At 41.5% G+C, this 108,656-nt stretch overlaps 1 protein-coding gene and 3 long non-coding RNA genes across 7 annotated transcripts; 3 read left to right on the top strand and 1 right to left on the bottom strand.

Moving 5' to 3' along the window:
• Window positions 1–9,311: 9,311 nt before the first annotated feature.
• Window positions 9,312–44,908, bottom strand: LOC110209312 (cytochrome P450 4B1-like). Its single transcript, XM_020987673.2, has 12 exons — window positions 44,657–44,908; window positions 28,356–28,497; window positions 27,930–27,974; window positions 27,399–27,526; window positions 25,935–26,059; window positions 25,498–25,649; window positions 23,463–23,566; window positions 19,227–19,417; window positions 16,765–16,898; window positions 14,149–14,213; window positions 11,425–11,507; window positions 9,312–9,958 (listed from the first exon to the last, which is right to left on the bottom strand). The coding sequence occupies exons 1-12, from the start codon at window positions 44,846–44,848 to the stop codon at window positions 9,790–9,792; spliced, it is 1,530 nt and encodes a 509-aa protein (XP_020843332.1). The 5' UTR covers window positions 44,849–44,908; the 3' UTR covers window positions 9,312–9,789.
• LOC144454147 (uncharacterized) lies at window positions 15,609–87,312 on the top strand. 4 transcript variants are annotated; one of them, XR_013487425.1, is made up of 6 exons: window positions 15,609–15,713; window positions 16,728–16,873; window positions 17,261–17,391; window positions 71,585–71,741; window positions 85,393–85,590; window positions 86,508–87,312. It is a non-coding gene; the product is annotated as an uncharacterized LOC144454147 (long non-coding RNA). The 4 variants fall into 4 exon arrangements; XR_013487424.1 differs by having other exon boundaries at window positions 85,403–85,590; XR_013487427.1 differs by having other exon boundaries at window positions 17,261–17,354; window positions 85,403–85,590.
• LOC144457858 (uncharacterized) lies at window positions 19,428–21,220 on the top strand. Its single transcript, XR_013487429.1, has 2 exons — window positions 19,428–19,706; window positions 20,044–21,220. It is a non-coding gene; the product is annotated as an uncharacterized LOC144457858 (long non-coding RNA).
• Window positions 87,313–96,807: 9,495 nt separating the features above from the next.
• LOC144457857 (uncharacterized) lies at window positions 96,808–101,963 on the top strand. The gene is made up of 4 exons (XR_013487428.1): window positions 96,808–97,618; window positions 97,713–97,891; window positions 98,673–98,744; window positions 100,070–101,963. It is a non-coding gene; the product is annotated as an uncharacterized LOC144457857 (long non-coding RNA).
• The last annotated feature ends 6,693 nt before the right edge of the window (window positions 101,964–108,656 follow it).

The following is a 108,656-nucleotide window of genomic DNA, read 5'->3' on the forward strand; positions in this document are numbered from 1 at the left end:
AGGCAGGATTTGAACTCAAGTCCTTTGCCAACAGACCCATGACTCCTTCCAGCAGGGGCCCATTACTTGCTGTAGTAATCAGTTTTTGAAATTCCTTTTTGTGCCTGAAATCTCTTTGCATTCCATTCCTCCCTATAACTCACTTCTTCTAGCCCTAAAAGGGCTTGATGAGGATGAAAACATCCTTGTCATTACTTCCAGTCCTTCCACACTCAGTACTCATCATTGCTTTTGCTCTGGCTTCCTTTTCCTCTCTTCCCAATCTTCATACTCTATCTAGAGTTCAACCCTATATCCTTCTCTCCTCTTTTCATCCTTTGCCCCCTTGTCCTGTAACTAATTGGTGGCTCATGCCTGCATGACATTCACCATCTGCCCTCTCTGCACCTGTTCTTGAATGGAGCAGGACAAAATCATGCAGTCAAGCTGCCTGGGTCTGCAACAAACTTATATTGTCTAATCTCAAGAGGTTTCATGGTATAATGGATAAAAAGCAAGAGAGCTCTGAAATATACTGGCTGTGTGACCCTAAGCAAGTCCCCTTGAGTGCCACAAGCAGCCTTCAGAGACTGTTCATAACAAAGCAGGTGCTGAACTGCATGGGAAGGGGGGCTCTGCTTGCCAGTGGAGTCACAAATCTGGGAGAACAAAACCTCATCTTGGCTCTAACTGCAACAACATTATCCTTTTATACCTCTAGAAATGATTCCCATCTTCCTGAGATAATTCCAAGCCTTCTCTTCTCTCCTCAAGCCTTCCACCATCTCACTCCTTTTCAGCAGAAGACCTGGCATCATAAGTGACTGAGAAAACAAAGACATTTGCTAGTGAGCTCCCTCTTCTTCCCTCCTCTACATCTCAAGACCTCTTCATCATCCCATGATCTCTTCTCCTTTATTCTGGTCTCTGGTGAGGAGATGGCCCTTCTCAAAAGGCCAACTTTACCATCCCTCTCTCATTTCCTTGATTCCATCCCTCTCTTGTAGCCTCTGGGAGATGGTTCTCACATTCCTTCTGTTTGTTTAATCTTTAGTCTCTCCAAATCTTCTGGCTCCCTCCCTACAGCCTGTAAATATATCTGCTTCCCTTGTCTTTTCTTAAAGAAAAGACACTTAATCTTCTCATTCCTTAAAGCTGTGACCCTAAACCTGTCCTTCCTTTCACGACAAATTGTCTGGCTCCATTTCCTCTTCTCTCATTAACTTCTCCATCTTCCACAGTCTGGTTTCTGACCTCATTACTCAATTGAAACTGCCCTCTCCTGGCATGATGATCCCTTAACTGCCAAAGCTAACAGACTTTCTGAATCCTCCTCCTTTGTGGCTTCTCTGTGGAATTTGACATTATGGACTAATCTCTCCTTTGGGTACTCTCTTCTCTCTGCATTTTAGCCATATTGATCTCTCTCTCTCTCTCTCTCTCTCTCTCTCTCTCTCTCTCTGTCTCTTTCTGTCTCTGTCTCTCCCTGTCTCTCTCTCTGTCTCTGTCTGTCTCTGTTTCTCTGTCTGTCTGTCTCTCTTCTTTCTTCTCCTTATCTAGCTGCTCTTTCTCATTCCCTTTTGCTGGATTATCACCCATCTTCTGTCTCTAAACTCTTGTTCTCTCAGTCATAGAAAAAATGAATCTTAGAAATACGGATAAACCTGCCCGTCTCAAAGGTCAGTTTCCTCCCAACTGTCTTTGTTCTTTGTGGGCATGGGCAAAATCAGGTTGCATTCTGTAGCCACTGTCCCCAAAGCTTCATTCTTACCCAATAGAGCTCCTCAGTTGCCAAGATTGTTGTTTATGTCTCCACAACTTCTTTGACCTCTGGCTTCTCCTGTCCACTCATTCAGCTGCCACAGCAATTCAGGCCCCAATCAATCCTCACCAGGAATATGGCAACAGCCTCTCACTTGGTCTCCTCTCATTTTCCTTCCATCTTCAAACCAGTCCTCCATACAACTGCCAAAAGTGATTTTCCTCCAGCACAGATGTGGCCATATCACCCCATTTCTCAAACTCTAGTGGCTCCATATCACATCCAGGATCAAAGTTAAGAAATCTTCTGTTGACGTCTAAGATGCTTCACACACTGGCTTCAGCCTACCTTTCCAGATGGATTGCACATCACTCTCCTCCCCTAAAATAGTTGGCAGAGCAACTCTGGTTTAGACACAGCATCCTGAGGCCCTGTTGGGCTGATTGACACAGTATGCTCAGGAAATGGTTTATCCTAAATATAAAGCACCAAACTTCTATCTCCTTCTTGGCTTGGTCCTGACAGCCCTTGTTAGCAGCACCTCCAACCTAAGAACGCCTAATAGGGGTGGGATTCCTGGGATATCTGTGTTGAAGAAGAAGGCAGCAGCTACTGAGACTGGCCAAAGATGACTCATTCTTCTGCCCTGCCCTGCCCAGTCAGGGCCATGAGTTGAAGAGCATTTCATGGACTTAACTTCCAGGGGCACCTGAGCTGCCCAAGTAAATCCAAGATGGGAGAGGGGGGAATCTGTCTGTCAGTTCATGTCCTGCTTCCCCATCAGCTTTATTCCTGTGCTGGGGGAATTTTTTTAAAAATAGGAACAAGAACTAAGACTTGGAGTGATTTTTGCATGTATGTGTGGGCCAATGTTGAGCTGTTTTATTCAATCTATTATGTTTTAAAACTATCAATGATTTCAAAGCTTAATTTTTATGCATGGACATGTTTCCTGTTAGCTACAAGTAGTGTCTTCATATATCTACTTTGCTCACTAAAGTCTCTCAATAATTAATTAGACTAATTAATTAGTCCTGAGCTTCCACTCCACTTGATTAAATATTACTTGTCTGATAAATGAGAAAATCTCTTTCCCCATAAACTTTGAATTATCTCTCTACATATAACCTGCCTAATCTCCTGGTTTTAAATAAACACTAATATTCCTAACTATACTCTTTATTAAAAATAAGAAATCCCAATAAAACAAAGAAAGTTATTCTTATTTACAATGTGTCAGTTTCAGTACAACTTCAAACTTCTTAATTCTGGAAACACTTTTACGTCACTTTCTTTTCTCAGGACACCAATTAAAGTCTCTTTTTAATAATTTCTTCATTTTTTTTTATAAGATAGAGTTAAATTCAGTTCTCTCAGGAAATGAGTTCTCTCAGTCCTTTGTCTCCATGTTCCCATAATTTCTCTTCGGCTATCACTGACGTCTCCAGGATGTCAGTTAAACTATTAAGTGAAATTTAGCTCCACAATTATAGTCCTTAATGTTTTGGGCAACAGCCCACATACAAAGAAATCCAGTTTCTGTATGGGATAATGAGTTTCACTGTCGCCTAATTCTCCTTTGACAAAGGTAATGATTTTCTGATGACCATTCCCATCTTTTTGTAAGACGGCACCTGCCTTCCCAGCTAGCATCTGTTTATAGGACAAAGGACTTGCTTTGCCCTGCATAGTCAAATCTTTACGAGCTCTATACATACACACATGCATGCATACATACATATACATACATATATGCACACATATATGTGGATATATACACATATGTACATACATATGTGTGTGTATGTATGTATGTATATATCTGGCCCACCCTATCCAAAAGTTTTTGAGTATATTTATCTTTCATACACTTCTGGTTTGGGTTCACTTTAATCATATATCCACAAGTAAGATTATTCAGTACTCAAAAGAGATGTCATTCTTTTCAAATTTGCTATAGTAAAATATAAATCCTAGAAACACTTAAAATTTTTAAATTTTATGTCTTTGATGATGATGATGATGAAAATATTCATCAGAAAAAACAGAGTCTATTCCCATTGGATTCATTTTTCTTCTTTGGCCCACCTCAACCTTCCCTACCCCATAGACAGACCATTCCCAGTGTCTGGCCCAGACTTCCCAGGACATAGAATAAGAGGAGACAGGGTCATGCTACTAAAAAGCCGTAATCAGGTGAGAAGAGATGAGGATGGAAGAAAAGAGCCTGTGGAGCCCTGACTCTAATCCTTATAACAGAAGCTGGTATGAGTCTGAATTATTCTTTTTATCAAAGTGATGGTATATACTGGAAATATCTTTGATGTTGTTTCTGGGCATGAAGTAGAGGAGAAATCTGGCTAGCCAAAGCCTGTGTAAGAACTTGGCCATGGTGCCTTGCTAATAGACACCCTAATATGCCTGGAATGACCTCTTTTTCCCTATTTATTTTTCACATGTCCTTTCTACTCAATAGTCAAGGTACTCACTCTGACCTGCCATTTCACTGATTCAAACATTCCCTCCACCATGTATTGTACTTTCTTAATTACAAATGCTAACATTAAGCTATATGACAATAACATCCCATCATTCTATATTTCCTGATGTTTCACCCTTCCTAAATCTATTCTTAACTTTCTTTGAAGCCTCTAGTCTCTCCACCTCTCAGTCATTAGTTCTGACTTTACTTTCTTCTCTTCCATTCTCCACCCTATAATTTGCCTTTCAACTCTAAACTGTCTTAGGCTCTCAAATCCCTGATTCTGATTTCTTGCCAAATCTTAGCTCCAGTTATGCCTACCTTTCATCTCTTCAATTATACTCATGAGCTCCTGAATGAAGCTGGGTGAAGTCATACAACTTTGCTGATTGCATACATTATAAATCCATGTTGTCCAATTTGCATTGAGCCCTCATTTCAGTAAAGCACTTATTTTATTCCTGCCTAATTGATTCCCTGTCTCATTCTCTATAGAAGTTGCTCCAAACCTCTTCCGTTTTCAATCCTGCTACATCTCCTCCTGTCCTCTCTCCCAGCTCAGGACCTCAGTGCTTTCCCAGTTCTCCTCTTGCCTCTCTGAGCACTCTTTCTCAGCCTTCTTTGCTGGATCCAGGGCACATATGCTAACCATGGGTATATCCTAGGGCTCTGTCCTGGACCCTCTTTTCTTCTCTCTCTAGACTATTTCACTTGGTGACCTCATCAGCTCCCATGGCTTCAATTGTCATCTCTATGCTGATGATTCCCAAATCTACTCATCCAGTCTTAACCTCTCTACTGACTTCCATCTCCAACTGCCTATTCAGCATCTCAAACTGGATGTCCCATAGACATCTTAAACTCACTATGTCTCAAACTGAACTTTACTGTATTATTTTTCTTCCCAAACCCATCCCCCTTCCTAGGAAAGGGTGTTCTAAGAGCTATTAAAGTTTAAACCTGCTATGGGAAGTGTAGAAGAATATATGTAACAGTCATGGAAGGAAATACATTAAGAATTGGTATTGCCAGGGGACATGCAGGGAAAGATGCTCTATGGGGACCCACATGAGCCGGTCACAGACTTGAAGGGGCGAGTCACAAAGCCCATTTGGAGGGACACTGAAGTCTTCTAGTCATGTCATCTTGCTGCCGCCAGAGCACCTGGTCCCCACGGATCGCCTAGTCTCCCAGGCTGGATGCTGCTCAGTCAGCTGCTGCTCCCCTGGATGTAGCCCTTGGCTCTGCTGGGCATTGCTAATGATGCCCTTCAGTCTCCAGCTCCTGGCTCAGCTGATGTCATCTCTTCCTCAAGAGAAGAAAGCAGGTTTTACCATACTTCATCTTCAGCTCAAGCATTTGCATTTTTTCCCAAGGTAGTTATGCTATAGGAATATGCCCAAGCACCATGAGTATTTGCATGTTGAAGTTAAAGCAGCTTTAATTCTGTCAAATGTTGCTATTATGCCCTATTTATTCTATGGAGCACTTTTTGAGGTGCATTTGGGAAGGCTTACTTTTTTTGAAAAATAAATAGCATCTGGCATGTTGGTTCAAGTTTATCACCATCTAAGCTAGATATGTTGAAGCTTTGCCCTGCTGTTTTAGAAAGGGCACAAACCCTTAACTGGGACCAGCAAACATCCTTCCCATTGGTTCTCTGGTCTTGTTCCCTTCAGAAACCTCTTAGCAGGCAATTCTCAGTCCTCCCTCCTTCCCCCCAAGCTCTTTAAAACAAAGAACTGGGTGGGCCCATATGGCTGATGTGCCCAGGCTTGCTTTTACTTTTTAGGTTTTCGTGGTCCTTGGGTTTGGTGTCAATACACTCTAATCCTGCTGTCAGAGGCATCTTGCCCTGGACCATAAAGGTAAGTGTGCCAATAAACTCCTGCTCAGATCATATCAGGGGCATTGTGTTTCATTTGAGGCACCATACATCTCAGAAAGGATATTAATAAGCTGGTGAAGGTCCAGAGGTGGCTGATCAGGAAGATCAGAGACCTTGAATTCATGCCATATTAAAAAAAAACTGGCAGAGAAGACTGATGGGGAGACATGAGAACCTTGTAAGAGTATTTGAAGGGCTGTATCAAATGCAAGAAGGATTAGGTTTGCTCTGCTTGGCCCCAGAGTGCAGAATCCAGAGCACTGGAGGTGGTGCAAGAAAGGTGTAGAGAGAGGAGAGGACTCTATTGCCTTAATGTAAAGAAAGTCTTCCTATCACGCCCAAGCTATCCCAAATGGGGATGCACAACCTTTGCAAGAAGTAGCGGTCTGTCTGTCCCTAGAAGTTTGCCAAGAAAAGGTGGATGGCCTCTCGTCAGGAATTCCCAGGAAATTGAAGAATAACCTTTGAGTCCCCTCACGACTTAGAGATTCTCTGAAAAATGACTGATGGATGGGCTAACCCTCTAGATACAATCTGTTCCACGTCATGAAGAGGCATCAGAGAATGCTATTCAGCACATGATAATCATGTCTTACAGTCAGAGGCTTGGCCAAAAGGTACAAAGATTGTAAGGACCCTCCGCGGTCCTTGTCAATTAAGCGTAACAACCAATTGTACTAAATGAGCAAAATGCGGTCTTAAAGGCTCCTCAAGAGGCTCGCACCCTTGCATGTGTTAACATCACGCGAGCGTCTTTGATGGACAAAAACTTTGGAGGAAATATGGTTTGATGGTCCTCTGACTATCAGTACCAAACAGGGGGATGCGTGCTCACTGAATTGTTTTTCACTGAAATGAAGGGTATCCAAATGGAAGAGGAATTAGCTCTTGTGACCCCCTCCAGATGGTCCTTTTTAAAGGTGCCGATTGCATTGAGCCTTCCACCCCTGAAATTTGGTTCATAGCCACTCAAAAGGGGTCAGTGGAACAATCAATGTGGAAAATATTAAATGGGTGAAGAATACCTGTTATCCAGACTGCTTCTTGTAGTAAGATGGATGCCCCCCTGAATAAGCCCACCAGTTCATTTATAGCAAATGGATCAACATTGAGAGGGACTTGGGCTTAAAGGAGAGAGAGGACAGGCTGGATTACCTTTGAGAAACTGAATAGCTATCCCACAACCCAAAACTGACTCCTGGCAGCAGAGCTCATCTGCTCTTACCAGTATGCTTTGTGGCCATGATCCATGGAATGACATAAATTCACCAAAATCATATCCACAGGGGACCCAAAGGGCAGTGAAGAGATGTATGGCAGGAATGAGAGGGTTACTACATATTGACAGCCATAGAATACAGTGCAAAATAGAGGGCATTCATGTCTGGAAAAGGAGTCAGGCCAGTCCTCTTCCAAGAAAGAGGGATAGCAAATAAACAGACAGCAACAGCGTGGTACATTGATGTCCGTGATGTATTCTGAGGACCAGAGGTGGGCCTCCAGCTTGTTGGGTAGATCCACTTATGATATGAGGTAAGATGACATGGCATGGTTTAGCTGTGATCTACATCAATGGAAGAAATGTTCATAACAATGAGGTCATGGACTGATCAGAGTCACAGAGCAGTTGCACAGTTTACCAAGTCAATGTAATGTATTTGGAAAGACTTTTGATGAAAGTGTATCCATGGGCTGTCACTGTGAGTGTGCTCTTGTGGGTGTGGCAATGACAACATATATAGGGTATCTCTTCTTTGAAGGCCCCTCTCCTCGACACCTTCCTTGATCCCTCCAATTGAAAGTGGTCCTTCTTTCCTCCATTGTTCCAGGAGCACTTTTTCTCATGTCCCTATCACCCTCTTCCTTGTATTTTACTCATCTCTATTAATACCCATTTCACTAACGTCTACTGACAATGCCTCTTCCCACCACGGAAGGGAAGGCCACAAGCTCTGATGGATTCTCCCAAACTAGATAGGCTTCAAATATGGCTCCAAAGCTGGACAGTGTGTCTGCTTTCCAGGGACTAGCCAAGTGCTGTTCACGTGAACAAACCCCAGGGTGGCTTCATTGGGATGGAGTTTTGGACCATATCTACTGAGTGATGGTGAATGGGGAATGGGGGTAGAGGTAGGAAGGGTTAAGATCTCTGTGAGGGGAGGCAGCAGCCTCAGAGATGGAGCTACAGCTTCTGGGAGCATTTAAATGTTGGAAAAATAAAGGCAGGGAAGAATGTGATGGATCCTGACAGTGATGGATAAATCAGGTATTCCAGGCTTTGTACAGCATATATATGAATATCTCTTCCTTTAAGGCTTGGCTTTGGGTACCACCTCCTCTAGAAAGCCTTCTCTGATCTCCCAGCTGAAAGTGGGATATTTTGCTTCTAGATGCCTTGGCCTGATTCGCTCCCCTCTTCTCCCATATGCACTCTCTTCTTTCTACAGGTTGAGTTCATGTCATTTCTCCCCAGTAGAATGCAGAGTCCTTGAGGGCATAATCGTTGGCTTCCTAATGCTGAGCAGAGGGCCCTATACACGTGAAGTGATTAACAAAGGATGGACAGTGAATTGAATGACAAGTAACATGTGGATATTATATATTGATATATATTCACATGTGTGTTAATATGGTCTGTATATATGCCCGAATATAGTATACTCCTACATATTTGTGTGTGTGTAAGTGTATACATATATACACACACACACACACACACACACACACACACACATACATACATTTATATATTTATGCTATAGAACAGTGCATACCCTTTGATTCAAAAATACCACTGCTAGGTCTGTATCCCAAAGACATCCCAAAAAAGGGAAAAGAATCTATTTGTACAAAATATTTATAGCAGCTCTTTTCATAATCAAAGGGATGCCCATCAATTGGGGAATGGCTAAACAAGCTGTAGTATATGGTTATAATGGAATATTATTGTGCTATGAGACATGACAAACAGGATGATTTCAGAAAAGCCTGGAAAGCTTTACTTGAGCTGATGCGTGGTGAAGTGAACAGAACCAGGGGAACTGTCCACAGTTACAGAAATATTGTTTGATGAACTGTGAATGGCTTAGCTATTCTCCCCAATACCATGATCCTAGACAATTCCAAAGGACTCATGATGAAGCATACTATTTGCCTCCAGAGGAAGAACTGGTATTGATTGAATACAGATGGGACCATGCTATTTTTCACTTTCTTTCAGTTTTTCTTTTATTCAAGTCTTCTTGTACAAAATAACTAATATGGAAGTGTTTTATATGATTGTACGTGTATAACCCATATCTGATTACTTACTGTCTCAGTGAGAGGGAAGGAGAGGGAGAGAGAAAATTTAGAACTCAAAATTTTAAATAAAAATGTTAAAAATTGAAAAACATATAGTATATATAGATCTAGCTAGTATACCTCCTTAAAGACCCCAAAGCTCCCCACTATTCCTATACTTCCTTTCCTAAGTGCTCTGAATGACCTCTAACCCTTTCATTAATGCATATATGCCCTCAACATATATTCTCTTAAATTCCTATGTCTGTCTTTCTTTCTGCTCTGGTGAGTTCCTATGGGGTAGAGATGGGTGGGCAGGAACCATGCCTTTGCTTCACCAGCCACCTGCCCCAAATTTCCCTTTGTAGGTGCAGGATGGTGCTCTGGTCTCCATCACTAGGTCAGCCTCTTCAGGTTGAGGTGAATGCCATTCTTGGAACGCAGAGTCAGCTGTAGCTGCTTGATGGGAGGCTGAGTGGGGTCTGGGGAGAATTCAAAGTGTAACAGGCAGAGGGCTGTGACCACCTTCATCTCTGTCATGGCAAACTGCTGCCCAATGCAGTTCCTGAAGTCAGAGTCAAGAGAAAAATAGCCTCAGTCCCAGGTCCAGAGAGGCAGGAACAAGCTCATGCCTGGCTTCATGGGAGTCACAAGAGCTGGCAAAATACTTCACACACACACACACACACACACACACACACACACACACACACAATGTCATTGGAGCTACTCAGCAATGTCATGATTTACATCCTATAGGAATTATTATACCCGTTTTACAGATGAGGAAGCCAAGACTCCATGGTCACCCACCTTAAAGGCATGATTTGAACTGACTCTAGTCCCACCCTTTATCCATTAAACTATAACACTGCTTTAATAAAAACTGAAGAAGGCTGAATGAAAACGGGGTGGAGACCTTCATGAAAAGCAGTTAGTGGGTGTAGCAGTGAAAGGGGCATTACACCTTGCTTTGGGGATGCAGCCAGCCAGCCACTGAGTCAGTACATATGAAGTGCCTACTAAATGCCAAGTGTTGTGCCAAGTCCTGGAGATACAGAGAGAGGTCAAAGATGGTCCCTGCCCTCAAGGTAAATCATACCAATGCAAACAAGAAATACGTGGTGATACTCATAGAAATCAGCATCTGCCCCGACTAGGAACAGGGGGTCTAGGCGGTAGCGATCCTCCTGCTCCCAAACTGGACTCCAAGGAAATGACAGTAATAAGAGCTGGCATAGATAGAACCCTTTAAGGTTTACACAGTCCTTTATAAGTATCATATCATTAGAGCCAACCCTGTGCAGTAGGAGCTATTATAATCCCCACTTTTACAGATGAGGAAACTGAAACAGAGGTCAAATGACTTACCCAAGGTCACACAGCTAGTTTTGAACTCAGGGCTTCCTGATTTTACTGTACCTACCTAGATCAGAATATACTGCCTGAGTAGTCAAGTCAAGTCAAGTAGCATTTCTTAAAAACCAGCTAGATGGGAGGTACTGGTCTGGTACTGAGCCTGAGCACAAGGGCTTAATAAATGCTGGTTGACTTGACTTGACTTGCCTGGTCCAGCACACTAAACCCCATTCCTTCGATTGTTCCTACAATCCAACCTTATTCTCGTCTCTGACATGTCTCTACCTGCATAAGGGTGGGAAGCAGGCTGATTGCAAAGCTGGTTCCTCTCCACCCTGCACTTCTGAGGGAAGGAAAAAAAGAACTTTGCAGGGGTGGGGGGGGGACTTAGATGGCCTAATCTAGCTAGGTGATGTAGTGAATGGAGCATGGAAACTAGAGTGATCCTGGACAATTCACTTAACTTCTCTCTGCCTCAGTTTACTCAACTGGAAAATGGGGTGATAATAGCATCTGCCTTCTAGAGTTGTTTCGAGGATCAAATAAGATATTTGTAAAGTGCTTAGAACAGTACATAGTAGGTGCTTAATAAATGATTGTTCCTTTCTTCCTTCCTAACGCTGGGATTCCCTGCAGTTTCCCATTTCCAGCACACTGAGGATCATTTCTGACCTGGGCCCAGCCGAGAAGGGCATGAAGGCAAAGGGATGGCGTCCTGAGGAATTCTCGGGAGTGAAACGCTGGGGGTCAAATACCTGTGACAGAAGAGAGAAGTTGGCTTAGATAGCTCGTTAGCACCCCAGTCCAGGGAACAGAAGGTGAAAGACTGAAGCCCAGCTCTGACCCTGGAGAATCACCTCCTTGTGGGCTTCAACACCTACTTATTAGGTACCTAATGTGTGTAAAGCATTGTTTTAGAGGGAGAGGGGATAGAGAGATAATCGAAAAGAGGAAGCAGAAGTGTTGGCTGACTTCTTCACTGCCAGTGACATCTGACGTATCTTGGGAAGGAGGAGACATGTTACACCCATCAAAGGAGGGCAAATCACATGTCCACTTTCAAAAAAAGAAAGAGAAAGGATTCACAAACTGTAGTTTATAGTGAGTTGACTTCTGTACCTGGTTAATTCTAGATTCTATTATCAAAAGGATGGTTGTTCAATGTCTTGAAAAGGAAGCAATGATCACAAAGAGCAACTTGATTTCAGCAAGATCTGACCCTTCCTTCCTTTCTTTTTCTCTTTTTTCTTCTTTCCTTCCTTCCTTTCTCCCTTCTTTCTTTCCTCCTCTTCTTCTCTCCTTCATTCCTTTCCTTCTTCCCTCCCTCCTTCCTTTCTCTTTCTTTTTCTTCCTTCCTTCCTTCCTTCCTTCCTTCCTTCCTTCCTTCCTTCCTTCCTTCCTTCCTTCCTTCCTTCCTTCCTTCCCTTCTTTTCCTTTCTTTCTCTTCTTTCCTAGTTTCTTTCTCTCTGCTTCCCTTTCTTCATTTCTTTCTTCTTCTTCCTCCTTGTCATCCTCATCCTTGTTCTCATCTCTCTTCTTCTTCTTCTTCTTCTTCTTCTTCTTCTTCTTCTCTTCTTCTTCTTCTTCTTCTTCTTCTTCTTCTTCTTCTTCTTCTTCTTCCTCTCTTCCTCCTCCTCCCCCCTCTTCTTTTCAAAGTTACTAAACTGGTAGGTTAAAGGAATTCTGTAGACATTTAAATTTTATTGAGATCTTAATAAATCACTTCTAAAGCGTCTCTGTTCTTATAATTAGATGAGGTTGGATGGACCCAGAATGCATTATCATTAGATTGATGTTGACTTGGCAGAAGGTCTCCGATGTAGCATCTTGGGGGTCAATGTTTGACCCTGTGTCATTTAATAGTTTTATTACAGATGAAGGCATAAATGGCAAGATTACCAAATTTGTGGATGATAACACTTTGGGAGGGAAGGGTAAACGCATTGGATGACTGAGAATAAAAAAAATCCTGGTGGGGCAGAAAGTTAAATTGAAGCGAGGGAGTTGAAATTCATAGGGGAAAATGTAAAGTCTTCCATGCAGACCAAACAAAACAACTTCATAAGAACACCAGGGAAGGCTTTCTTGGCAAGAGTCTTCCTGAAAAATGCCATATGTAGGGGCAGCTAGATGGCACAGTGGATAGAGCACTGGCCCTAAAGTCAGGAGGAACTGAGTTCAAATCCAGCGTCAGACCAAACACTTGGCATGTACTAGCTGTGTGACCCTGGGCAAGTCACTTAACCTCAAATGCCTAAAAAGTAAAAAAAAAAATGCCCGTATGTGCTTTAGTGCCTGGACACACTCGAGTAGGCATCTAGGCATCAGCAGTGTGCTGTGGCAGCCACACACACTTGGCCTGCACTGCAATGTGAGACTCCCATGAATAAGGAGTTTGCCTTCCACATTCTGCCCTGAACAAACCATATGTGGACTATTCTGGGCTTCTCATTTTAAGGACGTTTATCAGCAGAAGAAATGTCCAGAGGAGAGTGACCAAGGTGGCGAAGGGCCTAAGATCATGCCATGTGAAGACCATCGGAAGGAAGTGAGCGTATGCATCCCAGAGTAAAGAAGATTCAGGGCAAGATGAGAGCTGCTTTCAAGTATTAGAAGGGATGTCATATGGGAGGGAGGATTAGCTTTGGTCTGCTTGGTCCCAGATGGAAGAACCAAGAGAAGACCCAGGCTCAGGGCTAGGAAGACCTTCCTGACAATGACTGCTGCCCCAAAGCAAAATGAGCATCCTCAGGCTGGCTTCATTGGAGTCTTCTTGGGAAGTCAGCCTTTAAGCAGAGTCTATGTGGAAGCTTGTGAGAGATGGTGCAGAAGGGATTTTCATTCACATAGCAGTTGGGTGGATAGAGCCCTGGATTCAGGAGGACCTGAGTTCAAATCTGGCCTCAGACATATAACGCTTACTAGCTGTGTGACCCTGGGCAAGTCACTTCACCCTGTTGCCTAACCAAAACAAATAAACAAACAAATAAACAAACAAACAAACAAAAAACCCAGACAGCAGTTGGATTTGAAGATCTCTGATCTTCTGCAGCTTGGGGGTTCTGTGGTTCTGCTAGATGAATGGACCCGAGTAGTGAGGTTTGGGAAAGTGTTTGAGGTAACCCAAAGAGGAGATCTGGTGAATGGTTTGGGAAGAGATTGGGAAGTCAACAGGAGGAGCAAAGCAAAGGGATACTTTCTTTTCCCTAGACTCTCTTCCTGTCCCCCTGTATCCCTGGAGTGGCCTTGGGAAATGGCATCCTCCCTCAGTCCTTCTCCTTCCCCCCATCTTCCACCCTCTGCCTCTGCCTTGTCCAGAGACAAACATCTTCTCTGGGAGCAGCCACCCTCGGTCTATGTGGAGTCTCCCCTTAGGGACACAGAAAACAGAGGTACCTCAGGATCAGTCCAAACAGTGTGGTTCCTGTGGAGAGCATAAATGTGCAAGGAAACCAGGCTTCCTGTAGAACAGGGAGAGAAGCAGAAGATCAGTGGCGATAATCTTGGTAACACACTCACATGTGCCTGTCATTTAGCAGGCCATCCCCCCCAACCCTTCCTTGCACACTGTAGCCCCACCATCTAGCTTCCCAAACCATTTGTGCTTCTCCTTTCTATGGAGGGAACCACCATTCATACCCCCATCTCCAGGCTTGAAATATCAGCATCATCCCTTGGAGCTCTCCCCTCTCTATCCCCTATCCAAAGCTTAGAAGTCATCGTCTTGTTTCTACCTCTGCAATAATCATCTTGATTCTACTTCTGCAATAATTCTGGCATCCATCCCCTTCTCTCTCCTCACATAGCCACTCGCCTAGCCTTACCATCTCTCTTCTTGACTGTCGCCTCCTAATTGTCTCCTTGCTTCTCATTTCTCCCCACTCCCATGTATCTTTTCCATTGCTGATAAAACAAGTAAGGTCATGCTACTCCTCTGCTCAAAACCTTTCAATGGCTCCCAGTTGTGAAATCTTTGACCTGGCATTCAAGGCCTTCCACAATCTGTCTCCCACCTCTCCTAGGTTTGTGTCATTCTGTTCCCCTTCATGTGTTCTAGGTTTAGCTGAACTGGAGTACTCACTGTTCTGCCCCCCAGACACTTGGACAAGCCATCCTTGAGGCCGGGGTTGCGTGCCTTCTTTAGGAGAAACCTCTTGGAACTCGTATTCTTTCAAAACTCAGCCCTGGCACTACCAACTCTGTGATCATCCCACCTCCCAGCCTCAAGTATTATGCTTTCTCGTATCTTTATCTTCTGTCTAATATATTTTATTTTTGTGCATGTTGTTTTCCTCTGAAAACAGAAGCTACATGAAGGCAGGGGCTGACTCCCATCTTGTCTTTGTACCTCTAGAACATAGTACAGTGCCTGGCATATACTAGGTGTTTAATAAATGCTCTTTGCATTGTGGGCTAGTTAGAGCCTGTTATCACACAGAGCTGTGAGGGAGGTATGGCAGGAGTTATTGGCCTCTTTTTATGGCAGAGGAAATTGAAGCCCAGAGAAGATGTGAACTGTCCAAGTGTCACAGGATGAGCCGAGGGAATCAGAAACGGGAAATACCAGTTTCAATAGTCTTTGCCACAGACACTGTATTCAGTCAATCAGTCAGTCAGTTCATAAACACTTATTATGAAGCACCTACTATGTGCTAGGCGCTGTGCTAAGCACTGGGGATACAAAGAATGGCAAAAACACAACAGATTTTCCTCCATGACCTCACAGGCTAAATGGGGAGGCAACTTTCAAGCAATTATGTACACACAGGATAAGTGTTGTTTGTCCTTTGTTCCTGAAGAGGACCATGGCGTCAGGAAGGTGGTGCCATGACATGAAAGTGAACTGGATTTAAGTGAGGGCGTGCTGGGCAAAGTCACCAGTCCAGAGCCATCTGGGTCCAGTGGCCAGATATGGATCAAGATGACTGGAGATGGCCCTGGATGCAGTGGGGGACCCAGATGTAAGTAAGATCGGGGGGAGCACTAGCACAGGCGGGAGTAGGATTGGGAAAAACTTCTCAAAAAAGGTAGGCTTCGAGCTGAGATGCGAAGGAAGCCAGGGGAGCAACGAGGTAGAAGTGAGGAACGAGAGCACTCTAGGTAGGGGCACAGCTGGGACAAAGACATGGAGGGGAAAGATGGAGTATCAAGGGCGTGGAGTAGAAAGTAAGCCAGTGTAATAGGAACAAATGTGTAGATGAGAGTCTAGTGTGAGACTGGAAAGATGGGAAGGGTTTGGGTTATGAATAGCTTTACATTCGAAATAGTGGACTTTATATTAAGTCAAGTGAAGTTATCAAGCATTTATTAAGGGCCTACTAGGTGCCAGGCACTATGCTAAGCCCTGAGGAGACATATACAAGAAGAAAACAAAAAGCTTGTTGCTGTATCTTTAAAATGCTATGGAATCTTTGAGTGTGGAGTCATTTTCTAGGTATCTGTGCAAGGACTGAGACTTTGTTATTCAGGAAAGACTGTAAAACGATAGCTGAAAGGTGGACAGAATAGAAGACTAAGAAAACTGAGTTAACATAAAGACAATTTTTGAGAAGAGATTTTTAATAGGCATCCTGAGAAAAGTGAGTAATAGGAATTGGTTTCTGGAACTGAGAAGTCAGGAGCTGTAATAGTGGTTAGAGGTGACTGGCTGTGATCTTTTTTACAAATGATGGAATGTAAGTAAATCATTTATCTTTGTTTTATTGTTACAGTCCTAACATAAAGTAATAATAATAACAATCACTTAGCTTATAGCACTTTAAGGTTTGCAAAGTGCTTTATCCATACTATCTCATTTTATCCTCACAGCAACCTTGAGAGGGATATGCATCCCCATTTTAGAGATGAGGAAAGTGAGGCACAGGAGAAGTCAGGTTCTTTGCTCAGGGTCATACAGCTAATAAGTGCCTGAAGCTGGATTTGAACCTAGGCCTTCTGGTGATAAATCCAGCATTTTTTCTATTATGCCCATACAGGCTATGACCTCTAGGATCTGGGTCACCCTCAGCCTACCTTCAGGCAATGACCTCCCATCGGTGAAGGTAACAGGTTTGCTGAGCTGGCGGTAGATCTGGGGCACGGTGGGATATAGGCGGAAACTCTCTTTGATGCAATAGGTGAGGTAGGTCATTTTCGCCAGGTCTTCCCTGTGGGGTACATGGTTTACCTTTTAAGAGGGTCCAGAAAAGACAGAGGGTCCTGTAGAGAATCTCCCAGCCCACCTCCATAGCACCTTTTTGCTCCTTATAGCCCCATGTTCTAGCTTCCTGGGGGCGTCAAGGCAGGGATGGGGAAGCTCAGGGATGCTCAGTCTGGGACCCTTCCCAGTTATTCAGCCCCAGCCCTGTCTCTGTTGTTCCTCCCACCCTTCTACCTCAGCCCCTAAGGTCTCCCAGCCCTCCTGGGTATACATCAGGCTAAGTCTGACCTCTGTATTTGCTCCTGTCAATAATCCACCCTGAGTGCCTCCATCTTCTCTCTGCCTCCATATGTCCTGCCTGTTCTCCAGGACCCAGCCTGAAACCTCTTGCTGGACACCTTCTCTGACCATCCCAGCTTCCAGTCTATGAGTTTCTGACATCTTCACTTCCTGAGCCATCCAGGTCAGCTCCTGATCACACACTATCTGATCCCCTGTAGGTGAGTCTTGTCATCCCAGCCTGACTAAGGGCTACCTGAGCACAGGGGAGTTCTCTTCTGTACCTGCCTCCCCCACAAGGCTGTAAATTTGGGAGAGACTGGAAGAGCCTGGCTAACTGATACAGAGGGGTGATTGCACTTTCATATTTCAAATTCAGCAAACATTTATGAAGCACCTATTATATACAGGGCTCCACCTGCAAACACAAAATTGACATAATATAGTTCCTGCTTTCCAGCCTGGCTATACTGGATTTAAAATTCAAGGACACAAAATGGGTAAAAATGTTCCTTGACTTTGTCCAAGTCTCCAACTTTCTCTGGGCCTTGTTTTCCCCATTTGTAAAGTGAAGGGGTTAGAGTAGATGATCTCCAGGGTTGGTACAGCTTGAAAACTGGTGACCTTAAGGAAATGACAATCTAATGTAGGTGAGGAGTGGGGAGGGATGTGTAAGATGCCTTAAGAGAAAAAGTCAGTCCATGTTTGGGGTTCCATGAGGGAATAAGGGGAAGCACCCAGGAGGTTCAAAGGCAAAGCTTCAGGACCTTCTTAGTAGCTTAAATCAACAACTGGGGAAGCAAACATTCCAGACTGTCCTTTGAGTTTTTTCAAAGCTCTCCACCAGTGCAGAGAAAGAACAAATGACTTTGGATTTATAGCTACTAGGTTCCGATGCTGCCTATGATTTACTACCTACACCTGTGTGACCTTGGGTAAGTCACTTCTCTCTGGGCCTCAGCTTCCTCATCTGTAAAATGAGGGGGTTAGACTCAGTGGCCTTTAAGCTTCCATGCAATTCTGAATCTAGGATCCTTGTGCCTAAGCCCTTTTCCAGGCTACACTGGGAGGAGGGTGAAGGGAGACGGAACCAGGAGGAAGAGAATGAGACAGGTCCATTTCAGAACGTCAGAGCTGGGTTGGGGGAAGCCTAGATAAGGGTCACCTAGTTAAATACCCTCATTTTACAGATGGGAAAATGGAGGCCCAAAGCAGTTAAGGTCACTTGACAAGTTAGTGGCAGACCTGCTACTATGACTTGATCCCTGACCTCAGGCCAGGACAGTCTTTCCCCAAGGCAACACCCTCATCATTTGCTCTTAATTTCCTTGCACCTGAGTGTCCCAAGCCTAAGGCAGATCGTTGCTGGCTTTCCAGAGGGAGGCACACCTCCTTCCTGTTGAAGTTGAGGACCCTCCTCTGATGGCCCCTCATTCTGGCCCTGGGCAGAGTCAGGCCTGGCATGATGGATATAGATTTAGAGTTAGGGGGTCTAATGGGTTAGTGTCCAGTGGGCCTAATTCAAGAGGGTTTGGGTCTGACCATCATGCTGCATTCTACTGGCCATGCTGTCTGTTTGGAATCCCCATATCTATCTTATCAGCTTTATTTAACCCGTATCAATATGATGTCTGGAACTAGTCCCAGCCATGCTGAACTGCCATTCCTTCCCTGACTGCCAGGGAATTCTCCATGCCCACACACCTCACCCTGTGCCTGGAATGGGGCCATTCTTCATTCTTGTCTGTAACAATCCTTCCCTTCCTTCAATTGAATTCAGTAGAATATTGACAAATTTCCTACCTGGCACAAAACCCTTCTGGGTGCTGAGGGCACAGAAGACAGAAAGGAAAATCACTTGTCCTCAAGGTGCTTACATTTGAAATCTTCCTTCAAGGCACACCTTCCCCAAGAAGCACTTACTGTTTCCCCAGCTGCACCCCGCCAGGGACCCCAGAGAGAATGGAGCAGGAGCAGAAGCAGGCTGGTTCCTGTAGCCCCTGGGACACTCCAAGCCAGAAGTAGGGGGACAGGGAATGGGGGACGTTTCCCTCACCACTGGATAGTGTCACGACCCTGTAGGATTTCCTGGATCTCCTTCCGACAGCGGTGCTGGTGCTCTGGGTAGAGGGCCATGCAGTACAGAAACCAGGAGATGCTGCTGGTGGTGGTGTCATGGCCTTCAAACATGAACGTGTCCACCTCAGCCCGTAGGTCCGTGTCTGACAGGCTGGTCTTGTTCTCATCCTCGTGGGGGGGGAAGGGAGGGGTGGAAAATGAACACAGACAGAGCTCAATTTTCCATTTTATGAACTATCTGTACCTAAAAAATTTCCTTCAAGGTCAGCTTCATTTTGGACCCCTCCTTCAGCTCCGGGATCCTTCCTCATCCCCTTCTCAGCCTCTTCCTCTCACTCTTCCTCAGTATACCTGCACACCATCTCCAGAGACCCTCCCACAGACCTCGCACTCTCAGGCCCTCAGTGAACTCGGCCTCAAGCTTGGCATGCCTGGCACTTCCTCATTGCCTGACCAGGTTCCAAGTCCTGATTTTACCTCCACAACATCCCCCCCCCTTCTCTCCCTTCCCTCAAGCCAGCCACTACCTTGTTTCTGGTCTCCTTACAATCTGCCTCCACTATTCTTGCCAAGGCTTCTGACTGATCTATCCCCTCCCATGCCCTAGTTACAAGCTACCTGGGCCACTTCACAGTGCCCCTCCTGCCTCCCAAGGCCCTTAAGTAGCCCTCCATTGTGTGGGGGATAATGGACAAACTCCTGGCCCTGGGCTTCCACACTTTTCACAATCAGCCCCCAGTCAACATTTTTAGCTTTATTTTGCATTTCCACATTTTTTATTCCTATTTTTACAGATAAGAAAACTGAGGCTCAGAATGGTCTAAGGCCATACAGCCAACAAGTATAGGAGTAAAGATGGAACCCAGATCTCAGGAGACGCTGTCCACTTTGCTTGTTTGCACCACACCATGCTGCCTTTCTCCTGACTTCTCCATTCATTGAAATCCCTCCCTTCCTGCCATGCCCGTCAGGTGCAGCTCCTTGTGAGAAGCTGTTCCTGATCCCCTCCCCTTCCCAGGTAGCAGCAGTCTTTCTCTCCATGAATTTCTTCCTTCAAAATCTGCCTTCTCACCTCCCATCCTCCCTTTTATCATAATTATCTCGGTACAAAGCTCTCCCTTCCCCCAACTACACAGTAAATTCCTTCTGGGCAGGGACTGTTTTGATTAACAGCTTCGTGTGCCCAGGTCTGAGCACAGGATGCCAGAAGTAAATTCTAAGAGTTGAGACTCTGGCAGGGGCCTTCCCTCCACACCTTCAAATTGTCTTCACTGGTCTTCAGTCACAAGTATTCAGCCCCTGAGGACAAACTTTCTAGAAAGGACCCTTTCCATTCATAGTCAGGATGGGCCTCAGACAAGAGACATAGGATTGTCATGAGGACAGAGGGCACCAAAGCTGGGCAGGACCTGCCAAGAGTGTGCCCTACTGGCAGAGACCTCAAAAGCTAAAGGCACCTCCTTCAGAGGAGGGATCAAATGGGGGAATTACATACCATATACACTTTAATGACTGCTTATGAAATTGATCTAACATCCAGTGGTGTCAAAGGGAATTGGGAAGTTATCTCTGACTTCAACACTTAATGAAGCTGACATTTTATTGTGGTGGCCACTGCCTCAACCACAGCCTATCGCAATTAGCCCCCAGGGCTCCTCCTCTTCAATCTTCTCTATGAGCACCAGTGATCTTCCATTGAGAATCTACCCAAAGACAGGAGGCTATCTTTCCTTTTGGGCCCTTTTTTTCTTAAATTTATGGGATAAAATAAGAATTTCTATAACAAAATATTATAAAAAAATGATTGTACTGAAGATCTATTATGTACAACTTGCTATTCCATTTACATGTGATAAACTTATATATAATTTCTTTTTAATTTTTTTCCTGTCTACCATGGCTACCATTAGACACAAATATGTGTGTGTGTATGTATGCTTATAAATAAATATACACATTCATATACATACACACATTCTGTACATCTATCTATAATTCTATAATCCATTTATCAATGATTTCTCTGGGACCTTTTAACACATCAAGAATACTTTGGTGGCAGCATTTGGGATGGACAGTGAGAATCTGACTTCTGACCTCATCACTCAAATGAAACTGCCCTCTCCAGGTTACCAAAACTCTCCTAATTGTTAAATCTCAATGGCTTCTTCTCAGGCCTCAACCTTCTTGACCTCCCTGCAGCCTTTGACACTACTGATCACTGTTTCACTCTCTCCTCCTGGGCTCCTGGCTTTTTGTGACACAGTGGTCTCTTTCTCTCTCTGTGTCTCTGTGTCTCTGTCTCCTCTGTCTGTCTCTCTCTCTCTTTCCCATCTCCTCTCTCTTTCACCTACAGTGGCTCTTCATTGCCTGTAGCATCCAAATCAACCTTCTCTATTTGTTATTCAAAGCTTGTATAATCTGGTTGCTTCCGATCTTTCTAGTTTTCTTACGTATCACCCCCTTCCAAGTACTCTATGGAGAAGCAAGTCAAATTTTCGTTATTCCTCTCACATGACACTCCATTTCTCATGCCTTTCTACAGATGTTCCCCATGCCTGGAATACTCTCAATCTGCACCTCCACTTCTCAGCATCTCTAGCTTCCTTCAAAGTTCTGCTAAAGTTTCCCCTTCATCAGATTTTCTATTCTACCAATGTGCTGGTGATACTCCCTCCGTGACCTCTCCCAATTATGTTGTACATATTCTGTATACACTTATATATGTACTCATTGTCTGACCCTTAAGGGTCAGGGCTGTCCCATGCCTGCTTTTGTATCCTCAGTGACCCTCACAGTGCCTGGCACTTTGGACCTTAATTTATGCTCTTTGACTGATTGATTGGATGACCAATCCCGCCTATTTCCAATCATCATCTCCTGGTTGACATCTTTTAGACCTCTTACAATGAACAAAGCGTCCTCAGTCACGCACTTCAGCCTACATACACTGACCATGTGCCCCTCTCTTGCTTTTTGGGTGCTTTGCCATTTGAATTCTTTGGAGATAGTGGTCTTCCAAGATTCATAGCTTGGCATCCTTTGGAAGCCCTGGGCACTTTCCAAGTGTACTCCACTCCTTTACTTCTGGCTCCTGTTCTCTTCTTGACCCAGCTCTTTATTCATCCAGAGGGTCTGGCCCCAGATATATGTGTTAGTGGGTTAACTTAGCTGCCAATCCAAATCCTTACCCTAGCCCACACAAGAGCCATTGTTCATCTGACCACTATGTCTCAGAATCCTTCAACGCTCAGCCCACGTACCACCGCTTTTTAGTAGTGTGTGCTGATCCTCCCAGGTGATAGTTCTCCTTCCCTACTCTAATTACCTTGTATTTACTTAAGATCATCAATATGCGGCTGGAAAATCTTGGAGTCTTACGTGCATGTAGGTTCCCATCAGTGGAATGTAAATTCCTTGACCACATGGTCTGTTCCATTTTCATCATTGCATCTCTAGCCCCTAGTCAAGGGCCCTGCTTATATGAAGAGTTTGCTGAGTTTGAATTGTTTTTTTCCCTATGTACATTAGGCAGACAGTCTCTTCTCCACTGCCCTATAAACACAACAAGGAGGCTCTTTATGGTTCCAGTCATGATGCTCTTAGTACAATCCATAACCTGCCATCTGCAGTCAATCATGTGCAACCTGGACTGACTGGAGAACTTTACTGTTTATAGAGAATCTCTGCCCACTTTGGAATCTGGGAAGGATCTTCTTCATGCCAGTGGAAGACCTTAGTGAGCCACCAGCTCTTTATTTTATGCCCTACTTAATGTTGGTCACCAGAGAATCATTGAATAAAGTTAACAAAGTTAACAATCTATTATTGTGCAGGAAGTGGGGTGGAGGGTGGGCTAGATGAGCTGACTCCTAAAGTCTCTTCTGGGTTTGAAGCTCTCCATTTCCAAAACTTCTTTCTAGCTTTCCAGGAGCTGAAAGTCAATGAGGGCATCATTTAGGCCTATTTTGATTAAAGGTTTTGAAGACAGAGAAAGGTCCAGAGATGAGAATTCTGCCCATGGAGAATAGGCTGAGAGGGATAGTGGGAAGCTGGGGTATAATGAAGGCCTGAATGTCAAGGGAAGGAGAGAGGACAGAAACAGGAACATTGGAGAGGAAAAGGCTCAGAGCTGGAATGGAGAAGAGCCCTGAGGGCAAATATTGGCTCCTTCCTCCAGACAGTCCTTCCCGCAGAGGCCTCCCTGACTCACCTTGACTCCAAGGAGAATGTCCAGGAAGTCCAAATGTCTCTTCTTCTGTATCTTCTCCAGCTCCTCCCCCTTCAGGGCAGCTTTTCTTTCCCTAATCACTTTGTCTGTGCCAGAGAATTATAAAATCAAAGCATGTTAATCCTAGAAGGAACCTTATAGACAGTACCATCAAACTCCCCATTCCTAATTTCATAGAGGAGAAACTGAAGCCTAGAGAGGGAAAGTGACTGGCAGACAGTCACATAGCACATCAATAGCAAAGCAAAATTAGAATGTGGGCCTCCTGAAAATGCTCACCCTGGACACTTCCCACTATAGCAACTTGTCACCTCAGACTTAGCATTATTGATACCCAGCCCTAATCAATTTCCCACTTGTTGCCATATGTCCAACCTTGGTCCAATATCCCCATTAACTTCCTAGAATTCCAATCTCTAGAATTACTGATTAGGAGAAAAAAAGTTTGTAGAATGAAAGGACCATGAGGTTTGGAGAAGCCAGGGGGAGCGGTGAGGGGATTTTTTTCTGAGAGACTAGTTCCTTAGAGGAGTTCTTTCAAAGTGACCAACTGAGTAAGAATGATTATGCCCAGGTCTTATTTAACATCTCAAAACAGTATACGCTTATTGGGAGAGGAAAGGGTTGGGGAAAATAAAGGGTAGGGGAAAGAATGAAACCTGCATTGGAAAAATCTTACAGAAAATCTGAGATTGAATAACTGAGTAGGTCATAAAAGAGGCCTCAGTGTAAGGAATAAATGCTGTGGAGAAAAGAAATCCAGAAGTCTCTGGAAGGAAATCAGCCTTATAACAAGCAGCCCCCTTGGGCAGAGAGAGGAGATTCCCTCAGAAAGTTGTTTGGAAAGTTAGTCAAAGACACATGGGAAGGTATGACTGATAAAAATGAGAATAAGATCTTAGAAAGGAGAATGCAGGAAAGTGAACAGCAGAACCAACAGTGTAGAAATTAGTGGTAAATTGTGTCAAAGCAGTGAGCTCTCATTGAGAAGTGGAGAGAGAGTTCATGGAACACAGTGAATGCTCCTACTACCAGGTCCAGGAAAACTCCATCCTTGAAGGATGTCATTGCCGAGTCCTGGTGAGGGATCACCAAAAGACACTGGAGAACTTAAGAGTTGCTACAGACCTAGAAATGGGCAAAAACCATGATTTTTTTTAATGAGGAGAAGGTGGAGTCTGTAAAATGTAAGCTGATGAGGATTTGACTTTGATTCCATACAGAGTTACAGAGTGGATATATTATTAAAGAGTTGGCTTGTGAACATTTAGAAAAGAAAGCTGTGATCACCCAGAATCAGCCTGGCCTCAGCAGAAACAAGTTAATTTCCTTTTCTTTCCTGGTCCCTTGACTGGCCAATCAGGAGAACACTGCAGATTTTTTTTTAACTTAGATTTTAGCAAAGTATTTTACAAAATCTTCTCTACTCTCCTTGTTGACGAGGTGGAGAGCTCTAGAGGATGTGGCATTTGCTGCTTTAGAAACTGATTAAATGATTGGAACAAATACCTAATCAGGAATTTAGACCACCTGGAAGGAGGTCTCCAGTGGAGAGCTCCATCGATCTGAACCTGGCCCTCTGCTGTGCAACATTTTTATCAGTGATTTGGACAAAGACATAGATGGACAGGTGGCATAAATTTTTGAATTGCAGCTAATACTATGGCTTATATTATCTAAGAAGGTCTTGACAGGTTAGAAAAATAGGCCAGATCTAAGATTGTAAATATTAGTAGGTACAAATGCAGAGTCCCACATCTGAGTTCCAAATATCAATTATAAAAGTAGAAACTAGGCACACACAGAATCTGGAGGAGAAACGAAGGGTGTCTGAGGGGAGAACTAATGAGAAATATGGTCAGAATTTGTTTTATGATTCCTATACGGTACACAGTAGAGGGAGAAACTCTGAACCACTGGCTAGTGACCTGCTTCTCTGGCAACGATTCTATGAAAAAGAGGTGGAGGAGGAAGGGGCAGAGGAAGAAAGGAGGGACAGCCCTAGGCTGCAGCCTACCTGTGTGGTTGTGGGCAATCTTGCAGGCCCTCAGAAAGTTACGCCCATGGGGTGTCAGCCAGTAGAGGAAGTCATTATGGTACTGGAAGGTCTGGATTCGTTCTTGCATCAGCAGGGTGAGGTTGGTAATAGCCAGGTAATAGTCAGTGTCACTGAAAGTGCCAGGGAGAGAAAACGTGAAGTGGGGACAGAGAATTGGTGGGAATCTGATAATGGCCATTCTGTCCCCTCCTCCTGGGACCAGCTACCCATAAGGACCCAGGACAGTACTGGAGACCCAGCTCAGAGTCCCACCTCTCCCGGAACCTCTGCCTTGACCACTCCAGTCCTCACTGATGTCTGTTTGTGGTAGATCTGTGTCTACCTGGGTTTTTGTGTGTATCCCACAGGTTCCTGAGGGCCAGGGTAGGGACAACTTCCCCCGAATATGCTCTGACCTCTGTGTTTGGCCTTTGTGTGTCTTCCCAAAGATGCATTTCATCAGGGTGTCCAGAGCCATGAAGCCCACATCATTGAAGATCTCCACACACATATTCACACAAACCTTCTCCTTCCACTTGTCCTGTGGAGATGGGAGATCAGGGCCCTTTCTTCAGCCTCAGACCCACAGGCCCACAATTAGGGGGCATCTTTGGCAGCTTCCCTCTTCCTTGGCCCTCCCCAAGTCACCAATGTCTTTTCCCCTGTTTTCTCCAGGAGTGTGATCCACTCACTCACCCCCTCTACATTGACCTGGCTTGAGCCCATCCTCAGAAGCTCTGGGCTAGATGTAAAGGGCTTTGGGGGAGGCTAATCCAGTGAGGATTAATGGCTAAGAACATTGGAGGCCCTCCTGGATGCCCTAGGACAAGAGGTGTAAGAGAGAGGGACTGGCTTTGTGGTTTAGGGAATGCATCTGTGTTTCCTTCAGTATAGTGAACTGCCAGGTGTGGAAACTCCCTCTCCCAATGCAGGTTGGCACCTTCTCTGCAGCTTACAATGGTAGAGAGCAGGCTAGAGTGCTAAGTTAATGAAGTTAACCTTACAGCCATGATGTTTCATAGACATGACCTGAACTCGGGTTTCACTGGCTTTGATGCCAGCTCTGTCAAAGCTACCTACCCCATACTGACCATGGTTCAACAGTGGAATTTTAGACACTGAGATAGCAGGTGGGAAAGACACAGGAATCACAAACCATAAAGCTGGAAGGGGCTTGAGAGACCATGTGGCCCAAATCCTTTCTTCCCCAGATAAAAAAACTGAGGATCAGAGAGAAAGCTGATAGTGTAGGTACTGAACAGCAGGTTCAGCCTATGCACCCATATTGTCTTATGTCAGACTCAATCACTGTTTTTCCATAATAGCAAGCTGTTTGGGAGATGTCAGTGAAACTCTGTGGCCCAGTGGGCAGGGAACTAGTCTCTAGAGCCAGGCTTCTGACACCTACTGGCTGTGTGACCCTGGGCAAGTCATTTAACCTCTCAGTGCTCTGGGCAAAAGACTCTAACTTTCAGAGGAGGTGCTGATCTGGATTGGCAGAGAAGTCTTCCTATACCAATCAAACCCCAGGTCCAATCCTTTTTCTTATCCCTGCTGCCAGTCAACTTCCCCTTAGCTATGGGAATGAGAGGGCAGCCATGGCTTGGGGCACCAGGGACAGAGTCCATCCCTTTCCCCTCACCTAGGGGATGCTAACCCAGGAGCATGACTACAGTTCAAGGTTGCATCTCTACAATGAGAGTTTTGGATCTCTCAAGAGGAAGAGGAGAGATATAAGGAGAAGGTATGGGCAGGGATGAGGAAGGAGTTTGCTTCTTCCTAATGATCTAGGCAAAAGGGCCCCACTAGGGTTTTGCCAAAGCCCACTTTGGGGAGATGATGCTGCATCCAGGACAGGGACCGTGGGGAGGATCTCTTACCAGCATGGCATGGGTGGACTCTGCAAACAGGCTCACATAAGGCTTCAGCACCTCATTGTGGAAGGCAGGCGTGAGCAATTTCCGGTGTTGGAACCACTTGGGCCCATCCAGGACCAGCAGCCCATTACCTGTAGTGGGGATGGAGGTGGGTAGACATATAATTAGGTAGAGTGGAAGCTCTTCTTAGCCCCCTTTCCCTTCTGCCTTCTCCCCCTTGCCAGGCCTGGGCAAAGACCCCTAGGACCTGGCTCCCTGGCACTCTCTGGGAGCACATGGTGACCCCTCAGCAACTCCCAAGGAATGTAACCAAAGTGGGGTGCTGAAGAATGGCCATGGAACTAGGCTTCATGGAGGTAACACTGAGGATGGGATTTAGAGGGGACTGAGAGCCTGGCTATGTGATGGACAGGGAGGGGCTATGGTCAGAATCCCCTTGCTCTCAACCTTGCATCCTCCCGACCCTCTTTCAGCCCACAGAGGATGTGTAGGTGTGAGTGTATGTATGTTTGTCTGTGGGGGGGACCCACTTACCAATCCAAGGTATGAAGAAACCGTATACATCCCAGGCCTTAGGGTCTTCAAGGAAAAGAAAGATGTAAGATTAGGCAGGTTTTCCTGTCCCTGGAGTTGCTAGAGCAGGCAATGGGGAGCATCTTCCCACCCCCTCTCAAAATCCAGGAGTTTAGGGGCTCAAGGATTCTAAGTTCAAAAGAAAGACTTATAGGACAAGGCCCCTTCTTGCCCTCTCAAGTTCTTCCTCACAGACCTCCTTCCCCTTTCCTCCACTCCCTGCCACACTCTCGGATCGCCAATTTTCATTCTCTAGTATATAAGCTTCTCTATTGCTTAAGAGACAATACCCTTCCCCATCCCATCCCCATTCCCATTCCCACCCAATCCTCATTTCCCCCACACAAACAGTAACCAATAGAAGGCTGAGATCAGTAGCTCCCTCACCTCCTCGGCTGTACACAGCCTTGGCATAGTCAGGGTCATAGATGTTCAGAAAACCAACAAATCTCCCAAACCACAGAGGGTGGGCAGAGGGGTAAGTGTTGGCCCATGATATCATCTTGTCCAGGCCTCCTCCCTCTTTGATCTAATTGGTGGGGAGAAGAATGGGAGAAAAGTTAATAGTGATAGTCATGGTGAGGCTGCAGAGAAGGAAGGATGGGGATTCCATTGACCTTGGGAGCTTCCCCATCCATTTAATGTCAGAATGTCAGTCCTTTCAGCTTCTACTTGAGATTAGGTAATCATGATGGTAAATAAAGGAGGACAGATGGAAGAAGAGATGAAGGGGAGAGAAGTAGGTAAGAAATGGTAGAAGAAATAGAGGAGAGGTTGGAGGAAGAGTGAGGGGAGAAAAGTTGTAAGGAAAAAGAGGTGAGAGAAAAATAAAAGGAGAGGAGATGGGGAAGGAGAAAGAGGAGAGATGAGGGAAGAGTGAGGGGAAGGAATATTGGGCAGAGGAATAGTCAAGATAAGAATCAAAGGGGAAGATGTGGGAAGATCTGAGGAAGAAAGGAAAGGGGAGATGAGGAAAGAGACAGGGAAGAGAGAAACAAAATTAGGTAGGAGAGTATCTTCTTGTCCTTATCTTATTCCAGAGGAATAAAACTTTCATAGACATTGTTCTGGGACCTGATATTCCTTGAATTCTAGGGTTGAGTGGAGAGGGAAGCTGGGATGGGTTGCTTTTGAGAGAGAGCAATATCCCAAGCAAAGAGGGCTGAGGTAAGAAGTAGGGTGGGATAGGGTGGGTTCAGGACCAACAGAATCTTAGGGCAGGCTATACTCAAGGTCTAGTTCAAAGACAGGCTTGTGACAGGACCAGTTTGTGGGAGGGGGGATTGAGAAGTCAGGGGTACAAGAAGTTGACAATAGGTCTGGAAGCTGAAGTCAGGGAAGAAGGGCTGATGTAGGATCTAGAAACAATGTCTCAGCCTTCGTTGTGTATGGAGATGATGGTAGTTGATGGCTGCTAGGGTAAGTGTCAGAATTTGAATCCAGTTCCTCCTGATGCTAGCTCTGGTGCCTTATCCACTAGGCTATACAGGAGGAGATGGGTCTCTAGCTGGTCCCTGAGACTGATGATATTAGAAGAGATGAGGAGGACAAAAAAGGCTCTCCAGGCAAGAGAACTGAGTAAAGCTATGGCAGCAGGAATGAACTGGATATGGAGATAGGCAGCAAGACATCTGGTATCGTGGGAGCAGAGAATGAGTGGAAACAGCAGTGATGCACATGCTGGGAACGGAAAGATGTGAAGGGCCTTAAATGCCAAACTAAGACTCTTCTACTTCCCATAGTCCTGGAGTGGGAAGGAATGGTGGGAAAGCAGATATGACAATCGATGGTTAAGCAGAGCCTTGACTGAGAGTCCAAGGAAGCCACTTATGGCTAAGATACTAGGATTAGGAGCTGCTAGAGAGGGGTCCTAAGAAGGGTGGCAGTCAGAAGCTAGTAAACTGAGCTATTAGAGCAGATGCTGAGGCCAGAATTCTTCATGCCACCCTCTCCAGGCTAGTGAGCTTTGCTCTATTTCACAGGCCATAGATTGAGCCCCAATCCTGGCCTTAACCCCAGGCTATGCACATGACCACTGGAACCTCCATTCCTCCATTTGTGAAATACAGATACTGGTAGTTGGTAATGCTAGGCTTTTGTGAGGACAAAACGAGATTACTCAAGTCAAGTGCCCAGTAATTGGAAAGTACTATATTGAAGCAAGGTTTCATTCCTGCTGCTGTTGCTGTTGTCATTTTTAGAGCTGTCCAGCAATGGCATCTCTTGTTCCAGGAGGTCCTGAATTCCTTGCCACTGAACACTCAAAGGTTGGAAGACTTTTAGAGGACCCTGGGGTGGGCAGTATCTGGACCTAAATGCCCTCTGTCTCCTGGACTCTCTATGCTGCCCAGAATAACAATGTGGGTTGTCACCAGGAGCTAGGGTATCTGGGGATGGTCAGAGGAGAAAGAGCTGATTGGGGGCAGGTGAGGACTCTGCTGAGAGTGACAGGGGGCTTACTTGTTGACCTTACCTAACCATCTGAGAGGTCTGCTCTCCTCCAAGGGCCTAGGGCAGCAGAGGAATAATGGAAGACATCCAGGGCTTTCAAATCTTGAACCTATGAGTCATTTACTTGTGATTATTCACATGGATACTGATAACCCTGTAATGAAAAACCTAAAAAGACATGCCAAGGATTATGAAGTCTTGGGACATAAAAGTTCAGACCCCAGCGGGCATGGATGTTAAAGAGAAGCAAATTGGGAGAGAGAACCAGCATACCAAGAAAGTGGAGGCTAGGGATGGTTTGTGGATTTTTGGACCACGGAGGGAGTGTACCTGACAAGGACCAAGAAAGGATTTGCCTGTACTCTGTAATGTGATCTAAACAAAAAAGAGAGGAAGTGGACAAAAAGCACCCTTATTTATCTACCAAACCTGATTCCATAGAGAGCAAGAGGTACAACAAAGGAGATTAGGAGAAAAGAGGCCAAAGAAGTCAGAGAACCCTATTCCAAGAAAAGAGCCACCACCAAAACCCATGGTCTTCTACAGCTCTAAAATAAATGCACCAAGTAGGGGTAATCGACTGAGTGAAGTGGCGATGCAAGAAGGTCCATTTGACTTCTCAATTATCACTGAGATGTAGTAGGATGAGGCATACAGTTGGAATATGGGCACACACATACTGTTGTTTGTTGTTGTTCAGTCACTTTAGTCATGTCTGACTCTCCGTGACCCCATTTGGGGTTTTTTTTGACAAAGATACTGAAGAGGTTTGCCATTTCCTTCTCCAGCTTACTTTACAGATGAAGAAGCTGACTTAAATGACTTGCCCGAAGTCACACAGCTACTAAGTGTCTGAGGCCAGATTTGAATCCAGGAAGAGGAGTCTTCCTGACTCCTATATGTTATGCCACCTAGCTGCCCTATGCATGTATTAACTTTATTCAAAAGAAAGCAGAATAGATTTTTTAAAAAGTGGGTAGCATTGTGTATTACAATTTTACTCATGTGAGGAAATTCAGGAATCCAAGGGAGGAAATGTGGCGGAGAACAGTCGGGCAAGGATTAAAGGAGAGGTGAACAGGAGAAAAATGTTAAAGAACTATGCTTTTGACCACATGGGCCAAAGGTGGGAGAGAAAACCAGACAATTTGGGAGCCAATCCTGGCACTGAACAGTAATAGAATAGTGATGGAGAATTCCAGCTTTCTGGTCATCTGCTGGCACTCTCCCTTCCTCTGCCAGAAACAAAGTGGGTGATCATTTGGGGACTTGGATTGATGATAATCTTATTCCTTAGAAACTGTAGGAAGTGAGCCCCCAATGAACAAGAGGAGTAGTTCACAGAACAGGAAGTGCCATCATTACTGGTCACTTCGGTGCCAGCCCTGGTCCTATCACTTCCTGGAATACACTCCCTCCTCACCCTCACTGTACAGTGATCTACTCTTCCTTAACTCAGTTCAAGGCCTGCTTCTGTGGAGCCTTTCTCAATCTCTGCCCCATCTGAAAATTAACATCGCTCCAGTGATTTCCTGAGCACATTAGCGCTTGATCTCCTGGAAATAACACATCCAGGTACATTTGTCATTTCATCTCAACTAGCTCCTCATGGCTGTGCGCCAGTATTTTCATTCTTCTCCATCAATCAATCAATAAACATTTATTAAGAACCTACTATGTGCTGGGCACTGGGAATACAAATAGAAAAAGTCTTGTTTTTATCAAAATACTCACAATGGCTGGTCTGAACCTCTATTTAAGGCAGCTACAAGGACCCATTTCTTCCCCCCCCTCCCCGTAGAGGATCTTACTTTCTAAAACTGTGCAAACAAAGGTCATCTGTCCTTAGCTGCCTCTGCTCCCTAGTTCTTTACTCCCAAATCCATCAATATCACCTCTCACTCTAAATGCTTTTGCTCCAGTATCTGAGGAAGAGGTAGTCCTTCTGTGTCTCAAGACTGATCCCTCTCCTTGCATTCTTTGTCCCATTCCTTCCTTCTAGCTCCTCTGCAAGGTTGGCCTAATGATCATCCCCACTTTCTAATCTTCAATCCCATCTTACGCAGTGGTTCCTTTCCTGCTGCCAACAAATCTTCCCAGGTCTTTGACCCTAAAAATGAGTCAGCCATGCTGGCTCTCAAGTAGCTGAATACAAAATATAAAATGTCAGAGCTGGGAGGGGCCTTAGAAGACGGAATGTCTGGGCTAGGAGAGAGCTTAGAACAGATAATTTCAGAGCTGGGAGGGGCCTTAATCTACAGAAAATGGGAGCAGGAGCAAGGAGAGACCATAAGGATCATTTCTAAACTGTCATAACACTGCTTCACTGCCCAGATGTGAGGAAGGAGACAGCCTAAGAAGTAGACAGCAGCTTCTTTTTGGCTGCCCAAAAGAGACACTGCCCAAGAGATTCTGAGCAACGGACGCATACTCACTCAAGCCAGATAATGCTGTTCTAACCATGAATGGAGATGCAGTGCACAGCTGGGGGCGCTCAGGGCTCAGGCTGGGGCCAGGAGCCAGGCTCAGGCAAGGGCTGGGGTCAGGACTCAGTGTATCCCTGGGATCAGGGCTCATTCATGGTCCAGGATTAAGCCTCCAAAATGTATGAGTATTTAGGACTTTGTGTAATCTGCCTTCATTAATTTACAGAGTGCTTTTCTCACCAAGCCCCTCCAGAATAGTACAAGGATTATTACTCTCATTTTTTAAGTAAAGAAACTGAGAACTAGTGAGGATAAATAGCTGTCCCATTGTTGTGGTGCTGCTCAGTTTGGAGCTAGAAATGTGATTCTGGGATATTCTGAGGTCTTCTGACCAAGAGCTGTTTCTGGCATTCCTTCCTGCCAAGCTGCAGTTCTCAGACCCAGATTTGGAAAGGATAAGAAGAAAGGACAATCACCATAACAACCTATTATTATCCAGAGCAGGAAGAAAGGGAGCTGTCCTTTTCTCAGGCTGTTACCGCTGCTGCTGTGGGGAGGACTGATCTAGCTTTAGGATAAGATGTTTTAAGAAAGGAGAGAGGAGGGATAAGATATGGAGGGAGGAAACACTCTGTTCCCCGGTTACCTAAGCATTTTTCTTGTCTTAGACTTCTTTTGTTTGGCTTTGTGTTTGCTAAAACATTCCTTTAAGCCCTTAAGTGACTCTCCTATGTTTGATTAAAGTAGGCACAATGTAGGAGAGGCTCTCCCAGGGCCTCAAAGAAACCAGGGAGAAGGAAGCTGGTGTCAGCTTTGATATAAGGTTACCATGGCCTCTGGATTGAGAGGGCTCAGGCTTCAAGGCTAAAAGTTCACCAGGTTAGAGAAAGGCTGGGATTGGAGTGTGGACAGCTTGTGTGGGAGTAGGGGAGCTTTGGAGGGGCAAGGCTTCACAGGTCCTATCTGTGGGCTCAGTGTGGAATTAGGGGCAGGGCATGGTCTGGGAGCCATATGGAACCTCAATATCTAGCAAAGATCACCATGTCAGGCACATACACAGTATCTCTGTCTCCTCTAAAGATATACACACACATATATATCTATGTTTATATGTAAAATAATATTTAAAAATAGCTAGAATTTACATAATCCTTTAAAGTTTACAAAGCAATATAGACGTTAACTCATTTAATCCTCACAACAATTTTGAGACAGGTTATATTATTACTCCCATTTTTAAAATGAGGAAACTGAGGCAGATTGAGGCTGAGTGAAATGCCAAGGGTCATATAGCTAGGACATGGTTAAAGCTAGATTTGAACTTCAGTCTTCTTGACTGTAGGCTCAGTGCTGTATCCATTGTACCATCGATGTATGTAAAAGTTTACAAAGTACTTTTTAATAACTCCAAGAATCACCTACCCATCAAAACTGAGTATAATCCTTTAGGGGGGAAAATGATCATTCAGTGAAATAGATGACATTCAAGCATTCTTGATGAAAAGACCAGAGCTGAATAGAAAATTGGACTTTCAAATACAAGACTCAAGTGGAGCATGAAGAGGTAAACAGGAAAGAGAAATCATAAGAGACTTATTAAGATTGAACTGTTTACATTCTTGTATGGACAGATGATATTTATAACTCATGAGACCTTTGTTGGTATTAGGGTAGTTGGAGGGGAAAAATTATATGTATGTATATAGATAGATAGAGGGCACAGGGTGAGTTGAAGATTAAGGGGTCGTATCTGGAGAATAAAATTAAGGGATGGGGAGAGGGTTATACTAGGAGAAGAAGAAAGGGAGAGGTAGAATGGGGTAAATTATCTCACAAAAAAAACAGAAAAGAAAAGACTTTCAGTGGAGGGGAAACAGGGGAAGGTGAGAGGGAAGGAGTGAATCTCATTCTCATAGGATTTGGCTTAAGGAGGGAATAACATACACATTCAATGGGATATGGAAATCTGTCTTACCCTACAGGAAAATAGGGGTTGAAGGGGACAAGAGAGCAGGGGGATGATAGAGAGGAGGGCAGATTGAGAAATGGAGTAGTTAGAAGCAAAGACTTATGAGGAGGGACAGGGTCAAAAGGAAGAATAGAATAAATGGGGGGGGCAGGATAGGATTAAGGGAAATAGAGTTAGTTTTTCACAACATGTCTACTATGGAAGTGTTTTGCATAACTTCCCATGTATAACCTATATTGAGTTGCTTGCCTTTTCAATGAGGGTAGGTGGGAAGGGAGGAAGGGAGAGAATTTGGAACCCAAAGTTTTAAAAACACATGTTTAAAGAAGATGTTTCCGCATACAACTGGGAAATAAGAAATACAGGAAATGGGTACAGAAGTCTATCCTGCCCTACAGGAAAATAGAAGGGGAAGGGGATAAGAGAAGGGGGGGGAGATAGAAGAGAGGACAGACTAAGGGAAGGGGTATTCAGAATGCACGCCATCTTGGGGTGGGGGGAGGGGGCAAGATGTGGTGAAAATTTGGAACTGAAAATCTTGTGAAAGTAAATGTTGAAAACTAAAAACAAAAACAAAAACAAAAGAAAATTTTTGTGACATCAAACTTAAATCAGGGGAAGGGGGTGGGGGTGGAATAGCATTTATGTAGCCCCTACTGTGTGCCAGGCACTATGCACTTTACAATGATTATCTCATTTGAAGCTCAGCTAGCCGTGTGAGGTAGGTATCCCATTCAGGTTCTTTCAGGACCCAGGCATGGAGACAACAACAACATTTACAAAAAAATTTTCCGTTTGCAAAACATTTTACAAACATTATCTCATTTGATCCTCCTGACAACCTTCAGAGGTATTATCCCCATTTTATAGATGAAGAAATTGAGGCAGGCAGACATTAAGTGACTTGCCCAGAGTCACACAATCAGGAAGTGCCTAAATTTGAACTCAGGTCTTCCTAACTACAGGTTCATCCCTTGCTCCATTGCACCACCTGCTGTAGCTCATCTGGGGAAATTAATTGATCAAGGACAGCTGGGTGCTGTTTTACTGCTTCCTTGCCCATGGCTATCTACTCCCTGTTAGCCACGGATATTCTGTCTTTTCCAGCAAAAAGTCATTCTCTTTGGCCAAGAAAACAAAAACAAGACAGTATGCTAGCAGCAGCACCACCTCCCTGTGGTCATTTGGCATCGTCCCATCCACCTCAAACCAAGGGTCGCTCCTTTCTTTCGTCCTCCTTTTTCTCCTGGTAGAGTGAAAATAAAACAAAACAAACAAAAACTCTTTCATTATTTTTTGGTTTGTTCTGCTTGAAACAGGAGCATTGAGGGAAAGTTGTAGGAGCAACTTTTGGGTTTGATGGCAGGAAGAACATGCCTTTAAATATATCTCTTTCCAGAGGGAATGAGCTGCCTTGTGTCTGCCCCCTTCTCTTCTGACACTGAGCTACATCTTCTGCATCTCCCACAATGCACCAGTAGAAGGGGGTTGGGCTTCTTCCTACCAGAATCACAGAACACTAATGTGGTGGGGGGAAGAGATCTCAGAGGTACCTGGTCCAACCTTACCTGAAAAAGGATCCACTCTCCAGCCTGCTTGTGAAGTTATTTAGTCTTTGCTTGAGTCCTCCAGAGAGGAGAAATCCACTACCTCCTGAGTTAGCCAGTCAGTCAGTCAACAAACATTTGTTAAAGGACCTACTATGTTCGGGGCACTGTACTAAGTGCTGGGGACACAAAGAAAGACAGTAGACAGTCCCTGCTGTCAAGGAGCTCATGGTCTAATGGGAGAGACAACCTGCAAACAATGTACAAGCAAGATATAGGCAGGCTATATTGGAGATCATTGTCCATCCTTCATTCTTGAAGAGGACCAATGACATCACCAGGTGATAGCTTGACTTTTCAGTGAACTGGATTTAAGTGAGGCAGAGTTGCACAAAGTCATTAGACTTACTCTCTCTGACTGAGTCATGGCAGTCCAGTGGCATGATAATCAAGGGAAGGAAGGCAGTAACATTAAGGGCAATCAAAAAGGGCTTCCCATAAAAGGTAGGATTTTAGCAGAGACTTGAAGGAAGCCAGGACATGGAGATGAGGAGGGAGGGCATTCCAGGTTTGGAGGACAGCCAGAGAAAATGCCCAGAGTCAAGAGATGAAATGTCTTGTACAAGGAACAGCCAGAAGGCCAGGATCACTGAGCTGAGAGTTTATAGAGATATAAGGTGTGGTTTGGGGAATTTTCAGGATCCTCGCTAGCTACTGCCCAAAGAAACCAGAGCAGTATACAGACAGACAGGCAAGTTGTAGTTTATTTATCCACTTCAGAATGTGGCACATACCATCAGTAGGTAAGGGTCATGTGTGTCTCACAACTCTGCAGATGGCATATATTTATACATAATATATTAAATGTGTAACTATGTATGTATAGATATGTGTATAAATGATGGAAAGAGATATATTCTCTCCTCCTGAGTGACATGAACCAGAGGGAGTAACAGAAGGCTTGTGTTTTTGTTTTTTTAATATGAGGCAATTGGGGTTAAGTGACTTGCCTAGAGTTACACAGCTAGTGAGTGTTATGTATCTGAGGACACATTTGAACTCAGGTCTTCCTGACTCCAGGGCTGCTGTGCCATATACTGTGCCACCTAGCTGCCCCAAGGGTTGTGTTTCTTACAAAGCCGTTTGAGATAAGAGTACATAGGAAAAGGTACCTTATTAGGATACTTAATGTGTCCTTAAAAATATGTCCTTTAGCATAGTCATTTATAATACACCAAAGAAAACAGTACCTTCTTTATTAATCAGTTAGTTAAATAGCATTTATGAAACTCCCTCAGCCTGGTTTATTAGAGAGGATAAAGGGAGGGCCGCTTGGCCATCCTTTCCATCGGACATCTCTGCCTCTCCTGGATTCCTTCTCTCTTCCGTTGATCAAGGAAAGGTGTTTTTCTCCAGAAAAGTCTTGTGAAAATACAGGACTATCAAGATAGGAGGGAGGGTTATGGAGATGGCTACTTTCCCTCTTCTTCACATGGGAGAATTTGTTAGATCAGATCTAAGTCCCCTTGAGAGAGGAAGAGAAGAGGAATAATCCCTAGTCCTATCCTCTGAGATTCCCCCTAGACCCTTTCAGTGAATTTGAAGTTACATGGGGAGGGAAGACCAGGATGCAGGAAAACCTAGGCCAACCAGGGTCTCAGGAATCAAATGAGTGTGTATTTTTCAGAGTGAGTCTTGGAAGAATTCAGAGAACTGAGAAATCAGCCTGTGGAGGTGCGAGATGGAAAGTGGGGGTGGCACTTCCTGGAGGCTGTGCAGTGGGAGCTAGTCGCTGATTAGAAAAAGCCAGAGATGAGGGGGTGTTAAGTATTTTGAAAAGAATCTCAGGAAGCTTCAAGTGTGGAGAGGGGGAAAGGTGATGTATTCACCTCAGTTCTAGAGTAATCAGCTTTCCTGCCTAGCTAGGAAACCTGTGTTTCTAGTTTGGAGAGATTTTACTGTGTCTTCCCCCACTCCCATTCAGAAGACCTCAGGAAAAGGGAGGGAATCCTTCATTTAGAACTCTTCCCTACTCCAGGACTTTTCTGGGGTTAAGTAAGGGTTTAGAGCAGCTAACTGGTGAATTACAAAATCAGGGATAAAGGCTGAATCCTAACTCTAGACAGAGAGTGAGTCTAAATCCTTGTCCCAGGCTGAGCCCTAACTCAGGATAGAGATGGAGCCCCAGCTCTGGTCCTAGGCTGAATCCTAATTCTGGACAGAGGTTGAGCCCAAGCTTAGTCCCAGGCCAGGGCTTCACTTTGGACAAAGATTGAACCCTGAGCCTGCTACCAGAGGAGCCTCACTCTGTACAAAAACTGAACCCTGTGAGGGAGATGCTATAAGAATTAGTCCCATTTTGAAAGTAAGGAAATGGAGGCAAGCAAGGTTGAGTCACATGCCCCAGGTCCCTCAGTAGGTGTGGAACTTGAAGCCATGTCTTCCTGACTTGAGGTCCAGCACACCATCGCATTGCCAGCACAAACCAAAGGCGTGGGGGACTAGGAGGACAGCTGCTGACTTTCCAGCTTCTGAGGCTGACAGGGCTGGAGTGAAGTGGGCTCTGGAGAGCTGAGGTGTCATCCCTCAAGTCTGGACTTCCAGTGACCTCTCCAGGCAGGAGACCCCTGATGCCAACACCAATTGCTTCCCATTACTCCCTGTCCATCACCCCATGGGAAACCCAAGTCAGCTGATAATCCATGAAATCAGACCCTCTGTTGGTCAACATGTCATCGAGTGGTCCCAGCTCTGGCTTGGGCTCCACAGTGAGGGAGAAAGAGGGAAGAAGAGACCTTGGAGCTTCCCCTCAGTCTGGTGGAGGCAAAACTCAGAATGACAGAAGGTCAGAACTCGGGGGGAATACAAAGGGCTAGTCACTCAACTTTTTACAGATAGGCAAACTAAGGCCAACATTGGAAGGGGTCTTGAGAGGCATCTAGACCAACCTTTCTTTACATGATCAAGAATCTTCTTTACAACACATGGACAGATGGCCACCCAGCCTCTGCTTTGCAAAGGGTGAGCCATCACCTTCTGGTGCAGTGCATCTGCTCTGTGCTTTTCCTGACATCGAGTCTCAACCTGCACATCTACACCTTCCCCCCCACTGCTCCTGATTTCACCTTCTGGGGCCAAGCAGATCAAATCCCATCCCTTCTCTACACAAGGACATACCATTCCAAAGAGCAAGCCGTTAGGAACCATTCCAAATATGGAAAAATGAATTTGGAAAGTATTAATGTTATTGCGCTGAACACCTGGGCTCCCATTTGGTGGCGGTACTCCATATCTAGACCATCTTAGCACACTGCTCTCTGATTCTTCTCCCCTCACCCATTCCCAATACACATTTCTTCTCTATCTCTGGGAATATTAATTAAGCCAACACTGTGATTCCTGGAAAGGATGTTTCAACTAATTGTCCTGTGACTCCAGTCATAATCCCTGTGACTTTCCAAACAAAAATTCCCTTCCATGGCCACCACTCTGAGAGAAATTAAGTTTAATGTTGTGTCATTGGATTACTAATAATAATTTGTAATATTCCCTTCTCTGTCAAAACACTAGCTTGGAAAGAGGCACCTGCCTGGCTGGAGAATGTCATAGGCATTTTAACTTTCTCTAGGCATTCTGCTCAAGCCATCTAGGCAGGACCTCACCTAACTGGAAAATATGACTTCTTTCTAAGGCATAAACAGGATCCAGTTTGGGTGAGGTCTCTTTCTGGAGGAAAGAGCTTCTGCTTTTGCTCCCCTTCATTAGAGTTTAGGGTGACCCAGCTCATGAAGGAAAAACCAAACTCAGATTGCTAGTGGCTTCTGAGTCAGCCTCGGTGGATATAATTCAGGGCTAAACCCATTGTGCACTTGGTTTATACTACTGCTACTACTACTACTAATAATAATGATAATTCATATTCCTTTAGCATGCTGAAGTTTACAAAGAGCTTTCTTCACTGCAGATCAATGAGGAGGATAATGACAATGTCGCTATGCCTGTTTTTTAAGAGATAGCATAGCAGAGCAGAAGATGTGCTGGACACGAAGTCAGGAAGACACTAACTAGCTGTGTCAACATGGGCAAGTCATTTCATTTTTTTCCTCATCTGCATAATGAGGCTAATCCTACTGCTAGCCCCTATCTCACGAGGCTGTTGTGATATTCCAACGAAATATTATATATAAAGTGTTCTATAAACCCTAAAGTGCCTATAAGCGCCACCAATTTCTTCGTAATCATTCCTTTCCACAAGTACAAATCCAGAAGAGTAAAGCAACTTCCCTCACATGACTGGTAATTGCTGAATCTAAACACACAAGTAAGCTAGATGTACTATGAATCTAGCTCTAGACTTGGAGTTAGGAAGACTTGAGTTCAAATCCAGCCCCAAATGCTTACTAGCTGTGTGACCCTTGGCAAGTCACTTAACCTCCATCTGCCTCAATTTCTTCACATCTGTAAAAAGGGGAATAATAATAACACCTACCTCACAGTATTATTGTGAAGATCAAATGAGACAGCATTTGCGAAGTGGTTTGTGAACCATAAAGCCTTATATAAATGTCAGCTGTTATTATTAAGTTCCTTGATTCCAAATTCAGTACTGAATGACCATCCAGGATCTTTGAAAAGTCATGCAGAAGGGCAGAACTCCTGCTGGATTAAGATAAGCCACTGCATTAATTTTCCAAAAAGGGAAGATAGATTCCTCAGATAGTAAACTTGGCTTCAATTTCTGGCACAATTCTAGAGGGAGGAGCACTGAACACTTAGAAGAGGCAGAGGTGTCTGCTGGGAGTGAACAGGGCTTCAAGAAGAACTCTTGGCAGAGTTACCAAACTCACAAATCCAAGAAGCAGTGTAGCCAAATCTACCTGGGCGTCAACAAGGCATTTGACAAAGTTCCTCTTCCTTGTGAGTGTGAGGAAATGTGGGCTAGGTGTTAGGTGGATTTTGAACTGGTTCAATAAATGGACTTGAGTGTCAGTCTAGAAGGAGGTTTCTGTTGGACTCTGTCCTTTGTGATGTAATAGCTGATATTTTTATCAATGACTTGAATAAAGTTATAGATAGCATGGTGATTAAATTTGCACATAGCCAGAAGCTTAGGTGAAAGAAATGCTAGTATAATTTGCTATTTTTTTCTTCTGTTGTGTTTTGTTTCCTTTTTCTGGTGGTTCCTCCTATTGGTTCTAATTCTTACCTACAACACCACTAATGTGAAAATATGTTTAATAGGAATGTATATGTATAGCCTATATCAGATTGCACACCATCTTGGGGCGGAAGGTGGGGAGGAAGGGGGAGAAAAATTAAAAACTCAAAAGCCTATGGGAGTGATTGTTGATAATTAAAAATAAATTAATTAAAAATTAAAAAAAGAAAAGAAATGCTAGTATGCTAAAAGTACTCAATAACGTGGAAATATAGACTGAAGCCAACAAGAGGAACCTTAACAGGCAAATGAAAAGTCCCACAATTTGATATAAAAATAAATTGTGCCAGTACAGAATAAGGATGGGGCAACCCTTCTGAGGTTGTGGTGATTATCACACAATATGATGATTCTCTATTTTCTTCCTTTTAAGTCTCATTCACTCCCATGACTTCAATTGTCACTTCAAGGCAGGTCCTGAGTGTAAATTTGAGCTCCCCTAATGTCTAGTCTTAAATTCCTAACTGTCCGTTAGACTTCTCCACATAGATGGCCACTAGCATCTCAATCTCAGAATATTCCCTTCAACTCCCTCTCATCTTTTTCAATTTCATTTTTCCAGCTCCTCCTCTTCTTCTTCCTCCTCCTCCTCCTCCTTTTCTCTCATGTGTTCTCCTCTTTCTGTTCACTGCACACTTCTCAGAGTGGTACCAGCATGAGGGCTTGTGTGACATAGGGAGGTGGGGTGATGTAAAGAGAAACGGTACCCAACAGGCCTGGATGCTGTTAGATGCCTGGATGAGAAGCTGCACAGAAGGGATGGCTGTTCTTTCAAACCCAGGGAGGTACCACCAAAGAAACAGCTCATGATCTCATCACCAGCGGCTTTCTTGGTGATTTTCTCAGATCTCATGGGTTTAATTATCATCTCTACTCAGATGATTCCCAATTTTATATACATTTATATAATCCAAATGCTTAGCAAAATGTGTGGCACATAGGTGCTCAATAAACATTGATTGATTGATAATCCCGTCTCTGAGGCCCAGGGTCTCATATCTCCAACTGACCTTTGGATATTTCAAACAGGACATCCAGCAGACATTGCAAACTCAATATATAAGAACTAGAACTCATTCATTATTCCTGCTACCCCCCCCAAAAAAACCCCCTTATTCCTAACCTTCCTATTTCTGATGAGAGCATCACCACCCTCTGGCCACCCAGGTTTGAACCCCCCAGATCATCTTCAGTGCTTTTTTCTTCTTCAGAGAGTTTGATAACTCAAGTTTAAGCCCAGTTCTTCTCACTCTGAAGTCAACATTCATTTCATTACACCAGGCAAAAGCCAGAAAGAGAGACTAATTGTTCATTATCTTTGGTCTTCTTTGGAGATCAAGGGGTAAAGATAAGACCAGTGGGACCTCTGGGAATTGGGAATGGAATGAACATGGGGTTTACACTGAAGATTCATCCAATGAACTTTTTTTATTTCCACCTTTCAAGAAAATTGTCTTCCATAATATCATGACCTTGTGAGTTAGAAGGTCATTTCTGAGTATTTGAGGGGAGGGTTCCAGTTTGTGATGAGAGAAGAGGGTTCAGCACTCAGGGAATTCATAGCCTGAGGAGTCATATGTGTCACACACAGAGAGCATCAATCCCTGTCATTAAGCAGCAAAACACATACAAAGTAATCTAGTGTAAATTGAATCCAGATAGGTGGTGCAGTGGATAGAAGGCTAGGCCTGGAGTCAGGAAGACCTGAGTTCAAATCCAGCCTCAGAAATTTACTAGCTATGAGATCCTGGGCAAGTCACTTAACCCCATTTACCTCTGTTTCCTCGTTTGTAAGATGAGCTGGAGAAGGAAATGGTAAACCACTCCAGTATCTTTGCCAAGAAAACCCCAGACAGGGTCATGAAGAGTTGGACATGACTGAAATGACTAAGCAGCAGAAACAAATTGAGTCCACTGGCTGAGTAATCATAAATAAAAGAATGATCAGAGCCGGACGGAAAATGCTAGGCACAGTGGAAAGGGAATTAGATTTTGAGTCAAAGGATCTAGGTTTCAAATCCTAGCTCAGCTACTTACCACCACTGTACCCTTGGGCCAATAACTTACACTTTCTGAGCCTCACTTTCCCCATTTGTGAAATGAGGGTGTTGACCTAGTAGATAGCCAAGATCCCCTCTGGGTCTAACTCTAAGATCCTTGCCAGGGAAGGTAGATTTTGACCTGTGCTTTATAGGAGAGAAGATTGTAGGAGGGAGACAACAAGAAAGACACAGGGAAGGAAGTGGAATGAAGTTATCCTCAGGGAAGGGAATATTGGGTTGAAGTATGCCCTTACTTCTCTTGCCTCCCTCTCCTCTATTTCTTCTTTCTCTTCCCTCCTTTCCCCCTTCTTCCTCTATATTCTGCTCAGGATTATTCTTTTCCCTTCTTCCTCCCCATACCCATCCTTTTGTCTCCCTTTCTGCCTCTCCCCCACCCTATCTTGGCCCTCTCTCTTTGGCATAACCAAAGAGCCAGTGAGTAGGGAACCTGTTATGCTCACTGTCTCTACCTCCTTCTTCCTCTGCCTCTTTCTTCCCATCCATCTTCCTCCCCCTTTTCCTCTCTCAGTTTTCCCCTCTCTTTCCTTCTCTCTGCCTGACTGTAGAACAAGGAACAATGTGTGGAAATGGAAGAAATCAATTTCTGTTATTCTTAGGGAAAGCTTCCTAATTATGGAGCTGTCCAAACATGTTGTGGGTGGCTTCATGGAGTTAGTGAGGGTTTCCAGAGTGCTTAACCACTTGCTGGGGTTGTCAGAGAGAAGATTCTCCCCTAAATCAGACAAAATGACCTTTGAACTCCCTTTCCAAATCTAAGGTTCGGTGATTCTGCATCACACTCCACCCGTCTCTCTCCTCATCTTCTCCATCTCCCCTGTGTCTTTCTCCTGTCCCAAATTGATGCTGCATTGCTTCCTTACCTGCCCCAAAGCCAGAACAGCAGTGGTCTCCTCCCTTCACTAACAACCTCCTTCTTCTTCTTCATCCCCAGACTCTCTTCTTCAAACTCTCCTCTGTTTTCCCTCCCTCTTCCTTTGTGCTCACCCCTGCCCCTGGCTAAGGGCCCAACCGTACCTCTTTGGCAAGCCCAAAAAGCCAATGTATAGGTGGCCCAGGGAAGCTGTCCAGAGCTCGGAGCAGTTTCTGCCTCCTGGCCAGCAGCTGGGTCAGCTGGAGAAGACCCAGGGCCAGGACCAGAGCAGTTGGACACAACCACAGCCTTGGGAGGCTCACAGGGAGCCATGAGGATAGCCATGAGAACACCATGGATGGTGTGGAGAGTTCTGCTCTGATCACCAGCAGTACTGCTGCCTGAGCAGCCTCCCTCCCTTGTACACCAGGTTTGGGCACTGGGCCAACCTCCGCCTGAGCCATACTCCAAGGAGACAGGTTGAACACAAGGAAGGGAGGAGCATCCATGGGGTGGGGAGGGACCAGATTGGAGATAATTTCATTCTGTTGCCTCTAAGAACTTTCTAGAACTCTAGGACCAGAAGGGCGAGCAAGCAACGTCTCAAAGATACCATTCGATTTCTATTCATATACTTCAACATGTAGATAGCTATACATCTATGCATATATAATACATATACAATGCATACATACGTGTGTGCACAAATACAGAAGTATGCACACAAATGTGTATATTTCTGTCTTCTCTCCCATAAATAACTTTAAATTTTATCTGATAAATAAGAACTTTGCAAATCTTAAGGCACTACATAAATGCTAGCTATTACTGTTATTAACTTATACTTTGGAGGCCCATGTTCAAAGAGTAAGGGCTCTGGAGAATGAATTACCTGTGTGTTTATAACAATGGGGGGCACTCACTGGGGCAATGTTGGGTCCCATGCAGAGATATCAAGGACAACAGAAAGGGGTGAAGGATGGGGGAAGAGTGACAGTACTGGGGAGTCTAATATCTGTGATTGAGAACCCCTGGATGCTTTGCTCTTTCCCTCCAGCCTGGCTTCCTGGGTTGACTAGATCTGAAGGAGAGTATTAGCCCTGGATAAGAAGTAGGTAGGCTTCTTTGAATGGGAAACTGAGGCACAGAGCAAGCAGATGAGAAGGTTCTAATTCCAGAACTTATTCACCCAAATGAACATTCTTGCCTCTTTTTTTCTCCTTCATCCCCCACATACAGTAAGTTGACAAAAGGTTGATTCTATCCCAATGTCCCTCACAACCAACTGCTTTTCTCTCCTCATGCAGTAACCAGTATTCTAGGTCCTTATCACCTAACTCTTAGACTATGACAATAGCCTCCTACTTGGCTTCCCTACCTCTCCCAAGGCATACTCCACGCAGCTGCCAAAGAGATGTTCCTAAGGTACAGGGCTGTTCAAGAAGCTTTCTACGCTAAAAAAAATACCAAATCGGCAGACTGGCATTAAGGTCCTACCAAGGCTGGATCCTACCTACCACTTCTTTTGGATTAGTGCGGGCAAGCAGCTTTCATAGCTTTTCCCCAAATTTGTCCCACTACCTCTCTTGTAGAGGCTGGTTCCCGCGCCCAGAATTTGATGTCCCTTTATCTGTATTTTTTATTGTCCATAGATTCCTTGAAGGTTCACCTCAGGGGCCACCTCTACTTCCATGGGGCCTGGTTCTGAGCGATAACTTCCTTAACCTATTCTGTTTGTCTGCTAGGACCCAGATCCATTTAAGACTCTGACTCCTGATTCTCTCCTGACTAGTGTATTATATACGGGGTGAGGAGCGAGGGGAGAGCCAAATAGCTGTAAGGGAACTCAGAAGTGTGTAATCTGGCCAGTATCTGGCCAATTGCTGCCCACAACACTAGGCCGAGCTTGTATTTGATTCCAAAAGTGGTAGGAAAATGCAGACGGCCCAGCCGTCGACGAGCTTTTAAACAGGAGTGGATAATGCTCTCTCAGAGGCATAGAGCAGCACCAGAAGGATTTGAAGCCTCTGTGTTAACTGAAATAAAGGCAACACTGAGTGTTGGAAGAAGATCAGAGATCTCCTTCTAGACTTAGAGGTCAGAACACTCACATCCAGACCTGGCTCTGCCCCCACCTATCCATGTGACTCTGAGCAAGTCTCTTAAGGTCTCTAAGTAGCAGTTTGCTAATACATAAAATAGATACATTCATATTAGTGCTATCTACCCCAAGAGGGGAGTAAACCAGAGGGAGAAGACATGATTCCAATCCTAAAAACCCCACAGTTTGGGAGGTTGGCAACAGCATCACCCTCATCCGAACTCTGCTGATCACTAGCTAGCTATATGGCCTGAGGAAATTCACTTTCTTTGTCTGGGTTTCAGTTTCCCTGTTTGTAAAATTAAGGGCTGGACCAGATAGCCACTGTATCTCAGAGCACTGACATTCTCTTCTCTGAATCCTAAAGGTGCTCCTAGATATAGTCTATTGTATAGTGATTGTAACCAGTCTTCTGGGCAGCTAGGTGAGTGCTAGGTCTGGAGTCTGGAAGACTCACCTCCCAGAGTTCAAATCTGGCCTCAGACACTTACTAGCTGTGTGACCTTGGGCAAATCACTTAACCCTGTTTGCCTCAATTTCCTCATCTGTAAAATGAGCTAGAGAAGGAAATGGCAAACCAATGTCTTTCCAGTATCTTTGCCAAGAAAACCCCAAATGGGGTCACAAAGAGTCAGGCACAACTGAAATGACTGAACAACAACAACATCTATGTCTTCCATTGACATCTTCCCCTAATGCCTAGCAGCATCATACAGGTGACTGTGGGCTCCCAAAGGTAGAGCTAGAACAACTGAGGCTTCATGAGGCCTTACCAAGCTGGAATGCCTTCAGTGATGGGTTGTAAACTGTCATCTAGTCACCAACCTGGTTACATTTGGAGAAATGCATCTTTGAGTTGGCAAGCGTCACAGACCATTGGCTTTGCCAAGATCTGCTGGATCTGGTGGAGAGGCCAAGATGTGCTCTTGTGAAAGAAAGGTGCTGTTGATGATAATTGTAATGGGGAGAATCTATTCAACCAATTCTCCTATTCCATCCCACCTAAAGTAAACAACAAAATATTGCACCTACGGACATTTTTATCAAGTGGGAACATCTCTACTAACTCAGTCAATAAACCAGAGGCATCAAACTACAGTACAGCCTAGCTTGTCTTGTGAATTATCTACAAAATAGTATATTTCTACATGGGCCTTCCAGTATTTGGCAGCTTAGAGGAAAGAGTAGCTGCAGCCAAGTCTCTGAGATTAAATAGCTGAGGGAGAGGGTAAGAAGAGCTTCCGTCTCTCTCCTTCCCAAACTCGTGAACTTCAGACGGTCAGAGCATTTGGGTTTCTCTTTGGAGTCCTAGCAATATCTCTGAAATGGCAGCAATGTCTTTTTTTGTGAGTAAGGACAAGCTGGAGACCCTAAGAAAGAGCTGCTTCCAGGTTTTAGAAGGAGCCCACAGGAGAGGAGAAAAGAATTAGCTGTTAAGTTACTCCCTTTGCCAAATGTTCTAAGCCTTGCTTGGATTCTGTAAGTGCTTATGGGAGAGCATGCTCTGTTTGGGGAGACGTTTTGTACCAACTCTCCTTACTACACGACCTTAGTAAATGCCAGTTTCTTAAAGTTCATTGAGTCTTGCTGGTTAATTGACATAAATTGATAGTCATAGGGAGAAATGGCCACTGTTGAGAACTCATGAGTTGTAGTACCAGAATCTTCTCCCCAGGGTCTTCAGGCACCCCAAAGCCTGAGAAGAAATTTAGTAATTCCCACCTGGGAACACAAGCTGCCAGGGGGAGAAGGAGGAGAGCGGGAGAATGGCTCTAGAGCTCCTCTTACATAGAGAATTTGCACCAAAGAAGGATAAAGTGAACAAAAGAATTTCTTTCCCAATTTTCAGCCATAATCCTCATTGATACCTGATACCAGGCAGTGGAACATGGAACCCTGGTGTCAAGTCCTTGACTGGCATCAGCCGTTCCATTCCCAGATCAGCTCCCCCTCTTCACCAGCAGTCCAGCGCCGTACTGTGACCTTCTCCCACACTACCATCCCACTTGCACTCCCCTTTTGTTTACAGTTGTTTGATGTCTTTAATTCATTGACTGAACCGATAGAGTTGTTCCCACTTGATAAAAGTGTATGCAGTCACAACATTTTTTTCAAATTTACTTTAGCTGGGGCGAGGGGATTGGATTACGCTTAGCACCTACATGTTTCACTGCCTGGTGTCAGATGTCAGGGTTGATTTTTTCTCCAATATTTTCATTTCTGTCTTGGTGTTCCCACAACTCGAACCCTATTTGCTGCTTCTGCAAATCCTTGAGGTTTTAAAGTGAGACGTGTCTTGTGTATCAGGAGACCCATAAGGGGCTGTGGGCAAGTACTTTTCGTAGGGATTGTGGAAGAGTGGAGATGAGCCATAACTGTCACTGAGCCAGAGGAAGTAGGAGGTGAAGATACGAGGGCTAAGGCAAGGCTGACATGGTTAAGGGAACTACTTGGATCAGACACAGTGGGGAGAATCACATAAAGCATGGGTCTTTTGGGTCAGTAGGCACCAAGTTGAGAGGCATGTTAAATGGAAATAAGTTCATTAACCCAGGTATGGAGTCAGTCGGGCATGACTAGATAAGGGGAATTTTTACCCAAAGTCCTTAACCTCTGAAACACCTTAGGTTTTTTCTTTTTTGCTTGGTAACTTACTATACTTCATTTTCACGTATAGAACGTAAGCTCAAGTGAATAGCATAAGCTCTTCAATGTGACAGATGGGAGCCCCTACCACCACATCTTAGCAGGCTCTTGACACATTGGTGCCATCTCATGTTCATCACTTTCTTTGACATCATCATCTTTATCCTCAAACTCTTTCTGCTCAGTGATTTTGTTGGTGACGTTACCTTCTCTACCAATGAAGAACACAACTCACCTATAATTAATTAGTCAGTAATGGAGAGTGGCTGTGATTTTAAAAGTCTACTAAAATCACCCCCTTAACATTTAGGTAAAAAAAACCAAGCTGTCTTAAGTGAAAACTGTTTCATATTTTTTTATGGTGCAAGAGCCCATGCTAATTGCAGCTTGGACAAAAGTCCTAGGTGAACATTTCCACAGATTTTCTCCATGGGTCCCTGTACCAAAGGTAATCCCTTTGAAGATCAAGGCACATTTCTTCTGGATCTGTTTATCAAAGAGCACCCAAAATTTCCCCTAACAAATCCTGGCCCCTGAAGGGACAATCTAAATGGAATTCCAAACTCCAATGGTAGGACAAATAGCCTCAACTGAGATGAAAGAAAACAGGATCAGGTATTCCAAGAAAGTTTGAGGTTCCCAAGAAAAGGGATTATATAATTGGGATTGTATAACTGGGCATCCTAGGCTGATAGGCAAGTCTTGTCCTATGGACCTGAAATCCTTAAGGACTCAGACAAGCTCTCTGGTATCATGTCAAAAATAAAGCAAGCAGGGGGCTGCTAGGTGGCATAGTGAATAGAACACCAGCCCTGGAGTCAGGAGGATTTGAGTTCAAATCTGACCTCAAGACAGTTACTAGCTAGTTGTGTGACCCTGGGCACTTAACCCCCATTGCCTCCAAAATAAAAAAAAAGAAATAAAGCAAGCAGCTATGAGGAGAAAATAGGAACCACAATTATTTTGCAACCTCTTGATGGACTAATTTCCCAATCACTCGGGGGCCTCAACCTTTATTGAAGCAGTGAGAAAACATAACAAAATATGTAAGGAGAGAGTAGAGTGGATGGTATCATTTACTTTTGTAGGCTTTCTAATTTTTATAGATACACTTAATTCATTAATCTTCTCTTTTCCTATTATGTTGATGTATGTTTGTAAGAAAGTGATTTTCTGCCTGAGGACTGCTTTAGCTGCATCCCAGAAATATTGGGATGTTGTTTTATCACTATAATTTTCTTTTATATGGTTGTTATTTGTTTCTATGATTTGTTCTTTTATCCACTCATTATTTAAAATTGCATTGTTAAGCCTTCATCTAGGTGTGTATCTTTTATTTGTGGCCCCCAGACTAATTCATATTGTTATTGCATCATAATCCATAAAAGATGCATTGACTATTTCTGACTTTTTACATTTGTTTCCAATATTTTACAATATTTCTGCACCCTAGGAGATGGTTAGTTTTTGTAAAAGTTCCATGTGATGTAGAGAAATATACGTATTCTTTTTCTTCATCATTTAAAAGATGCCGTAAGTCTTTTAACTCTAGTTTCTTTAGAAAATTGCTTGGCTTCTTATTTTCCCCTTTGTTTATCTTTCTGTTAGACTTATACAAAACAGAGAGGAGTTATTGTGTTACTGTCTGTCTTCTTACAGCTGAAATAACATTTCCTTTATAAAATTGGATGCTAAGGCATTTGGATTGTATAAGTTGGTTGTTGTCTATGTCTCCTTTCAGAATAACGTTGTTTCCTTGTTTATCCCTTTTTATTTTTTGAATGTTTGTGTTTGATTTGTCAGATAGCATGTTTGCAACTCCTGCTTTTCTGGATTCACTTGAAGCATAGTGTATATGTTTTTAAAATGTGGTTCTTGTAAGCAGCAGATTGTAGAGTTTTGTTTTGTTACCCATTCTGTCACCCTTTTTCATTTTATTGTATTGTTTATTCCATTCACATTTAAAGTTACAAGATTTAGGCAGATATTTTCCTCTATCACTAATATTAGTTTTTTTAGTTATGATTTTTTCCTCTTCTTCTGTAAACACTGCTATAAAAATATATTCCTATGGTTACTTTACCTTCATCTTTTTTTAAGGTGACCCTGTTCCCACTGGCACTCTTCTCCTCACTCCTGATCTCCTCCTCTCATTTGTTATCCCTTTCCCTTTGGGGTTTTGCTTAATCGTTCCCTTTCATCTCCTGATTTTATCTAGTTATAATTCTTCCCACCTTTATATTCTCTCAGTTAGTCAAGTGGATTCCCCTTTTCTTTTCTCCTCTTCAATTAATTCCGTTTTTTCTTTAAGATTTCATTTTTGCACCCCTTTCCAAAAAAGGATTTCTCTGACTCTATTCATTATCCATTTTCTATTTCTGTCTATTCTAGCCCCTCAGTCTGATTCATGACTGCTGGAATTATCTAGTCTCTCTCTTTTCTCTGCATTTCTCGTGTAATCAAGGCTTCCAAGGTGTCCATTAGAGGATGTCTCCTCTAAGTGATTTCTGCCACTGCCTTGTAGAACTTGATCTCCTTGTAGGCAGGGTGTTACCAATTTTGGTTCATAATGTCTCAGGCCTACTTCTTCACTGTTACCTCCACCAAACTTCCACCTTCACCTCTGTCTACTTGTGTATATTTAGAAAGAACTTTCTTAACTGGTCTCTCTGATGTTACTCTGTCGTTGTTGCTGACCTTGGCTGCTTCATTTGATCACTCCAAAGAGCAAGGGACAATCCGGGAGAAAATTACATGTTCCATGTTATCAGAGAGAAAGATTCCTAGGTAGCATGAAGGAAATCATTAGTAAAAAAATGCAGGAAGGAAATTTGCTAAGTGGGGGAAGTAAATCAGTGACAAGGGGCAATAATGGGGCAGAGCATGAAGAGAAGAGAAAATGGGGTGTGGCAATTGAACCATTGGAATCAAAGAATCGCAGACTATGAAATTTGTAAGGGGGGCATGTAATCTAACTCATACCTGAACAAATATGCAATATATGGAGTGTTCAAGGAGGATTAGCACCTTTGGTATGAGGACTTGTTGAGCCTTTCCAGGGCTGCTCATCCACCTTTGGTGTCTTCTTGGCACTCAGTTCTCACCTATGGCTCCAAGAAACTGTAGCATGTTCAGTTGCCACACCTCAATAAAACCATCTTGATGGACAGGCTAACCCAGGTTAGCTATTTGTTCAGCTATTTGTAAAGCCTTATCAAACAACTATTTTGCTTTCTTGTTCTTCTTTTTCTTTGCTGCTCTTTTTCTTCGTTGCTGCCTCCCGTAAAATATTGCAAACCTGTATTCATAGTTCTTTAGGCACTTTACCTACCAGATCTAATCTCTCAAATCTATTTCTCACTTTCACTTCATATTCATAAGGGATCTTACTTAGGTCATACCTACATAGTCTGATGGTTTTCCCTACTTCCTTCAATGCTAGTTTGAATTTTGCAGTAAGAAACTCATGATCTGAGCCACAGTCAGCTCCAGGTCTTATTTTAACTGACTCTGTAGAGCTTTTCTACCTTTGGCTGCAAAGTATATAATCAATGTGATTTCTATATTGGCCATCTGGTGATGTCCATACATAAAGTCACCTTTTTGGTTGTTGAAAAACAGTGTTTGGGGGGGCGGAGCCAAGATGGCAGAGTAAAAGCAGTGACTTGCTTGAGCTCTCCCCCAAACCCCTCCAAATACTCATAAAAAATGGCTCTAAACAAATTCTGAAGCAGCAGAACCCACAAAAAGACAGAGTGAAACAAATTTCCAGCCCAAGACAACCTGGATGATTGATCAGAAAGGTGTATCGCGCGCGGTTGGGAGCGCACCGTGAGCGCGCAGGCTGCAGCAAACCTGGAGCTAGCCTCTCAGGACTGAATCACGGTCAGCTGTGGAGGTTTCCAGACTCCTCAATCCACGAATGCCAAAGACAACTTAGAAGATCAGTGGGAAAAGTCTGTTTCTGTCGGTGGTCAGAGAGGAAGGCGGGGTCTCAGCTCCATTCCCCAAGAGCGTGGCCCTGGGGGGGGGGGTGCAGCTGCTTCCTGAGCTTCCTGCCCACAGACTGAGGGGGAATCCAGTGGCTGATCAGAGAGGGACTGCAGGGTTCTTTTTGCCAGTGCTGAGGCAGAAATCTCTTGCTTTGCCCATGTGTAGATCTGGGTCACAGTTCTGGGTGGCAGTGCTGGGGTGAGGAGGAGTGCTGGCGTGGTGGAGCTTGGAGTGGCTGTGGAGAGAAACCCCTCCTCACAGTTACGGGACAGAAAGGAATACTTATGGTCACAGGCCAGGAAAGGAGTAAACACCTCGCCCCTTATCATACCACCTTGGAAGAACTGAAAATTTACAGGTCCCTACAAGTATCTCTGAAAACAGCTACACAAACCCCTGAAGCTTGGGACAGTACACTCTCCACATTGGAAGCAGACTCTTACCTTAACAAAGAGTTTAAAACTCAAGTAATTGGCTGGGGTCATGAGCAAGCAGCGCAAAAAGGGTCAGACTATATTATCTTACTTTGGTGAAAAAGAAGATCAGAATATACAACCAGAAGAAGACAACAAAATCAAAGCTCCTACATCCAAAGCCTCCAAGAAAAATATGAATCAGTCCCAGGCCTTGGCCTTTTCAATGAGTGTGGGTGGGGAGGGAGGAATGGAGAAAATTTAGAACTCAAAGTTTTAAAAACACATGTTTTAAAAAAAATGTTTTCACGTGCAACTGGGAAATAAGAAATACAGGAAATGGGGTACAGAAGTCTATCCTGCGCTACAGGAAAATAGAAGGGGAAGGGGATAAGAGAAGGGAGGGGGGAAAGATAGAAGAGAAGGCAGACCAGGGGAAGGGGTATTCAGAATGCATGCCATCTTGGGGTTGGGGGGAGGGGTGAGAAATTTGGAACTCAAAAACTTGTGGAAGTGAATATTGAAAACTAAAAATAAATAAATTTATATTAAAAAAATAATTAAGCCAAAAATAAAAAAAAAAGAAAACCAGTGTTTGCTATGACCAGTGAATTATCTTGACAAAACTCTATTAGTTTCTGCCTTGCTTCATTTTGTACACCAAGGCTACACTTGCCTGTCATTCTAATCATCTTTTGATTTCCTACATAAGCACTCTAATCCCCTGTGATGAATGCAACATCTTTTTTTTTTTGGTTTTATTTCTAGAAGATGTTGTAGGTCTTCATAGAACTGATCAACTTCGGCTTCTTCAGCGTCAGTGGTTGGAGCACAGACTTGTATTACTGTAATGTTGAACAGTTTGCCTTGGATTTGAACAGATATCATTCTGTCATTTTTTTATATTATGCCCCCAGTATTGATTTTCTCACCCTTTTATTGACAATAAGGGCTACTCCATTTCTTCAAAGGGATTTTTGCTCACAGTTAGTATATGTGGTGATCACCTGAATTATCCATTTAAGTTCACTGACACCTAAGATATCAATGTTTAACCTTTCCATCTCCTGTTTGACCACATCTAGCTTATCTTGGTTCATAGATCTTACATTCTAGGTTCCTATGCCATATCGATCTTTACAGCATCAGACTTTCCTTTCCATCAGCAGACACATCCACAGCTGAGCTTCCTTTCAGCTTTGGCCCAGCCACTTCGTTCTTCGGAACTACTTGTAGTTGTCCTCTGCTCTCCCACATCACTGTGTTGCACGCCTTCGTACCTGAGGGGCTCATCTTCCAATGTCACCTCTTTTATCATTTTAATACTGTCCATATGGTTTTCTTGGCAAAGACATTGGAGTGGTTTGTCATTTCCTTCTATAATGTTAGGAAAGATTGAAGGCAAAAGGAGAAGGGGACAGAAAGAGAATAAGATGGATAATGTCATGGAAACAAGGAACAAGAACTTGAGAGGTAATGGATGATAGAAGAGCCTGAGGTGCTATGTTCCATAGGGTCTTGAAGAGTCAGACATGACTAAACGATTGAAAAACAGCTATAGTAACTGCATCTTTTGATGCAGCTCAAGTTTGCATTACAATTCCTGGTTGACTTGTCACATTGTTTAGTAATAATGAATTTACAGTCCATTAAAATCCCCAGATAGTTTTCTTTTATATAAAAAACTGTGGCCCAAGGATGCCTCCTCCATCTTGCACTTGTTGAAACTGACTTTTTGAACCCAGTATAAGACTGTCCATTTATCCTAATGATATTTCACTTTGGTTAATTGGGCCAAATGCTTTAGCCTGTCTAGATCTTTTTGAATACTGATTCTATTGTCCAGGGCATCATCAATCCCTCTGAACTTTGTGTCATCTACAAATCTGAGAAGCATGCTATCTATACCCTTACTGTAGTCACTGATTAAGTACAAATCCCTGGGGCACTATGCTGGCATCCTCTTTCTAAGCATGTCAGGGAAACATCTCTTCCCCAATTGGTCCTTTTAGAATCAGACCCAGGTTGTACCTCAGAAACACACTCTAATTCTGTGAACTACCCTAAAACCAATTCACATTGGGTCCCCTGGCCTCTTAGCTCAACATCTCCAGGCTTATCTCTGGCTTGCTCTTACTTTACATAAGGACACACCAGCATGCAGAGACTTACAAAGGAACTCTGTTGTCCCAAGGACATGAAAGACCAGATTATCCTCTTCTGCATCAATGATCCTGGACATTGGTGCAGAAGGAAGCATAAAGATTCCCAATACAGGGGGAAGAGAACTTATCTGTTGGGTGGTGTAGGTCCTTTCCAGGTAAATCAGATCACTTCAATCCAATCCCAACCAGCCAACCTTTACTAAGCATCAACTATGAATGCAGCACTGGGCTGATCACGGGGGGCAGGAAGCCAAAAGAGACCCCACGTCCATAGGAAACCAATACTGTATTAGAGGGCTACAACTTGATGTGCATCTACAAATAAATACAATGTAGTTTGAGAAGGAAGAGGGCATTGACAACTTCGGGTAAGATAGGAGACTTCATCTAAGAGGTGATCCCTGCACTGAACCCTGAGGGAAGATAAAGGTTCTGGGAAAAGGAGACAAGAAAGGAGTGCAAAAGGAAGGAAGGAAAAAAAATATGAATGATTAAAAAAAATTATTGAGTGACAAGCACTGTGCAACATGCTGAGGGTAGAAAAAGTAAAAGCAAAGACAATCCCTACCTTCAAGGAACTTATATTGTGTTGGTAAAGTCAACATACCTAAGGGAGTGGAGGAGAGGAGAGGAGAGGAGAGGAGAGGAGAGGAGAGGACATAGGATGGTCAGTGTGGCTGTAGAGGATTAGCTTGACAGCCCTTCCTCATCCTCCACCCCCATCCAAAAATAGCAGAGTTGATTTGCTAACTGATCTCTGGTTCTAGAATTGGAATGCAATGGTACAATTAGGACACCAAGGTGATTGTGGGGCCTGGGGGAGGTGGCCAAAGAGGAGGAAGTAAAGGAAAACACGATGGCTTGGGCTGTCTTTTAAAAAGTGGTCCTGGGGGCAGCTAGGTGGTGCAGTGGATAGAGCACTGGCCCTGAAGTCAGGAGGACCTGAGTTCAAATCCAGCCTCAGACCAAACACTTGACACTTACTAGCTGTGTGACCCTGGGCAAGTCACTTAATCCCAATTGCCTAAAAACAAACAAACAAAAAGTGGTCCCGTAAAGGTATTTACTTATTTTCAGAATGGAAATTTTCAGAATGGACCAAAATTCCTCTATGGCAAAGGTTCTTAACCTAAGGCCTTGGGAACTTGGGGGGTTTTTTTTGTTGTTTTTGTTGCTTTTTAGAAGCAATTGGGATTAAGTGACTTGCCCAGGGCCACATAGCTAGTAAGTGTCAGAAGCTGGATTTGAACTCAGGCTCTCCTGACTTCAGAGCTGGTGCTCTATTCACTGTGTCATGTAGCTGCCCCATTTAAAAAATATATTTTAGTAATTGTGTTTCAGTATAATTGGCTTGCTTAGTAATCCTTTATATTTTATGCTTTCATTTAAAAAATAATTCTGTGAAGAAGTCTACAGGCTTCACTGAACTTCCCAATAATAGGAGAGGAGGGAGCTCATAAACTATATTAGCCATGAGCTTGAAACTAATGTCCAGGTGAATAAACATTTGGCTTTTGATAGAATCTGAATGACTCCTTCAGTTGTGAGAATGTTTTTTTTTGTTTGTTTTTGTGCCAGGTTAAGAACAAAAGCTGGCAATAATGTGATACTTTAAATCCAAGGTCTCATTGGAGTCTCACCATAGCCCTGTCAGGCAGGTACTATGGGTATTATTATCTCCACCTTTCAGATAAGAAAACTGCAACTCTGAGATGTCCAGTAACTTGCCCAGGGTCACAAGGGTGCAGGTTCAGCTCTCTGTCCACTGCGCCCAAGGGAAAGATGAGCGTTGGGGCCTTTGCTTGGTGGAGGTCCTGAGTAGAAGAAGGTGAATGTGTTTTTCCCCTGGTGGCCTCTGGTATGAGGAAATGACAGTGGAGGGAGGGAGGGCAGAAGATAAGATTACTTTTTAATGAAGCCAGAAAGGCTGGGCAACTACAGCATTCAGTCAAAGGTAGCATTAGGGCCAAATAGGGAAGTGAGGAGAAGAGGAATGTAGAGGGTTTGGTTAAATGGCTGGGGCTGTTAATACGCATGGTACAACTGTGACATTTTCTATGTCCCTGTTGCAACTGGATTGTGCCAGGCTGCTGTGGATATCAGCTGAGTTAGATGTCTACTTGCCTAGTTGCCTATAACTGTCTCTAAAGTGGGGGCTATGACACAACTTCAAGGAGTGTTTTATTTTCCAATAAGAGGGCAGAAAGGCAGGTGTGCATCCACCTTCCCCAAGATAGTCAATCCAAGGCTTGTCTCCAACATAACTACAATGCCCTCCTTCTCCATTATCACAGACTTCCCTACTACACTACTTCCTACCTTTGGTCATCTGTGGCTACCCTGGACATCAGGCCCAAGGACAATTTGAATCTAAACTTGACCTAGACATCAGCAGGAGCTGCAGAGGCAAAATTCCAGCCTCTTCCTCAATATTCTCCTGTCCTGACCCCCAGGTCACTTCATGGTTGTGAAGGCTCTAGTCTGCCACCATGGTCAGTGGGGAAGAGCTGCCTCATGATAATAATCCTCTCCACCACCAACAATTTTTTTCCAGTGGGAAAGAGCTAAATGTAGAATTAGTAGAGGTAGATGAGCTCTAATATGAAACACAGATCTCATTACACTATCTTTCCCCTCAAACACTCCCTTCTTCCAAACTTCTCTACTTCTGTCCAGGGTGCCACCATTTTTCCCAATCACCCACATTCTCGACCTCTTCCTTACCCTTGACCCCACTGAAATGGCTCTCTTCAAGTTACTAATGATCACTTTAAAAATAAGGTTTTTTTAAATGAACAAAAATTTGCCTTGGGGCAATGTCTCACTTGGAGAAAGGACAGAAAGATCTGTAATATAAAGTTTCCCTGTCCCTTTAAAAAATAGAACACTTCTGCCTACCTGCAAATGTTTAAAGAGTTATTCCTCCCCTTACACATGTTATAAAAGCAAATTTCCTTGATAAGGGAATAAGTAAGGGAAAGAAAAGGCAATACACACTGATTAAGTACCTACTATGTGCCAGGCACCATGCTAAGTGCTTTTTAGAACTACTATCTCATTTGATCCTCACAATAACCCTGGCAAGTAGGTGCTATTTTGATTTCCATTTTGCAGCTGAGGAAACTAAGGCAGACAGAGGTTAAGTAGAGGGAAAAGATCTGCTACTATTTCCTCTGTGCCCATGGGGAAGTTTCTTAGCCCTTCTGGGTCCCAGGTTTCCCATCTGGGGTTGTTTAACTTAGAGGACAGGAGATCTCTGAGGCATATGAGAAGGATCTTCAACTATTTTAAGGGCTCTCTCCAGGAAGGAGGATTCAACATGATCTGCTGGTTCCCATCCCGGGTGGCAGAATGAGAATCAGTGGATAGAAGTTTCTAATTAAGGTTTAATATAAAGAAAAAGTGTCCTATTTGAGCTGTCCAAAAGTCAAATGTGCTACCCTGTGAAGTGGTGAGCACCCTGTCATAGGATGTCTTCAAGAAAAGGCTTGAGGGCTACGTACTGGGGGAAAAGATTCTTATCCCAGCATAGAGGAGTTGGTCTTTCACCAGTCCTGAAGCTCAGAAATCTCACGATGTAAACACAGAAAGTAACGGGTAGAAAACAAGGTGTTAAACTGCCAATGATCATTTGGCCACACCCATGATGAGCAAGTTTGTCCTTCTTTGAATTAGGGGGGATCCTGTCTGGGCCAATGTTTTGCCGTTACCCTTAAAAGACAGGTAGACAGAACAGTGCAGGAGATGGAAGGTTTGGGAAAACCCAGGCCGGAAGAAGCTTTGTGAAGTGTGATCCCCTCTTACCAGAGGAAAGAAGGCAGGAGGAGAAGGATTTCTCTTCTTCCCTTTTTCCCCATCCATTTTGCAGTCAAACTACTCTTTCCCTAGTAAGAGATATCCCATCCTCATCAGTTCAAAAGACTCAGTTGGAGACAAAGCTGAAGCAAATATGGGAGGGAATAGAGACACATTCTCCAGTCAGGCACGGAAAGAGAGAGGCAGTCACTTGAGAGAGGAGAAGGAATCCAAAGTGCCCCAAAGTGTCCTCAGGATTGAGATAACGATTCTTCAGAAACATAAGAGAGCCTGAGGGACATTGTAATGAGAACAGTTTTGAGTTAAAGAAAATCAGGGGCCATACTCAGTCTGAGGAAGAGAGGGATAGCTAATATGGGGAAGATGGGACATGGCCCCAAAGCACTGACATTCAGAATGGCAGACTTCTTCCTAGCTGCTACTGTTGTCCTTTATCACCTCTAGGCACTTCACTGGTATTATCGTATGGCACAACTGCCCTCAGGCTGGCCTTCTGTACTGACCTTAGAGGGGAGAAGGGGAACTCTTGAATATACAATAATGGACTTCTTTGAGCTAAGAAAAAGCCTATGCAGGTGATGTTGGACAAGAAGCTACTTTGAATTGAAATGTGAAAGGGAAAAGGAACTCACTGGTATCCTATACCCTGGCATTTCCCCTGCCATGGCAAATGCTAGCTTTATCACTACCACATCAGGCCACGTGGGCAAAGCCAGGAATAGTTTTCTTGTAACCCATGTTAGCACTTGGGGCTGTAGGGACAGCCTGATGCTTAGCAGATTTCCACATTCTGAGCAGGACTGGAGAGGTTTATCAGAATGAGCAGGGAGTCTGGAGCCAAAGAGAAGCATGGTATTGGAGTTCCTGCCATACCTAGAGAAATGAACAAGTCTAACTTTGGGGTAGTGCAGACTGTGGAGGGGGTGGGGGGAATGGAAAAAACCCAAACCAATGACTCTTTTACTCAGCTCAGGTGGGAGCTGAGTTGAAAGCAGAACTCATTGGCTTGGCTTTCTTTCCTGGGCTGGGAGTCAAGGGACAAAAATAGATTTTGGCATAGAGAGAGTTTTGGCCTTTGTGAAGGGCTGGGTTAAATGAAATGTGTGGCCTGTGTTTATGTTAGTTCAAGGAATGCTTCAGCTTTTTTTTCATGCCTTTTATTTAATCTGATTATATATTAATGCCTTGGAAAGAAATCAATCCTTAACCCCAATTGCCTTGCCAAAAAGAAAGAAAGAAAGAAGTCAATCAATGAAGCTTTTAGCAGGGATAGAATGAAAAGCAGAGCTTAAGTAAGATGGGTACTGAACCGTGATCTGATTGCTGCACACACCTTTCCACACCTTGGGTAGGAGAATCAATACCACAGTTCATAGTGGTGGAGCCAATGGGTGGTTGGCATCCTGTTGCTTTAGTATGCAAGTTAAGTCATGGGGAGCTTGGCAGTTACCCCAAAGCATATACCCTTTTCACGACATGTGGGTCCAAGCACATTCACAGCACATACTCTGCTCTTGACTCCTAAAAGATGGTCAGATGCTGATCACAGTGAACCCCCGGGGTGAAAGTGAATGCCACCTTCCCATGATGCTCTTGCTCACTAATGACCTTCTCCTTTGAGTCGAAGCAAAGAAAAAAAGGAAAAATATCATCTGTTACTGTTACTCTGATCGACACCTCATTTAATCAGTGACCAAACAGCGGACACATTTAACTCACTTATTTTTTTATCTTAGTTTTTAAAAAGAGCCGTTTCAGGCCGGAGGGCAAGTCTACGGCAGGGCCTCTGTGTGTCTGAACTCAGCAGAGAGTAACATGAGGGCCCCAGGCTCCTTGGCAGGGCCACCAAGGATAAAGAAGGGCAGGGTGCTGGGGACAAATATTTTGTCTCTTTCCTTTTGGTTCAATTGCATGCTCTTCTGTTTACTAGGACTAAACAGTGCTAAGTAAAGCAGATTGGTTTGGAAGTGTGGAAGGGTACTGAAGAGGAGGAAGAAAGGGGGGTCATCTCTGAAGCATAGCACAAAGTCCGTCAGAGGGCAGAGCATCAAGGGGCCCACTTATGCAGAGGGGGTTTCAGCAGATACTTAAAGAAGGTCTACCTCCCCATCACACTAAGTGTCCAAGCCTGAGGGGGAGCCAGGACCCTGTTCTTACAGAATTCCCACTGGACATCCCAGGGAATACCCTCCATATGTGGATATTTGTGAACCTCTATGTAGAGCATGTAAGTGGTGAAGTGGATAGAGCACCAGGCCTGGAGTCAGGAAGACCTGAGTTCAAATCTGACCTCAGACAACATTTACTAGCTATGTGACCCTGGGCAAGTCACTTAACATCTTCTGCCTCAGTTTCCCCAACCCTAATGGGGATAATAATAGCATCTACCTTGCAGAGTTGTTGTCAGGAACAAATGAAATATTTGAAAAGTGGTTAGTGCAGTGCCTGGTATACAGTAGGTGCTACATGAATGTGTGAGATAGTAAGATGGAACAGTGGGTAGAGCACTGGACCTGGAGTCAGGAAGACTCATCTTCCTGAGTTCAAATCTGGCCTCACATACTAGCCATATGACCTTGAAGTTTGCCTCAGTTTCCTCATCTGTAAAATGAGCTGGAGAAAGAAATGGAAAAAACACTCCAGTATCTCTGCCAAGAAAACCCTAAATGGGATAAAGAAGAGTCAAACACGACTGAAACATCTCAACAACAATAACACATAAATGGTTATTCCCATTCTCTTCTCTCTTCTCCAGCTGAAGTGGGGGGCAATGGGCCATTGCTTTAGGGCCCTTACCCTCAGGGAAGACAGAGCCTCTGAATTCAAGGATTGTCTACTCTCAAAGATAGATATGGCTCCATCTCTATGGGTGTTCCTAGCGTTGTGGGGAGTGGTCTCATACAGTCGTTGCTGTGAGTTATGACCCAATCTGAGGTGGATATAGGCCCCTCCATCTTCAATCTAATCTCTTTCTAAAAATACAGCAAATGAGAACATGACATGATGTCAGAGCTAAAAGTGCCCCTTACCCCACAAATGCTCCTAACTCCACCACTACTTGGATGAAAATCCCCATATCTGCCTCCTGCCTGCCTAGGGGATCCAGTGAGGGTAGGATCACCACTTCTTAAGGCACAGAGCCTGGAACATTGTCTTGGGAAAGGACCCTCCATAACCACCCAACAGCTATGAAGCCCTCTCTCCCTTAGTTTCTTCTCCTGCAAAATGGGGGGGGGGGAGGTATTTATATGACCAACCTCAGCAAGTTGTTATGATGACATTGCTGTGAGAACCTTAAAGTGTTCATAAATTTGAGCTATTATTCAGGCGGAAGCAACAGCTACTGACCAGCACCTATCTGCCAGAATGTGCTAGCTTTCAGTGTCCACCATTGGCTATCCTGCCTCTAAGTTCCTACAAACACTTGCTGTGTGTAATTCTACTTTTTTTAAAGCTCACTTGGTCCCATCCCCATCCTCAACTATGGCCCCTTTTCCTTCCATCCTAGGCCACCCTTCATGGACACGTGCTAGATTATAAGCCTCTAGAGGGGTTTTTTGACCTCAGCATGCCATCTGTGGCTTAGGATTTCACTGTACCCACTGGCACTGGTGCCCACATCCTCACGCCCACACCCACACCCACATCCCAATTTTGACCTTGGGAGTTTTTCTCCCTCTTAATCTTAGGAGTTTTAATGGCTCAGGCCCAACGTGACTGGACATGAAGGGCTCATTGAAGGGCCAATGCCTCCTAGATGCTCACCTGCTTGTCCTTCTCTGGGATCCACTATCTCACCCTCTCTTGCTGCTACTTTTGCCTTTTCCCTAAATGCCCTTGATTTCCATCCAGAGCCTCAAGAGATCATCTTCAGGCCTTCGGCTGCCCCAGGTCTCAGGGGTGGCCAAAAGAATGATCCTGGCTCCTAGGCAGCTTCTGATAGCTTCATTTGCCCAGACTAACTTCCACATGTTTCTGTAGATCTGGGTCAAAGGATGAGTCGATGGCTCAGGAATGAGATCCACTTCCCTTCTGTGCCTGCTCTGTGGATTTATTCCCAGTTCACATGTGTGGGGGGGAGAGGAGGCAAGCCACTTGGGAGCCACCCGATACATGCACAGCACTGGGGCTCAAGGAATGTTGCTGTGGAGGATGGATGCTGCTGCTGGTCTGGGTGGCAGGGGGTGAGGGGAAGAAGGGGATACACATAGCCAAGACCCTTGGTCTGAGAGAGACATAGCCCTAAAGTTAGGCAACTACTAACTTTAGAGAGGAACACAGCCCTGTTCTGCCTAGAGCCAGTCTGGGTCAGCAGCCCTAGGCTTTACTGGCTCTTTCCCCACCTAACTTGCTCTGTGACCCTGGACAAGTTACTTCTTCTATATGATCCTCAGTTTCCCCTTGGTGATGTAATTGTATTCTCTATCCTCCTTCCCTCATAGAGCTCTTTTGGACCCCTATTAGGTGAGGAGTGCAGTGCTGGGGGATGGGAGAGGCAATAATACAGACTCCCTTCACACATGGTAAGGGAGGGACAAGACGAAGATCTTAGTGGATGGGGGTTGAATGAGAAGATCAGTTGAAGGCCAGGATTCAGGGACGACTTCTTGAGATATATGGCATTCTTACTGACCTTAGTGATCAGAGTATATTTCAGCTGATAAACTCATGACCCAATTCCCTGTATGAAAGGCTGCTTAGGATATTATCTGAGAGCCAAATCCCATGTTGACTAAGAGATTGGCATGTTTGATTTGGAGTTAAAACACTTCTCAAGTGACCAGTGGAGGCTAGATGGCCCTAACAGTTGGCTGCACCCCTAAGATGAGGGCTTTTGGAGAGGGGGAAAATATGGTAGGTGTATATGGAAAAAGAATGATACCAAGTTACTTAACATAAATAATGCTTATGCTCATGGTCCAGTCCTCTTTCATGTTTTGTCCCATTCGAGGGTTAGGTATTTTATTTGTTTTTGTCAATTTTCTTCTTCCTGCTCTCATTTCTACCATTACTCCCTATTCTGCAGTATGGGTGCTTCATGTCTATCAGTGGCATTAAAAGAATTTTTAAATTCCACCTTCTGCAAGAACTTTTCCTGGTTAATTCTAGCATCTGCCTCCCCCACTCTAGATTACCTCCAATTTATTCTGTAGTTTGTACAAAATTGTTTATATGCTGTTTCCTCCACCAGACTGTGAGTACTTTGAGGTCAGGGGCCATTTTTGTTTTTCTTTATACCTTCAGTGGTTGGCACATAGCAGGTGCTTAGTAAATGTTTGTTGGCTTGATGAAGCCATAGATATAATGGATTCAAGAGCTACATTTACCTTCAGGGTTAAAACCCCACAGCCTGTAGAGCCAAGAGCTTCTGGACTTCTCCACTGGGGGAGGAGCCCATCCTCCAGACAGACACCAGACGGAGGATGCAGATCCCAACATGGCTTCCACTCGGGTGGGATTTAAGAACACTTCAGAGTGGAGAGGGGCTTGGGTTTAGACAAGTGTGTTCTTTCCCTTAATAAATAAATACATGTGTCTGTGCTCATGTGTTTGGGTGCCTGCATATGTATGTGTGTATGGATGTAAATGTGTGTGTCTTTGGATTTCTATGTGTATTTCTCTGTGTATCTGTGTGCATGTGTGTGTGAGATTGGGATACTGTATTATAGAAAAGGCTTCCCTGCTTAGGCAGGCCACTAGTTTTGTTTTAGAGTTGGAATTCTTCCAAAGTCATTAGGCCACATCTCAATGGGTTCCAAAGTGAAAATTCTCTGGATTTGTCTGTAATGTATGGGAACCATCAGGCAATTCAATCCAAGTCACAGCAGAGAGGGGCATAAAGAATATAGAAAGCTGCCTATGATATAGGGTAGAACTGAGGGATCGGGGCAGGAAGAAGGAGAGGACTGAGTAGGCAAAGCTTTGTTCAATTCACTCTGTGGCCAACATTAAACCATCTTGGGAAGAGTTCCTAAGCAAGGTTATGCCACGGTGAAAACCGAAATGGATAACTCTGAGGGATCATCTCAGTACAATCTCTGCAGAGAAAACAGGCCTCCATGTTGGTAGGGTCTATCCCCTAGTATCCCTAGAGATAATGAATTTCTTCATATTTATGGGACAACTCAGACCTGTCCTAGGCCTGCAAACAAAAGGTGCTTTTAAAATTTGCATGTGAACCTTGATTAACCCTCTGTTGTGGTTGGAGAAGTTTTGTTCACTCTCACCTTGGAGGGCTGAGGAAGGGAAATGCTGACCACTGGCCACCTCCGATCCTCCCCCTCCCCACTTCTCCCTTGAGTCATAGACCTGAAAAGAACAGAATTGCAGGATCACAGAATTTGTAAGGCTATCAGTGTCCATATTGTCTAATGCACACAATTTACCTGTTTTGAACCTCAAGAGAGAGAATGTATCTTATAGAATTACAGAATCAGAGAGTTGGAAGGGCTCTCAGAGGCCTCTATTCTAATTCTGAAAAGGATCCCCCACCATAAGATACTCTCTAAGCCTTTGGCTGGAGTACTCCAAGGAGGGGCAAATCACCATGACGAGGCAGCTCCTCCCACTTTGGAACAGCTCTCATTGTTAGGAAGCTTTTGAAATCAAACACATATTTGTCTCTTTTCAATTTCTTTGAATACTTGAAGACAGTTATGACTCTCATGAGTCTTCTCTTCTCCAGGCTAAATTTCCCTAGTTCCTTTAACCAGTCAACATATGGCATGGTCTCCAGGCCCTTTACCATCCTTGATTGCCTTTCTCTGGACATTCTCCAACTTATCAGTGTCAGTGTTCAGTTGCTTCAGTCATATTTGACTCTTCATGACTCCATATGGAGTTTTCCTTGGCAAAGATACTAGAGTAGTTTGCCATTTCCTTCTCCAGCTCATTTTTCAGATAAGGAAACTGAGGCAAATAGGGTTAAATGACTTACCTAGGGTCACACAGCTAGTAGGTGTCTGAGGCCAGATTTGAACTCAGAAAGATGAGTCTTCCTGACTCCAGGCCTGGTATTCTATGCACTATGGCACCACTTAGCTGACCTATGTTCTTGATAAATTTTGGCATCTGGAGCCAAGCCCAATTCTCCAGAATGAGGTCTAACCAGGGAAGCATATAGAGAAACTGTCATCTCCTTATTCCTGGAAGCTTTATTTCTCAATGCTGCCCAAGGTTACATTTGTTTTTGGCTGCCATATTATCCTGTTGACTCATAATGAGTTTGCAGTACATTAAAATATAATTACTTTTTAGACAATCTACTGTCTAGCAATGTTTGCTTTTTTTAAAATCAAGTGTAAGAAATTGTATCTATCCCCATTTAGATTTGTCTTATTAGATGCTACCCAGAGTCTTATCCTGTTAATGTATTTTTAGTTCCCGGTTGTTGTCTCCCATGTTAGCTATGCATCTAAGTTTTATGTCATCAAAAAATCAGATGAGCATATCATTGATAGCTTTATCAAAATCATTATCCAACACAAGTTGATTTGGGCAGCCCTAAACAGCACAGGGTCAACCACAGAGCCCTGGGGCACTCCACTAGAGACCTGCCACATATACATTGAATTATTAAGAGCTACTCTCTGCTTTATATTTCCCTCAGTGCCCAATACGGTATGAAGAGGAGCACATTAGGTCCAGAACAATTTTGAAATATTTACTGAAGGAAAGACTATTTTGGGACATTTCATTCAACCCCTTTTGCTCCTAGAGCAAATAATCCTATCTCCCCCCCCCCCAGACTACCACCTTCCTCTGCCTGAATGAATTAATAAGGATTTGGGGGTGCCTACTGCATTCCCAGGCTTAAGGAGCTTCCTCTTGCAGTCAAACTGGTGATCAAATCATGGGCTGTCAGAGCTGGGAGAAATTTTAGAACGTGGAATGGAAAATATCAGAACTGAGAGTCTTTAGAATGGAGAACACAGAACATCATCTGGGAGGTGGCCTTAGAACAAAGAATATCATAGCTAGGACAGACTTTAGAGAACATCGGAGCTAGGAGGGAGCTTAGAACAGAATATCAGAGCTGGGAGGGATCTTAGAACAAAGAATGTCAGAACTGGGAGGGAGCTTAGAATAGAAAATGTCAGAGTTGGAAGAGATCTTAGAATAGTGGGTATCAGAGGGCAAACAGCAGACCAAGACTAATGGAAACCTTCCTCCTTCAGATTCCACAGAGCCTTGGAGGGAGTAGAACACGCCAGTGGGAACCCTTCCTTTTCATGTTGTCCAAATCCCACTGGGCTCTTCCCATTCCACCCAGATTTCCTGTGACATCTTCATCCTGTTTTCCTTTTTTAGCTCAACATCAACCCTCTCCAGGGTAGGAAATATGGAGTTCCCACTCCACTTCAATCCTCATCATCACTTTCCATTTCTCAGTAGTCATTGGCCCAAGCCCTACCAGCTCCCCTGCTCAGAAAGAACATGGCTTCTTACACTGCTTAGTGAGTAGGGAGTCACAGGCTGGAGAATTCCAATAAGATGGTCTACCATCAGGCCTTAGCCTTCCTCCTGAAAATGAAACTTTAAAGATCCAATGACTTGACGTTTGCCTTGCTGCAGCATTCTAACTCAGAGTTCTGGAACTTTCCATCATCTTTGAGATGTGTTGTCTCCTGGTGTGTTCTTCAAAGCTGCGACTGCCCTGCTTTTCCCTTTGTTTTCTTAGTTCTTAGCATAATGCTTGGCCCACAGTAAGCACTAAACAAATGACTTTTTGTTCATTCACTTACCAACTATAGTTAGAGTAGGAAATGATCTTCAAGAGCAGAAGAAAGAATGTTGGAGCTGCCCAGTAGCTTCATAGACTCCCAAGATCATAGATTTGGAGTTTGAAGGAGCTATAAGGGGTATCTCATGCAATCCCTTCCTTTTACAAATGATGAAACTAAGACCTATAGAGATCAAATAACCTGACCAAGGTCACAAGAAGTACATGGAACAGGTAGGATTTGAACCCAGGTGCTTCGACTCAAGTCCAGTACTCTTTTGACTGCACCATGGTGGACTCAGAATGCAGAACTAGGATGGGCCTTAGACCAGAGAAGGTCAGTGCTGGAAGGCATCTTAGAACACAAAATACAGGACTGAAGAGTCAGGAGGGGCCTTAGAGGGGAACAGCAAGCCTTTCCATGGAATTACCTTCAGTCCTTGAAGAGGTGTGCATAACCAGTAGCTTCATCATTCTGAGTCTTTTGGTCTGAGATGCCTGTAGAAACCTCAGAAAGTAACCAATATTTTTAAAACACCAAAGAGTCATTAATTGGAGATATTAATGAGCTATTATGTTTAGTTTTGCTTTTAGGTGTTAGGCAGAACATTGTTGTGTCACAAAATGTTATCACTATCAATCCACGGGCAAACCACAAACACTGTGTCAGAACTCCCAACTAGGACCTAAGTGGTGAAACTGGTTGTCCCTCCCTATACTATTTTTGGTAGTTTTAAAACATATTCCAATATTTACATATGTAAGTATATCTATATCTATATCTATATCTATATCTATATCTATATCTATATCTATCTATATCTATATCTATATCTATATCTATATCTATATCTATATCTATATCTGTATCTGTATCTGTATCTGTATCTATATCTATATCTATATCTATATCTATATCTATATATACTTACATATGTAAATATTAGAATTGTGAACAGATTATAGGCAGAGTCCCATTAGAAACTCTGGGCAGATAATGAGTCATAAGTTTGAAACCCACTTAGAATGTCCGTCCTTTTTTCCCTTCTAAGAAAACTATGAACTAGGTCTTTTTGGAAGCAGTAGGTTGGGAAACCACTTAAGGCACTCTTCATTCTTTTATCTTTCTAGAATTGATGAGATAGAGCCATTTACTGTGCCTTGGTGCCCCGGAATAGGATCTTACTCTAACAACTAAGTCAGAAATGAGAAATAAAATGTGTAAAAATAGACATTCCATTCCACAAGACACCTACCTGCTGTATGTACACACCTCTGGGCAAGAATCTTGCAAGTTCTTCAGCAATTATAATTTATGTGTCAGGGATGATTTGGCTGAACAATGACTTAAGCAAATGTCAGAGGAAGAATACTTTAGCACAAGATACCAATTTTAAAGAGGAACTTTGTATTTCACAGGACTAAAAGAGGTAAGAGCAAAGCCAAGGCTTAAATAAATAGGATCAAAGATTAGCAGAATATGACTGAGACTTCATTAGAAACCACTAGACACAATCCCAGATGTAGACGTGGTCATTGATGCATAAGAAGCAAGAAAAATCAGTATCTGGAGTTTATAATTCACTGAAAGCTTGCCATATGTTTCTCTTGCACTCAACCAGTCTTTGGCAATGAAATTAGGAATTTCACACCTCCCCTGTCTGTCCTGGCTTGTTTTTTCAAAGTGCTACCACCCCTGCTATTGGGCAAAAAACAAAAAAACTGCCCCTAGGGTGATACCTCAAGACCCTTCTTCCAGAAGGTCACAAATTCCCACACTTTAACTTTTATGTGATGAGGCTTATGTTTATTATTAAAGAATCGATTGTATTTCAGCAGGGTACAGGTGCCTCTACCCTCACCCCAACAGTTAGTGGCCACCAGAAAAAACTCAGAAATTTTAGCCAGCTATATCAGTCGTTCTTGATTATTTGACTTGGTGTACCTCAGGATATATGCACATTTATGTGTGCGTGCACCTGTGTGTGTGTGTGTGTGTGTGTGTGTGTGTGTGTGTGTGTGTACAATTCTAAACTCATAGCTCTACAAGGAGCCCAGCAATGAGATAATGCCATGTCTAAGGGGAACATCTCAAACACCCCATACATGGTGAAAATAAACTATAAGCAGCCATCTTTTTGTCACATGAGCTCTATAAGTATGAGCCCACTCTGCACTTGAAGGAGATCACTTTACAGATTTAGTAGAGTAGGAAGTGGGGGGAGGGTATTTTGTACCAACTATTTCTTACTACGCACTCATAGTGAAAGTCCCTCTCAAAAAGTTACTTAAAATTGCCTGATCGAATTGATTTTCAATAGAGAGTCCATCAAGAAGGAAGCACAACTGTGGGCTTGAGCTCATGGCATGAGAGAAAGCCATTGTATTGCCTCTCAGGGGTTGCCTAGAACCATGAGGAGGACTTGCAACCAACCTATCTCTGGGAGCTTCATTAATCAGTAGGAGTGGAAGTTGGGATAAATATCTTCAGAGTTTATATAGGCTAATTACTGAAGGTGTGTGTGTGTGTGTGTGTGTGTGTGTCTAAGAGGTGGATTCTACACCTTTATTTCAATAATTATAGGTAGCATGAGAGGCAATGTGCTTTTTAGTGGCTAGATAAAGGCCTAGCTTCAGAGCAGGTAAAAGTATAGATGGGATATGCTCGTCATATTTTCAGTTGATGCAAGGCTAAGAAGAAAGGATAGATAATAGAATAGATAACTAAATGATAAAGTCAAGAATCAAAAGGATCTTGGCAGGCAAGATCATTGACCTTAATTTAATGGGATCAGATGCAATAGGAATAAATGCAAAGTCTGGCGCTTGGGTACAAAAAATCAACCCCACAAACACAATATGAGGAAGGCATGGTTACATAAACTTTTTTTTTTTAAGATCTGAAAGTTTTAGTGGACCACAACTTCAGTATGAGTCAGAAGTGTGATACAGTAGGTAGAAGAGCTAATAATAATCTTAAGCTAAGGCCTATAGAATCCAGGACAAGGGGTCTTACTTTAATAAGGGACAAGGATATGATAGTCCCACTATACTCTGCCCTCACCAGGCTTCATCTGCAGTACCATGTTCAGTTCTGGATGCCAATGTTAAAAGAAAAAAAAGAAATGGATAAACTTGAAATTGTCTGGTGGAGAACAACCATCATGGTAAAGGCTTTGCATCCTTGTCAAATGATGATCCGTTGAATGAGGTGGAATCTGCATTTTCTTGTTTAGTTCTAGAGGAGCAGCGGAAAGACGCTCTGAAAGTTTGATGTCAAGGAAAACTTCCGAACGATTAGACCCATCTCCAAAGGGAATGGGCTGCCTGGGGAGGCAGTGAGCCCGTCCTCCTTGGAGGGTCTCAAGCAGAAGCTGGACAATCACTTGTCGGGTATGTTATAGTGGGAACTGCTTTCATTTAGGGCTTGGACTGGATGGCTGCTGAAGTCTCTTACAGCTCTCAAATTCTGTGATCCTCTCAAGGCCTGAGTTTAAGACCTGCCTCTGACACATACTATCTGTGTGACTCCAGGCAGGTCATTTCTCTTCTCAGTGTTTTAGGCAGTTCTTTAAGACTATAAATAGGAGGGAAGGTGCATTGCCACGGAGAGTGTCTGCCTCTTTATGCTGAGTTCCTTCTATCAGGTCCAGTCTGACACCACACATGTGTATGCATGCATGCATATGTATATGCAGTTCCCAAAAGTCTTAGTACTTTTAAGCTTTCATAACTTCAGAGCATAAATGCAATTCATTATTAGAATCTGTTTAAATTTGCTTCTCCATTTCACTGTGAATACTTTAGCATGCTAAGAAGTTGCAAAAGGATTTAAGAAGTGAAAAGAAAAGTGCTAGCTATTGTCACTGTCTGACAATGCTCTTACATGAACTGCTGCTCCACGACTGTGTCACAACTTTCAAAATACAATCATCCAGTCAATCAACAAGCACTTCCTATGGACCTGGTACTGAGCTAGGGACTGAGCATACAAAGACAAAAGCGAAATAGTGGCTGTCCTCAGGAGCCTATATTAAGTTTGGAGAATAATAACACACTAAAGTCAATGAGGCTCTCATACATTCCTGCAAAGTTCAGTGCTCTCCTACTCATGATAATTGCAGAATTAAACCATGATTTAGAGTCTCAGGTTAACTGAGATATTGTAATTAATTATTCTTTTGATGTCTAATAGAATTCACTTTTAAATCCTCCAGGTGTATTACCTACAGCATATTTATGGCTCGTTTATTACTAGTTCAATTTCTTTTTCTTAAATTAAGTCCTCTATTTCTTGGCAAGTTAATCTGGGAATTTTATATTTTTATAATTATTTATCTATTTTATTTAGGTTATTGGTCTTATTGGCATAAACTCAGATGAAATAGTTTCTAATGATTTCATTTATTTCTTCCTCATTTTGGGGGGAATTTGATTTTTTAATTCTTCCTGGCAATAATTTGGTTTTTCTCTTTCTTTTGAAATTAAATTAGTCAATGATGCATCTATTTAAGAAAACACTTTCTATTTTAATATAGTAATTAATTAGTTCTTTTCCTTCAACTTGTCAATCTTTTCATTGATTTAAAAAATATTGGTTTTCATGTTTAATTGCGGATTTTTCAATTTGCTAATTTTGTTTTCATTTTTTAGTTGCATGCATCCCAATTTATTGATCTGTTCTGTTACTCTTTTGTTGATAAAAAGTTCTTAATATATAATTTCCCCATAAGGATTGCTTTGACTGAATCCCACAAATTTTGGCATGTTGTCTCATCATGGACATTATCTTTTTTAAATAGTATTTTATTTTTCCAAATTGTGTATTTAACATTCATTTAAACATTTTTTGAGTTCCCAAATTTTCTACCTCCCTCTTTCCTCTTCCACCCCTTCTAAAAGAGTAAGAATTTTAAATAGATTATATATGTGCAATCATTTGAAACATGTTTCCATATTAATCATGTTGTGAAAGAAGAAACAGACCAAAAGAAAAAAACATGGAAAAGATAAAGTGAAAATAACGTGCTTCCATCTGCATTCAGACTCCATCAGTTCTTTCTCTGAATGTGGATAGCATTTTCTATCATAAGTCCTTTGGAATTGTCTTGTATCATTATATAGCTGAGAAGAGCTAAGATATTCATAGTTGATCATTACACAGTGTTGCTGTTACTATGTACAATATTCTCCTGGTTCTGCTTACTTCACTTTGCATCAGTTCATGTAAATCTTTCCAGGTTTTTCTTGAAATCCACCTGCTCATCATTTCTTATAGTAAATAGTAATCCATCACAACCATATACTACAACTTGTTCAGTCCATCCCCCATTGATAGACATCCCCTCAATTTCCAATTCTTTGCCACCACAAAGAGAGTTGCTATAAATATTTTTGTACATGTCCTTTTCACTTTTTTATGATTTCTTTGGGATAGACCTAGTAATAGTATTTCTGGATCAAAAGGTATGCACAGTTTGATTGCCCTTTGGGCATAGTTCCAAATTGCTCTCTAGAATGGATGTGTTCACAACTCCACCAACAGTACATTAATGTCTCAATTTTCCCATATCCTCTCCAACATTTATCATTTTCCTTTTCACATTAGCTAATCGGTAAGTGTGAGGTGGTACCTTAGAGTTATTTTAATTTGTAGTTCTCTAATCAATAGTGATTTAGAGTATTTTTTCATATGATTATAGATAGTTTTGATTTATCTGAAAATTGCCTGTTCATATCCTTTAACCGTTTATCAGTTGGTGAATGACTTGTATTCTTATAAATTTGACTGAGTTCTCTATATATTTGAAAGAAGAGGCCTTTTTCAGAGAAATTTGCTATTGAAATTGTTTTTTTCTGTTTTCCTGCTCACCTTGGTTGCATTGGTTTTGTTTGTGGAAAGACTTTTAAATTTCATATAATCAAAATTATACATTTTATATCGTATAATGTTCTCTATCTCATTTGATCAAACACTTTCCCCTTCTCTATAGACTTGAGAGATAAACTATTCCTTTGCTTATGGTATCAACCCTTATGTCTAAATCATATACCCATTTTGATGTGGTCATCTTTAATGAAATCATCTGTTATTTCTATGATTTGTTCTTTGACCCACCAAATCTTTAAGATTGAACTATTTAGTCTCCACTTCTGTTTTAACTGTTTCTTTAGTGGCTCTTTATTGAACATAATTTTTTATTGAATTATGGTCCATAAAAAATGTATTTAATAGTTCTGCTGGTCTCCATTTGTTTGTGAAGCTTTTAGACCCCAGTTCATGGGTAGTTTTGTAAAATCACCATGCATTCTTGAGAAAAATTAATATTCCTTTCTATTCTCATTCAATAATCACTAGAAGTATGTTACATATAGCTTTTTTTAAAATTCTTTTCAGGATCTTAATATCTTTCTTGTCGATTGTTTTCATTAGGTCTGAAAGAGGTACAACCTCTACTGCAATCATTTTACATTCTGTTTTCCCCAATAATTCATTTAGCTTTTCTTTTAAGTATTTAAATGCTATACTGTGCAGTGTAAGTGTTAAATATTAATGTTAATTCATTGAATATGGTTCCTTTTAGCATAATGTAATTTCCTTGTTTATTTCTTTTACTCAGATTTGTTTTTCCAATGCCTTGATCATGATTGGTAGCCACCTGCACTTTTTATTTCAACTAAAGCATAATAGATTTTGATCTAGCTCCTTATTTTAACTGTTTATTCTCATGTTTCAAGTATGTTTCTTGTAAACAATGTAGTGTCATACTTTATTTGTTAATCCAATCTGCTATTCTTTTTCATTTTATTGGTGAATTCATGCCATTCAATTCACATTTGTGATTATTAATTACCTATTTCTCTCCATCATATTGTATTATACTTTTTTTTTCCTCCGTTTCCTCTCTACCTCCCCTTTGCAAAGAGGAGAATGTTGAGCAAGGAGTGTGTGCAGTACCAGTACTTAATGTTTGATACAGTCTGCTTCTGCTTCCTCATATCTCTTGTCTTTTCCTGCCTAGATCCCAATCACAAATTCTTACCCTTTATTTTCTTTTAAACACCTTTTCCTCTTCTATCCTCTATTGTTAGTGAGTTTTGTTTATCATTAATCTTTCTAATCTAAGCTTTCTCTTATTCCTGTCTCTACATTCCCTCCTGTTTCCCTATTGAGTGAAATATCTTTCTGCACTCAGTTGTCTGTGTGTGCATTTTACCCTACTTGTTCGGTTTAGGTGAAAGTTAGGATTAAACATTTCCCACTTCCCTCCTTGTTTGAACAGTTTTCTACTCATGCAGTCCAAATAAATAAGACTATTGTCCCCATGTCTGTCTGCTCCCTTGCCCCATAACATAAACACCTTCCACCCTCCCTTTCCTTCTTCTTTTAAGATCATCAAAGCATAACAAAACAACTCCCAGGCTTTCTGTCTTAACTTACTCTGTGACTACTGATGACATTTTGTTTCTGAGGTGACCCATATATGTGCTCCTCATATTGGGATGGAAAAACTTCATCCTTACTTAGTTACTTCCAATTGCTCACTTTTATTTACTTTATTACGTTTTCCTCTTGATTTCTGTGTTTGTATTTCAAGGTTTCTACTGAACTCTTCTCTTTTTGTCAGAAATGCTTGGAAGTCCTCCATTTCATTAAAGGTCCATTTCCTCTAACAGCCCCCCCACATAGAATTATACTCAATGTTTCTGTGTAAGTTACTCTTATCTGAAGAGCTATATCTTCTGCTTTTTGAAATATAATATTCCAAGGTCTTCATTTATTTATTGTATTGACTATTCGGTACTTGAATTCTTTCTGGCTGCTTGAAATGTTTTTTTTTCCTTGGACATGGAAGCATATGATATTTGTTATAATGTTTCTGGGAGTCTTCATTTTGGGATTTCTTTCAGGTAAATTGATAAATTCTATTTTCACTTTATCCTCTGGTTCTAGGACATCTGGGCAGTTTCCTTCCATGGCTTCTTGAAATATGATGCTTGGGTTCTTTTTGTTAGCCTTGGTTTGCAGGTAGTTCAGTGGTTCTTAAATTATCTCTTTGATCTATTTTAAAAAATTTTATTAATTTATTTTGATTGTCAACAATCACTTCCATATGCTTTTGAGTTTAAAATTTTTCTCCCCCTTCCTCCCCCCCCCTCCCCAAGACTGCACACAATCTGATACAGGCTATACATTTACATTCCCATTAAACATTTTTTCACATTAGTGAAGTTGTAAGTACAAATTAAAACCAATAGGAGGAACCATTAAAAAGAGGAAACAAAACTCAACAGAAGAGAAAAAAGAAAGGATAGTGATTCAACTTCCATACTTCTTTCTTTGGATGTGTATAGCATTTTCCATCACAAGGCCTCTGGAGATGTCTTAGATCCTTGTAATGCTGAGAAGAGTTAAGTTTATCAATATTATTCATTGCACAACCTGGCTGTTAGTATGTACAACATTCTCTTGGTTCTGCTCACGTCACTCAGCATCAGACCAGACAAGTCTTTCCAGGTTTTTCTGAAGTCATCATTTCGTATAGCACAATAGTATTCCATTACATTCACATACCACAACTTGCTCAGCCATTCCCCAATTGATGGGCATCCCTTCAATTTCCAATTCTTTACCACCACAAAAAGAGCTTCTAGGAATATTTTTGTACATGTGGGTCCTTTTCCCATTTGTATGATCTCTTTGGGATATAGGCCTAGAAGTGCTATTGCTGGATCAAAGGGTATGCACATTTTTAGCCCTTTGGGCGTAATAAATTTTGCTCCAAAATGGTTAGATCATTTCACAACTCCACCAACAATGTATTAGTGTCCCAATTTTCCCACATCCTCTCCAACATTTATCATTTTCCTGTTTTGTCATGTTGGCCAATCTGATAGGTGTGATGTGGTACCTCAGAGTTGTTTTGATTTGCATTTCTCTAATCAATAATGATTTAGAGCATTTTTTCATATGGACTATAGATGGCTTTAATTTCTTCATCTGAGAACTGTCTGTTCATATCCTTTGACCATTTATCAGTTGGGGAATGGTTTGTGTTCCTATAAATTTGTCTTAATTCTCTATATATTTTAGAAATGAGGCCTTTATCAGTGGTTGTAAAAATTCTTTCCCAATTTTCTACCTTCCTTCTAATCTTAGTTGCATTGGCTTTGTTTGTGCAAAAACTTTTCAATTTAATGTAATCAAAATTATCCATTTTGCTTTTCATAATGTTCTCTATCTCCTGTTTGGTCATGAATTCTTCTGTTCTCCATAGATCTGATAGGTAAACTATTCCTTGTTCTCCCAGTTTTACTTATGGTATCAGCCTTTATATCTAAGTCATGAACCCATTTTGACTTTATTTTGGATATGGTGTGAGATTTGGTCTATGCCTAGTTTCTGCCATACTCTTTTCCAGTTTTCCCAGCAGTTTTTTTCAAAGAGTGGGTTCTTATCCCAGAAGCTGGGGTCTTTGGGTTTCAAATAATAGATTACTATAGTCATTGACTACTGTGTCTTGCATATTTAACCTATTCCACTGATCCACCTCCCTATTTCTTAGCCAGTACCAAGCAGTTTTGATGATTGCTGCTTTATAATACAATTTAAGATCTGAATTGCTAGGCCACCTTCCCTGCATTTCTTTTCATTAGTTCCTTTGATATTCTGGACCTTTTGTTTTTCCAAATGAATCTTGTTATTATTTTTTCTAACTCTATAAAATTTTTTGGTAGTTTGATTGGTATGGCACTGAATAAGTAAATTAGCTTAGGTAGGATTGTCATTTTATTATATTAGCTCGGCCTACCCATGAGCAACTGATGTTTTTCCAATTATTTAGATCTGATTTTATTTGTGTGAAAAGTGTTTTGTAATTGTGTTCATAGAGTTCGGGGTTTGTTTCGGAGGTAGACTCCTAAATATTTTATAATGTCTACAGTAAGTTTAAATGGGATTTCTCTTTCTATCTCTTGCTGTTGGGCTTTGTTGGTAATATATAGAAATGCTGATGATTTATGTGGGTTTATTTTATAGCCTGCAACTTTGCTAAAGTTGTTTATTATTTCAAGTAGTTTTTTACTTGATTCTCTAGGATTCTCTAAGTATATCATCATGTCATCTGCAAAGAGTGATAGCTTTGTTTCTTCTTTGCCTATTCTAATGCCTTCAATTTCTTCTTTCCAGTACAATATTGAATAACAGTGGTGATAATGGACATCCTTGTTTCACCCCGATCTTATTGGAAATGCTTCTAGCCTGTCCCCATTACATATAATGCTTGCTGAAGGTTTTAGATATGCTATTTATTATTTTAAGGAAGACTCCATTTATACCTATGCTTTCTAGTGTTTTTAATAGGAATGGGTGTTGTATTTTATCAAAAGCTTTTTCTGCATCTATTGAGATGATCATGTGGTTTCTGTTGGTTTTGGTGTTGATATGCTCAATGATGCTGATAGTTTTCCTAATATTGAACCAACTCTGCATTCCTGGTATAAATCCTACCTGGTCATAGTGTATTATTCTTGTGATAAGTTGCTAATCTATTTGCTAGTATTTTGTTTAAAATTTTTGCATCTATATTCATTAGAGAAATTGGTCTATAATTTTCTTTCTCTATTTTGACTCTTCCTGGTTTAGGTATCAACACCATATTTGTATCATAAAAAGAATTTGGTAAGACTCCTTCTTCACCTATTTTCCCAAATAGTCTATATAGTATTGGAATTAATTGTTCTTTAAATGTTTGATAGAATTCATGTAAATCCATCTGGCCCTGGAGATTTTTTCCTAGGGAGTTCATCAATGGCTTGTTCAATTTCTTTTTCTGAGATGGGGTTATTTAAGTATTTTACTTCCTCTTCGTTAATCTGGGCAATTTATATTTTTGTAAATATGTATCCATTTCACTAAGATTGTCAAATTTGTTGGCATATAGTTGGGCAAAATAATTCCTAATTATTGTTTTAATTTCCTCTTCCTTGGTGGTAGCTTCACCCTTTTCATTCTTGATACTAGTAATTTGGTTTTCTTCTTTCTTTTTTTAATTAAATTAACCAAAGGCTTATCTATTTTATTGTTTTTTCATAAAACCAGCTCTTAGTTTTATTTATTAGTTCAATAGTTTTCTTAATTTCAATTTTATTAATTTTTCCTTTGGTTTTCAATATTTCTAATTTGGTGTTTAGTTGAGGATTTTTAAGTTGTTCTTTTTCTAGTTTTTTTAGTTGTATGCCCAATTCATTAATCTCCTCTTTTTCTATTTTATTTATGTAAGCATTTAGAGATATAAAACTTCCCCTAAGAACTGCTTTGCTGCATCCCATAAGTTTTGGTATGTTGTCTCATTATTGTCATTCTCTTGAATGAAATTATTGATTGTTTCTATGATTTGTTGTTTGACCCAATCATTTTTTAGGATTAGATTATTTAGTTTCCAATTATTTTTTAGTCTATCTTTCCATGGCCCTTTATTACATATAATTTTTATTGCATCATGATCTGAAAAGGATGCATTTAATATTTCTGCCTTTCTGCATTGGATTGTGAGGTTTTTATGCCCTAGTACATGGTCAATTTTTGTGTATGTGCCATGTACTGCTGAGAAAAAAGTATATTCCTTTCTATCCCCATTCAGTTTTCTCCAGAGGTCTATCATACCTAACTTTTCTAATGTTCTATTCACCTCCTTAACTTCTTTCTTGTTTATTTTGTGGTTAGATTTATCTATAGTGAGAGGGGAGGTTCAGGTCCCCACTAGTATAGTTTTGCTGTCTATTTCTTCCTGTAACTCCCTGAACTTCTCCTCTAAGAATTTGGATGCTATACCATTTGGTGCATATATGTTTAGTAATGATATTACTTCATTGTCTATGGTGCCTTTTAGCAGGATGTAGTTTCCTTCCTTATCTCTTTTGATTAGATCTATTTTTGCTTTTGCTTTGTCTGAGATCAGGATTGCTACCCCTTTTTTTACTTCAGCTGAAGCATAATATATTCTGCTCCAGCCTTTTACCTTTTCCCTGTATGTGTCACTCTTTTTCAAATGTATTTCCTATAAACAACATATTGTAGGGTTATGTTTTTTAATCCATTCTGCAATCCGTTTCCTTTTATGGGAGAGTTCATCCCATTCACATTCACAGTTATGATTACTATCTGTGTCTTTTTCTCCATCCTTTTCCCCCCATTTATGCTTTTCTTTCTCCTTTTTCCTTTCCCCCTTCACTATTGTTTTGCTTTTGACCACCGCCTCCTTCAGTCCTCTCCCCCTTTTATTATCCCTTTCCCTTTTCTTCCCCTTTACTCTTACTGCTTCTTCCCTCCCTTCTATCCCCCTCCCTTTTCTTTCCCCTTTTCCCTCCTACTGCCTATAGGGCAAGTTAAATTTCTATACCTAACTGATTATTATGCCCTTCTTGAGCCAAATCTGATGAGAGTAAGGTTCAAACAATGCTCCCCCTCCCTTCTTTCCCTCTGCTGTAATAGGATTTTGTGTCTTTTCCTGTAATGTAATTTACCCTTGTCTGCCTCCTCCTTTCTCAGTACATTTTCTAAGATCAGATTGATCCACTTATTTGGATCCATTTAACCCACTTGATTAGATTTTTTTTATCATTACATCAAAGTCAACTAATATCCACCCTCTTTATGTATACTCCTTTAACAGGTGTAATAACAATACAGTTCTCAAGGTTGCAAGTGTCATATTCCCTTGTAGGGTTTAAACAGCCCCCCTTATTAACAACATATTGTATCTTTCTGTCCCATTTACCTTTTTAGTCCTTCTTGAGTCCTGTACTTGAAGATCAAATTTTTTGTTGAGCTCTGGTCTTTTTATCAGGAAAGTTTGGAAGTCCCTATTTCATTGAATATCCACTCCTCCCTTGAAAAATGATGCTCATTTTTGCTGGGTAATTGATCCTTGGCTGCATTCCAAGCTCCTTTGCCTTATGGAATATCATGTTCCACACCCTGTGGTCTTTTAATGTAGAAGCTGCAAGGTCCTGTATAATCCGTACTGTGGTTCCATGATAATTAAATTGTTTCTTTCTGGCTGCTTGCAGCACCTTCTCTTTCATCTGGTAATTTTGGAATTTTGCTATTATATTCCTTGGTATTTTCAATTTGGTATCTCTTTCAGGTGGTGATCGGTGGATTCTTTCAATAGTTATTTTACCTTCTGGTTCTAGGACTTCAGGGCAGTTTTCCTTTATGATTTCCTGAATGATATCGTCCAGGCTCTTTTTTTATCATGATTTTCAGGTAGTCCAATAATTTTTAAATTGTCTCTCCTGAGTTGATTTTCCAGGTCAGTTGTTTTACCAATGAGGTATTTTATGTTTTCATCTATTTTTTCATTTTTTTGGTTCTGTTTGACTGATTCTTGCTCTCTCATAGAGTCATTAGTTTCCATTTGTCCAATTCTAGTTTTTTATTGTTTTTTTTTCTTTTAGGCAATTGGGGTTAAGTGACTTGCCCAGGGTCACACAGCTAGTAAGTGTTACGTGTTTGGTCTGAGGCCGGATTTGAACTCAGGTCTTCCTGACTTTCAGGGCCAGTGCTCTATCCACTGTGCCACCTAGCTGCCCCCCCAATTCTAGTTTTTTAACAGATTGTTTTCTTCTGTTAGTTTTTCTACTTCCTTCTTCAATTGGCCAATTGTGTTTTTAGGGACTTCTTTTCTTCAGTGTACTTTTTTTCCGATTGGCCAATTTTATGTTTAAGGACTCTTCTACCTCTCTCATTTGGCTTTTAAAATCCTCCTTGAACTCTTCTAAGAAGACTTTTTGGGCTTCAGACCAGTTCATATTCCCTTTTGATGTTGCGGATGTGGGTTTCTTGACAATATTGTCCTCTTCAGAATTTGTCTTGATCTTCACTCTTCTCATAATATGAATCTATGGCACATTTCTTTGTACTTGTGGTGTTTCTTCATTCCCTGGCCTTTAAAGAGATTGAGCCCTCTTGCTGGGGAACAGAGGGCACTGACCCAAGCTCCTTGTGTTTGGAGCCTAAGTCTTGGACGCTGGCTTTCTGTGCTGGGGCCTCTTATGTTGGCAGTTGGAGGCTGTAGGGCTCTGGAAGCTTACCGAGTGTTGGGCTGGGATCAGCAAGGCTGGAACTTTCAGGCAATTTTAGGTTGCCTACTTTTCCTTTCCTTTAGCTTTCTTCAGCTCCTGAAGGGTGCTGCAGGGTGTTTGTCTGCCTGTGGCACCTTGCAGTGCTGCCTCCCTCATTTCTGCTAATGCACTGGGAGATTCCTTTGAGGTAGAGTGCCGAGGCACCTGGTGGTTTTCTGAGCTGGTTTCCACCGGTTCCCCTGTCCTCACTGAGGCACTTGGAGGTGCAGGTGTTGGTGTCTGCCTGCTCTACCATCTGGGCTTTAGGACCACTTCCTGATTGACAGCTGGAGACTGTAGGGTTCTGACAGCTTACCTGGTGTTAGGTTGGAATCAGCAAGGCTGGGACTTTAGGAAGACTCTAGGTTGCTTTCTTCAGCTCCTTTCAGATGAATGCTGCAGGGTGCTTATCTGCCTGGGGCCCTTTGTAGTGCTGCTTCCATTATTTTTGCTGAGGCACTGGGAGACCCATTTGCTGGGCTGCTGCCCTGCTGCACCCTGTCTTTTTTCTAGGTCAGTTGTTCCAGGGTTTTTTCTGGGGTGATGTTTTCTGGGTTTTCAGAGGTTGATAGGGGAGAGTGAGAGTGACTACCTTTTTACTTTGCCATCTTGGCTCTTGGAAGTGGAACTCTCTTTGATCTATTTTTCAGACCAATTTTTAAAAATATGAGATAACTCATGATTTCTTCTATTTTTTCAGACCTTTACCACATATATATGTATGTGTATGTATGTGTGTATATATGCATATGTATGTATATATGTGTGTATACATATATATGTGTACATATGTGTATATACACCTATACATAGGTATGTGTATATATGTATTTATATGTGTGTGCATACATACATATCTATATACATACATACACACACACACACACACACATACGTACATGCATATAGTTGTTTCCTGGAATCATTAACATCTGTTTGGTCCATTACATATTTTTTTAATTTGGTTAGGCAGTGGGGTTAAGTGACTTGCTCAGGGTCACACAGCTAGTAAGTGTTATGTGTCTGAGGCCTGATTTGAACTCAGGTCCTCCTGAATCCAGGGCCAGTGTTCTATCCATTGTGCCACCTAGCTGCCCCTGTCCATTATAATTTTAAAGTAGTCTGTTGTGTAGATAAGATTTGTACTTCTTGTGACAAGCTGTTTAAGCTCCTTCTAAACCTTTCCTCCTTACCTCTCATTTCTTTTCCAGTTTTTTCTCTAGTGCTCTAATTTCACTAATAAAATCATTTAAAACTCTTAAAATTTTTTTCCCCTTTATTTCTTTCAGTACTTTAAGTTGAATTTTTATTCAAGCTATCTTTTTCTTTTAGGCTTTGCCCTTGGAGACATTTTGGAATCATTCTCTTCTTCTAGTTTTGTGTCCTGGATCCTGAATCACCATAATAGCTCCTTTATTGTTTACTCATTCTTCCAGCCTTCCTTCCCAAATTGGGACTTCATATTAGGGCCACCACCATGAGATTCCAAAGGGGACATCTAAATATTGCTTGGTTCTCTTTTGTATTCATTTGTGTCTTGATACTCTGGGTATTGAGTATTTTGTTTTTTAATGATCTCAGACTGGGGACCTGTAAGCTTTCAGTGAGTCAAAAGCTATCTGATCCAGGGTAAAGTCCGAGTGCTGCCCTCCTGGTCTGAGTTTTGCAAGTTTCTTACCTGAGTTTGGTTCTGAAAAGTGAGAAGAGCCAGGAGCAAAAGGTATGCAATTACAACAGTAGTATAAGGACAAATAAATATGAAAGACTTAGGAACTCTGATCAACACAATGACTGACCACAATTCCAAAGGACTCATGATGAAACATGCTTCCCACCTCCAGATAGAGAGAGGGATGGGACCAGAGTGCAGAGTAAAATGTGTACATGTATGTATATACATACATGCATACATGCATTGTCCACATGCACATGTATGCATGTATGTATGTACACACACATATAAAACACATTCCAATGAGGAAGTTTATTTTACTTGACTATATGTGTTTGTAGAATGTTTTCCTTTTCATGCTTTTCCCATGGAAGAGGAGGGATGAGAAGAGAGGAAAAAGTGAGAGGGAGAGAATTTGTTCCTGAAAACAAAAAAAACCCCAAATTTTTTAAAAAGAGGGATCATTGATAACTTTGGAGAGAGCAGTTTTTGTTGGGTGATAAGATCCCTAACCAGATTGCAGAGGTTAAGAAGTGACTGAAAGGTAAGGAAATGGAAGTACTAAGTATAGATTTTTTTTTCAAAGAGTTTGAGTGAAAGAGTAAGCAGTCATATAGGATGATATTAATAGAAACAATGGTATTTAGTGATGGATTTTTAAGGACGAGTAAATAGGCAGGTTTGTAACCAATTGAAAAGGAGCTGGTAGGGAGAGAAAGAGATTGAAAGAGTAAGGGGATGATAATGAGTGCACTCTGCTCACATTGAATCATTTGGCTTATCTTAATAAGGGCCATTACAGTCCTGAATGACTAATCTATCAACATTTATTAAGTGTCAACTGTGTGCTTGCCACTAAACTAGGCAATAGAGATTAAAAAGCAAAAGTGAAACACTGAGTTTCCCCTAACAGGGGAAGATAGCAGGTAAATAAATCATGATACAATTTAACAACTGAACAATGTGGCCAGCCCATCAGAAGTTGCACTCTATAGGGGTTGTTAAACAGTCAGACTTCCAATGAAAAGTCTCTTCATACTTAGGCTGTCTTCTCAGAATCTGGCAGAGCTTATGCTCTGAGGGCACAGCCTTTTGGCAGCCAGGGTCTCCTCCATACCAGGATGATGCATTGGAAGCCTTTTAACACCTCTTACTGAAAATCTGAGTAGTCAGAAGGTTGTATGCATCTCTACTGATCACTGAATTTAAAAATCTGCTCCATGGGAGGTTTCTATTTTCTCTGAGCTTCTCTTAGGCCTTAAAGAATCCACCTATCACTTCCTGAAAGAGATCCTATATTGAAAATGGCAAGGAATATTGTAGTCAAATTCCAAAATTACCAGATCGAAGAGAAAATATTGCAAGCAGCCAGAAAGAAACAATTTAAATATCATGGAACCACAGTCAGGATTATGCAGGACCTTGCAGCTTCTACATTAAAAGGTAAGAGTGCATGGAATACAATATTCCATAAGGCAAAGGATCTTAGGATGGGCTCCCATGTTCTCTGCACCCAGCTCGAGTCTTCTGTGGCTCCATGGGCTGGCTACAAGTGAGATGATATGAAAGAAAGAAGAAATGGAACTGGTTCTGGTGAAGAATGGGGAGAGGTGATGGGGAGAAGATAGATCTAACACAGGATCTCTGTGTCTGTTTGTGTCTCTGTGTCTCTCCCTCAGTCCCTATGGTTTTGCTACCATCTCCCATCCCTCTAACTCTTTTTCATGCATACGAAGTCATGCAAATAAATGCACATACCATCCTTCACCCCTGACTCTAATAAAAGACTTCTTTGAGCAGAAACTAAAGTAGCTGAAATAAAGATAACTAAAAGCTTCCTAGGAGACCAGGATATTGTCCTGTGTTGTTCTGAGACTATGGCCTGGAAGATTCAGTCTAGCCCTCTTGCATAGCACAGGTGCCCCCTCTTACCTGAGGCCTTGCCTGATTGACCCATTTGTCAGCTTTCTTTGTCTGTTTCTCTGTCTCTATCTCCATATGTCATTGTTTCTGCTCTCTGTCCCTGTCTCTGACTTTCTCTGTTTCTGTTTCTGTCTCTATCTCTATGGTTCTGTCTGTCTCTCTTTGTCTGTCTCTGACTCTGTCTCTATGCCTCTCTCTTTCTCTGTTTATCTCCTTCTCTCTTCTATCCACATATAGTCTCTGTCTCCTGGACTGATTCCTTCCCTTACCCCCACCCCTCCACTCGGGCCCCAGTCACAAAATCCATACTTAAAGGATTTGAAAATTAATTGTTAAATGCCATTGGAAGTACTAACTGTAGTAGAAATGGAAACCAACATAAAAGACAATGCAAAGCAGACTGCAATCATGATTTTTCCCCTTTCCTCTCAATCCAGCCAATGGAAAGATAATGGAAGGGAAAGGAATTGGTACATCAACATCAGCAGGGATTTCTCCAGCATGGAGTTCCTAGAAAGCCAGGAGAATGGATCTGGGGCCAGGATTCTACTTTGTTTCACCAAATTCAGCTGCTACTTTCGCCCTGATCTGATTTCATCTGCTTTCCCAGGCTTGGACACTCTCAAACCTTCTGCTAGCTTCAGCCTACTCCCAGGATGCAAATCTGCTACCATCTCCCTGCTGTAATAAACCTTTGCAAAGAGACTTCTCTCCAAACTTGGCACTCTCTCCCTGTCGTTGAGGGAGAAGTGTCCCATCTGATTTGTCCAACTGCATGTAACAGGGGCATGACCTGGTGGGAAGACTTCATAACTTCTCTGATTTCTCTACTGTACTACAGGAATCTCATCATTGGGACAACTTCAACCAAGAAGATCTCACTAGTCTTGATACTCTCCTTCCCCTTCATCCCTAAGATTTGCCTCTCTGATTGGAGACTGGGGCCATAAACTCCGGACCTCCACTTAAGGATAGAACTCAGTTCAGAAGTCTCCTAATTTCTCACCTGGCTGCACTATTTTGGGACTTCTCTGACTGAAGTCATGATGACTTCTCCATAATGCCTCTGCATTGGGTAGCTCCTTCCACCCTCTTCCACCCCAATTTTCAGCTTCCTTTTGCCTATTGTCTTCTACCATTAGATTGTAAGCTCTCTGAGAGTAGGGGGCATGTTGGTTTTTTATATTGGCATCATCAGTGCTTGTCATATAGTAAGTGCTTAATAAATGTTTATTGACTGATTGACTGACTGACAAGTGTGTTTCTGTTAAACAACATTTTGTTGAATTTTGCTTTCTAATCCAGTCTACTAACCTCTTCTGTTTTATTGGTGTGTTCAACCCATCCACATTAATAGTTATGTTAGTTGTTTACTCTCTTCCATTCTATTTTTTTTTATCTATGTCTTTTCAACTCTATACTCTCTTCCTGCTTATTTCAAGTTATTATCCTATAGGGAAGTAGAGTCAAGATGGTGGAGAGAAGCCAGGAAGTTGCCTGAGCTCTCCTCAGTTTCCTTTGGAAACAATGTTAAATCGAGCCTCTAAATGGATTCTAGAACAATAAAACCCACAAAAAAGACAAAGTGAAAAAATTTTCCAGACCTTTTCCAGATCTGTGTCACTTGGGTAAAAAAGGAGCACAGCCCAGGGCACTTGGTGTCTGGGCAAGATAGTGGGAGGCTCTTAGCCACAGCACAGATCAGCAACCAAGGCCCTGCAGTTCTGGCTCAGCAAGCCAGCTTTGAGGCTTCCAGCCCTAGTGCAGAAGGCAAATTGTGAGCCACAGAACCCAGGGCACAGCAGGCATGACTAGGCCAGGCCATCCCAGCATAGTGGGCAAGCTGCAAGCACCTGATGCCCCACTGCGGAAAGCCAGTGACCAGGTCCCTGGTCCCCAGTGCAATTAGCTTGGAACAGTGCCCCCTATGCCCTAGGAGTGGAGCTGAACTTTAAAAGTCATGAAGTAGGCTGGAGAAATTAGTAAGAAAGAGAAAAGAGCCCTGACCATAGAAGATCAAAAAACAAACTCAGAAGAAGATAGCATTGTCAAAATGCTTACCAGCAAAGCCTCAAAGGAGAATATGAATTGGTGTCAAGCCCCAAAAGTTATCTTAGAAAAGCTCAAAAAGGATTTTTAAAATCAAGTAAAAGAAAGAGAAGAAAAACTGGGAAAAGAAATGAGAGAAAAGAGAAATGCAGGAGAATTATGAAAAAGAGTCAACAGTTTGGAAAAGGAAGCACAAAACTGATTGAAGAAAGCAACTCTTTAAAAAAAAAGAATTGGCCAAATGGGAAAAAAAAACCCACTGAAGAAAACAACTCCTTTAAAAGTAGAATTGACCAAAGGGGAAAGGAGGTACAAAAGCCAACAGAAAAAAGTGATTTCTTAAAAATTAGAATGGGGGGGCAGCTAGGTGGCGCAGTGGATAGAGCTCCAGCCTTGGAGTTAGGAGGACCTGAGTCAAATCTGTCCTCAGACACTTGACACTTATTAAATGTGTGACACTGGGTAAGTCACTTAACCCTGATTGCCTCACAAAAAAAAAAAATGAAAAAAATAGAATTGGGTAAGTGGGAGCTAATGACTCTATGAGACATCAAGAATCAGCCAAACAAAATCAAAAAATGAAAAAATAGAAGAAAATGTAAAATACCTCACTGGAAAAACAACTGACCTGGAAAATAGCTCCAGGAGAGATAAGTTAAGGATTATTGAACTACCCGAAGGCCATGACCAAAAAAAAAGAGCCTAGACAGCATCTTTCAATCAAATGAAGAAAGGCAGAAATATTAAATTCATCCTTTTCAGATGATGATGCAATAAAATTATGTGTAATAAAGTGCCATGGAAAGATAGATTAAAAATTAATTAGAAACTAAATAATCTAATCTTAAAGAATGAGTGGTCAAACACAAATCAATGAAATGATCAATAATTTCATCAAAGAGAATGACAATAATGAGACAACATACCGAAACTTATGGGATGTAGCCAAAGCAGTTCTTAGGGGAAATTTTATTTCTCTAAATGCTTACATGAACAAAATAGAGAAAGAGGAGATTTGGGTGTGCAACTAAAAAGGCTAGAAAAAGAACAAATTAAAGCTCTCCAATTAAATACCAAATAAGAAATTCTAAAAATCAAAGGAGAGATTAATAAAATTTAAAGAAAGAAACTATTGAACCAATAAATAAAACTAAGAGCTGGTTTTATGAAAAAACTAATATAATAGATAAACTTTTGGTTAATCTGATTTTAAAAAAGAAAGAAGAAAACCAAATTATCAGTATCAAAAATGGAAAGGGTGAATTCACCCCAATGAAGAAGAAATTACAGCAATAATTAGGAGCTATTTTGCCCAACTGGATGCCAATAAATCTGACAATTCAAGTAAAATGGATAAATATTTACAAAAATATAAATTGCCCAGATTAACAGAAGAGGAATTAAAATACTTAGAAACCACCATTGTAGAAAAAAAAAATTAAACAAGCCATCATTGAACTCCCTAAGAAAAAAAATCTCCAGGGCCAGATGGATTTACAAGTGAATTCTATCAAACATTTAAGAACAACTAATTCCAATTCTGTATAAACTATTTGGAAAAATAGGTGGAGTCCTACCAAATTCCTTTTATGACACAAGTATGATGCTGATGTTTAAACCAAGAAAAGCCAAGACAGAGGAAGAAAATTATAGACCAATTTCCCTATGAATATTGATGCAAAAAATTAAATAAAATATTAGCAAAGAGATTACAGCAATTTATCATAAGGATAATATACTATGACCAGCTGGAATTTATACTAGGAATGCAGGGCTGGTTCAATATTAGGAAAACTATCAGCGTAATTGACCATATCAACAACAAAACTAACAGAAATCACATGATTATCTCACTAGATACAGAAAAGGCTTTTGACAAAACACAGAACCAATTAAAAACCCTAGACAGCCTAGGAATAAATGGAGTTTTCCTTAAAACGATAAGCAGTATCTACCTAAAACCATTCTATGTAAACATTATATGTAAATGGCAAACATTATATGTAATGGGGATAAGCTAGCCACATTCCCAATAAGATCAGAGTTGAAACAAGAATGCCCATTTTCACCACCATTAATTCAATATTGTACTAGAAATGTTAGCTTTAGCAATAAGAGAAGAAAAAGAAATTGAAGGAATTAGGTTAGGCAAACTATCACTATTTGCAGATGATATGAGAATCCTAGAGAATCCTAGAGAATCAACTAAAAAACTAGTTGAAAAAATTAACAACTTTAACAAAGTTGCAGGATATAAAATAAACCCACATAAATCATCAGCATTTCTATATATTACTAACAAAGCCAAGCAGCAAGAGATAAAAAAAGAGAAATTCCATTTAAAATAACTGTAGGTGATACAAAATATTTGGAATGGGTTCTGTATTTTGTCAAAAATTTTGTCAAAAGTCTTTCTGCATCTATTGAGATAATTATGTGATTTAATTTTTTTTTTTTTGCATCAATATTCATTAGGGAAACTGGCCTATAATTTTCTTTCTCTGTTTTGGCTCTTCCTGGTTTTCATGCCCTTCATTTCCTTGGTGCTGTACCTTTCCAAAGAGAATAGGATTGTGCTTTGCTACATCTTTCACCAAATTATCTCCGGTCTTGTCCCGGTAGTTTAGCTCTCTTGGTGCTGTTGCCCTAATTTGCTTCTATGGCCTATTATTAAAATGGTGAAGGCCTGCTAAGGTTAAGCCCTTCTTACTATGTTAATCCCCAAAGATCAGGAGTACCTAGTGTCTCACCTCAGATGTTGCTTGCAATGGCTTTTGTGTCTGCATGGTTTTTATAACATCAGATGCATAAAGGTCACAGATCAAGTCCTTGGCTCGACCTCTGAACTACAACTTGACCTGCATTTTCAGAATTCACTTTAGAATTATGGTGGACCCCTATCTGCATCAGTCTCCCCACATGTTGCCGCACCTGAAGAAAAACTCAACAGACTTTTCTCCTTTGTGCTGTATGGTATTAGGGACAAAATTAGCATAGGTTTCTTTAGATCTGCCCCCTCAAATATCTCAGCTAAAGTAAGCAAACATTCATGCCAGGTAACAGCTGGCTATACATCAGGGAGGCTATTCACTGACACCATATCTGCCCCTTAGGCTCATTGTAGATCTCCTTACCTTGGCTGCGAAGCTTTCCAGTCAAGATCACATTTGCCTATCCAACCCTAATATCTCAGTGTTATTTTCCTGGGGGACATAGTCCACATCCAGGGAAAAATGACAATTTTGGACCAATGGTATCTGTCTATTACAGCTTTCCTCATAGATGAAGCAAAATTGTTGTTGTGTCATTTCAGTCACGTCCAACTCTTAGTGACCCTAAGATACTGGGATGGTTTGCCATTTCCTTCTCCAGCTCATTTTACAGATGAAGAAACAGAGGTAAATAGAAATGAAATTCCTAGATTTAATTACAGCATTCAGTTTCTCTAGAAATGTCTCCATTTATTAGAAGGACTCCAAAGGCTTCATCCTCAGAAAGTGGACTACTACGAAACTCCCCGTAATAACTCCCAATTGTTAATCCCTCAGGCATATCTTCATGATCAGAATTCTCAGGCAGGACTAGAGAATTTTCTGAGGTGTCTCACCTGTCTTAACATTAGTAGACTCAATGGCACTCTCTTCTAAGCCTTTTTACCCAATAGCCTTAAAATATTTTCATTCTTAAAATCTGGTCTACTCTTAATGTTAGGAGATCCCTATGATCCTCAACTGTCAAAGTAATACAGTACTAGCATATTGCCTTTGTCTCTGTCTTTTCTGGAAGATTGTTGCACAGACACCCTCATTAATACACAAATATTAATGCAATTAATGAATGTACAATAATATAACAAAAGTCTATTAGATTACTATGCCGTGCTTATAGCAATAAATGATGAGCTCAGAGTGATTGTCCTAAGGCAAGGATGACCTCCTCCTCTGGCCCCACCCTGGCTTCCTGAAGCTGGATTAGAAGATTTTAGCTTTTGATCCAGCTATAGAATAGTGTAACAAAAGACTATAAATCATGAAAAGACTACCAATGACTTTTTCACGTGTAGCAAGTAACAGTAGCATTCAGACTATTAAAAGATGAACCATGTCAGTATCAGCACATTCAGCAATCACATACCAATATTTTCATGCTATCAGCATATTAGGATGAAGCTGAATGGGATGTCCCAGTGAAGACTTCTCAGTGTAATTAAGGTAATGAGTTCAGCAGGTAGTGTGGGAAATGAACTCTCAGAAGTGAAGGTTCCTCAAAGGGTCAAATAATTCTTGATTACTACTTTCAAAATCCTCCCCCACTCAGACCCTGTTTTTAAGCACTTAACAGAAAGAATAAGCCCTGCCCCACCCCCAACCTGAGCTGTTTGTCCTTGGCTTTGAATTTCGAGCCTGGAATGTAAGCCCCACCTCCCAGTTAAGGGGGTAAGGGCTAGTGGTGGGTGGAGATTTGTTTTCATGGTGGGCGGAGATTTGCCTTGATAAGGCGGCCCCTGTTAGGCGGTCTCTCTCTCTCTCCACATGTATCGGAGGAGCAGACAGCCATCTCGGGAGATTGTAATAAAGGTAACCTTTGCTTTCCACTTTGAGAAGTCTCTGAGTTTAATTTGGGTTGGGGTCGCTGTCCCACACGAAGCCAAGCGAGTTTGGGATAAGCTTATTACACCTCCAAAGAACAATAAAGCAATTTAAAAAATACATTAAAAAGCAATTCTAAAGAAAATCTACTCCCTATGAAGAGTAAACAAAAAATGCAAATATATGTATATATGTGTATGTGTGTATACATATATGCATACATACATACATACATACATACATACATATATAGTAAGTATTTTCAGAACAGGAAGAGAAAATCTCTTTTTGAAACAAAATTGATCACAGAAAAATGTCTGAAACTTTCTTCCTAAGTCAAAAAAGTTCCCTGTCACTCAGCTTGCTTTTTGTTGTTGTTATTATTGTTGTTGTTTAATTGATTAGTCATGTCCTCCTCTTCACAACCCCATTTGGGGTTTTATTGGCAAAGATATCCGAGGGGTTTGCAATTTCCTTCTCTAGCTCATTTTTTTACAGTTGAGGAAACTGAGACAAGCAGAATTAAGTGACTTGCCTGGGGTTACACAGCTAGTAAGTATCTGAGGCTGGATTTGAATTCAGGTCTTCCTGACTCCAGGCCCAGTGTTATAGCCTGAGGCAACACCTATTCAAAAGTCTAGGTAAGCAATGAAGTCAAAGGTGGGGCTGCCAGAATTCACCATTACACACACACACACACACACACACACACACACACACACACACACAACCCTTAGTCTGAAAAAAATAATCTTTTAAAATTTCTCCAAGGCTTGACTCTCTTCCCACCAAATGCTAGTTACACAAAGATCACATACAGAGAACAGCAAACAAATCCATTTCTCTCAATTGGGCCATTCTGTGACTGGGCAATCCTTTTAAATTTCCCTAATTAAGTCAGATGCACACCCAACAGCATTCCAGTGGTTATATTTGGCTCATTAAATACCTTGAAGCTAAGGAGTAGGTGGGGTGCCCTCATGAAAAAACAAGAGAATCTAATGGGATTATGGGCTAATTAATTAGGAAGTTAATTAATGTTAGGAAAGATTGAAGGCAAAAGGAGAAGAGCTGGATGTTCTGTTGACATCTTAAACTCTGCATGTCAAAATCCGAACTCATTCCCCCCCCCCACAAAAAAAAAACCTTCCCCCCTTTCAAACTTCCCTTTTATTTTAGAGGGCACCACTATCCTCCAGTTGCCCAGCCTTGCATCTTAGGTATCATCCTCGACTCTTCACTGTCTCTTACTCCCTACATCCAATATGTTGCCAAAGCTTGTTGATTTTTACCTTCTCTCTCATATGCCTCCTGGTCTTCTCTGACACTGCCCTCACTCCAGTGTAGGCCCTCATCACATCACACCTGGACTATTAGCCTATTGGTTGGTCTGCCTGCCACAAGTGTCTTCCCACTCCACTTCATCCTCCATTCAGCTATTGAAGTGATTTTGCTAAAGCACAAGTCTGACCATGTCACCCCCAACCCTAACTCAATAAATTTCAGTGATTCCTTATCACCTCCAGGAACAAAGTTCATTATAACTTCCCTCACCCATGTTTCTAATCTTCTTATACTTTATTCCTCACTGCCACCTCCAATAGTCTGTGATCTATTGACACACGTCTCCTGGTTATTCCTCAAACAAGACACTCCACCTCCCAATTCGGGCCATTTTCACTAGGTGACCCCCATGCCTTCATCTCCTGCTTCTATGACTTCCTTCAAGCCCTAGCTAAAATCCCATCTTCTATAGTGTGAGAGATAATCTCTCAGAAGTGAAGCCTTCTCAAAGGGTCAATAGTTCTTGTTAATAGTTCTCCTACTGTTTTCAAAACCCTCCCCTGCTGGGACCCTGTTTTTAAGCACATAGCAAAAAAAAAAAATAGCCCTACCCCCAACCTGAACTGCTTGCCCTTGCAAACCTTCCCACCTTTTCTTGTCTCTGGGCAAACTTGTGTCACCGTGAATAGACTGTACCCCCTGAAAGCCCAGCCAATGGGATAAGGGGAAGGGGGTTAGGGAGGAGGAGCTTGTGTTAGGGTATAAAAGAAGGTTTCCTTTCTGTAACCAATTCCTACTCTCCTGGCTGGCAATGGTGACTAGGGGCAGTACCCTTTCTCATGAGAAAGCAATAAACTCCTTTCTACTTTCAAGGTGTCTAAGTCTTTGTTTTTATTTTGAGTAAGTGGTCTCTGTCCCATACATATATGAAGCATTTCCTGATTTTTTTTATACTTCTAGTTCCTTCCCATTGAGATTATTCCCATTATATTTTGTGTATCTGTTGTTTGTATGTAGGTATTTGTGTGTTTCCTCTTCTATTAAACTGTGAACTCCTTGAAGACAGGAGCTATCTTTTGTCTTCTTTGTATTCCCAGAGCTTTGCACAATGTCTAGCACATAGTAGACATTTAATAAATATTTATTGACTGACTTCCTGACTCTATCAAAGTACACTCAACTTATCCTGGAGTCTCAGGGGTTGGAGATATTGTGGGTAGAAAGTTTTCTTTGGCTTGCCTCTATCTTACCTCCTCTGAGTTGTGACGCAGTAATTACTGTATCATCCAGATCTACGTAAGTGTCCCTTAGAACACAGATGTGTATGTGTGTGGGAGGGAGAAGGAGCTGGACAAACTGCCTACTTTGACCCCTCCACGTTTGAGACTGCATGGTCCTGGGCCCTATTGAGGGAAAGCCTATGCTTGCCTCCATCTGGCGATCACATACTAGGTGTTTCTTTTCCAAAATTCTTTCCTCCATCACATACTGTGTCTGTATGGGTTGGCACTTACAGCATACACACTCTTACTTTATTTTAATAGACTTTCAGAGGTGGCATCAGTCTCCAGGCTTGCAGGTTTATTTTGTAATGATCATGTAATCAATGACTATTTCTGGAAGATATTCTCCTGCAAGGAAATCTTCTCTAACTTACTGAGGATGGATTGCTCCTGAGAAACCTCCCCCAGGGCAGCCAACCCTGTAGATGACCTGGACATTCTTTCCAACATCCCCTGGGAAGGAGAACCCTTCTGACCTTGCTCCTGGGCTCATTGGACTCTCCATGCTTCATTCTGCCCCATACCCTTCTAGTTTGTCCCTGAATGGAGGAGTGACTAACCATACCTCATCCTCTTCTTGGAGCAGTCCCAACTTCCTTCCCTTGTCAGGTGGCTCAAGCCTTGTTTTCTCTGACTACCTTCATTTTCTCTCATTTAGTGTTTCCCTCTCTTCCTCACACTTTAAAAAAAAAAATTAATCCTCTTCTCTTGGCCCCTTTTATCATCAGTTAATATCCATAATTTAAATATATATTAAATATTTACTTACATATCATATTATTTATATAGTGATATTGCTATTTTGTTTATATATTAATGCTGAATTCATTTAAATATTAACAACTATCTCTTATTCTTATATTCTGTGAGAGGCAGTAGGGCATGGTGCATAGGGAGCCAGCCTTAGAGTCAGGAAGACCTGAGTTCAAATCCTGACTCAGACATACATAGTTATGTGACCCTAGGCAAATCTCAACTTCCAGGAACCACATGTGGCTTCCTAAGATTTCCAGATGCAGAGTGCAGCCTATATGGGTCAATAGAGGGAGTTCCCATGCTGGGAGTGTCCCACACAGATGAAATCAGCAGTCCATTAAGTCACCACCCATCTCCTACTCCCAGCAAAAAGAAAAAGAAAGAGGAACTTTTACTCCTCAGTTCTACAAGACAGAGACATAGTTCCCAGGCCATCCTTTTGACATATCTAAATGAGTCTCTGTAGAAAGCATATGCAAACCAAACTAAAGACGTAAGATATCACCTGGGTGTATCACCTTATGCTTATACCTTTCCTGGCACACAGTGTAACCCGTCTTAAAACATCCTGGTGTTCCTTTTGCATTTATTCTCTATGTGTATAGATGCTATCTCTGCATCTACAGTTTCTAGAATAGTGCCTGGAGTATGGTGAGTTCTTCCTAAATGCCTGTTGATTAATTGATTGGTTTTCTTACTTCAGGATCCCCATGAACCTGCTACTCTGAGCTGTTGTTACGAGGCTCCAATGTGAGGTTCTTTGAACACTTGTAAGTTGTAAAGTTCTATCTAAATGTCACAGGGTGTTATTGTTGTTTCCTATCGTTCCCCCTCCCCCCAGGCATTCTGTGGGGAGCTCATGTACATCCAGAGGCTCCAGGACTGGGGCTCAAGCCTGAGGTTCAGCCTCATGCAGAAGAACCCTCCTGGATGTGGAGATACAAGCCCTGGGCTGCTATCTGGGTTCTGCCCCCTTCCACTTTCATTATGTGGTGAAGGTAAGGAATAGTGCTGGACAGTTCTCATGTTCACTTAGTATCTCCTCCCCGTCAAGAGAGCTGTAAGAATGAGCCCAGTGGGAGATATACATGAAGAGTACGGTGTGGTACCTCCATGTCTTTTCAGAAAAGCTCTTATAGGGTCTTCAGGTTTAGAGTCGGAGGAGACCTTAGACAACATTCAATCTAATCTCCGAATTGTTATAGGGGAGAAAACCAAGGCATAGTATGCCCAGATTGAGGAAAGGACCTGCCCCGAGTCACACAGGATAAGAGGCAAAGGTGAGATATCTGCTCAGGTCTTCTGCCTCCAAACCTAGAACTCTGGCTGCCATATCTGCCCTTCTGGGGCCTGAGCCGAATTCCAAGAAGTGCTGCAAGCTGGGATTATCCTCAGGATACCCTCAGGAAGAAAAACCAATAACTTAATGTTGTGTTTGATCTTCTTTGCCTCGTTTGCTTGTCAAGTTCCCAAGCCAGTGGCTGTGGTTGCCAGGGGCCTGCCAAAGGAGGCACGAATCCAGTTCCATGCCCTTAGTACAAAGCATCTAGTTCTCCTGAGGTCAAGTGACTGGCATAGTGGCCTCAGGTAAATGTGAGTATACAAAAACAAGTTCAGATTTTTTGCTTGCAAGTTTCCACCTAATCTAGAACTTTCCTCTTCTTTTCCCTTGACTTTGCAGTTGCCAAGACACATTTGGGCAGCAGGTTCTTTGTCCCATCAGTTGGTCCCATCTGTGACCAAGCGACCTCCTTCATTTGTATTGCAACAGCCAAGAAAGAAAACTCAGGCTTGGGGAGCATTCAGTCATGTATTCATTCACAGTAACTTGAGTACCTACTATGTACCAGTATGTACCAGGTGCTGTGCTAGATCCTAAGTTACAAATGCAAAACAAAACAAAAGAAAAGAAAAACAACTCCTGTGGCTCAAAAAGGCTTTTTGAATAAACATGTAAACTTGTATCAGAAGAAACATGTAAACAGACAAGTGAATAGGAAATATATAAAAAATAAACGATGTGTGACTTCTAGTGTTAGGGGTGAAGATAGACGATGGAAGAGACAGAAGAAGCTTGATGGTCATAAAATGATATTTACAAGGTCAGTCAGTCAACTGGCATTTAAGTACCTACAATGTGCCAGGCATTGGCCTAGGCACTAAAGATAGAAAGACAAAAATAGTCCTTGCTCTCGAGAAGTTCCCGATTTAGCGTAACAGCTAGTTATAAACAATATACATTCAGGATAAACGGGGACCTAAGATGAAGGAAGCCAGGGAAGCCAGGAGGCAGAGATGAGGAGGGAGGGCATGCCAGGCAAGGGGCACAGCCAATGAGAATCCTTGGAGTCAGGAAATGGAGTGTCATGTGCAAGAAACAGCAAGGGGCCAGCATCTCACATTGTCGAGTACATGGAATGGAATAAGGTGGAAGAAAACTGGAAAGTTAGGAAGGGGCTGGGTTATGAAGGTTTTTGAATGCCAAACAGAGGGTTTTATATTTAATTCTAGAGGTGACAGGGAGCCACTGGAGTTTATTAAATAAAATTGTAGTGCTTCCCGTTGTTATTTATTTCCTGTTTATCCTGTAAATTGCTTGCTTTGTATATATTTATTTGTATGTTATTTCTCCCCCCTTTAGATGGTCAGCTCCTTGAGGACAAGGAATGTTCCCCCCCTTTTTTTGTATCCCCAGCACTCAGTATAGTGCCTGGTAAGTATTAGGTACTTAATGAATGCTGATTGAGATCCAAGACAATTCTGAAAGACTTTGATGAAAAATGCTGTCTATATCCAGAGAAAGAACTAATGAAGTCTGAAGGTAGATTGAAGTGTAGTTTTTTCTTTGTTTTTCTTATTTTTTTGTCTGAGTTTTCTTTTACAACATGACTAACATGGAAATACGTTTTGCATGACTGCAGATACACAACCTATATAAAAGTGTTTGACTTCTCAATAGAGGAGGGAGGTGGTGGGGAAGAGAGGGAAGAAGAAAATTTGGAACTCAAATTTTTTTTAAAAAAATGAATGTTAAAAATTGTTTACATGTGTAATTGGAAAAAGTAAAATACTTCTAAAATAAATACTGATTGAGTGATCTAGTCAAACTATGCTTTAGAGAGATCATTTTGATAACTGATCAGAGAATGGTTTGTGTTGAGAGAGAATTGTGGCAGGCACACCAATGAGTGGGCTATTGTACTAAGCCAGTGAGTCGAGGTAATGAGGGTCTGCACCAGGATAGTGGCAATGTCAGAGGAGGGAAGGTCAATGATTAGACCTGCACTTATTTTAAAGAAAATCAACATTACCAACAATAAACATAGAGTGTGTTTGGGGATGAGGTAGGATGTAGACGGAATGTTTAAGTGGTGAGCAGACTTTATGTGATTCCGCAGTGTAATATGACAGCCAAAAAGCAAATATCATTTTTAAAAAATTATTTATTTTATTTTGAACTTAAGAAATAAAACAAGCATTTCCATAACATAGTAGAATAGAGAGAAAAATATGATTGCACATAAAACTGCAAATCTATTATATATAACTTGCTATTCCTGCTAAATATATACTGAAGTTATCATACAACTTTCTTTTCCTTTTCCTTTCTTGCTTCCCTCTCCTCCCTTCCTAGATAAGGCTGCCATTAGACACAAATGTGCCTGTATATGCACACACATATTATATATTTATCTATATCTATATGTACATATATACATATATATGTGTGTGTGTGTGTGTGTATATATATGTATGTGTGTGTGTATATATATATATATATATATATATATATAAAATAAAATCATTCTATATATACTCCTATTTATCAGTTCTTTCCCTGGATGTGAATATTATTTTAGAATGTACTGAGAGAAACATAAGATTTAAGATGAAGGAAATGAAAGCTGTGCTGTGCTCTGCCCAGTTCAGACCACATCTTCAGCACTGGATTTAGTTTTAAGTGTCACCATTTTAAGAAGGCTATTTATCAATGGGTGAATAGAAGCTCTTGAGGCATTTAAAAAAATTTTTTTTCAGTGTATCATCAACACAATGCAAGGATCCAAGACAACTTTAAAAGACTCATGATGGAAAATGCTATCCACAAGCAGAAAAACAAGTATGGAGTCTGAATGCAGATGGAAGCTTAGTATTTGCTCTCTCTCTCTCTCTCTTTTTTTTTTGTTTCTTCTTTCTCATGGTTAATCCCATTGGTTCTAATTCTTCTTTACAACATTACTAATGTGAAAATAGGTTTAATATGAATGTATATGTTATGTATATCAATTTGCACACTGTCTTGGGGTGGGGGGAGGGGAGAGATGAGGAAATTTGGAACTCAAAATCTTATAGAAGTGAATGTTGAAAAATAAAAATAAATAAATATTTTTTTAAAAAGTTATAAAAGATATAGAAACTAAGACCCCAAAAGTGGTCAATTAAGTTGATAGAAAGGGTGGTGGTGAATCATGCTTCCCAACTCTTGGCAAAGTAGTGATAATCTAGCAGTATAATGTGATACATACATTTTCAGATATAACCCCCCCCCCCCCGTATAGATATGTTTGATTTGAATAGGCATTTTTATAATGGAGGGATTTTATTGGAGGAATTAGAGATATTTTTTGAAAGAAGAAAAAAAGAACAATTTGTCAATGAATTCTTAAAAGTAAATGGAACAGAAGGAAGTTTGGAAGGGTCCACCAGCAAGCAGGGCAGTGTTGGAAACTAGGAGACGGACCAAACCTGTGATTAGATCCTGAGCTGACGAGAATGAGGTGGGATCTTAGAGCTGCTCATTAGTGATTTGGAATTTTTTAACTTGGCTGTTGATAGCTTGCATATTTTTGCACAAATAAGTCTTTTTCCTTTTCCTTTGATCTTTTTGGAATACAGATCTGTTAGTGGTATGGTTGGGTCACAGGGTGTGCACAGTTTTATAGTTCTTTGGGTATTGTCTAAATTGTTTTCCAAAATGGTTGGAGTAGTTCATAACTCCACCAACAATGCGTTAGTGTCTCAGTTTTTCCGCATCCTCTCCAGCATTTGTTACTTTCATTTTTATGTCATGTTAGTGAAATAGATAAGTGTGAAGTGATATCTCTAATTAATAGTGATTTAGACCATTTTCTCATTTGACTATTGATAGTTTGGATTTCTTCTTCTGAAAACTGCCTGTTCACATCCTTTAGTCATTTATGAACTGGGGAATGGCTCTTAATTTTTATGAATTTGGCTCAATTTGCTACTATTTCCTCTTCTATTAATCTGGGCAGTTCATATTTTTGAAAACATTCATCCATTTCACTTAGATTGTCAGTTTTATGGACATGTAATTGGGCAAAATAAATCCTAATAATTGCTTTAATATCATCTTCATTGATGGCACATTCACCATTGTCATTTTTTATTCTAGTAATTTGGCTTTTTTCTTTCTTTTTTAAATAAAATTAACCAATGGTTTATCAATTTGATTGTTTTTTTTCATAAAACCAGCTCTTAGTTTTATTAGTTCAATTTTTTTTAACTTTCAATTTTATTAATAAGGATTTTCATTTTGGTGTTTAATTGTGGTTTTTTTATTAGATCTTTTGTTAGTTTTTTTTTTAGTTGCAAACTGAACTCATTGATCTGCTCTTTTCTTCTTTATCTATACACACATTTAGAGATGTAAATTTTCCTCTGAGTACTGCTTTGGCTATATCCCACACATTTTGGAATTTGTCTTATTGATGTCATTCTCTTCAATGAAATTGTTTCTATGATTTATTCTTTGGCCTAAAAATTTTTTTTGGAAATTTTATTATTTATTTTAAACTTAAATACAAAACAAGAAAAGAAAAAAAAGTCACCATGTACAGAGCATAACATGAGAGGATTTAATATAAAACATTTCAAGAAAACCTATATAATAAATACTATACATTGTTTTTAAAGCTGACCAGTTTTTCTTTGCTTCTTTGTTGACTTTATTTTGTTCTCTGCTGTGCACTTTTACTTTATTTTTCCCCTCCCTTCCCCTAAACACTCCTGCCCTCCCCCCTACACTCTCACCCCCACCCTAAAGAAGGCTACAATTAAGCATGGAGATATATATATATATATACACACATATATAGATTTCTATAAACATACACATGTAGGTAAATCTGTACTATGCTTATTTCCACTTGTCATCTGTTTCTCTGAAGATGGATAACATCTTCCTTCATAAGTCCAAGTCTTCCCATGTTTTTCTAAATCAACCAATTTATCATTTCCTACACTGCAGCAGTATTCCAATCCAATCACATTCTATCTGAGAGATTGTCTGTGAAAGTCCCCCCGACCCCCTCCAAATTTTGTGTTCCTTCTAGTCTTGACTGCATGGGTTTTATTTATACAAGAAAATTTTAATTTAAAATAATTGAAATTATCTGTTTTATACTTCAACAATGCTCTCACATTATAATATAGTTTAATGTCTGCTACTGCTGAACCTGCTTCCTTTACATCTTTTTCCCCTGGTTTCTTTGAAGTCCCCGCTCTTGTGTTCTTCCATATGAACTTTGTTATTATTTTTTCTAACTCAGATTATTTTTTAGCAATTTAATTGGGATGGCATTGAATAAATAGATTAGTTAGGTAAAATTATCATTTTAAAAATTATATTGACTTTACCCACCCATGAACAATAAACATTACCTCAATTATTTAGATCTGAGTTTATTTGCATAAAAAGTGTTTTATGTTTATGTTTCTATGGTTCCTGTGTCTGTTTTGGCAGGTATACTCTTAGGTGTTTTATACTGTCTAGGTATTTTAAGTGGTCTAAAACAATATTGAATAATATTTCTGATACATAGTATAGTTTCCCTATTTTTATCTTTTGATTAAATCTATTTTAGCTTTTAACTTTGTCATAGCATGATTACTATCCCTGGTTTTTTTTATGTACCGAATTCTACTCCTGACTTTTATTTTATCTTTGTGTGTATTTCTCATATTTATGGTGTTTCCTGAAAGCAACATATTGTTGAATTCAAAATTTTAATCTGCTATCAGTTGGCATTTTACAGGTAAATTTTTCCCATTCACTTTCTAAGCTGTAATTACTTGTTGTGTATTTTCCTCATTCCTATTTTTCCTCACTATCCTTCTCACCCTATTTACCCAACCCCACCCCTCCTCAGTTCTCTGCTTTATATCTGTCTACTACCCTGCCCTCCCATTCCTTAACCTACCCATCCCTCCATTATCTTTTCCCCTATACCTATCCCCTTGCCCTCTTATTTCTTTCTGAATTTAGAAGACTTTTATACCCTCCTAGAAATATTTGTTGTTCCCTCTTTAACTCATTCCCAACGAGAGTAAGGTTCCAGCACTACCCACCCTCTCCCCCACTAGCTTCTTCTGTACAATTTTTTCCTTTTATGCCTTACTTGAATTATTACTCCTTTTAACTCTCCCTTCACAGTTCTATTTTTAGAATCGCTTCATCCTACAACTCAGCCCAAGCCCTTTTTTCAAACTACCCAAATAATGATGACAATCATAAGAATACTGATAATATCTTCACATATAAATAAACAATTTGACCTCATAGAGTTCCTTATAATTGATCTTTAATATTTACTTATATATTTCTCCTGGATATTATACATCAAGTTTTCCCTCAAGTTGGGCTGTGTTTGTCACAAATACTTGAGTCTTTTAGTTCGCTAAGTGTCTTTTATTCATTCAGGATTATAGTTAACTTTGCTGGGTAAGTTACCCTTGGTCGTAACCCCAGCTCTTTTGCTCTAAGAAATATAGTATTCCAAGGCCTAAGGTCCTTCAATGTAATAGCATCTAGGTCTTGCATAATCCTTATCATAGCTCCATGAAATTTAAATTTTTTTTCTTGTTGCTTCCAATATTTTCTCCTTACTTGGCAGCTTTGAAATTTGGCTGTGACATTCTTGTGAGTTTTCTTCCTGCAATGTCTTTCAGGTGGTGATCGGTGGATTTTTCTATTTCTGCTTTACCTTCTTGTTCTAGGACTTCAGAGTAATTTTCCTTGATAATTTCTTGTTCTATTGTATCAAGATTCATTTTTTTAAATCATAATTTTCAGGTAATCTGACTATTCTTATATTATTTCTCCTTGATCTGTTCTCCAGATCTGTTGTTTCTCTGATAAGTTGTTTCACATTCTCTTTTTTTCATTCCTTTGATTTTGTTTTATTTCTTGGTGTCTTAGAATGTCATTAGCTTCCTTTTGCCCAATTCTAGTTTCCAAGGAATTATTTACTTCCTTAAGTTTTTGATTCCCTATTTCAAGTTGGTTAATTTTCTTTTCATAATTTTCTTGATATTCTTGGGTTGCTTTTATTTTTTTTCTAATTTTTCTTAATCTCTATTATTTGATTTTAAAGGTGCTTTTTAAGTTCCTCCAAGAATTCATTTGAAGGAAACATTTGATGTTTCTCATTGAAAAAGGAGTGGCTTTTTTGCTACATTATCTTCCTCTGAATATGAACCCAGATCCTCTCCATCCTCATAGTAGCTATCTATGGTTGTGTTCTTTCTTTCTTACTCATTTTTTTTGTTTTATTTTCTTTTTAGCAGCTATTAGTGTAATCAAGTTATAGTCCTGAATTATGGGAATGATGCCCCAAATCTCGGGTCTTTCTTACTGTTATTTTCTGAGGTCTATCCTGGAGCTCAACCTCTCCACTCATAAGCCACTGCTAGGGCCTCTGGCCACACTGTCCTGCGAATGAGCTTGCTCCCTGTGATCCCTCAGGTGGCTGCAAACTGCAGCTATACTCTCTGCCCTGGAAGTGAAACCAGGGACTCTGGTCTCCTGCAAGTGCCTACAGCCAGAATCGACTGCAGCTGCACTCACTAGGTGTGTGTTAGCTCCTTCTCCCCGACAGCCACAACATGGGACATCTCTGGTCAGCACAGCTGTACTTGGCCTCCCTCAACAGTTGAAGGTCCTTCAATCTTCTTCCACTCAGTTGTCAAACCCCACCACCACCGCCACACACACACTATACAGGAAATGACAGTTGTTTGTTGATTCTGCAGAAATCAGCCTGAAGGTGTTTGCACTTCATTCCAGCTGAACCTCTGCCCCTGGAGGTTAGTTCTTTCCTGGTGTCTTCTCAAGTTGTCTTAGGACAATAATGGTTTAAACCTAACTTTTGTTTATTTCTGCTGCTCTACATTCCTTCTGAGGGGATGGTCTGTCTTTTTTTGTTGAGGAAATTTGGAGAGCTGAAAGTTTTCTGACCTACCATCTTCCCAGAATCTTCTCCCACTCATTCTTTAGGATTAGATTATTTAGTTTCCATTTAGCTTTTAATCTATGCTTCTATGGACCTTCATTAAATGTTTTATTGAATTATGTTCTGAAAGAAGTACATTTAATATTTCTGCTTTTCTGTGTTTGGTTGTGAGGTTTTTATGCCCTAATATGTGATCAATTTTTGTGAAGATGCTATTCCCATCCAGTTTTCTCTAGAGTTCTACCATGTGTAACTTTTCTAAGATTCTATTCATTTCCTTGACTTCTTTCTTATTTATTTTATTGCTATATTTATCTAGCTCTGAGAGGGGCAGGTTGAAGTCCCCAACTAGTATAGTTTTACTTTATTCTTATTCTTGTAAATCATTTAACTTTTCCTTTAAGAATTTGGATGCCATGTCATTTGGTGCATATATGCTTAGTATCAATATTACTTCATTGTCTAAGATTCCTTTTAGCAAGATGTTGTTTCCCTGCTTATCCCTTAGACCTTTTCATTAGGTCTGTTTTTGCTTTGCTTTGTCCAAGATCATGATTGCTATTTCTGCCTTTCTTTTTTAACTTCAGCTGAAACATAATAGATTGTACTCCAATACCTTATTTTAACTCTGTGTGTACCTCTCTGTCTCAAGTGTATTTCTTGTAAACAACGTGTTGTTGGATTCTGGTTTCTAATCCATTCTGCTATCCACTTCCATTTTATGGGTGACTTCACCCCATTCACATTCACAGTTATGATTGCTAACCATGCATTTCCCTTCATCCTATTTTCTTCTATTTATCCTTCTCTCTCTCTCTCTCTCTCTCTCTCTCTCTCTCTCTCTCTCTCTCTCTCTCTCTCTCTCTCTCTCTCTTTATCTTGCCCCTCTTCTAAAGTCTGTTTTGTTTTGAACCACTGCTTCCTTTTATCTTCCCTCTTTTTTGTCACCCTCCCGTTTCTCTGATCCTCTTCTCCTCCTACTTCCCTGTTGGATAAGATAGATATTTTTTTATTACCAATTGAGTATGTAGATCTATTTTTTCCCTCTTTGAACCAATTTAGGTATGAGTGAGGTTCAAGCATTGTCTATTCCTTACCAGCATTTTCCCCTCTACCATAAAAGCTCTTCCTTGTATGCTTGTTTTGTGTGAGATAATTTCCACCATTCTTCCTCTTCCTTCTCCTTTCTCCCAAGGTATCACTCCTTCTCACTAATCCATTTTAAAAATATCATCACAATACACTCAATCCCACAACCACTTTCTATGTAGAATCCTCCTAACTCTCGTAATATTGATGAAGTTCTTAGAAGAGACATGTATTATCTTCCCAGATAGAAAGATAAACAGTTTAATTTTGAGTCCCTTATGATTGATCTTTCTTGTTTATCTTTTTATGATTTTATTGTGTCTTGTATTTGAAAGTCAGATGTTCTATTCAGCTCTGGTCTTTTCATAAGCAATGCTTGAAAGTCCTCTACTTCATTAAATATCTATTTCCCCCCTGAAGGAGTATACTCAGTTTTGCTGAGCAGGAAATTCTTGGTTGTAATCCCAGTTCTTTTGCCTTCTGGAATATCATATTCCAAGTCCTCTCCTACTTTAATGTGGAAGCTGCTGAATCTTGCATGACCCTGACTGTGGTTCTACTATATTTGAATGGTTTCTTTCTGTCTGCTTAAAGTATTTTTTCTTTGACTTGGAAGCTCTGAAATTTGACTATAATGTTCTTAGGAGTTTTTACACTTTCCTTTAGAGCCTCTGAAATGAATGAACCACAAAACCCAATCTTTTTTTGTTGTTGTTTGTTTTGGTGAGGCAATGGGGGTTAAGTGGCTTGCCCAGGGTCACATAGCTAGTAAGTATCAAGTGTCTGAGCTAGGATTTAAACTTGGGTCCTCCTCACTCCAAGGCTGGAGCTCTACCCAGTGTGCCACCTAGCTGCCCCCACCCAGTCTTTTTTAAATCCAGAATTAAAGGATGCTTATATTTATTTGGGGTTCAGAGAAAAACAGTCATAAGAGATGATCAAATCCTATCTGGTGTCGTCTTCTGAGTCATGGCACCAAGCATTGTGAGAGAAACAAACTTTGCTCTGCATTTTGGCTGAAGTCTGTCAGAGACACCTCATTCAATAATGAATTTCAAGGAGAGGTACCAGTTGACACATGTCATTTTCATACCCTTGCAGAATCTATAGTCCCTTCTATGTTAGCAGGAGACATCTTAGGAGAATATTAGTGGGAAGGGACAGAGACAGTTCTCAAATAGACAATACTGAGTAGGAGAGGGTAGGGGGATGTGTCTGCATGTGACTCAGATTTGACCTGAGCTGCTAACATTCCTGTTTGGAAGCCCTATAAGAATTGAAGAAATGAGGTATAGAGTCTCTAAGGATATTTCCACCTGTCCAAGGAAAAGCCACCATTTTACCTTTAGAGGCCCCAACATTTTGGGCAAATGGAATGATTATAACAGAATTAATCCTGTTAGTTTTCTAGGGAAGAATTCATTGCTCTAGTTAAGATAGTATACCTATAAGACATTGTTCACCCTCATGGGACTAATAGTATACAGAACCAAAACTGGAATGCTTAAAGAAATTCAAAGAGATCAAATAGCCCCTCCATGTTAAAGAAGAAAAAAAATTAATATTTGGCACATTCCAGAATTAATTGTATGAATAAGTGTTAGTAAGAGCATTCTTTTTTCATTTTCATGTACATTTATAAAAAATGAAATATTTACATAGAGATCCAAAAGGCAATACTATCAAAGTAAAAAAGCAGGAATGAGAAATTTTAGCTTACCAATTCTCAAATTAAATTATAAAATTCTGATTATTAAAAATTATTTGTTACTTTAAAAAAAGATAAGCAGTGAAATAGATAAGACCTAAATGTAAACTTGAATAGTAGTCTGATATTTTATAAACCAAAGTACATAAGCTGCTAGGGAAGGGAATTTATAACAACAGTTTCTGGGCAAGCAGAAATTAAAGCAATTTGATAGGAAACAAGTTTAGGCCAGCATTAACACCACACACCACAATGAATTCCAAAAATATAAATGAGCTAAATACAAAAGTCAAGATTTTTTTAAAGAAGAGAATTAAAGGTTACATTGTTTACTAGTATGTTAGAGGAAGAACATAGGACCAGACAAGTGGGAGAGGGGGTTACAAAAGTGAGGAATGATTATATAGATTATATAAAATTTTGATAAGGTTTTTCATGAACAAGTTCAATGCAACCAGAATTAGAAGAAAATATATAGGTTGGGAAGAAACCTTGGTAGTTAACCTCCCTGCTAATAATCGTGATAATGACAATGATAATGATAATGACCCTAGGGGCTAGCAATAGGTTTGTG

This window comes from Phascolarctos cinereus, unplaced genomic scaffold, assembly GCF_003287225.1.
Source record: "Phascolarctos cinereus isolate Bilbo 61053 unplaced genomic scaffold, phaCin_HiC Scaffold_5;HRSCAF=322, whole genome shotgun sequence".
NCBI classification, from domain to species: domain Eukaryota; kingdom Metazoa; phylum Chordata; class Mammalia; order Diprotodontia; family Phascolarctidae; genus Phascolarctos; species Phascolarctos cinereus.

Coding starts and splice junctions, on each gene's coding strand:
- LOC110209312 (XM_020987673.2), bottom strand. CDS start 44,848: ATGGTGTTCTCATGGCTATCCTCATGGCTCCCTGTGAGCCTCCCAAGG. Junction 14,214..16,764: donor TGGGAGGTCATTGCCTGAAG/GTAGGCTGAGGG, acceptor CCTGTTCTACAG/GAAGCCTGGTTTCCTTGCAC. Junction 9,959..11,424: donor CCCTTCTCGGCTGGGCCCAG/GTCAGAAATGAT, acceptor CTCTGACTTCAG/GAACTGCATTGGGCAGCAGT.